The 136,777-nt window shown below is 39.2% G+C and overlaps 1 protein-coding gene across 27 annotated transcripts; it reads right to left on the reverse strand.

The window, feature by feature from the left end:
- Positions 1-14,802: 14,802 nt before the first annotated feature.
- Positions 14,803-112,595, reverse strand: EMSY (EMSY transcriptional repressor, BRCA2 interacting). Of its 27 annotated transcripts, none has more exons than XM_026518132.4 (22): positions 112,268-112,574; positions 110,419-110,527; positions 105,076-105,175; positions 103,525-103,599; positions 102,152-102,193; positions 98,510-98,685; positions 96,743-96,895; positions 93,912-94,171; positions 85,353-85,629; positions 72,827-73,081; positions 60,875-61,024; positions 57,984-58,154; positions 51,797-51,933; positions 49,203-49,376; positions 47,319-47,517; positions 41,596-41,760; positions 39,736-39,891; positions 38,656-38,697; positions 36,206-36,357; positions 33,757-34,320; positions 32,274-32,774; positions 14,803-28,251 (listed from the first exon to the last, which is right to left on the reverse strand). In XM_026518132.4, exons 2-22 carry the CDS (start codon positions 110,486-110,488, stop codon positions 28,057-28,059), a joined length of 4,014 nt encoding a protein of 1,337 aa, XP_026373917.1. In that variant the 5' UTR covers positions 110,489-110,527; positions 112,268-112,574; the 3' UTR covers positions 14,803-28,056. The 27 variants fall into 27 exon arrangements, with proteins under 27 accessions (XP_026373917.1, XP_057172577.1, XP_057172578.1 ...); XM_057316594.1 differs by having other exon boundaries at positions 36,206-36,405; XM_057316595.1 differs by having other exon boundaries at positions 36,206-36,405; positions 96,743-96,892; positions 112,268-112,378.
- Between the last annotated feature and the right edge of the window lie 24,182 nt (positions 112,596-136,777).

Here is a 136,777-nt window from a genome sequence, read left to right on the forward strand (position 1 = left end):
CACACACTCTCTCTCTCTAAAATAAATAAATGTTTATAAAAAAATACGTGGCACATCTGAGTGGTGGATACACAGCGCCTACTATGTTCTTTGCTCTACTTTTCCTGTATCGGTGTAATTATTTCCTTAGAAACAGTGTTGGTGCCTGTGACCCACAGTGTGCTGGAGTGCTGGTGGGAGCAGAAATCACTACAATCTTCTTGGAGAGTCATTTGTTTACTGAAGTAGAGTGATTTTGAGAAAATGGTCTTTTGGAAATACCAACATACTTCAATAAGGAATTGGTTGACTGTACCAGAGTCCCTATATTCTCTAAAATAGGATACTCTGTAGGTATTTTTTTTTTAATGGGGCAGTTCTATTTTTCTGACATGAAAATAATATTTGACATATTTCTTACTTGAAAAGCCAAATGGCAGACCAGTACGTGAAGAATAATTTTACCATAATGCAAACATAACGTGTACATTGTGCGTGTTGGTATCGACACTGAAAACATTTTACAAAAATATCTACCAAACTGTCAAACTCTCGCTTTCTCTGTTCCACAAATCTTAAGCTATATCATTCATACTAATACTGTGTTAAGAGAAATTTTATATAAATGAACAGTGCTAAGAATTTTTTAATGACCTTTAAAAGATACAAAAAATATAGCAAAGACATTACAGCAGAACAAGATGAGGATGGGGGAGTTTTGCTACACCAGATATTAAGACTTAGTATAAAATTCTAGCAAGGAATATTGGGAGGTGTTTGTGCAGAGACAGAAGACAGAGGGGGCAAGCAATATAGACTGATGCTGAGCTCTTGCTTATCTATATTTTAAAAACAAAACTAGCACCCTACCTCACGCCCTACACACAAATCAATCCCGGATGAATTAAAGAGGTAAGTGAAAGGAAGTATTTTAAATTTTTGGAAAAATATAGGAGCCTCTCATAACCTTTAAATAAAAGTGGTGTTTTTTTTAAAGATTTTATTTGTTTATTTGACAGAGAGAGCACAAGCAAGCAGAGTGGCAGGCAGGAGAGGGAGAGGGAGAAGCAGGCTCCCTGCTGGGCAAGGAAGACGACGGGGGGCTCAATCCCAGGACCCCGGAATCATGACCTGAGCCAAAGGCCGACACGCAACTGACTGAGCCACCCAGGCACCCCGAGATAAGTGTTTTTTTAAAGCAGACAACAAAAGCACGGAGCATAAAGAGAAAAGATGGATAACTGTGACAACATTAAAATGAAGACCCTCTGTTCATTACAAGGCATCATACAGAATATGAAAATGTGAGTTCCAAACTAGGGAACGTAGTCACAAAATACAGAACAAATTTATTATCCAGTAGGCCTATCTATTTTTCGATCTATATATACATTTATGAATTCCCAGACTCAATAAGACACACCTCATGTTCCCATCAAATGGCCACCTGCTCCCTCATGTATATGCCCGGTGATGGGGCCCTCACGCTCCAGAAGCAGACACCGCCTCTGAAGACTTGCTCTGACCGGGAGAAAGTTCTTCCCCTCATGAAGCTGAGACTCGAGCTCTGTTCTGCCCCCGTCCCAGTCCCTCTGTGTTCTGAGGACGCCAGGGGTCCAACCTCAGCTGTATGAGTTTCCCAGGGCTGCCATAACAGAGGACTACATCTGGATGGCTTAAAACAACAGAAATGTATTCTCTCGTGGTTCTGGAGGCTAGAAGCACAAAATCTGGGTGTTGGTAGTCATGTTCTCTACGATGCCTCCAGGGGAGGGTCCTTCCTTGCCTCTTCCAGCCTCTGGTGCTCCAGGCATTCCTTGGTTAATGACAACATGGCCCCAGTCTCTGCCTTTGTCCTCACACGGCTGTCTTCCCTCATCTTATAAGGGTATCAGCCATCTTGGATTACCTCCCACCCTAATGGCCTCATCTTAACTTGATTATACCAGTCAAGACCTTATTTCCCAATAAAGGTCACATCCACAGGTGTGGGATTAAGGACTTCAACATGTCTCAATATCAGCCTCCCTTCTGCCCCTTGATCGGGTCTTGGTGTCTCAGGACCTGGGGCTACCACAGCCCATGGGAAAGGGGAACTCTGCACACAAGTGAGTCCAGATCTCATTCAGTCCACCCACCAGCCTCCATGCGGGCCCTATGAGAGCCAATATGATACAAAACAGTCTCAGAGCCAAGTAACATAAAATCCAGTCCTAGGTCTGCCATACACTGGTTGTGAAACCTTGAATGGATCATGCCCATTCTGAGCCTCAGTTTCTTCATCTGTAAAATGGGAAGTGATAGTATATACTTCAAAGGCTTACTGTGGGGGTCGAAAGGAATGATGTTTGGTGGAAGTGCCTGGTATAACCAAGCACATGGTTGGCTCTCTCTAAATATTAGTGCTGACTCCCCCAGTTTCCAAGAGCGCGTCAGGGAGAGAGGAAGCCCAGCCCTGCCACCACCCTGAAGCTTGTAAGCCCCTCGAGGACAGAGTTGTGTCATAGATTTCTTAGATCCCTCATGCGTCACCAAGTCTGAGATGAGTGACCCCTGGGAAAGGACAGCCTGACACCAAGAGAAAAGCCAGTCACCACTGGGAAAGCCGTGGGAGTCTCCACGCTCATGTCATGAAGCAAAGCCTTGACCCTCAAGAAAGGAACTAAAAGGACAGATGCTGGACTTCGCAGTAGGCGGCCGGGCACGTTCTTGTTCCCTTTCCCCCTCTTTGGAGTCTGGCCCCATTGAGATTTGGGAATGTTTATTTAATTTATTTATTTATTTATTTTTGGTGGGAAAACAGAGTAGGATAAAATATTTCCTTGCGTCTGGAGAGCTATTTTAAGCCGGGCCAGCCGGGTGATGCTGCTGGTGATGGACGCTGGCTGACCCGGGCTGGCCCCAGGCTTCCGGCCTCTCTCCCTCCCAGGCCCACCAGAGCCCTGGCAGCAACGCAGCCTATGGGAGCCTAGGTTCCAACCCCGGCCTTGTGACTCATCCCAGGGTAGGCCTGGGGAAACCTTCAGTGATCCTGGACCTTGTCTCCCAAAGGGGAGACTGAGGCCTGTGCTGCCCCCTCCTGGGGATTTTGACAGGGAACCTCAGCTCATGGCTATGAGTGTGCTGTAGGGATGTGGAAGCCGGCAATGGGACTGCCACACCGCTGGTCCAGCTCAAGATCCCAGAAGTGGAAGGGACTTCATTGGGGGCTCCTCAGACCCCCGCCGGCCTCCACACATCTGGCTGTACCCCTCCTGTTCATCTCCACTCAGTGGCCACGCTGTATGTCTGGAGAGCCAACCTGATTTGGTCCCAAACTTGCCTAATCCTCTATCAGTTCCCACTGCTCCCAGACAGAAGTCCAACTCCATCTGAGGTCTGGAGGCCCCAACCGAGCCGGACGCCAGCCTCCTCCTCCTGTGCTCTGAAGCCAGGCTGGCCTCTGCGCACTCTTCAGACTGCTGACCAGTCACTCAGGAGGCTCACGTGCTTCGTCCTATTTCATCCTCACAATGACCTTCAAGGCAAATGGACCTTCCAGGGCCAAGGGGTCGGCGGAAGTGCTGTTTGTGAATGTGCCCGCCACACAATAGGACCTTAATAAATGTTGGTTTTCTTCCTTCCTTATGAACACACACCCTCTTTTCTTTACAAAACCCCCAGGGCATCCACATAAATCTCACTCCAGCGGCTGCTGCTGTCTGGCCGGTGGGTGTGGAATGGGGGCAGGAAAGGACAGCGGCAGGAGCCAGGCCTCTGGGATGGGAAGCTCCTAGGAGCCTGCTCTGCGATGCTTCCCAGCCTTCGCTGGGGAGCTGGGAAGCAGTGTAACAAGCTCCCCGCATCCTCAGTGCAGACGGGGCTCTGTCTCCTACAAAAGGCTGGAGGGGTGGTCTTCGTGAGGCAGTCCCAGCAGGAGGAAGAAGAAACTTGAGACTTCTTGAGACTGAAGGTGAAGCAGGAGCAGACGGAGGAGAGAGTTCCTGACACGGGAGGAAGTGCTCCCAAGGAGGAGTTGCGGGAACCTCGGAACAGCTCGAGGACTGGGAATGCTGGGATGAGGGAAAGGGGGGCATTTTAGAGCCCTGGCTTATAGAAGGCTAGACCTGGAAGCCCTTAGGGCTCCTCCAGACTCTTGCTCTTAAAATGTGCTTAAAGACCAGCAGCGTGAACAGATTATGGAAGCTTGTTAGAAACGCAGACTCTCAGGCCCTGCCCCAGAGCTGCTGAATCAGAATCTGACTATTGGCAAGATCCCAGTGATTCATAAGCACGTGCAAGTCTGAGAAGCACTGTTCATGGTGATGCCCTTATTTTATAATAAAGAAATAGAGGCCCCGAGAGGAGAAACCGTCCGCCCAGTTTCCCACAGCAAGTGGGGACAGTGCTAACTCCTGGTCCCATCCGGTGTCTGGGGACTAACGCCCCCTCCTCTTGGTCCCCCATGCAGGAGGCCGTCTTCTCTTCCCGGGTGCATTCAAAGGGAAAAGGACCGAAACTAGAGTAGAAGAGATCTGGTTAAGGAGGCAGGGGGCCTGGAGTCTGCTCCCAGCTCTGTCACCAATTCATGGCATGATCTGTGCTGTAGGGCCTCAGTTTCCTCTGTGGTTCTCTGAGACGGGCTGGAGTAGGCAACGCAATCAAGTAGTACATTTATTTTCTCACAGCGGCCTGGTGAGGCAGGCAGAACAAGAAATCTCATTTCTGTTCTACAGATGAGGAAACTGAGGCCTGATAGCCAGTGGCTCCCCTGAGGCTGCCAGCTCTGGCTGCCTTACACTGTTGTGCACAGCCCAGGCAACTCCGAAATGTGCCCCACGCCCAGGCCGTCCTCTGTAATGGCTCTTTCAGCTCCTGTCAGTTACCAGGGGCCCGGGCTCGGCTGACAGCCAGCGTGTCTGCTGCTGCTGCTTGGATGCCCACATTCCTGGGCTGTGACGGGGAGCACACCCAGAGCCCAGGCGAGGGGCACCCGGAGGGGTTCCACTTGGCTGCAAGCCCTGGGGCCTGGCTGTCTGGGGAGTGTCAGGAAGCAAAGAACTTTCTCTCCTCCTCACTGACAGGGCAACAGATGTCTCTAGAGGTTGATATGGCAGGAGCTGGATAGGGTGCAAGCTCAGCGCGGCCCCGAGGCAAGGCCTAGCCCTGCCAAATGCAGGGCAGCAAATGTGAGCGGGGTCAGTAGCTGATCGGGGAGAACTGTCTGAGCAGCAGGACTTTAAAACCTCCGGCTAGAAGGCCAGACGTGGCTGGATTCTTGTCCAGGCTTTGAAATCTTCTAGCGGTGCGACTGACAGCATGGCACTCATCATCTCTGACCCTCAGTTTCCTCACCTGTAAAGTCCGCAACACAGCCTGGTGCTTACACACTGAGCCTGCGGTGCGACTTATGAAGCTTATGAAGCTAGAGGCGCGCATGGCTCAGCCGCAGGGTGGCGCTGCATTTAAAAAGCGCTCCTAGGGGCGCCTGGGGGGGCTCAGGCAGTTAAGCAGCAGACTCTCGATTTCGGCTCAGGTCATGATCTCAGGGTCAAGAGATAGAGAGCCCTGCAATGGGCTCTCGGCTAGGCGTGGAGGGTGCTTAAGACTCTCTCTTTCTCTCTCCCTCTGTCTCTACTCGCCCTCTTGAGCTCGCTCTCTGTTAACAAAAACAAAAAACAAAAAACAAAACGCTCCTAAACAGATAAAGCCTTTAGAATAATCTAAATAATTACATTAAGTAATAATAAATCATCTAAAATAAGTCATTCTTTACTTGATTCGCTTAAAGAGAAAAGGAATCTAAGTACAGTCCGTGCAATGCTCTCGGAATCCACTCTTCTGTTCGTGTCTATCCTCTGCCTGGTTCAGCTCATCTCTCCAAAACGCTCTGAAAACTTCAAACCCAAATAAACTATCTAGCTCTTCCCACCTTTCCTTCTCCCTCCCCCCCAATACTTTATTATGTGGATCAACTCGGCCTCTTATCCAGCAATAGGGAAAATAAGGGGGAAAACTGCAGGGTCCCTCGCAGGGCTCCCTTTGGCAGGATGGGGATCTTGCACACGGACCTGAGCCCATCCCAATTACTATTTATTATTACTATTATTTAAAGGACAAACATGATTGACACATGGATATCAAGGGCTGCTCCTAAACCCTGCCCACTGACAAGCCTCTGCCTTTTCCCTCCAGTTCCCTCCCATCCTTGCCCTGTATAGAGGGTCTTGAAATGCCAGATAGGGTCTTTTACTCTGGGAATGGAAATGGAGCTGCAGGGCAGCCAGTGAAGAGCCAGATCAGAGGGCAGCAGGGAGGGAGAAGGACTTGGCAAAAGAAATGAAGCCTGTTTACTTTACTAAGAATACAGGGGGGAGATTTCACTACTGCCTAAGATGTAGGAAGCTAGAAAGAGTTTGGCTCCCATCCCGCACCCCCCCACACCAGATAAACTACAAATCAGAACTTTTCTTCAATGCATCAGAGATCTAAGGTCAGAGAACAACGAAGTACTCAGACTCCTCTGGAGGGAGGATGAAACCGGGGAAAGATGAAACCAGGGACTGGCTCACCTGAGACAGAGCTAGACATTATATGGTCACCATACAGGCAGATAAGCAGAAAATAGCTACAAGTTTCATAACTGCTAATGGCTGAGTGTTAGCTCCATGACAGTATCGAGCCCCAGGCTCAAGGAGCGTTAACATCTTTTGAGGCTCTTTCCCATGCACCTCTACCAGGTATTTATAAGAAATATTGGAGGAAGCCTGAGAGACTGCACAGAGCCACCTCTGGGAGTGCAGATGTGCAGAAGGAGTATAGAGGAAAGTACTGTCCCCTGCCAAGACCCTTCTCTCATATGGAAAAAAGCCCTTAAGCTACTTGGGCAGGGTCAGCGAATCTTGTTCCCACGGGTGTGGGCAATATCCCATTGCCGATGAGAGAAGGATACAGGAAAAATCCTCCACACTAATAGAATGCAGAAAACTGTCCCACATACAAAATCCTGAACTGATACCACTAGTCTATTACTGCTGGAAGTAGGCAGGAAATCCTATCCAGTGCAAGACTCACCACAGATATAAGGCAGAGGGTGGCTTTCATGGGGGAGAAGGGGCAAGAATGGGTGGCTTTCATGGGGGAGAAGGGGCAAGAATGCTCAGAAAACCCCACCTCTGAGGCCCAGGCACACAGGGCCAGCATAAGACAGAAGCAGGGGCACAACAAAAAAAACACCTCCCTGGGCCCACAACGAGCCTCTTGTAAGAGTAAGTAGCAAGCAAATCAGTCTACAATTGGGGAAGGAGAAAAGTATAGAGCGAGCCCTTCTGTGGTGAAGAAGTGCAGGGATGGCTGAAGTCTGAGGAGGGGGGTCACTGAGAAAACTCCCCCAGCACCTTAATTCTAATCCTATACATGAGGCAATTCTAGGGGAATTTGAAATCTGTGATACACTGAAGATACTACAGTTATAACAAAAACCCATCCCCAGCTCAACTCCTTAGCAGATCGACTCAATTCCACACACTAATAGTGTGACATAATAGGAGGCCATAAAGACTTTTATCTCAGTCTCTACTATTCTACAAATAATGTTTGACATTCAATAAAAAATACCAGATACATCCCAAAAGCAGGAAACAAATGACTCATTGTCCAGAGACAAAGCAATCGGTAAAACCAGACTCAGAGATGATCCAGACAGTAGAACTATCCAAGGAGAACTTTAAAATAAGTAAAAGTAACATGCTATAGAATCTAGTGGGAAAAGCAGACACTACACAAGAACAGATGGAGAAGGTTCAACAAAGAGATGGAAACTATAAGATTGAGTCTAAAGAAAATTCTAGAAATAAAAATCACAGTATTAGGGATGAAGAATTTCTTCAGTGGTTCATAATAGGCTGAAAAAAGATGAGGAATGAACCAGCGAGGACAGGCCAATAGAAATTACCCAAACTAAAAGCACAGAGGGAACAAGAAGCAACAAACAAAACCAGAGAATCTCAGAGCTGTGAGACAGGGATGCCTGGGTGGCTCAGCTGGTTAAGCATCTGCCTTTGGCTCAGGTCATGATCCTGGAGTCCTGGGATTGAGTCCCACATCAGGCTCTTTGCTCAACGGGGAGCCTGCTTTTCTCTCTGCCTGCTCTGCCTGCTGTTCCCCTGCTTGTGCTCTCTCTGACAAATAAATAAAATCTTAAAAAAAAAAAAAAGCTGTAAGATGATATCAAACAGTCTAAAGAGGAGGGTAGAGATACGAACTACCTTGGATTTTCGTAAATTCACGATGATCTTTTAACTTCTAAAGAAATCACTAGTAAGATAAAAACAGGATGTCTATCTTTCAGATAGTAGAGGGAAAAATGGAATGGCACCAAATAATCCAAATGAAGGGAAGAAAGGGGAGAAAAGGAAATAAAATGAACGGAATAAATGGAAGGCACAAATAAATGATAGATATAAATCTAACATATCAGCACTCAAATTAAATATGAATAGAGTAAATTCAATTAGTAAGCTCAATTACAGTTTTTCTGTTCATCAAGAGGCATTATAAAGAGTGAAAAGCAAGCCATAGAGTAAGGAAAACATGTGCACTATATTCCAGAAAAGAACTTATACCCAGAATATATAAAGAAATATTAAGAAAAAGATAAGAATCAAATAGAGAAGTGGGCAAAAAACTTGAATAGGCACTTCATAAAGAGAAAAATCAAATGGCCAATAAATACATGAAAATAAATTCAAGCTTAATAATCAGAAAAATAAAAATTAAAAATGTGATTACACTCAATCTCATTTGTCATTAGGGAAATAAAAAATTAAAACAATGAGATTCTACCACACACTTACTGGAATGGCTAAAATCCAAAAACCTGAAAATATCAAATGTGAAGCAACATGAACTCTCATTCATTGCTGGTGGGAATGCAAAATGGTATAGCTACTTTGGAAGACAATCTGATAGCTTCTTACAGTTAAACACAGACTTAGCACACAACCCAGCAATCACACTACTGGGTATTTACTCAGTTAAATTGAAAACTTAAGTTAATACAAAATCGTGTACATGAATGTTTATAGCAGCTTTATTCATAATTGCCCCAAAAGCAAACAACCAAGAGGTCTTTCAAAAGGTGAATGGATAAACAAAACTGCATGTAACAGTCAGGGTTCTCTAGAAAACAGAACACACACACACATGTGTGCGTGTATATATATATATATATGGTTATATAGTTTTACGACTATAACAAAAATCACAAGAGCAGTTTTCTCTTGAGAGAGGAGGAATGTGATCAAGAAAGATCACACAGACTTGTGCGGTTCCTGGTGATATTCTATTTCTTAACTTGGGGAGTGGTTACGTGAGTATTTGACTTATAGTTATTCTTTAAACTGTATGTATATGTTTTATACACTCTTCTGCATGTGTTTCTAAACTTAAAAATTACTAAAGAGTATAGAAATATCTATTCCTATAGCACTAGCCTCTCTCCAGGCACTTTAGACTGCTAACCTCTAGAAAGCAGTCAACTTGTCCCCCTCCAGCTACACCAATGCTAGAGGCAATGTAGTGTCACTTAGGCATAACCTTCACCCACTCTTGCAACTCTTCATGCCTTGCTTCCTAGTGCCACTATTTCTACCACCAGTGCAGACTTCTGGAAATTCTCTCTGGCCTGGATAGCTCTTATTCAGTCAACAAATATGTGCCAGCCATTATTCCATGAACAGTGGATACAGAAGGTAGTAAGACAAGAAATCTTTTCCTCAATGAGTTTATACTACGTTTGAGTACAGGAAACACATACATGAATAAACAAAAGGTGGTTTCAGGTACTAAGTTCAATGGAATAGGTAAAATAGGGTAATACGAAGTAGGAAGTAGGCTTTTTCCAGGATAATCTGGGAAGACCTCTCTGAGATGGTACTTGAGATGGAACATAACTGATGAAAAGGAAACAGTTTTTTTGAAGGTAGAAAAGCCTTCTAGCCTAGCCCTCTAGCCTTCTAAGAGTTGGTAGAAAAGCCAGTAAATGTAAAGGTCCTGAGACAGGAATCAGCTTGCCATGCCCAGGAGTAGACGGAAGGACACCGTGGCTGAAACATGGTGAATGAAGACAATGGAGGAAGATGAGGTTGGAGAGGTGGGCAAGGGTCAATCACACCAGGGATAAGATTGGGGTGTTATGCTAAGTGCAATGAGAAGCCAGCAGGTGTTTGTTTGATACTTAACCCAAGAGGTATTTACGAAATTTAGAACTACTTTTTAGTAGCAGCTGAATTGAAATACAATTCACAAACCACAAAATTCATCTAGGTAAAGTGTAAAATTAAATTATTTTCACAATTTAATATGTAGTCACAATTAGGTAATCACCTCCACAATTTTACATTTGCATCATACCGAGAGAAAGAGAGAGAGAGAGAGAGAGAGAGAGAAATACCCCCTACCCATGAGCAGTCACTCCTTCCCACCCCCATCCCCAAGCCCTAGGCAACCACTAATCTACTTTCTGTATGGATTTGCTTATTCTGGACATTTCATATAAATGAAATTATACATCTTTTGTGACTGGCTTCTTTCATTTAGCACAATGTTTTCTTTTTGTTTGGGGTTGGGTTTTTTGGCTTTCTTAGTGTGAAACTTTTTTCTTCATTTATGTTGTTTGTTCTATTAATAAGAAAGGAATGTTGAAGACCATGGGCATAATTGTGAATTTGTCTATTTCTCCTTGCAATTCTATTAGTTTTCTCTAATACAGTTAGAAATTCTGTTAATTAGGTGTCTATGTTTTTAGGATTATGTCCCCTTGATGAATTGACCCCTTTCTCATTAGGAACTAGTGTTCTTTATCTCTGACAATATTCTTTGCTATGAAATCTACTTTATTAATATAGTCAATCCAATTTTTTTGTTTTTTTTTCTTTCTTGGCATATATTTTTCAATCCATTTTTTAAAACCTATTTTTTACTTTTAAAGCGTGTTTCTTGGAGGCAATGTATAGTTGAGTCTTGATTTTATATTTAATCTAATGATCTATACCTTTTAATTGGGGGTAGATCATTTACACTTAATGTGATTATTTATCTGGTTAGGTTGAAATCTATCATCTCGCTATTTGATCTATCTTTTCCTTATTCCCATGTACACTCACCCAACTGCCCTTAATGGACAACATCCTACATAACCACAGTGTATTGTCAAGATCATCACCTTCATTTTTAAAAGTTATTTTCAGCGGGTACAGAATTCTAGGTTGATAGTTATTTTCAGTACATTAAAGGTGCTGTTCCATTCTCTTATTTAAATTTTTTCCAGAAAAAGAAAATGTTACTATCCTTATTTTTGTTCCTTTGTATTGTAATGTTTCTTTTCACCTCTGGTGCTTTTAAGGTTTTCTCTTTATCACTGGTTTTGAGCAACGACTGTGAGGTGTCTTGGTATACTCTGTCATGCTTCCTGTACTTGGAGCTTTTTGAGCTTCTTGCATATATGGGTTTATAGTTTCAATCAAATTTGGGAAAATGCTGGTCATTATTTTGATTTTCCCAGGATGCCAAATTATTCATGTTAGACCACTTGAAGTCGTCTCACAGTTAACTATAATGTTCTGCTCATTTTTTTTTTAAAGATTTTATCCATTTATTTGACCGAGATAGAGACAGTCAGCAAGAGAGGGAACACAAGCAAGGGGAGTGGGAGAGGAAGAAGCAGGCTCCCAGCAGAGGAGCCCGATGTGGGGCTCGATCCCACAACACCGGGATCACGCCCTGAGCCGAAGGTAGACGCCCAACCGCTGTGCCACCCAGGTGCCCCATGTTCTGCTCATTTTTAAAATGTTTCTTATTTCTCTGTTTCATTTTGGATTATTTCTATTACTGTCATTAAGTATACTTTCTTTTGAAATGCCTAATCTATTAATCCCATTCACTATGTATATGTATATATGATATGTTAGATATTGTAATTTTCATCTCTAGAAGTTTGATTTGGATTTTTTAATATCTTCTGTGTCTCCATGTAACATTTGAACACATTTATGTAGTTACAACTTTTTAAATGTTCTTGTCTAATTTTTACATCTGTGGTGGTCCTGGGTCTGTTTTGATTGCTTACTTTTTCTCATCGTATGTTGTATTTTCCTACTTCTTTGCATCTCTGATCATTTTTACTTGATGCTAGTAATAGTGAATATTACCTTGTGGAGTGCTGGATATTTTTGTATTTCTATAAATATTTCGTGAACTTCGTCCTGAGATGCAGTTATATTCATTGGAAATAGTTTGATCTTTTGAAATGTGTGGGGCAGGATTAGAGCAGCATTTAGTCCAGGGCCTGTTATTCCTCCCTACTGAGGTGAGACTTTTCTGAGTGTTCTCCCTGAAGCTTTGTGAAATACAAAGTTTTTCAGACTGGCTGGTCAATATTATTCCTGGCCCCCTGTGAGTGTCAGCTACTGTTTCCTCTAATCTGTCGAGGTGGTCCTTTCCCTACTCCTGAATTGTTTCTTCACATGCATATACTCATCAGTACTCTGGTGAATACTTGAGTCCCTCTGCAGAGCTCAGGAGTGCTCTCTCTGTGAAGCTCTCCCTTTTCCAGTACTTTGTCCTGCATATGTGATTTACCTCAGTCTCTCTGGGCTATTTGTTCAGTCTTCTCGACTCAGGGAGTCCATCAGGCTCTGCCTGGGTTCTCCTCTCTGTGCTGGGGCCTGGAAACTCTCTCTTGTGTTTGTTTCCCACCTCTCAAGAATCACTGTCCTTTGATGCTTCATGTTCAGTGTCTTGAAAACCATTGTTTTGTATATTTTGATTGTTGTTTCAGGCAGAAGAGAAAATCTAGTTTCTGCTACTCCACATTGGCCAGAAATCAGAGCGTGGCCTCAGGGGTCATATTGAGGCATGTTTGCAGGTTGGAATGATCTAGAAGAGAGAAACAGGGATGATGCTGCAGAGAAAAGGAATAATTGCAGGAGAGAAATCCTTAAGCAGGAGGGATGTAATCTAGGTCCCTGGTAGAGGGTGTGTGACCTTATTAAGGAACTGGAATACTTTCTCCATTATTACTACAGGAAAATCAGGTATGTGGGTCCTGATCTAAGAAGATCAGTAGGAAGAATGGTTGAAAGAAGTGTCTTTTTAAAAAAATATATTATTTATTTGAGAGAGAGAGAGAACAAACAGGGGGAGTGGTAGAGGGAGAGGGAGAAGCAGGCAACCCGCTGAGCAGGCAGCCTGATGAGGGGCTCAATTCCAGGACCCTGGGATCATGACCTGAGCCAAAGGCAGATGCTTAACTGACTGAGCCACCCAGGTACCCCAAAAGAAGTGTCTTAATTGGGGTTCCCCTACCAGACCCTGAGATTATGGTGTCCAGTCACTTGGAAGAGGATCCCAGGAAACACTATTATAGGAGTGGCGAAGCAAGGCAGGGAGAGGAAGGCAGCTGATAAAGGCAACATTATCAAGCAAGTTACCACTATGGGCAACTGGGGCTTAATGTGGGGAAAGTGCCTCAGAGGTATCCTGAATTAAGAGAGTTGGCTTATTTTTACATCCACTCCTACCAATCCTTGGCTGACAGAGGGACATGAATTTCCCAGCGCTTCAGTGCCTGCATGGGGCAGAGCATGCCCCGGTGGCCAGAGAAAGCCCTCAGGCAGAGGCCCATTGCTGGCAGAGGGAGTTGGCCAGTCTTTCCTGAAATAGAAAGGCTCAAAATCACTGACAGCATCTCTGCATGTGCTACAGGTCGCTGGGATTCCAGCATTTAGTCCACACAATACGAGACAAAGTCATCATGTGAAGATGGAGATTTGAGGGGAGAGGAAATGTGACTCTCGCTCTGGGTGTCCTACCTAAGACTGCTTGGGTCCCATGCGCTACAGCTGTCGATCAGTCTTTTAGCGCTGGCACATGTGTGCATGCACACGCGCCATTTTCCCCACAGCATTCCCCCAGTGCTGAGTCCACAAGGCTGGGCATGGCACACACCACAGGTGTGGTGGAGGCAGCAAGAAGTAGTGAAAATAGCACTAAACATGGAGCTATGAGCCTTGGTTCTGCCCATTACTGAGCTGTGTGATGTCAGAAATTGGTTTCCCAGTTGGTAAAACAGTGCCAACTTACCTCGCAGGACTACTGTGAAAACGTGAAGAGAAATAGGGAACTTGAGACCACTGTATAAATCTTAGAGCACTGTGCACATGGAGGAATTATTACCACCAGAGGCACCTGGTACTTGTAAGATGCCCCAAAGAGTCGCTAAAGATAAGTTTCCCAATAAAACCCACTAATTTATGTCACAAGAAAATCTCAGGAAGATCAAATAAAGACTTGATATTGAAAGTGTGGTCTGTGGTCCAGCACCACTGAAGTTGCGTGAAATCTTGTTTAAAATGCAGAATTCAGATCGCAGGCTAGAACTGAATCCAAATCTACTGAATGAGAAACTGCATTTTTAACAAGTTCCTCAGGTGGTTCAAATGCACACTAAGGCAGATTCACTGGTTATCACGGGGGTCAAGCTCTGCTTCTTCTCCTTCACGTAGCCCTCCGCTTTCTGGGGCAGCTCAGCTGCCTTCACCTTAGATTTTGGATTCTAGTCTGGGTCTGCTCCAGGGAGAGACTGAGCCCAAGTTACCCCTCTCCTTACTCCTTCAGCGAGGCTCTGTATTCTTATAGCTGAGACGGAAAATTATAACTGTGTTCATGATAATGATTCTGAAGAAATAAAGAGTGGGTAGAATCATATTCAGAAAAGTATGATAATGCATTTCTGAAGTTCACCATCTAAAATGGTTAAAATTAACAACAACAACAACAATGTCCTGTTGCTTAATTTATTTGAACTGTGGCAATCCGGAAAAGTCGTCAGTACAAAATGACTCATTCCCTGAGGGTTCTGAATAAGATTCTAACATCACCACCCATGGTTTTCCTGCACTTTGAAGTGACAGAACAAATGACAACAGAGATGGGCACTGTCTTCTGGGTCCAGGGTGGCTGATACACAAACATTTCACAACAATAACATCCTCATCCCAAAACAACCTGCAATAGGGATGTTATTTCTGGATTTGCTTGTGCATTTTAGTTAATGAACATGTGTGCACCTGTGGGCAGAGCCCCAGGGCCAGTCTGGGAGTTTTCTACACAGCCAATCAACACACTTGTCCATGCCTCCTCCACACCAAGTACTTTTTCCTACGGCCATGAAGATGAATCCAACTCTCAGAGCAAAACTTCAGTGGAACAAAAATTCGGAGCCATAAAGGAGATGTAGAACAGCCATAAAGGAGATACAGATGAGAAGGCAAAGAAGGAGAGAGTCAGGGGAAGCATCCCTGGTGACCTTGGAGATGCAGAGAGAAGGGGTCTGGTCAATAATCAGAGGTCGGTGCATTGTGTGTGAGGCAGGAACAGCCTGTGCAAGGCACAGAGCATGAAAGGATTTGTCAGGGTTCTTCTAGCAGGATAACAATCTAATGCTAAGGAAGAAAAACTCTAAATAAATAGCTCTTTAAATCACGTAACAGCCTCCAGGTGACTGCTCTGAGTTCACTGCCATCTAGTCACTAGACACCCCATCTTAGAGTGCTCTGCCTCGTTCATTTTACTCTCTTGCCCACTGAAGAAGTCCACCCTTCTTCCAGCCTCAGCTCTGGGGTTGCCTTTTTGTTGAGGCCTCCACCCCAGCCCAAAACCTGACCTGTCCTGTTCTCAGCAAGGATTGGGATGCCATGGACAGGTAGTAACACAGCAGGGAGCATGAATCAGAAGGGAGTTGATCTTCATTTGGGACAACCTGAAGCTGGAGTACTTGCAGGAAATCCAGTCAGAGATGTTTCAAGGCAGTGGGCTTTGCCCCAGGGAAGAGAAAACAGTTGTAGACAGTAACTTGGGACTCATTACAAAATTGAGGCAGATGTAGCTACCCACCTACCCACTTCTGTCCCTGTGTATCTTCTTTCTCTTCTGTTATAATAGATGAACCCAGAACCTCCACAAATCCCATCTCCTACCACTACTCAAGAGTACACCAGCAATTTGCCTCTCTTCCGCATTATAAGCATTTTCTCCTCTCCACTGGATCAATCTTAATAGGAATCCCATTTCCTTAAATTAAAAAGCAACAGACCTCTTGACCCCATCTGCCTTGCCAGCAACTGCTCTTTCCAGCAACTCATTGAATTATCGGTATTCTCAGTCTCTAATTCCCTCTTCACATCCTCCTCTAGCTTTTGTCCCTAACTTCCACCAAAATTGCTCTAATGTCACCTATGACTTCACATGGCTCACTCCATGAGTCCACATCTTGACTTAGCAGCTTTATCTGTTTCCGAGATAAACATCTATGTTTCCAAGACACTAGAATCTAAATTTTCAGCTTTACTTCCCATTCTTCTGGTCTCTCCTCCTTAGTCTCTTTTCTGGTTCTGCGTCATCTTCCTGACCCCTATGTGCTGGACTACCCAGGGATCAGCCCTTGGAGCTCTTTTCTTTTCTACCTACCTACTTGACTTCTCCACCTGATGTCTAATAGGTGTCCTGAATTTAATTTATCCCCAACTAAGCCTTTGATATTCTCCTTCAAAAGTAGATCTTCCCAGTCTTTCCTATCAGTAAATGGCTAGTCTACTCTAACAAGTTGCTCAGGACAAAACCGTAGTGTTGAGAGTAATGTCAGCAAAATGGCAGAGTAGATAGCTCCAAGCTCCTATACTACCCGCAGAAACTGAAACACAAGCAGAAACTACCAAATCAGTTTTGTCAGAACTCTGGAAAATAGTCAAAGTTTTATATAGCAACACCAAATGCTAAATCAAGAAAAAGGCAACTTTGAAAGTGTAGGGTGGTTAACAGGGGCTGGGGGAGGGGGGAAGGGGAATTATTATATAATGGCTATGGCGTTTCAGTTTGGGGTGATGAAAAAGTTCTGGAAATGAACAGTGGTGATGGTTGTACAATATGAATGTACACAATACCACTGAACTTTATACTTAAAAATGGTTAAAATGGTAAGTTTTATCTCATGTATATTTTACCACATAAAAAAAAATGAGACAGAACAAAACTATAGGAAAACTCTGTGGTATTTCTACTAGCCTTCACCTTACCCTCTCCCTGGCTCAGGAACGATCTTAAGGATGCCCATGTTGCCAGGGTGAGGCCCTGGTCCCTGCTTTTGAAAGGAACACAGCACACTTTATTTGCAAATTTTTGTGTACATTTATTCCAGCCTGTCTCAGGGCTATCTGAAGGACTGAAGCAAGGCAGTCATCTCTGTTTCACCTAACTGAGCCATGCTGGAAATGCAGAATACATTGTTTGAAAACATGGTAAGGCTGACAAACAATCTGCAGACACCAAAAGATTATGGATGAGACATGAAAGACCACCTAAGGCCTGGGAGGAAAAGACAAGGACAGTTTCTTTGAGAAATTAGGGCATTCAAAAGCACTTTATATAAAAGAGGAATTTAGAAAGCCACATACATGCTTAGAAAAGAACTGAGAAGACCTCAATCTTTCTCCTCAGGCTGGTTCCTAGGCTCAGTGGAAGTCTGGGTAAGTGTTGAAGAAAGACCACAGCACAAGGCCAACCTGTAAAGAGCAAGAAGTGTGAGTGTGTGCATGTGTGTGTATGTGTGTGTGTGTGTGTGGTTCAAGAAAATCTCTGTCAAAACACTAGTTGAACACATGCTGAGGAACAGAGACTTCAGTAACCACACATGAAAAGAATACAGTCTCTGGGGAAAAAAAAAAAAAACAAATAGTTAGAAGACGTCAGTAGACAAATGAACCACTATAGCCTTTAACAATCAAAAAAAGAAAAAAACCCCAGCAAACCCTGGGGGAAAGGGAAACTCTGATTTCTACTTACCACACCATAATGTTCAAATATTCACTTTTCAACAACAACAACAAAAAATCACAAAGTATACACATAAACAGAAAAATATGACCTATTCAAAGGAACAAAATTACTTGATCGACAGTTCTCAAGAAAACCCAGACATTGGACTTACTACACAAAGACTTTAAAATAACTGTCTTATATGTGTTCAAAAAGCCAAAGGATAACATGGACAAAGAATTAAAGGAAATATAGAAAGTGATTTGAGAACAAAATGAGAATATAAATAAAGAGAAATTATAAAAGGAACCAAATGGAAATTCTGGATACTAAATGTATGATTACTGAAATGAAAGCTCCAGAGGTTCCTCAAAAAAATTAAGAACTACCACATGATCCAAAAATACCACTTCTGGACACATTCACAGGAAATGAAATCAGTATCTCAAAGAGCTATCTGCACTCCCATGTTCATTACAGCATTATTCACAATGGCCAAGATATAGAAACAACCTAAATGTCCATCAGTGGATGAATGGATAAAGGAAACGTGGTGTGTGTGTGTGTGTGTGTGTGTGTGTATGTGTGTGATGTGTGTGTACATATGTGTGTGTGTGTGTGTATAATGGAATATTATTCAGCCCTAAAAAAGAAGAAAATCTTATCATTTGCAACAACATGGATGAACATGGAGGACATTATGTTAAGTGAAATAAGTCAGACACAGAAGACAAATACTGCATGATCTCACTTATATGTGAAATCTTGAAAAGTCAAACTCACAGAAGAGTGTACAATGGTGGCTGCCAGGGGCTGGAGAAATGGGGAGATGTTGGTAAATAAATTAAAAAAAAAAAAAAAAAAACTTTACCAGAAGGGTTCAACAGAAAATTTGAGCGTGCACAAGAAAGAATGAGTGAACTTGAAGATAGGACAACTGAAATTATCCAGTTACAGAATCATCCAGAAACAGCAAGGAAAAAAAAAAAAGGAAGAAAAATTAAAAGAACCTAGGGGACCTGTGGGACACTATCAAAGCGCTCAATATATACATTTTCCAGGAGGAAAAGAGAAAGGGGCAGAAAGAATATCTGAAGAAACAACTGAAAAGTTACCAAGTTTGATGAAAGACATGAATCTACACATTCAAGAAGTTCAATGAACTCCAAGTAGCATAAACTTACAGAGCTACACTAAGACACGTTATAGTCAAACTGTCAAAAGACAAAAAGAAAATCTGGAAAGAAACAAGAGGGCAGCAACTTCTCAGGTACAAGGTCCCCTCAATAAGGTAAACAGCTGATTTATCACCAGAAACCATGAAGCCTAGGAAGGCAGTGAGATGACATAAAGTGCCAAAAGGAAAAAAACCGTCAACCAAGAATTCAATATCCAGAAAAACTGTCATTCAAAAATGAGGGAAAAATTAAGACACTCCCACATAAACAAAAGCTCAAGGAGTTCACTACCATTAGATCTTTCCATGAAGAAATACTAAAAGGAGTCCTTCAGGGGCGCCTGGGTGGCTCAGTTAATTGAGCGTCTGTCTGACTTTTGATCTCAGCTCAGGTCTTGCTCTCAGGGTCCCGAGTTCAAGTCCCATGTTTAATAAATAAATAAAATAAAAGGAGTCCTTCAGATCGAAACAAAAGGCCACTCAACAGTAAGTTGAAGCCATATGAAGAAATAAAGACCTCCAGTAAAGGTACCTACATGGGAAAATATAAGAGCCAATATTATTGCATTTTTGTTTTGTAACTTCACTTTTTATTTCCTATATAACTGAAAAGACAAATGCATAAAAATAATTATAAATCTGTTATTGGACACATAATGTATAAAGATGTAATCTGTGATGACAACAACATAAAGGGGGGATGAAGCTATATAGGGGCAAAGTTGTGTATGCTATTGAAATTAAGTTGGTATCAATTCAAACTAGGTATAAATTTAGGATGTTAAATGTAATCCCCATTCTAACCACAAAGGAAATATCTAAATATCTAAAAAATATACACAAAGGGAATGAGAAGGAAGAACATATCAATACAAAAAATCAAACACAAAAGAAGGCTATAACGGGGGAAATGAGGAATTTTAAGATTTTTTTTTTTTTAATTTATTTGAAGAGAGAGAGACAGCCAGCGAGAGAGGGAACAGAAGCAGGGGCAGTGGGAGAGGAAGAAGGAGGCTCATAGTGGAGGAGCCTGATGTGGGGCTCGATCTCATAACGCCGGGATCACGCCCTGAGCCGAAGGCAGACGCTTAACGACTGCGCCACCCAGGCGCCCCGAAATGAGGAATTTTAAAAAGTATTAGACTTGGCAAACAAATATCAAATGGCATAAATAAATCCTTCCTTATTACTAATTACATTAAAAGTAAATGGATTAAATTCTCCAGTCAAAGGTGAGACCGGCAGGTTAGATTAAAAAATGATCAAATATGTTGCCCATAAAAGACTTGGTTTAGATGCAAAGACATATATAGGTTGTAAGTTAAAGGAGAGAAAAATATATTCCATGCAAATGATAACCAAAGGAGAGCTGAAGTGACTATACTATTATCAGATGGAATAGACTTTAAGTCTATTATGTGTTACAAGACACATAGAAGGATTATATCCTGATAAAGGCGTTGATTCATCAAGAAATAACAATTATGAACATACATATACCAAACAGAGCTCCAAAATATATAAGCCAAATATTAATAGAACTGAAGGGAGAAATAGACAGCTCACAATAATGGAGACTTCTGGGGACTTTAGTACACCACTTTCAATCATAGATAGAACATCCACAATGGAATGAAGATACAAATCAGTAACAGAAGGAAAACTGGACATTTCATCAATATGTGGAAATTAAACAACAACCTCTTAAACAACCAGTGATTGAAGAAATCATAAGAGAAACTAGAAAATACCTTGAGATCAGTGAAAAAAACAAACAACAACATACCAAAATTTATAGAATGCAACAAAAGCAGTGCTCAGAGAGAAATTTACAGCTGTAAATGCCTACATCAAAAAAGGAAAGACCTCAAATCAATAACTTTACACCTTGAGGAACCAGAAAACAGAAAGGGGAAAAAGAAACAAAAATCAAAACAAAACAAAACAAAAAACTAAGCCCAAAGCTAGCAAAAGGAAGAAAATAATAGAAGAACAGAATGGAGAGAAATGAAATAGAGAATAGAAAAATAATAGAATCAATGAAACCAAAAGCCAGTTTTTGGGAAAGATCATCAAACTGACAACACTTTAGGAACTGACAAAGAAAAAAGAAGACACAAATAACTAAAATTGGAAATGAAAATGGGGACGTTATTGCTGTCCTTGCAGAAATAAGAGGATTATAAGAATATTATGAACAACTGTACACCAACAAATAAATAAGATTACCTAAATGGAATGGACAAATTCCTAGAAACAACCAAGTTACCTAAACTGACTTAAGAAAAAATAGAAAATCTCAACAGATCTATTAACAAGAAAAGAAATTGAATCAATAATCAAAAACTTCTCAACAAAGAAAAGTCAAGGACTAGATGGCTTCACTAGTGAATTCTAACCAAACATTTAAAGAATTAAAACTAATCCTTCTCAATCTCTTCCAAAAAATAAGAGGGAACACTTCTTAACTCATTTTATGAAGCATTACCCTAATACCAAAGGCAGCTAAAGACATTACCAGAAAATTACAGACCAATATTCCTCATGAACATAGATACAAGAATCCTTAACAAAACACTAGCAAATTGAATACAACGTCACATTAAAAGGATTATATACTGTAACCAAGTGGGACTTATAAAAGGAATTTAATGTAAGAGTGGTTCAACATAAGAAAGTCAATCAATTTACATTTTATAGAACAAGGGGAAAAACCCACACAATCACTTCAATTGATGCACAAAAAGCATTTCACAAAATCCAACACTCTTTCATAATAAAAACACTCAGGAGGAATAGCTTCCAGTTCTCTCTCTGACCTTAAATGTTACCACGCCCTCCCTCCCCATTCATCTGACCCTATCTCACTATTTTTCTTTCTTTTCTTTCTTCTTTTTCCTATTCTTTGAATATGCCAGGCACAGATCTCAGGGCCTTTGTACTTGCTGTCCCCTCCACACTGAACACTCTTTCTGCAGACATCAGCCTGGCTGATTCCCTCACTACCTGCAGGTTTTTTCAAATTCAACTTCTCAGTGAGAACTTCCCTGTCTATTCCATGTAACATTTAATACCCACAGATCCTAGAATTTCATATTATCCTTCCCCACTTTTTTGTTCTAATTATCATAAGATACCATTTATTTTTAATTTATATTTATAGCCCATTTAGAATGTAAGCTACATAGCACAGGTTGTTTTATTTTTCCATTATTTTGTTCACTGCTATATCCCTAGTGGCTAGAACAGTGCCTGGGTCATAATAACTGCTCAATATTTATTCAATGATTTAATTAATTAATCCATATATGGTAGAGGTCAAAATTATAGCACAGATGATAGACCCTGGTGAACTCTACCATGCACGGAAATAGCAGTTGATCCTGTGGAGAACCAAACAGGATGCTACTGACTTGAATATGAGGGTGAATCTTAATCAAGATTATCAATGATCTCACTAAACTCTTTCTAACAAACTTAAATACCAAGCCTTGATATTCAAGGGAAGAGAAAAAAAATCCAGAAAGCTCAGCACCGCTTACTTGAGGCTGAAAGAATTTAGAATGACTCCTTAGAATACTGTATTTCGAGGACTCTCCCAGAGGCACACTGTGAGAAACTGCAAATAATTCACAGCAGATAACCCATTGTAAGTGCTAAGTAAACATGTACTTCTCCCCAAATGCTAGAGGAACCCAGCAGCAGGGTGGGATGAGTTCCCCTTGAACACATCTGGGCAGTGTTGGTGAAGGATGTGGTTTTCAAGCTAGGCTTTGAGGAATGAGTGAGTCTTTCAAATACAGAGCATGAACTGCACGTGTGATGGGGGAGACAGGCAGTAGGTTGGGGTAGTGAAATGCGTTATGAATCTAGAGATGTAGACTGAAGCTTTGGCTAAGACCCTTGAATGCCAGACTCATACTACAGTATTGGGGAACCAGTGAAGACCTTTGAGAAAAGGACATAAGGAGATGAGACTGGCATCAAAAAAAGAAAGGTCAAATATATTTTTCTGTTCTAATGAACTAATGTAACTCCAAATTATTTTGTATATGTATTAATTCATTTTGCCAGGTTCAATGGCTTAAAACTTTTCAGTGACTTCTTGTTGTTCTAAGAATAAAACCTCAAACCTTTATCATAACCTACAAGATCCACATATAGGTCTGTCTCTACTTTCTGCTCCCAGGCTTGCTGCCTTCACTCGCTCTGTTGCTGCCACACTGGTCTACTCAAATTCCCCTCTCCCAAACCCCTCCTACCATAGGGCTTTCATAGCTGCTATGGACAGCTGTCGCCCATCCTTTTCGCCTAGTTAAATCATCTTCCTTCAGATTAAGGATTCCTTTCTGAGCAAAACTCCCCAACCTCTTATACACTACCATGGCACTACTTATTTTTCCATCATAGCACTTAGCAATGAATATATTTAGTTGCGATCTTTGATTCATGTATCTCCTTCTAGGCTGAAGTTCCATGAGGGCAGGGGCTTGTTTATCCCCAACTACTGCACATAGAAAATGCCCAATACCTATCTGTTGGAAGGAAAAGAAAAAGCCAGGACATTTAAAAGTGTGAATTAGATAACATAGTAATACAAACCATTCCATCTTGCGCTATCCAAAGTCTCTAAGAGCTTGTCCAAGACTACATGGCTTGTCAGGATTCAAACCTAGCCTTTTTTTTTCTTTCTTTCTTAAGTAAATGCCATGTTTTCAGTTACAGTCTGTGTGAGCAAGGAAGAGGTAAGAAAGCAGAGCAAGACTTCTCACAAGTACAAATCTGATCCTATGGTGTTTCAATCCTTTTTTCAATATATAGGTCATCAAGCCTCACTTACTTAAAGACATAAACCTGTAAGCAGAGGCCGCAGACTGTTTTCTCACTCTCTTTTCTTGGAAAGGCCTTGCTTATATGGTGCTTTCTCACTCTACTTCCTTTTATCTGGGATTCGTGACACATAATTGAACTCAAAAAACAATCTTGTGTGTGAGCACCTCTGTGTGAAGGCACCTAAGACCAACAAAGACCATTATGTTATTGGGCAACATCAAGTTCCTCTGTCTTTCCAAAGGCCAATCCCGTGTTTGGTGGCACACACACATTCCTATATAGAAAGTAGCAACTTGGGGATCAGCATGATGCTTATGAGCATATAATCTATGCGTTTCGGTATTTCATTGGGTCTCTGAGCCCTCGTTTTCTACTTATCAAGTGGGAGTGGTATAAACACTAGACTTAAAAAATACAGCACCTAACTTTGTGCCTGACATTTTTACATGCACTATCTCATCCAGTCTTCACAATAATCCCATGGGGGTCAGAAACGCTTGGTATTACGAGAAATGGGACTTGCTCAAGTTCATATGATCCTTTAACAGAGGAGCCTGGGGCTCAAATCCAGACCACTTGGCCACTATCTCCTTTGTACTATGTCTTCTATCCTAGCAGGTCATTGAGAGAACCTCACAAAGAAATGTATTTAAAAGTGTTTTCAATTATAAAGATCTACACAGTTCTAAGAATGTTAAGCAATTTGTTACATTAGAGAGGAAGAAGTAAAACGTGATTAAGGTTTTAAGGGTGATGATTTAATTACTAGAGAACAGGTTACTTTTAAGAGTGGTATTATTGCCTGTACTTTGAAAGTTCTCAATTTAAATAATAAAACAGAAAATCATTCAATTTAAAAATGGGTAAAGGACATTTCTCCAAAGATCTATGAATGGCCAATAAGCAGATGAAAAGATTCTTATCATCAGCCATCAGGGAAATGTAAATCAGAACCACAATGAGGTACCACTTCACACACTAAGATGGATATAATTTTTAAAAATAATAAAAACAAAAAACAAATAATAACAAGCACTGGTGAAGACACAGAAAGAGTGGAACTGTCCTATACTGCTGTAAGATGTGCAGTCACTGTAGAAAAGAGTTTGGTATTTTCTCAAATCATTAAACATAACTGTAGGACCCAGCAATTACACTCCTAGATATATACCAAAGAGAACTGAAAACATATATAAAAACTGTACACAAATGTTCACAGCAGCATTATTCATAATAGCCAAATGTAGAAACAACCCCAATGTCCATCAACCAATGAATGGATAAATAAAAGGCGGTATATCCATGCAATGGAATATTACTGAACCATAAAAAGGACTGAAGGACTGAAACATGCTACAACCTTGAAAATACTATGCCAAATGAAAGAAGCCAGTCACGGAAGACCACATATTGTATGATTCCATTTATATGAAATGTCCAGAATAGGCAAATCCATAGAGACAGAAAGCAATTTAGTGGTTGCCTAGGGATGGGGTGGTGGGGTGAGTTTCAAGGGTAACAGCTAAGGGGTACAGGGTTTCTTTTTAGGGTTATGCAAATGTTCTAAAATTGGCTGTAGTGATGGCTGCCCAACTCTGTAAATATAGTGAAAACCACTGAACTGTACACTTTAAATGGGTGAATTGTACGGCATGTGAATTTCAATAAACATTTTTTAAGTTCTCTAAGTTCAGCATAAACTGCATTCTGCAATACAAAGCCTTTATCAAAGTTTACTTTAAACCAAATGGATTTTCCTTATCACTGCTTCTAACAGTTGTTAGGACTCTAATTTAAATTCTGTAATATTTGCAGCATAATCTCTGAATATCTTTCATAAGGACTGACTTAAAATTACATTTAATTTACGGACTTATACGAAATACAAATAGATCTAATGCTAAGACTTTCAGTAAAAGGATACCTGGAGATCCATATACAGCATCACCATCCATCCACTTAATCAAGAAACCTAAGAGTCACTCACTCATGTTTCCTCCTTCCTTCGGCCCTGGCATCCATTCCATCAGCAGGAAGCTCTGTTTGTAAACTCTGTAAGGGTTGGATTTTCTGTTTATTTACTGTGGAATCCCTGGTGCTTAGAACAGTACCTGACACGTAGAAGATGTTTAAATAATATTTGTTGAATAAACAAAAGAATTCATGCTCTCCTTGAAAGTAATACCTTTGAAAGAAAAGAAAAATGTTAAATCCCTCACTTGATAATTTGTTAATATATACACACTAATTTTTAAAAGTAAAGCTTGTGGAGTTTCATCTGCCATTCCAGTTGCTGAAAACATATTAAGGCTAAATTCTCAAAGGGACACAGGTATGCTATGCTGTCAGAGTATGTGGAAATAGAACATAATAACTTTATTCAAGTTTGCTCTTGTTACCTGACCCATGAATATTTAAAAGATCTTTTATTTTGTAAAAACTTACATCTGTAAGTAATGGACTGACCATAACAGAGGGCTTAACCTTGAATACATGGTTAGGCTTAGGGGCCCACAAACCCCTAAGATTGTTTGTAAAATCTAACATGTATATTGGCATGTGTGTCTTTTTGGGGAGAGTTCATAGTGTGATCAGATTTTCAAAGAAGCCTATGACTGGAGAGGTTAAAAAGTTACTTAACCAGAAACAATCACAAAGTCTTTTAAACATGAATTTGTACAATAAAATAAAATCCAACAGCCCCACCTATGGGTAAGTCGTTATCGCTCAGGAGAAATGATGGCGACTAACAGAGGTCAGTGCATCTCATAAATGCTTGTGTTTAAATCTTCAGTGTCACTCTAGTGGGAATTTATTAATTATAGTATCACAGTTTTTTTTCTAGATATAGATGCAAAAATTAGGAGACTGTTGATGAAATCTACTTACAGTACTTCAGCACCAAAACATTGGGCAGTTATGCTGATATATGTATGTACAGTTCAACATTTGTCAGTCTTAAAATGCTTATTTATAGTGAAATCTATATAAAACCGTTAAAAACTTTTCTATTTACATTTTTTTAAAAATGAAAAGAATTGCTTCCTTTGCCACAACTTGTCGAAACTGACCGTTACCCTCCCACCCTCTTACCCCTCATCTACTTGTGACAGACATGTCGTGATCACAAGCCCCAAACATATTGCTTAAACAAACTGTGTCCTAAAAAGGCAGAATGACTAAAAACATTACATTTAGAACTGTAAATGAATTTCTATACATTTCAAAGGGGGTTAAACAAAAGTATGTAAAAGTTATCTTCAAAGTCTCAGTCCAACATGAATGTGCAATTTCAATGTTAAGATAGCATTACATGAATAATTTTTCCTGAACACAGCTGAACATTTCCTTTGGGCCCGAAAATGTTTCTTTTCCTCTCCTTCACAAAGAAACATTTTTCTCTTAAGTTTTCTTAAAGGAGCAGGGAGGGGTGGGAGGTGGAAAGGGCAGGCAATCCTGGTTTACAGGAAATCTGTCAGAAAGAATATGGCCTGCTTTGAAATGTTTACATTTAAATAAATAGAAGGCAAGTGTGCTGCCTAGAGCACAAAGGAACAACAACACAATAAATTAGCATACAATTGATGAGAATGTACAAGCCACCCAAAAAGCACTTCCCACGGGTTAGGGATCTGATTTCCACCATCTAACAAGGATTCTTTAATGCCAGTATTTTTCTAGTTATTTTATAAACTATAAACTGAGCAAATGTAAAATGTTAACCAATTCAACACTTCCAGGGATTTTCAAAAACATACAAGGTTTTTTAAAAAACTGCTCCTGACACACCATTTCAAAATACAAACTATTCACATTCTCCTTTTCTGATGGTGTTTTGCTCAGTAGAAACCAGTTGAGGAACATTCACAGGAAAAGTCTTTCCACTGCATGACATACTTTTCCATCAGCCGTGGTCCAACAGAGAAAGAATATCAGGTCTTCTGTCACTGCAGATGTGCATCTTTTTCTTTTTTCTTTCTTTCTTTTTTTTTTTCTTTTTTTCCTTTTTTTTAAAAAAAAAAAAAGTACATTCCCCTGTGAGTTTTATCTTGTTTTAAAATGCTGCTCCTGCAGCAGTTCTTGTTGAAACACTGCGATTCTGGGGTCCACAGCCTAAGCATGGGCAAAGTGCTCTCTTTAGACATCAAAAATCAAGGGCTTCCCTGGACACTTGGTAACCAAGTAGGTTTTAAAGTGCACTCCTGTTTCCAAAACACTTAGGACCGTTCGGCAGAACTCTGAGAGGGGCTAGGCTCGGTTCCGTCCTCTGTGCTACTGTCTATGTCTTGCTCCATTGCTGTCTCATCATCATCCAACTGCTGGCTAGTGAAGTTGTTTAGCTCAAGAAGCCCACTGGGCTCTACGACCACGTTGGAACTGGAGTGACAAGGAATAGCGTACTGGGGAATGGCCTGGAAGAGAAGACACAGGAGAGAGGCTTTATGGTAAGAAAAAGAAACAAGAGGATTTCCCCAACACTAAGAAAAGAAACAAGGAAACTGACAGTCATTGGACAACTCCTACACGCCAGGCACTGTGCTAGGTGCTTTCACACATGATATTCTGCTAAATCCCCATAACAACAGTATGAGAAAAATGTTACTCCCATTTTACAAATGAGGAAACTAAGAGGGTAAGTGACTTAATCAAGGTCACACAGCTGGTCAAAGTTAAAGTCCGAGGATTCAAGCTCAAGTCTTCTAACAACTTAAAGTGATCTTTCCACTTCCTGATGGCACCTCTTCTAGTAAGGGAGGCTGAAGTCTGTGCCTAATTCAAGAGAGAGACTTTAAAGGACATTTTCATTTGACCATTAAACAAATTTTAAATGTGAATGTAGTCAGATTTCAATCATTATTATCTGCAAGATACATGATTAATTTGCTGACACCACAATATATTTTAAACCCGTCAGTAACCCCATGGTAGTTCAAAGGGGAAGTTATTTATTTGGGTCACATACTGATACTTTCTTAAGAGGACAAAACTGTTTTTAAAAACAATAAAAATACGGGGCGCCTGGGTGGCACAGCGATTAAGCGTCTGCCTTCGGCTCAGGGCGTGATCCTGGCGATCTGGGATCGAGCCCCACATCAGGTTCTTCTGCTATGAGCCTGCTTCTTCCTCTCCCACTCCCCCTGCTTGTGTTCCCTCTCTCGCTGGCTGTCTCTATCTCTGTCGAATAAATAAATAAAATCTTTAAAAAATAAAAAAAAAACAATAAAAATACGAGTAGACAAACACATATTATGGCCATATTGCCTTGTCAGGTTCTTCTTTCTCATCTTTATCAGACACTTCTCTAAAAGGTCTATCCATTCACATCACACCCCTGCTTAAAGTTCTACAACTGTTTCCTATAGTAATTATAAAATCAAACTTCTTATCATGGCTCCAGGCTTATGCCAAACACACTGTTACCCTGGACCTTTGCACTAGTTCTTCCCCTCTGCCTGGAATACTTTTGCTCCAAATCCCTGCACGGTTGGTTCCATCCTGTCATCTGCATCTTAGCTCAAATGCTTAGAGTAAAACGTTTCGAGAAGCCTTCCTTCTATGACCATGAAACTAGATCACTGGGTAGGTCCCACCCCTACCTCTATTACATTGTTACTTTTTCTTCACTGCATTTATCACGTTTGTGAAATTTTTTTTCTCACCCTTAGAATGTAAGCTCCATGAGAGTATCAGAGCACAGATCTTGATTATCTTTTTTCATTGCTAGATGCCCAGAGCTCTGAACAGGGCATGTCACGCATTAGATGCTCAATAAACACTTGCCAAATGGATTCACCTACCTTTAACATTGAAAGTCCTAGGGCAAAATTGAGTATTAGCAAATACACCTGACCAAAGCGGTCTTCTACTGCCAGTGGGGGGGGGGGATGGGGAGAGGGCTATAAATATGATTTTAACACTATAAAGAAAATATTGCAAGATGCCACGGCACTGAAATCTAGAGTAGTGCAGTTCTCTGTTGTTTTCCCCCACTCTGTTTCATACAGCTGATCACTGTGAAAAAGTCTCAGGAGGGGTCAGGAGACCTGGATTCTAGTTCAACTCTGGCTCAGACTTGCTGTGGACCTCCGAACAAGTCATTTCACCTCATTGAGCTTTAATCTCATGTAAAATAAGATAGAGAAGATATACTCTAAAGATCCTCGAGGTTCTAAAATTCTATGAGTTCCACATATATAGACTCCTTCAGAACAGAAGATATATTTGTTTTGTTTACACTTCTAGTCTGCACCTAGCACAGCGCCTAGAACAGAGGTTAAATAATACATGTGGTATGAATGAATGAACGAACAAATGAATGAAATAAAGATTATCTGTCTACAAGAACAATGCTTTTCATTCAAAGCATTTATTATTAAACATGTTGAAGTCTTTTAAAACATTTTTCAAGGAATCAAAGCACTTCTGCAACCTTCTTGCCTTCATCCCCATACTGTTTTACTGAATCCGTAAAATCAGTACTTCCTGTCAAAGCTAAGTGTAACTAGTAAGATCTGAAAATATGCTAACAATATATTCATGATGACTGTAACAAGAGCTATAGTTACTGAGTGTTCCTCTGTGTCAGACACTTAACTAGCTATATTCCATACAGCTTCCCATGAAATCCTCAAAACAACCCTGTGAGGCAACCATTATGGTCTCCATTTCACAGGGAATGAAATGGAGGTGCAGAGGTGAACTCTGCTGCTCCAAACCACAAGGCTGGGAAGGAGGAATACAGGTGAGACTCAAATCCAGATGTTTCTGACTCTGAAGGCTCAGTTCCTAACCACCACACTGTCCTTGCCTCTGACATGGCCATCTAGCACATAGTATACACCGGAAAGTTAGTTGTGTGTTCTGTAGAGAGCCGACTCATTAGCTACTATCCTTGATACAGGAAGTAAAGTAATTTTCAGCCCTGTTCATAAAGTGCAGAAAATAATTTTCAAAGCTATCCCAAATTATTTCCAGTTTAGTGAGTATACCAATTTAAACTCTCAGGAGCCACAGTAAATTTTAGTAAACTAGTTAACAGCTACCATTCACTGGGCAATCACCAAGAGCCAGGTACTGTGCTAGGTGCTTCATCTCAATTTTGTGTAAGCCTCCCATCAATCATGTAAAGTAGGCATTCCTTATTCCCATTTTACTGATGAGGAAACTAAAGCAGAGTGAGGTTAAACAGCCCTGCCTAAAGTCACACAGTGAGTGGCAAAGCTAGGAACCATTCCTTTTCCACCTCTTTGGGGGGTTGGCGGGGGACACCAACGAATCCCTCTGTTAAGAATTACTTAATTCGCTAATAATTATTTTTACAGAGGAACAAATCATTTAACAATTCAATGGTCAGTTCTATTTGCCTTTCAGCATTTTCCCCATACTTATTATATCATATTTGGCTGAATATTGGTCAATTTGCATTCTCTCATAGCCTGGCATCATGGAAAAGGGAAAGTTTACCGCAGAAACTTCCAAGTCACATAACAGTGAATCTATGGTAAACCCTAATTATCCACATTTCAATGAATCCAAATTCTCCATTAACTAAAATGTGCTGTTCTGATAACCTTCCAAGCCATCTATCTATCAGCATAGCCAAAAAAATGACAAGTGTCAAGAAAACAACCTGAAACACTGCAAGGAGAAAACACAACTCCTAAAGGCTAGTTTGGACTCAGTAATTCTTTGGTCTTGATCTATTATGCATGATGACAGATGAGTTTTAGAATGAAGGGAAGGTGAGGCATAGAGGATCTACTGCCAATGAATAATTCATTATGTTCACTAGCCTGTACTTACCAAGGCAGGACAGTAACCATAACAAGATTTTTCAACAATGATTGAAATAAAAAGCAAAGCTTTATGGTTAATCCCAAATTAAATATAAAATTAAATTATGTAGAAACATTTCTTACAACATGTTTCTCCAGATACTGCAGTTAATTAAGATTTAATTGTCCTGAAAACCATAAATTTAGATCAAGATAAAGAACTGTGTTTTTCTAAGGCAAGGGTCCCTGAAATTAACTTGAAGTAAAAGTGCAATCCAATTATATCCCAGGAGTTTTTGAGCAAAGACCGGGGAGTGTGACCCCATCCAGCTGCTGATTTTCTGGGTTGACTTACTGAGTTAACACTGGCAAGCATGTCCTGTATCTATAAATTGAGCTGACATATGGGCTCGGGGCTCTTGATTGCCTCTAAGGGGTGCTGTGTGTTAACATCCACCCATTTTCTAGGATTCTCTTCCAGAAAATATAAATTTGTATATTTGCAATAGGTATTAAACCAAATTTTTCAAAAGCCATCTCAAAAATAATCGCTATATCTTTTGCCATCTTGGCTTGACTCTTCCTGAGACATGCCCAATCACGCCAAACCCACAACCCCCAAGATGCCCAATACTTCTCATGTTCCTTCCAATTCTTACCTGGATGATAATTTCTGCTGGGCTCTCTTCAGCTTTCTTTTGGCCTACATTCTGAATACGCATGAACTGGCCTGTCGTAGGCACTCCTGGTGCATCGATTTTCCTTGTCGTTAAGGGAGGGCCAGCAGCAGATGGACTTGAACAGGACTCTCTACATTTCTGTTGCTGGGGAGTGGAATTCGCCAAGCCTGCCACCACCACGTGGGTGGAGGGTAATGATCCTGCTTCACCAGTGAGCATACTAGTGGCAAGAGCCTTCTTTGGGGGATCCACTACCACATGCTCTACATTTGTATCAATCTGAGCTTCCATCAAAGACATTTTCAAAATGTCTGACACTGCTGTCTTCTCAGAGGCCTGAATGGGAGATATGCTTGTAACTGGTGATGTCAGCTTAGGCACAGAACTGCCACCAGTTATCTTTGTAACTGTGGGAGGCTGGCGCCCCTCAAAAGTTATCTTTGTAACAGAGGATCCTTGGGTTATAATTGGCTGCTCCACCTGAAAACAAATTGGGGTTGTGTGTGTTATAGCTACATCTCTTTGAGAAAACCTATCCAACACCCCAGATAATATGGCAAAAGAAACATTCGTGCGGTACACTAGGAAGACATTCTGAATGAAGCTTGGTGTTTTAAAAGAGGGCTCGATGGGAAAGTATCTGGTTATTTTTAAGAAACCTAGGGAAAGAGGAGGGGTAAAAAGAACCTTCATCTAGCCAGCCAAGGTTCATAGCAGTAAAGGAAAAAAAAATCACAGCAGCCTTGTTTTCCTTTGGGATTTATATCCCCACACAGTGTACCTTCAACCCGTTCCCAAATTATTTGCATCATCTTCAGTTTTTAAAAATAAAAAGTAGGATTTTCAATTTCTTGCTTCAAAATACATCTATACAAATATATTCTCTATATATGTATTTATAATACACACATACACACATATACATCACTGCAAAGCCACTGGTTTTCCCTAATATAATTTTTCTTTCGAATATCCAGATAATTCCTCTGCAATCTAGAAGATAAATCTAGAAGGTAAATTTATTAACTAGATGATGATGATGTAAACTACAAAGGAAGATGTTCAATGAAGCTCCTTAAAAGATTGTAGTTTACTTAGCATTACTGCCATAGATATGAGAACTTACAAGCATGGGAAAAAAAATACTGCATACCTTAAAAATACAAATAATTTAGGGATCTTGCTTCTATGCACTGCTGATCAATGCTGAAGTGATTTCATTAAAAACTGCCTGGAAAATCAAGTTCTGCGTGCTATGTTTTTTTTTTTCTTCCTATATTAATGCGTGCATTTCTTCCCTAATGTCAACCTTCTGATGGGGTAAAGTAATACCAGCATAAATGAGGCTTTTGAGTTTCCTCTTGCCAGGAGAAAGCACTGCTAATCACGATAGGGTCGTGATGGTCTCATTTTTTCCGTGAACAGAGAAGTTTAACTTTGCATGCTACCAATATTCCGTTACCTGGCTTGCCGGCTGTTTCTCTGAGGCGGCTGGGAGCGGCATTTGGCTCTGGGGGGTTTGGGGTTGCACGTAGATTTTTGGTTGGTTCGGAGCCTGCTGCAGTTTAGGGAGCTGCTGCGTGGTTTTCACTGCGAGCACCTGTACTACAGTTTGCGGGGGCTGTGCCATTAAGGTAGGAAGCTGCCTGTCTTTGGCCACCATAGGATGCTGTGTGTGCTGTACATCTGGCTTGGGCTGTGCTTGTTCTTGCTGGAGAGGGGTGAGTTTCTGATGCCTGATGGAAAGCTGGGGCATCTGCGGGAGTTTGTGCTGGAGCTGGTCTGCCTGCAGGTGGATGGTCTGCTTCTGTTTAGTCTGGAAGCACTGCAGAGTTTTCACTTGCAGCTGAGTCTGCTCCAGCTGGGGCTGGCTAAGTTTCTGCTGCTTAGCTGACTGTGACTGAGTCAGGGCAGATCGGTAAAACAGACCTGTCTGAGGGTCTAAAGTGTCCATCTCTTCAACCTCGCCCTCCTCAGTTCCAAGCTCCTCGCTGTGTTTGGTAAAAGCGGTGTGACTGCTTAATGCCTAAGTAAAAAAGGCACAAAGTAAGAATGAAATAAGAAAAACACCTATATTGCTACATTTTCCTCACACTGGAAAAGACTTGGTTATGAGATTCATTCAAAAATTTTCAGAAGGAAGAGCCTAAAAGACCAAGAAACTCAAGTTTTCTAAATCTAAACGGGCCTTTAGATTGAGACTCTTGTAATTTCAACTCTTAGACATTAAGTACTGCAAAAACTGGTCCACCCACTTCTGTAAGAAAAGTCCTCGAGGGCCCAGAATGTATAGGTAGGAGGAATAAGGTTTCCCTGCAAGCACAGCTCAACACAGAAAAGGAAAAGGCTCCCTGGCTCAGGACACAGCTCTCTTGCCTGGTCATCAGAGATACTGACTCATCCAAAGAAAAGAGCGCAGCAACCCAGGAATGAGGTGACCAGAGAAAAGCCAAGGTTCAGAGAAGCCCATGTTGGCCGTGTGTATGTCCAATGCTGTCGTGAAGGGAGGAGTCACTGTCTGAGGGACATGCCCATCTGGGTCCCCACAAAGGGCCTCTCTGCTCGGAGTGGAAATGGTTCATCGGGCTTCACCAAGGCCTGTGTGAACAACGCTCTGCACTAGCCGTCCTCGCCCCTTTGGTCATATTCTGGGCCCACCGAGCAACAGTTTCCCAGAGACTCGGCTGCCAGGAGGGAAGGAGACTGGGGAGGGGACGAGAGCACTCCTGTCCGTGGAAGGGATATTGCTCTGTGTCGGTTATAACAGTGATGGGAGGAGGCATTGATCTTGAGGGACACGGCTAGGGCCAGCCTGTTTGACCTCTCTGGGGGTCCTGAGAAAGCTCAACGTCAGGACCTGCCAGCATCCAGGCTGAGATCTGATACTTAGCTAAACTTTGGGCACCTGGCTTTCCTCAGGGACACAAAATCTACCTCAACCCCATCCTTCCCACTTCCTTGTCATACTATTCCTTCATTCTAAACTTTAAAGCTTTGAGATTCAATCGAAACCCTCCCTATCTCGTAATGACCTTACACATACAGGTTTTTCATGCAACAATTTCTTTATTGCCATTCAGGTTAGTCTGCTTACAATTAGGATCAACTGCTACCACTCAAATGATGGTGATTTATGTGACAACCAATGCTAAGTCACACTTAAATCTGGCACCTCTGATATCACTTTGTATAGAGGCAGGATGCTTTGGGTTTAAATCCTGGCTCTGCCACCCAGAATAAGTTACTTCTGTAAGCATGAGTTTCCTCATTTGTAAGAGGGATAATACACCAACCTTGCAGGATCATAGTGAGAATTAAACAAATTAATGTATTTAAAGCTCAAAGCACAGTATCTGACACAAAATCAACTTATCAATGTAGTCTTCTCTTTTCCCCATTACCCCTGGTACCAGATTTTCTGTTTTGTATTAACTCATTCTCCTTCCTCACGGAGTCTCTTCCTCCTTAATTGGTCACATACAGTAAAAGAAGTCAGATATTTATACCTACTTATAAATAATGTTTCTTATGAGAATTCATTCTAAAAGTGAAACACCTACAAACAGCTAAACAAGCCAACTTTTATTTCACTTAAAAATCTCACCTCAGTGGTAAATGCTTCCATAACAATGTAGATGAAAGAGTGACCAATTCTGAAGTCATAGATTCATCTAGATAGTTCCACACTTTTTAAATGTTCCAATTTTACAGAAGATCCATAAACACTGTTTCTTAATTACTTTCCAGTGTTAAGATTCTCAATTCATTCCCTCTACTCAGTCCTCACAGATGAAAGAACTACACAAATGCTCTTCAAGTCAGTTATTTCCTCTGTTATAATCGATGAAACTAAACCTTATTTCAGGAAGGAGGCAGTTACAGAAGGTAAGAAGAGAAAGAAGAGATACAACCTGCTGCATAATGTGGGTGATTGCTCCAGGGGAAGATGCCGGGATGGACTTCACCACCACTGAAGTCTGTGTTGCGGTCTGTGACTGAGCCACATGCTGGAGCAGGGTCCGCTGGGGCTGGGAGGGCTGTTGGGGCTGGGAGCGATGGCTGACTGAAAATAGAGGAGGTGATGATATTTCTCCAGAAATCACCACAGCATCTGTAACCAGTAGTCATTTTAAACAAATGTCTGTGAGATTGCATCACAGAGAGAATGTGTGGTACTGTGAACTAGGAGGCAGAAGACCAGAGTCTGCCCATCTATGAGCTGCGTGACTCTGAGAAAGTCACTTATCTTCTCTGAGACTCTGTGTTCTCATCTGTAAAATGGGAATAACAGAGCTATTATAAGGATGAGATGAGAAATGTGGAAGCGCCGTGAAAACTATTATCACAAAGGAGGAACACACCCCTTAAAGTTATATCCTCCTGAGAGCTGTATTTAATATCTCCAACAACCTTCACCCCATTAAGGTAACAAAACAATTATAAATTTCTATAATCAAATCCCAGACTAATATCTTCAAGGATACTAAGGTAATACTTTAATTTCTTGGTCCCAGTTCCAAATGCAATACAAAACCTAAAGCATGCATTTTTTTACATGAAGTGACACTGTCTTGCAGCCTTACAGTTTCTAAAGATGTAAGAGGTCAAGATGATACTGCACAGAGAACTGGACCAAGACTCACACCTGGATTCTGTCCCACTCTGCCACCAACCAGCTATGTGAATTTGAACAGGTCATTTAAATTCTGTAAGTCTCTAAACCTTTAGAGGTTTTATTTTTGTTTGTTTGATCTTTGGTTTTTTAAAATAGGATAGTAAAAGAATTTTTCTACCTAGAAGAGGATCAAATGAAGTAAAAGACTGAAAATGGTCCTTAAATTGTTAAGTCTTATAAAGTAAACAAAAGAATAGAAAAATCACAAATTTTGCTCGTCTGACATAAATGGGTGAGAATACAGGGTAACAGGGAAACAACCCCATTTCTTTTTCTCTCACTACAAAGTAGGTCCAAAGGAATAAACTAGACATGTATATATCAGTGTAACGGATGTAAAACGATACGTCTACATTGATACGTCTCTTACCAGCCTCACCTTCAACGTTTTAAAGAGTAAAACATTCACCACTTCTTACTCTACAGAGCCTTTTAAATGCTTATGGTTACTGGGAAATGAGCTTTTTGAATCAAGAACACAGGAAAACAAATATGTAAGATTAGCAAAGGATTTTGAGAGTATCAAAATTCTCTAAATAACCCATGATTCTAATGCTCAAATATCTCCATCTGCAATTTCAAGTAGTTCCCATATTCAAGTGGTTCCATGTTTAGAAAAGTCATAGTGGAATGTCCAAGGAGAAGATGATCACTACAGAAATCAATGTCAAAGTACCACCCAGGTATTATAAGTACAGAACTAAAACTATCCAGTGAAATATAAACAAGCTTTATTTATTTTTATAACTCATTCTGTCTATGTTCACAAACACAGTTTTTCTATCGTTGCTTATACATATGCCTACATGGGATAGAACAGATTATAGGCAGCATCACTGGTATAAATGTACTGCAGTATCTTACTGAATTTCACAGTATGCTTTATATGCACATTTTAAATTATATGAGTTAATAGAATCTTCCATACGTGCTCAACCAAACTGAAAAAAAGTGTTGATATTAAAACAACTATTGAAATAATTTATAATGTGACAGAGAAAAAAACAAATCATACTAATATTGAAATTAAACAAATTAATGAAGTTTTTTACAGAAATGAATGACATTTGAAAAATAAACAAATAATTTTTCATGAAATTACCAGATTATATGGAACATTTCCACTGCCCATACTAATCTTCGTAATTATGACATTAAATTTTTTATTAAGAAAGGAAATGGATTTAATAGAAGATCAACTAAAATCATTTAAGAATAATCCTCATTCAAGATACTGTAAATCCGTTTATAGTAATTCCCCAGTGTGCAGGAAAGTCAGAGAAAACTAACACCTACTGTAGGATAATATAAGAGATCAGGGCCAGGAAGCTGGATTTGAAGTCAAAGAAAATGCTTAATGTGGCTGAGGATATGGTGGGGAGGAGATTATGGAAGGAGGTCAGAGAGTGAACATTCGGAAAACAGCTGAAGTGACCTTATCTGGGCTATATCAACAGCATAAAACAGTCACTTATTTCTTTAAGCAGCTCTTATTTTTTCCAATGTCAAACTGCTTATTTCTGAGAAAGAATCCCACTATCCTGCGAAAGGGAAGTCTCCTTTTCACTGAGCGGAGCTTACCTTTCCTCTACCAGATCAGAGTAGAGCGCATCCATTTAAGTGGTTCCCCCCAAAACAATTATCTTTTACCTTCAGTTATACTACAAATGGATGCACACCACTTACCTAGAAGGGGAAAAGCAACCTCTGTCCCCTCATCAGTGCGTTCTGAAAAGGATAAGTAAGGGAAGAAATCATAGGTCTTTTCCTCTATTTACCATTTGATAATTTAGTCTATCCCCAGAGGTTAATACTGATTTCCCCAACATACTGCCCTCTGCTTTATTTAGCTTTCTGCTAAATACCTCTAAAGAAAGAAGCTAGATGGCTTTCCATAGTCTTTAACTGGATTTTCCCTTCTGGCAATTTTAACCCATTAATCTTTAAAAGTATCTCTTAAAATGATACCAAAGAATTCCTTTTCCGCTGTGGTATTTTTTACAGCCTTTAAATGTCTGTAACTTTATGTTCTCTTTTAATCACTGCTTAAGAAAACTTAAGACAAGTGTTCTTGACATACTGCCTTATAAGTCATTTCTCCTAACCCCTAATTATTCACATTACTATCCTCTGAACTATTTCAAATCTCAAGGTAATGAAGTGTCCAAGCCTTCAGAAAGCAGTGTTTCAGGTGTGGTCTCACCAGAATATGAGAGAAAGAATCTATTATCCTTCCTGCTCCACTTTTCTATCTATGCCATTCAAAAATCTCATTAGTGTTTTACTGCCAGACCACATTTTAAACAAATACCTAATTTGCTTTCCATCAGAACTCCTAAGTATTTACATGGATTTCAAGTTTTCCACATTTTTTTTCTTTACTTTAAAAAAGTATTGGGTTTTATACCTTCTTTTTCCCTTGACCCAACTCCCCTCCCCTACAACTAAAAAACTCAGATACATCAAAATATTTATTCTTATATGAAAGGTATTTTATCCTCTCTACAACCGTCACCCTATATTCACAGACATCATTTATGGCCAACTTGCAATTGTTTATTATTTGCAGTTTGCAACAACCAATTGATTTTTTCCCCCTCGTCATTAAAGATAGGGTAAGTCCCAAGGACAATGTGAATTTGCTCTGAGAGCAAACTGGAAAAGATCTAGAAATATAAAAACTATATTCTCCCCCAAACAACCATCCCGTCAAATCCAGAAAGGTAGCTCTCCCACCTTAATACTACTTTTTAAAAGGACACCTACCAGTAGTGATGTATTCAGCAACTAGTTCTGACTCTACCACAGCAATGGATGGACTCTCAGGAGAATGTCTCTTTTCCTGGGTCATCTGAATAGGCACTGCCATCTGACTCAAGTCAATAGTGGGTTGTCTTGGTTTAGATTCCAATTTTTCCTTTACTGCATAAAAAAGTCAGGGGAAAAGTTAACTTTTATTACAGACAAGAATCAAAACCAGAGTTGTCCATGGGAATCATGAGCCAGACCTCTGGGGTGCCACACTGGCAGTGACTAAGGAGACAGTGAATTGAAAGGAAAAAAGCAGACTGCTATGTATGGTTGTAGAATGCACAACTTGTGCAACCATACCCAGCAGACTAGCAAGAAGAACTCATGTGCATTCAGACTAAAATTCCCCCCTACTATGACTAGGCCAAACAATCTGTTTCCTTTGTACACACTCCTCTTAGAACATTTCGTTTACCCTTCTTCAAGGTAGTCCCTGGTATTCTTGAGTTCACCAACCTGAAAACAAAGGGTGAATAAGCAGTATACACCATGATTTGCTCTAGGGCGTACCTACCCAGAAAAGCACAATACAATGACCGGTTTAATTTGATCTATTAAAAATTCAAGATAATCTTCAAAGAAATTTACCAAGTCTTCAACGACTCTTAAAGAATAAAAATTTTCAGTGTTAGGAAAAAACAACCTCCCTGTTCCTACAAAAATGTTTTATGGAATGGTCTGGAAACAAGAATGGGTTCCATGGATAAACTTACTTTCTATCTTACCACTTTTTCTATAAAATCTACTCATTTGGTTTCCACCATCTATAAGACATTAATGGAAATGGCTGAGTATGTCAAAGACAAGGAGCTGAGGAAGTGCCTAAGGCCAAAAATAACACCAATAGAAAGACTGACCAAAGATATTAAATGCTAGTATTCTTTGGCTAGTGTAAAGTGGATGTTACAACAAATAGTTACCAGTAATTAAGTCCACTGAATGATCATTCAGATCATTCCCACGAAGTATAATGTGACAAAATCAAGCTAATCATTTAAACAAAGAAAGCAAAACAAAATCAAAATAATACCACAGTCACCCCACAAGTAGAGAGGACACTGAATTAGGAATCAAAAGACATGGAGTTTCACTCTGCCACTAGCCAACTGGGTAACCTCTCTGGATCTCAGTTTATTTATGCATAAAATGAAAGGGTTGGATGAGGTCATTGTTAAGGTCTCTTAAGTACCCTAACAATCTTTGACTTATCATAACAGGAAAGTCAGTATAACTGACACAGGTTTTGCCTAGAGTTTACTGAAGATATTTAAGTAACCAGAAATACTGATAGGATCTTGTAAAATGAGGCTGGCTTTGCATGGAAGCTCAAGTGGTTAACTTATACAATGAAATATAAAGACAAAACAAATTAGAATGCTAGGAAGGGCCATTAATGGTGTTTTATGTCCAGAAAGCTGCCCCACCAGTATCAAGGAGGATGGCAGGGACCCTTCGATCTGCCTCCTACTATTCTTACATAGAACTAGCAGCTATACTGCATCTATCCTTGTGCTTAGAAATGACAGAAACTACTGCCTTCTCGTGACAAGAGGCTACAGGATTGCCCTTTTAAGCAGGAGACAGAAAAGAAAGAGTTCTGCCATTTTTTTCTTCCCTGACTAGTCTATCCTTCAGTACTCCTGGGCACATCTTACTGAACTGACAAGTAAACAGACTGCAGCAATGATTACAGACCAGTCCAGAGGGGGGAAATGTGCTCAAATAATAACAAGAAAATATAACAGTGGTAGTATTTTAGCACAACCCATCTCTAGAGAAAACATGCTTCATTCAATTGAGCATGTGAATTCATACCTGTTGTCTGTTGCAGTTCTAATAGAGCTTTGATTGTTGAAGTAGCTGATTGTGATTCACTGGATACATCCTGATAAATTATGGTGGGGCTAGTCTCCATTGCAATCTCATGTTCTGACCAATCCTGACGCCGGGAAGCAATTACATGAACTACAGGCTGGGAATCTGTTTTATATTAGTTAAAAAAAAAAAACCCTATAAACAAAGTTTCTCTTAAAAAAAAAGCAATTTTTTTTAATCTTTGTATTTACTGCACACTTCATGCTTTATCTCCCCAAGAAGACTGTAAGCCCCCAGAGGGCACAGTATCTTCTGTGTCTGTATTCACTTACTCATTCACTCGTATACACTGATTCAACAAACTAGGCACCTATATGCAGAGTCTATATTGGCACTGAGGATATAAAGGAGGAGCTTACGGAATAATCAGAGGACGCTCAAGAAGCACACAATCTGGTTGGGGAGACAGACATGTAAAAAGACAAATTACAATTCCATGTGATAATTGCTATAATGAATAGGTGTGCATTTGTGTAAGTAGATGCGTGTTTGTGTATAAGAACAAAATGCTGTGGGAGTCTTATTTTCCCCAATGCACCTGAAAATGTGTTCTGTATTACAACCTGAGCACCCAGCCAACACTTATTGGATGGCTGAACTACTGAAAAGAAATCCTGTCCACCAACAAGAATGGATAGATGATCTAGAAGCAGGATGATATAATAGGACACATTTAACATTTGGAGTTCAAAGTCTTAGGTTACAGCCCCAGCCGTATCAATTATTCGTAAGTTGAGTCTTTGGGTTTTAGCGCCATCATTTCTAAAGTGACAATGATAGAATTACCTCTCTGCCTCACAGGATTTCTGAGGATATGATGAAATAATATATGTAAGAGAGCTCCATAAACCATGAAGGACAGTAGAAACGTTACTGTTGTTATGTCCTCAAAGTTCTTGATTCTGAGACTCTTCATTAGTTTCAAAATGAATTACAGCCTAACTCAAGGCTTATTATAGTTATGCTATGAAGGGAGGCGTGTAAATACTAAATGTGCATCAAAACAAGCAACAAATTCTTGAGTTTTCCATCTACAGAATAAGCAGATTGGACTAGATTACTGTTAAGTTCCTAAACTCCTTTGTCAGGACGCCACACAGGACAAAAACTATGTTGGATCCCCACTCCCAAGTTTAAATTACAATGGAGGAGACATAAAATAAACATACATATAGCTTTGTATTCTTGGGTAAAATCAAACGACTAGGGGAAACAAGACAAATGCATGGAAAGAAAATGACTGCTTTGATTGGATTAGTCAGTGAAAGCATTACAGAAGAATGAGAAGAATTCATGTAGCCCCCCCCCCCCAAAAAACAAGAATTCAATATAAGTTCAACCTTCCTTGAAGCTTATATTTTTAAAAACCACAAAGTTGTCCAAAAAGGTTGGGGAGGTGAAATGACTCTTAAACAAACAAACAAACCAGCCTTCCCAAAGAAAACAAAATCGATATACAATAGATCTAGAATTCTTAATTACCATTAACAAACTGTATCCCCTGCCCCCCAAACACCAGGTAGAATATACACCACACCAGGGATGTATAATTTGCATTAAACTTCTCCCCAAATTCTAGAAGACTGTGGGACACTATCCTGCAATACCAAATGTCATGTGATGCATATTACAGTTTTTCTTTACTTGTTGTAAGTAGACAAATAGAACTTACACTTAAGAAAACTAATTTTATTAGGAAATAATTCTTCTTATAAAACCTAAGTTCTCACATTTAAGAAATTCTCATGGTGATGTAAGTACCCCTTTGGGTAGGTGAGAGGACCCATAGCAAAGAATGACTGCAACCCAATTCTGTAATATTCACTAATATCCAGAAAAAAGCAAGGATTGCATTTGCAGAGAGTTAAGGTAGAAAGAGACTAAAAAAAGAAAACAAATTTCCACACGGGAGCACCTACTAGAGACATCACCCCAAATAACATTATCCTGTAGGATAGAGATCCTTCACTCTTTCTGCCCATACTCAGAGAGCAGCCGATCACCACACAGTATCACTGCAGCCACCCCAACAGCTCTGACAAAGAATGAAACTGTGAACCCACATGTAAAAATCAATCCTTGAGTGATTTTCCCCTTTACTTTGGCTTTTATGCTTAGACTAGATAAATCTATTGCCTATTAAGTCTGATCCCGAGGTTAGAATGCAACGACTGAGACATCAGGAGCCTGATCTCACAGTACCATTTGATTATGAAGTGTATATCCCTCCAGACTTCCCTATCTCTCTTGAGGATGGTGGCCTGCTAACCCTCATGTATCTTTCCCCACACATCACTTAACAAATATTTACTGGACATCTACTACATGTTAGGTACCAGAAATACACATTGCACTGTTAAATGCAAAGGCAGATCAGGCATCCCTATGGAAGAATGTCTCCTGTGACTTTACCATAAAAGGCCGATATCGCACTTTCACAGAACAGTTAAGACCTCTCAGCTGGCAGGGATCTAAAAGTTCATTTAATGCTATCACGAATCCTATGCTAAAATCTTCACAATATCCCCACCAATCCAGGAACAACACCACCAGAGAACTCACTATTTTCTAAGATAGTTTCCTTCCATTTCTGCAGTTATGACAATCAGAAAATGTTCTTACATGGAATGGAAACAGGGCTTCCTGTGACTTCTACCCAATGGTTCTAGTTTCCATCCACGTATCCACAAGACCAACTCTATTCCCTCTTCCATGTCACAGTCCTCAAGAAAACTGACAGCTCCCAATGTCCCCAACGCAATCCTCATTTTCTCTTCTCCATAAAAAATACCCTGTTTCCACCAACCTTTTCTCACATAAAATGATTCCCAGATGCCTTACCCATCTAAACCACCCCTTTTAAACTAAACCTAAAATGTCTATGTCCCTTCTTTGATGTAACATGTACGTTCCCTCTGAAGTATTGTCATAAAGCCCAAGGCCTTCACGGTATTTAACTGCCTAGATAGCATCACTCAAAATGTCTCAGAGAACATTAGTTCCTCAACACGTTCTGCAAAAGAAGGGTCCTACGGTCAAAAAAGTTGGGGGAACATTTTACATTATATACTCTACTCTTCATCTTTCACAATATATATTAACACATAGTAGCTCTGAAAAGTTCTGCAGTACGTATGTTTTGCTTAACTTGGATTTATTCCCCACCATCACCATGATCTACCAAAATCATAAAGCTTCTGGAAGAATCATCCTAGAAACCAACTGGTGGCCTCCTTAAAGCAAGGTCTTTACAGGATGCATTTTTGTATCTGCCTCATACCTTGTTCCATCTTAAATCCCTACCATTGGTTTTCTCTCCTTGCTCTCTTCCATTTCACTTCACATAATCTTATATTCTACCTAATCTACCTTAAACCTACTGGAAATAAACAAAATATAAATAAAGAAATCTTTAATATTTCTCTTTTTAAAAAAACTTGGGGGCGCCTGGCTGGCTCAGTTGGTGGACATGTGATTCTTGATCTCAGGGTTGTGAGTTTGAGCCCCATATTGGGTGTAGAGATTACTTAAAAATAATCTTAAAAAAAAAATCACAGGAGTTCTTTTTAACTCTTCTTGCAAGTTTTTTGTAAGCTTGAAATTACATTAAATGGAAAAGTTACCAAAGGTGGGAGAGAGGCAAAAACTACAAAAGAAATATAAGGGAAAAATGAACTGCTATGTAGTGCTTACATTCCCAATAGGTATGACGCTCACATACTTTGAAAGCCAGCATGATCTAAGACTGACCAAAATCTTTATCCCTTTCCCTTTAAATCATAGCATATATATCTCCAGTCATTGTGAGAATGCACTACAGAGCTATACAAAGATATGGGGGGATGCAGATTATAAAAACTGGCTTTATAATCTAGATATATGTATTCTGAATTGTTAACCTTTTCTGTATTACAGAATATTTTTAAAATAAATAATATGTAATGATACAGGACAAATAAATAAAAACAGATGCAGCCATGTATAGTAAGAGACTGAAAAGCAGAAAAACCTTCCACTCAATCACTTCCAAAAATAGTCAAACTTTTGTCCCATTCTTAGAATGAAAACTTAAGACTGCTTAATGAAATGGCATGTTTGGGAAGTAATGATTGGCTTACAGCTCCCTTAGGAAAAGACTAGCAATTTCAAAAGATAACCCAAGATTATGAATATAAAAACATCTACTGTTCATGTCGCCCTTTTAGCACAACTCATAAGCTAAACATTTTACCTGTCCTCTACAAAAATATTTCTCAAAGGAAACAATGGCATGTATTATTCAAGGAACAAGAGACTTTTAAAAGAGGAAAATGCAGCTGATGTGCTGAAGTAAGAATGGAATCTTTTCATATCGAATCATTAAGAAATAAAGATCAAAGTGTCATATTGTTTGTTAAAATCAACATTTTTACTTATTTTTGATTGATGAGTTTTCAAAGACCAATTCAAATGTTATCTCCTTCATGAAGCTTTCTTATCCTCTCCTCACTGGAGTGTGACTTTTTCGTCTTTGGCATTTTTGTTTGTTACTAATAAACTTATTCTACTCATACTGACGTTGTACGTGTATTTTTAAATCCCCTATTCTAGCTTTTAACAAGAACTATATTTTACTCAACATTTATAGGGCCTAGCACAATACTTAATATAGAGTATAAATAAATAACTGCCAAATTCAATTAATGGACTAATCAGCAATTTGAACCATGTAAGCAATCTGAAATTCCCACTGATCTGGAAAGACCCTGCTAAACAATTAGAATAACAACAGTGCAAAAGAACCTGCATTAGAAAAGTGAAGATGCTCAAAAAGTCCTCCAGAGAAAATAATGGGGAGGTGAGGTGAGGGAATGGAGTGAGTGAGGAAGGATCAGGGAAAGATGAACAGCTCTGCTTATTAGATGCACTGGAGCATGTAAGCAAGCATAGGCACAGATACACCTACCATCTGACAATAAGGGCTGTCTAGGTAACTGATAAACACGAGTGCTAGATTTGTAGGTCTCAAAGCTTACGATCAAGAATTTATTTCAAGAGACTTCCTAGATGAACAACATAACTAAAACAGCACTGAGGATAAAGAGCTTCCCTCCTATGGAGTCTGGCTTCATAGCTCCTTCCTTATAATTAGGACAACCATACAATATCATCTAAATTGGGATACCTCTGAGAGTGAAAAGGAATGCTATTCATAATTATGCTACAACAGATATAAACCAGGACCTGTCCTCTACAAACTGCAATATATGGTCACTCTACTTACAGCCCATGTATGGCCCACCTCTGGCCACTCTAATTCTTTCTCAAGGTTCAACACTAAACATTCAAAAGATACATTCACTTTCTTGCCCACTTCTCCCACTTACCCAAAAGGAAACAAAAAGAACCACAGCACTATTCAAGTTTGGTAACACCTACCTGCCAAAATCACCATCTAAAGTTTACCAATTATTTGATGAACATATGCCATGCAGGAAAGAATGGTAAAGTCTTACCAAAAACAAAACTTCAGCTCACTGATTACATATCAAAGAAAAATAAAATCAAAAGAATCGATAAATCAAAGCATACATGTTTGTTTGAAACCTCTAGATTCAACTATTTTGGAACTAGGGCACTATGTCAGAAGTAATTACATAAATCAGAAGTAAAATGGGTCTTACCCTGGGAACTCTGGGAGGACTCTGTAGAAGAGGAACTACTATCTGTGTAACTCTGTGGGTCTTCTTTTCCCTCTTGAATAGATGAATTACCAGCTTCTGCCACCCTAGATGCTTGCTGTAATGTTTCTGTGACCAGCTGCCTTGTTTGTTCACTAACAACTGTGGCTTGAAATGTCACTGGTTTGGGTTTAATAAGAACCTAGAAGAAAATCAGAAATATACCCATTTTAAATTTTAGAGCACTATTTAAAATAGTAAACTTCCAGTCATGAATATTTTCCTGACATGGGAAGTTGCATTCTGTATATTTACTATGCTTTGGGCACAACATTGTTCATCAAAGACTAATTCTATCTAAGAACTAATTAGAGTCAAGCCACATACAACATTTTAAGTGGTACGTGCCAGAGTGCAACAGCCATAATTTTGACAAGAGGCTCTCCCCCTGTTTTTTCTTGCCTATAATGACTTCAGAAGTCATTTTACAACCTGTAGTCTATATAGTAGAACGACAGCCACACGCTACAGACTGCAGAACAGAAAGACACAAGGAGCCTGGATTCCCAATGCCACAAGAATAGTCCAGAATTTCTTCCCTCTGGACATTTATTAACATAATAAAATAATTAACATATTATTATTATTAACATAATAAAAACAAAACCCTAATTTGTGTAAGCCACTGTTCTTCAGGTTTCTTTTCATTAGCAACCAAAAGAAATTCCTAACTGAGACACCTGCACAAAGTAAACATGGTTGGGACCCAAGTCATCTTTGAAAAATACCCAGAGAAACACTGACTTAGACAACTATTATTAGAAGCAATACGAAACATGTTATAGATCAACTCCTGGCAAAGGTCAAAACCGCAGACACTTAAATAAGTGATATGGGAGAGAGATTTCAAACTGAACCATTTCACTTCAAAATTTGAACTCTAGGAGTTGACTTCACTTGGGTGCCTAGAATAAAAATATTAACTGACCACATTTAGTTTTTATTTTTCCCATATGTAAGATTCGAAACCTTTTCAGCCTCTACTAAGTCACCCATTTTCAAGAATTCAAAAATGAAAACACGGGTTATACTATGATGCAGACGATGGAGCAAATGAGAACTGTTACCAGTTGAAACTTAAAGTCAATTTGGATTTATTTCTAATCATAAAACTTATTTGTTTTGATGTGTAAACTATTTCGCTATGATTCTGAGGGAATTGACTCTCAGGGCAAATTATTAAAGGTAAATTAAAACCTTTTAAAAGAATTCTAGGAGAACATTTCTCAACCAAAGCTGACATTATTTCCTTTGACATTCTCAAAAAAGCAGTTAAAGTAGGTACTTCATAAAATAAATAGTAGGCTAGCAACATAAGATTAAATCCTGAGCCTCAATTTTATAGGCAAATTTCCAGAAAAACTCCCTTATCTTCTATTGCTTGAAAAATGAACAGATCTCTAGCTTCTCCATCACTTAAGTTTCAAGTAAAACAAATTTTATACGTATATAAAGTGCTTTCAAAGGCAATATTAGCTTATAAAAAATACTTTTTTCTGAGAGATTCCACATAACTACCATTCTCCGTCAAGCACCTACTTCTCAAATAACAATATATACCTTCAGCAAATTTTATTCCAAGGGGGTTCATTTCCTCAATCTTTGCTCATGACATGGCACAAATATTTATATTATCAAAAAAAAGAAAAAAGTATTGAAGAGAGAAACACAGGTTTTGAAAACAGATGATTATGCACATTTGGTCATAACTTTTAACAATCTGATTTTTTAAAGATTACTGATCTTCTCGTTCAAATTTCTAACATAGAATTTTAGGAATGTGAAATCTACCAGAGCCAAGAAAAACCACCATATCTTATAGCATACCTGTGTTTTCCCTTGCTGCCCATAAACAATTTTTGTCGGGATGATTTTAGCTGCTGGTTGAACTGTGGAACCTATTCCTTTTGGCTGAGTTACAATCATTTTGGTGATGGGTCTTGTAGCAGTGATAATAGCTGGCTTTGCTCCTGTTGGCACCGTCTGAATAGTCTTTTCTCCCTAAATTAAAGTCAGTGAATATATGAGACTTATATGTATTTAAATGCCAAAAACTGAAAAATCCTTTTACTGAAAAATCACAGAGAGGTTTTACCAGGATGATGGGAAAAGGACTGTAAACTAAATAGCAAAGTACAATGTTTCTAGGTGATCAAAAATCCTAGACTTAGTTGAGATAGTCCTAAAAGTCATCTGCCCAACTTTCTGCCCCAAGAAGGCATTAATTATTTCCTGACAAGTGAATTTAAAAAATTATCTCACATAAGAATATTTACTACACCATCACATTCATAGAATACATACATTAAAATAGTCTGGAATTTATAGAAGAATACATACTAAAATGTTAACAATAACTATCTCTAAGAGTTGGGATTATAGGTCTCCCCCCAGTTTCACCTTTATTTTCTAAATTACCCAAAATAGGTATTTATGTAATAAAAAATAACTGCACTACACCAATAGCTAAATGTATACATAGAAATAAATGAAGCTCCCCAAATACAAAACTATAAGGACATACAGCAACGTCTATGTGAAAATGCATGGGCAAGAGATGAAATCAGCAGATATTAATAAATGTTCTGAGGTTATATGGGAAAATACGAAGAACAAACTTAGGGCATTTCCCACATTTTACTATTAGTATGTTACTAATATCACTTTAGTCTATTAACTAGATAGCTTGGGCCCATTAACTTTTCACCATTTTTATACTTTCGTCTGCTTTATTCTTAAGTATCTTCTGTCATTCATAGAGTCAATACTTGAGCTTACTTAAATTCAGAAACAGTGATTTTACTAAAATATTAATTTTTAAAAGTTAACATCCATAAAACTGAAAAATTTTCACCTTATTAGTTTTTAACTTTTAGTCATCATCATCTAAATGTGTGGCCATCTAAACTCGGCAGCCAGTAAAAACAAAGCACCCAGGTGAGCTGGCAGAAGGTAATCACTCTGAATTTAGAGCTAAATAGGATTACAAAAATCACAAGTTTAACTATTTACTGTAAGGGAGATAGTTATCTAAGGGAGGTATGAAGTGTCTGTCATTCATGTTATTACTTATTTTAATACAAACACACCCTTCACAGCAGCAGCTTTGGAAGGAGCTCTAGTTCATTTGCCAAGAGCCACTAGTTTGCAAGTGGGCACGCCTATCTATCAAACAGCTTAATGGGCCCTGTCCGAGTATAATGGCCCATTCAAAGCCTATCAAAACCAGCTAGCAAGCTATTTTTTGAAGAAGCTCTTCTGATGTATGTGTGTAGACATGCCCAGGTAAGCAAGCTGTTGAGTACAGTTGCATATACATATGTGTAGTTTTATGCTCTGATCTGTTTGTTTTACTAGTATTTCCTGTGTCAAACCACTGCTGTTAGATATACCTAGCAGCTAGGATTCACATACAGCTCTTCGATGTATGTGACCACAGGACTTTGGGTACATGGCACCCCCTCCTACATACCAAATTCTATGAAACTGTACACCAGACTATAAAAGGGTTCTGAAAATCGGAATTCTAATCCAGGCTTTATTTTGGCTTACCATGTGAACTCAGGCTATGTTTTCCCACATGATGAAAAGATCTAATGCCAACATTATAAAGACTGCGATGCCTAGGAAGCTACTAGAGATCTACTACAACGAAGTACAGCATTTTTTTCTAGCAAAGTAGGGACATTACTAAGCCTAAATAGTTAAGTACCAAGAGTAACAACAGCAAGAGAAAAACTATTGAGGACTTCCCATGCGCCAGGCACTGTTCTAAGCACTTTCAAAATAGCTACTAGTTACAGAACAAACTCACTGGTAAAGATCATCATCCCCAACCTATAAATGAGGAAATTAAGGATGACAGAAGTTGAGTAAATTTGCCAAGGTAAAACAACTATGATATTAAGAGACAAAGCCCAGGTTTGTCTAACTCCAAACCTCTGCACAACTGCCTTCACAACTATAAATGAAGTGGTTATTTAACTTTTTTTTTTTTTTTTACTAGCTGAAAGAGGTAAAAATGAAAGTAAATCCCTGTCAATTAATTTTCTTCATCCCGAATATTTCTCTTTGCCCAGCCTATGCCAATACTAGGCTCGTGTCTACTGGCCAGAGGCAGGAATAAAATCATCCTTTAACAGAGGTCCCCCTGTAGTTAAGCCGGTGGAATCCTCCATCTGGACTAAACTAAGCGTCTAAATCATGGTCTAAGCAAGCTATCTATGAGCAACATGTTTTAGAAATTACTGTGAAAAATGGCACCAGTTGGTGGTGTTTTAACAGTTATGACATCACAGTAGTGGTAAATCAAACCATACAGGCCACTGTGGGGTTCTGAAGTCCTTAGGCCAATATTTGTATAGCTGGTCTTTAAAATCCTCAGGGCATTCGCTGAGTCTGCAGGACAAGCTCTTACTTACTCCAGCATTTAGCAATGTTGTGACAACGTTTTTGCCCGGGAGGCCTTGAATGGTCGTTCCTTTTCCTGTAGTCTTTTGCACAACAATCACATTGGGCTTGGAAGTCATTGGGATTGTAGTGATTTTGGTAGTCGTTCCTTAGAGAAGGGGGGAGAAAAGGAGGCCTGAGTTAAGGACTAGTGATATTTGGTTATTTCTGTTTATGCTGTATATAATTAATACATGTGGTTAATGTCATCCTAAGATGACATGAAGGTTGTCATAAGGATGAAAATGAAGGCTTGGAACAGTAAGTAGAAGTTGTCCTAGAATGAGAGAATATTAAGAATTGACTTTTACAGCAGTCATCTTTTTGGAATATGAAAAACTGCACACCAAAACCAGAATCTAAAAATATCACTATCAGTTTCCCCAACAATATTCCTCCCCTGACTAGTTAATTGAAACAAATAAAAATCTGCATTCCACAACAAATGTTTCCCCAAACCCAGTATTATATTTATTTGACTAGTGTGATGGGAAAACTCTTCAAAAAAGAACATTAAAAAGAAGTAAATACTTATCAAAATTCACATAACATTAGACATGAGAAAATTTATGAAAATAAGCCATTTGTTTAAAAAAAACAACTCATAAACCAAGGCACAGATTAAACACATGCTCTTGTAATCTGCAGCACTGAGGATGAAACTCTAATTTATATATTTATATAAATCAATTTCTAGTTTCAACAGTTAAGATCTACTCAGGAGATCTACATCTACTGATCCAAACATATTATCGTGCTCTCCTCCCCACATCCTTCCACAACCTGCTTCTCTTATACCTATCAAACTTGTACCCTATATTCTTCCGATTGTTGCAGTGAGAGATCCTGGTGCAAATCTTGCCTTGTGAAAGCCCCTTGAGCTCCAAACTCCATCTTTTTGCATCCCTAATTCCTGAGTGCTTAGCACATACTGTATGGCAATTACGCAGTAAACGTTGTTCGATGAATATGTGAACAAACTCAATTTGTCACCAATTATGTCTTCTTTCAAAATGTTAGCAAATGTCAACTCAACAGACAGACCCTCACCTCTTTTGGCTTCCCATATTTTCTCCTGATTTCAAGTTTCTCTATCATACAAATAGCTGTCATGCTCCCACTATATCAAACATCCTTAAAAAACTAGTTTGATCATGTCTAGAACCCAGAACGTAAAATTGGTCAAAAACCTTCCCAGGGCAACTGGTTGACTTAATCGGTAGAGCATGTGACTCTTGGGCTTGTATATTTGAGCCCTATTCTGGATGTAGAGATTACTCTAAAACAAAACAAAACAAAAAAACCCTTCCTAATCCCTATTTTATCTAGTTCTAACTTTCTGTCTTAGGTTTCACAATCCTAGATGACCTGACCCTTAATCTACCAATTTGATCTTATTTGTTCCTAATCCATAAACACTCCACAAACTCTAGTCTAATAAGTAATTTCTTCACTATGGCTTCCTATTTCCTGCCACATAGAGCCCAAATTCCTCTTAGGTTTCCAGGTTCTGCCAGACTTTAATTTTAGGAATAGCCAATACATATCTCTCCTTCAGTTTGTTGGTTTCCACACTGGTTCTTGAGCGTATGAGTCTCAATGTAACTTCTATGACTGTGATCTCCTCTTCTCATGAAAACAGAGAAGTCATACTTTTCTTCTCTAGGCTTGCATATCATTTATCAAATGACTAAGTACAGAACAGGTACTCATTTAAAAACATGATTGATTAATATGTTCCCAAGAAGAAAAATTAAACAAAATTTTCTTCTTTTCTACTACAAAACCAGCATTCCTGACTAGAGTTTTAGAAATAAAGTTCCACTAAGAATAAGAATATTCTAGTCAATTTATGGCAATCTTATTACTTATTACTTTATATATCTTTATAATATACTTGCCATCATCTAATGTCTTGTCAGTCCAAGGTAACACAGTCAGGTTACATAAAAACGCACTTTTATCCACACACCAGCTTCACAAATGTTTTTCCCTTTATCTGTAGTTTTTGAATAGTAAGCTGTTAAGAGCCACAAAGACCACACTGCCCATTATTCATATGTATCAACTTCAACTCTTACTTCAATCCCTCATACATGATTGATTATAATGACTCCTTCAACGATACAGCCTCACTAAATATTTGGTTAATAAAAGTGTTTTTTAGAAAGTAAGCATTAAAAATTATCTCAAGGAAATGTTAACTAACCTTTAACCAAAGTACAAGGACCACTTTTTTGAAACACTTGCTTAACAAGTGAATTATATTTGTATCTAAGTCATTGTCTAATCCTTTCCATTACAGGGATCTGTCAACTTATTAAACAGTTGCAGATCAAGTTCACCAGCTCAACAAATTGAAGGGTGAGAGGAAGAAGATAGAAAACAGAAGAAAAAGGTGTAACATAAGGAAAAGTACAGTGTCATATTAAAACGGAAGACTTTGACTAGAATTATCAAGTTATTAAATTCTAAAATTCCAGTGAGCATGCTTCTATCTTTCAGTTGATAACTTTGTTGTATTGATGAAACAAGTGTTACTCATTTTTTTTAAAGATCTTTCTCTAGGGGTGCTTAGGTGGTTCAGTTGTTTGAGCATCAGACTATTGGTTTTGGTTAGATCATGATCTCAGGTGGTGAGATCAAGCTTCCAGCTGAGCCCCACCTCACTGGGCTCTGCACTCTGTGGGGAGGCTGCTAGAGATTCTCTCTCCCTCCCTCTCCTTCTGCCCCTCCGCCCACTTGTGTGCACACCCATTCTCTCTCTCTCTAAAATAAATGAATCTTTTAAAAAATAAAAATAAAGGTCTTCCTCTACACTTTCACAGTAGTCAGTCTTTTTTGCTCAAAGCATGTGGGGGCAGAGGAGGTGTCAAGATACATTTAAAAGAATAGGAAAATATTATTCTATGAAAAAAGTGTAAAAGCTGATTATATTAGATCTCAATGTGATTTTAAAAATACACACATACACACATACATGCTACAACAGAATGTATAAAAGTTCATTTGTTTAGCATTCTCTAGCGCAGAGAATGCATCCACGTACATCCCTATGTATCACAGCACCCAGCCCAAGATCTGGCTCATAGGATATCAGAGAACCCACTATATATATGGTCTTCAATTATAAAGAGTTAAGACACAATGGTGTAAATTAACTGTAAGTCACGTTTGGATCACGGCCTATGATATTGGATGCATTCCAGGATTTCTATTTAAAAAAGAAGATTCCTGTAAAAATGTGAGCATTATGGTAGGATGGCTTAAAGAAACTAATTTATTGGCCCAGATTTTACTGTTCAGAGATTTTTTACATCACCCTAACAATGTGGTCTCTTGGGTAATGTTTTATGTTGCTTTGCTCAAAGAATGAGCAAATGAATGAACTAATGGATGGAAAAGATATATTAACATTATCTCCTTGTCTGAACATCATACTAAGGATCAAGAAAATCAAAATCAAGTCTTGCCACTGTCACAGGTTCTCATAATGTCCTTCGAGTGAAGATGATGAGTTCATCTCTGAAGGATCCAATCTTCTGCATAAAATAGACATGGTTCCTTAACCAACCCTCAACAAAGTTCACAAGAAAACATACGTATCTGATAGGCCTCTCTATATGTACACATATAAGTAAATATCTGATTCTAAGGAGTTAAATAACTGCAAAAATAGTCATGCCTTCCATTTAGTTGCTTATTCTAATGAAAAGAAAAACCTGACCTTTCTAGAAAGCACTCTGGAAGCATGACCTTGCTTTCTAGAGAAAAGGAAGTAAAGTCTTCACATAATAATTTATATATAATGATGTTTATCACAGGATTGTTTATAATGACAAAAAAATCGGAAGCAACCTAGAACATTCAACAATGAGAAAATGGCTAAATTATGGTGCATTACATAATGAAACATTGTGTAACCAGTAAGTGGGGGCAGGGAAGGTGTCGAGATACATTTAAAAGAATAGGAAAATATTATTCTATGAAAAAAGGGGAAAAGCTGATTGTATTAGATCTCAAGGTAATTTTTAAAATACACACACATACACACATACATTTATAACCAAAAAAATGAACAGAAAAAGGAATGAACAGAAATATATACACTTAAATTTTAACATATTTCTCTGGATGGTAAAAATTGTGTTTTTAATTTTCTTTATATCTTTCTGTATTTTCCAAATTACCCACAGTAAGGGGGAAAGTATCATTTTTATTTTTAAAGCCTTCTATTCTTACAGCTAAATGTCTGGGTATCTTTTAAGAAAAGCATTTCATTTTTGTTCGGGGGGTAGGGAGGTAGGGTAGGCACAAATTCTAGAATCCAGCATCTAATTATGGGTTATCCAAATTCATCCAACTAGGCTTACCAGTTCACTGTGAATAGACAACCAGGGACTGAAAACTGCATAAACTAACTTATAATCCCACTATCACGAAATAACAAAAACATTATAAAATAAGAGAACTGCCTTTATAAAGAGTATTGATATGTAATGTAAGGATCAGTCAGAAGAGCAGTAAAGAGCAGTCAGAAATGAAAGATTCCTTAAAATAAAAGTGTCAGTGAAGCAGAAGTACACACAAAACAAGCTCCATGCAACCAATAGCACTGTTTCAACTTTGTGCCAAGTAGATCCTCTTGTGCTAGAAAAGTTGAAGAACTCTTCTCACGTATACCCACTATACTCGAAATAGCCGCTAACCATGGTTGCTTCATACAAAGGTGAATAAAACGTATACATGCATAGGGTATATATCTCTGCTTCTAGGAAAATATGCTTGCTTACTGTACTGCTCTAACCTGGTACAAAGCTGCTAAATCATAAAGAAGGTGTGAAAACACTGGCCTTATGACATCTAGACATTCCTTCAAGCTGTAAGGTTACTATGAATTCATATGTAAGTAAAGAAAAAACATTATGGTGATAAAAAGCTACATACCAATGAAGAATGATCACTTTCTGAAAAATGTTTGAGAATGTGCTCTATACCATTAAGATACTGTTAGGTAATAAATCATAATTTGAGTGTTCACTGTGTTATTTAAAAAATCCTCTTAAAGCTGGAGTATGATGATTCCCTACTGGTTTCACCCTCCTCAGTTTGGCAAACACTGGATTTTCTCACTTACACTTAAAAATAGAGCCAGTATTAGCAGCTTTAAATATAGTGCTTTATGCCAATACCATGCCCTGCCTTGTTTTTTGGTTTTGTTTGTTTATTTGTTTGTTTTTTCACTCCCTGAGTTATCAGCAACATCATATATTGCCAGGAACTTCAATCCCTTCACTTTAAAATGTCAGAACAACTCACCTGGGGCATACAAAATATGGCTAGTCTACAAAAATGGTAGACAGTTAAAGTCCATAGGGCTTGCCTGATGAGAGATTATTTACATAATTTTAATTAAAAACTAATAATGAAAACAGATGCTATGTTAACATTCTACTTCAGAATCCACAGTCCAAATACTTCAGGAATTAATGAGCTGATAAAAACCAGGTAAAGTCCCAAAATACCAATAAATATTAGCTTTCACTATCTGAGTAACATATTTCTTAAAAGTAAATAATCAATACAATGGTGAAAAGAAAATAAAGATATTCAAATATTTTTATTTTTAATAAGCTAAAGTGACATTAGTAAATGAAATTATGAGATACGGTCCCTAAACATATTTAGACAAATAAATCCTAATTTTTTCTTCCTCTATCTAGCTTGTGTGGTCTTGGATAGGTCAATTTCATCTCTCTAAACTCAAATCTGTCTGTACCTGTCAACTGGATGATAACAACTATTCAAATTTATCAGTCCTGAAAGGACTGACACATGGGAGAATACTTAGTAAATGAAAAATCTCTATACAAATGTAAATCATAAAAGAAGGAAAAAAGAAAACAAAATGTAAATCATAGTATTTCCATTCTGATTAAAAACAACTAAATGTTCTATTTTAAAGCTATCAAAAACTTAATGTGTGAAAATTTAATACTAGAAATAAAAAAAAACTAGACTTAATCACTAAACATCAGGACTAAAAACAAAGCTCCAGATTTCTAAGCAGAAAACAGATCAAACAGAACCCTTCAACAGTGAAATGTTTTTTTCTCTTCCTAGTTACTTATAGCTTTAACATATTTCAGATATACCTACCAGAGACTATATTACTGCTAATTATCTTGCCCCCCAAGGTGGCTAACGACTTGGGTACTACTGTAATGATGCTACCACTGGTAGTTTTCACATAGGTTGCAGCTCCAGGGGTTGCAGCCATCCGACCTATGGACGGGCTCACTGTTGGCCTGGTATAGGTTGCCTGTGTGCCTATAAAAAGGGAAAAGCCAAAAGAAAAACTTGTCATTACTTACAGAAGAATGATAATTTATACAGTTTAGCTATAATTCAATGTAATCTACATTGCTTTAACTTGAAAATGGAATTTCAAGGTGTCAAGACATTAAGTAACAATTTATAGCCCGTTTTCAATACACATAGCAAGAACTATAGCCAACTCAATTTGAATTAATTTTACACATAAAATTTTGTGATGTGTTGCATCAAATTACTAACCTCAAGAAAAAGGGTAACTATGTTCCTTTCTTCCACTACCCTTCTTCTACTAGTTCTATGCCAAAAGAAACTAAAGTTTAATCATCTTTCCTGCCAGAACATTTTAGAATTTCTGTTATAGATTTTAAGGTCCCTGCATCTGTTTTATGCTGTCTCAGTGCCAAACCCAGTGTCAGCACTCAGCAAATAAGGCAGTACTGTTTGCTTAAAATTTTATAAACTTTTACTATTTTGTACTCTGCTACTCTCTAAATATATTTCCATCTTTTAAAGAATTATTCCATCATTTTACTAGAGATTGAAGTTGAAGCTGCCAAGAGTTGCCAGGAATATTTCTTTTAGCCTAAAAAGTTCACTATTTACACATTTCCTCAACTCTAACTGACCTGTTAGAAGACTTTTCTTCATATCTCTCAAAGGATTTTGCAGCACTCTTCCCCACTATTCCAAGGACTTTTTTCTTTTCCCAAACAGGAATTAAAAATTAACCATATGAGTCTGTTGTAGTTTCCTACAAATCCAGTAACTCAGAAATACTATTCTCACACTAAGAACTATTAGTCTGGGGAAGAATGAAGATGACTAAGATAAAACCTTAACAGGAAAGCATTTTTTTATGATAATTAGAATGGTCATTGTGATAACTGTTTTCAACAACCCCCTCCCTGAAAAATGCTTTTAGCAAGATATTTAAAATTATTTTTAAATACAATCACAACCGAAAAAATGGAAGAGGGGAAGAACGTTAGGTAGAACTAATTTAAATCAGTTACAAACATACATCTGAATCCCCCTCAAAAAATCTAGTGCAAAGTAAACATGCTACAGACATAATGTGAATCAGCTGAATTTTTAAAAAAATTATCCACTTAAGCTTTTGTTTTAAAAATAGAAACACCTTTTCTAACATAGATACACAGGCACAGACAGACACATTATTATTTTTTACTACTTTTCCCTAGGGTAAAGAATCATATAAATAACACTATTATCTTTGTACCAAATGGAAAAAGTTCGGGGCGGGGGGTGGGGGGTGGAGTATGATCAATTTAATGCAAGAATAACGTGTTTTTAAAGCACAGGCTTTGCAGAGACAGCAAGCAGAATGCTGGTTGGCAGAGTGGGGGGAAGGTGGTAATGGACAGTTATTGTTTAATGTGCAGAGTTTCAGTTTGGGAAGATGAAAAGGTTCTGAAGCCTGATGGTAATGATGGTTATAAAACAACATGAACGCACTGAATGTCAATGAACTATACACTTAAAATGATAAATTTCACGTTCTATTTTACCACAAATAAAAAGAAAAAAAGAGAGTCAAATAGATGGGGGTTCAAATCCCCGATCTTCCTTTTATTGGCTGCATGACTTTGAGCAAGTTGCTTAACATCAGTCTCTGTTTTGCCACTAAAAGGTAGGGGCGCTTGGGTGACTCAGATGGTTAAGGTTAAGCATCTGCCTTCCGCTCAGGTCATGATCTCGGGGTCCTGGGATCGAGTCCCACATCGGACTACCTGCTCAGTGGGGAACCTGCTTGTCCCTCTGTCTGCTGCTGTCCCTGCTTGTGTTCTCTCTGTCAGATAAATAAATAAAATCTTAAAAAAAAAAAAAAAAGCCTAAGGGAGATTAAGTATAATGTCTGTATAGACCTTTACATCCTGGCCAATAAATGAGAGCTTTATAAACTTGAGATGGGTATCATTTTATACTATTTAGATTCCATCATCTAAGTACTGGCTCTTCTCAAAAAATCTGGTAAGATTTATACAAATTTAAAATAACACTAATGGCTATTTCTTACATTAATTAATAGTAATAGCTATTGAGCATTCTGCTGGGGAATTTACATACCTGATTTCCTCTAATACTTACAATAACCTTATGGTACAGGTATTGTTAACCCACTTAAATAGACGATGGTAATCTGCTCAAGGACACAAAGGGTGGTACTATCTAAAATGTTCTACACTGTCACTTCGTTGGGCATAGCTTGGTTGCTCTCCTACCTGGGGAAATAGCATTCTGTGCCTCTCCCAGTCTGAGTAATGCTTACCACACTGCAATGTAATACAGACTTTCGACCTCCTAAGAGTGCAATCCTTCTGGGGTGGGAGAGGTGTTTTCGGTCCCTCAACAAGTCCTGACTAAACACCTACTTCCAGACCAGCTCTACATATATATGGTGAATAAAACAAAGACGGTCCCTAATCATGGAGTTTATGGTCTAATAAGGTGAACTACATTAAATCAACAAACAAGTAGAGAAGAAATTAGAAACTGTAGTATGTGCTATAAAGTAAAAGAACGGAAGACCATGACAATAATAAAAGAAAGCTATTTTTAGTTGGGGGAAAAGCCTCTTAAAGAATTGTCTCATTAATCTCTATATCCCCAGTGTCAAGCACTATGTTGAGACAAAGAAATTACTCAATGAACATATATGATGAATGAATGGACTGATGCTCAAGAAAACTTACCAGTAGGAGTGGTTACCAGTTTAGTTGTCATAATTGCACCATTACTGCTAACCACCATAATAGGGGAATTGCTACTGGTGGGCAGAGTTGCTGTCACTGGTTTAGGTAAGATTTTACTTGGTTGAACTTGTTGTGTGATGATTTTAACACCTTTGAAAGAAGAAAGAGAAATCTCAATACAGATAATTTTGAAAAACATGTTCCTTATACCAACCCAAGAGGGCAGTAGTTACACATATTTCCTAGGTCTTGCCTAAAGAGAGGCTTTTTTCAAAATAATGAAACTCTCAATTTTTATTCCTTAAATTCCTATCTTTTCTAATTTCTCTCATTCAAGAATATAATTAAAATATTACAGAAACTCTTAACAATTTCTTTAAAATTTTTTTTTCTTTTGCCTGTGATCATGTCAAATAAAAGCTTTCAAACCAAATTAGTGTAATGGTGTGGATTTTTTTTTTTTTACATTTTTCAAAATTTTTACTTAAATGTTGTAATTGTTACATTGACTTTCCAAATATAAAATATCCATTTAAAAGAAATCACTCAAAAATAAGTAAAATAAAAAAATAAAATGAACTTCTCATGCTAACTACAAATTTAAGTACTAATAATTGTTAACTGAGGAAGGAAATTTTTGGTAACACCTTCCCCCTACTAACTTCACTGAAAAAAATCCATGGGATGGAGTATATTGTTATAGACAACTAAAAATTATATTACTTTTTGGACAGTGACTTAGGTTGAGACATTAGGAAGCAAATAAATCTATTTATTTAACAACCTTAAATAAACTTAAATGTCTTGTAGGTGAACCAAGAAGTTAAAATTATGATCATCACCTAGGCATAATTGGGCAAATTATTATCTCTATAACTCAGTTTTCTCATCCATAAAATAAAGATACTATCAGTATATACATTCTTGGGTTGTTATAAAGATTAAATAAATCAAAATTGTAAAGTGCCTCATACATAGCAAGAATTCAATAAAGTATTATTACTGTAGAGATAATAGAGAAACTGATTATAAGAAATCATAACCAGTGAAGTGGAAGGGAAAACTTTTTTTCTAGCATTATCTCATTAGTGAATTACAATAAATGCTTAAGATACATAAAAAGAAGTACACCCTCCCAATAACTAGACAGAAAAAACTTAATGAAATCATAAGAGATTACTTTGTTCAGTCCTTTGTAAATAAGTTGAAAATTCAGATCAAATAGATAATTATCTAGAAAAATATTAGTTATCAAAATTGACTTCAGAAAAGACAGGTATCTAAATAGACAAATTTCCTTAAAATAAATTTTAAGGAACTCCTCCCCCTTCATCAATAAATAGCAGGCCCAGATAGTTTCACAGAGCAATTCTACAGTTCTGTAAAAAGAAGATAATTACAATGTATTTAAAACCATTCCTCTTTAAAGTTCTCATCATCAGAAAAAAAAAAAATTGTAACTGTGTGGCGATAAATGTTAACTAAACCTGTTGGGGTGATTATTTCATAATATATACATGTATCAATCAAATCATTATGTTATACACCTAAAACTAACACAATGTTATATGTCAATTATATCTCAATTAAAACCAAAAATCGTTCAGAGATCAATTTTTGACAAGAGAGCATGAGGAGCTCTGCTAATCTGGTAACCCAATGGAACTAGTAAAATGATAACCAATGAAAAGCTCTGGAAAGAGTCCCAAGGACAAATGAAGAAACATCTATTCAAGAATATGCAGCAAAATTCAGTAAGAAAGGAGAGATCTATGGTATTTAAACTAAGACCTGTCCCTCCTTACCCACTATGAGTGAGGCAGACTCCTCTCCAACTGCTGTAGTCAAGAACACAAGGTTTCCTCTTATTCCAGCTCCCTGATGCAGGGCTTTCTTCTGAGGAGCAGCAGGACTTCAGTTTACCCCATCCTGCCCCCAGGTAGGTATTGCTAAGCCCCAGGCAAGTGATATTAAGAAGTGGGCATTCCCTTCTTCTGCCAAGCCCTCAACTATGGAACAAAGGCTATACTTTGGGCGCAACGCTACTGAGAAACCAGAGTCCTGATCACCATTGCCCTGGCTAGTGAGGTGGTGGCTCTACCACTAAGAGAAGCAAGCCAAGAGGATATCAGGCTGCTGCCCACACTCCTACCCTTGCCTTCACTGAGTGCTCAGCTTCTAGAGCAGGGGTGTCATTCAGAGGAAAGCCTGTCACTGACCTTACCCCCAGAGCTCCAGAGCTGCCTGAGGGTAGAAATAGATAATAACAGATAGTTTGTAATCTCTTCCCGAAGGAACTGACTTCATTTGTAATAGAGCATGGAGAAGTTCAAGTTCTCAAGAACAGTTGAGGATGTGATGAAAGGCAACAGGAAGATTTGTTGATTTAAGAAAAAACATTCGGGGCACCTGGGAGGCTCAGTTGGTTAAGCGTCTGCCTTTGGCTCAGGTCAGATCTCAGGGTCCTGGGACTGAGCCCTGAGTCGGGCTCCCTGCTCAGAGGGGAGTCTGCTTGTCCCTCTCTCTGCCCCTCAACCCCGCTCATGCTCCCTTCTCTCTCTCGTTCTGCTCTCTCTCAAATAAATAAAATCTTAAAAAACTACCCAACATTCAAGACAATAGGCCAGATAGCTTGCAGGAGAGAACTTAGGTATAAGGAAGCTGAGAGGAACCCTCCTGTGGTCAGAATAAATACACCTCTGAAACTATTCCTTCAAAGAAGTCACAATTTAGACTAGTTTGTAAAGCAACTTAAGAGTCCAAGACACTGTTGAAAATAATAGAGCAGTAAATGTAGTTTAATGGTTGGGTGTGGTCAGATAAAGAGCGGGAGAGAGTCACACTGATTCCACTGTCATCTCAGAACAACTGTGGGCATACCCAGAGCTATAACTCCCTGAGCAACAGCATTAGAAGCTTACTTCACTAAAATAATTGATCTAGTTACTAAACAATAAATAACCAAGTAAATAACAACAACAAAAAAATCACAGATTGGGAAGGTACAAGAAGACCAGTATCCAGCTACAATATATAATGTCTAATACCTAAAATATCAAGGAGTGTCTGGCTGGCTTAGTTAGTAGAGCATGTGACTGTCAATCTCAGGGCTGTGAGTTCAAGCCCCATGTTGGGCATGGAGTCTACTTTTTAAAAAATAATCACGTAAACTAAGTAAAACATCAATATAAATATCTAAAATGTCTAGTTCCAACAAAATACAAGGAGGCATACAAAGAAACAGGAAAATATGACCCATATACTGGGGGAAAAAAGCAGGCAACAGAAATTCCCTATGAGAGCAAACACACGTCAGATTTAAGAACAGCAAAAGACCTCAAAGTAGCCTTTATAAATATGTTCACGAAGTACAGGAAAGCATGATTATAGAAGTAAGAGGGTATGACAACAAAGTTGCATCAAACAGAGAATATTAATAAAGCAATAGAAATTACAAAAAAACACCAAAGGGAAATTTGGGGGTTAAAAAGTATAATAACTGAAATAAAAAATTCACTAGAGGCGTTCAAAAGTAGATTTGAACTGGCAGGAAAAAATAAAAAAGCAAATGTGAAAATAGAGCAATTGAGATTATGCAAGCTGAAAAATGTCAGAGAAAAAAGAATGAAAAGAAATGGACAGAACCTCAGAGAAATGTAGAACAAGTGCCCAAACATACATGTAACAGAACTACCAAAAGAAAAGAACATCAAGAAAAGAGAAGAAAAAATATTTAAAGAAATTGCTGAAAATGTCCTAAATTTATTGAAAAGCAATAACTTACACATCCAGGAAGCTCTACAAACTCCAAAGAGAATAAACACAAAGAGAACCACAAACAGATACATCATACTAAAAATGCTAAAAGTCAAAAGCAACAGAAAAAACCTTGAACGTAACAAGAAAAAACCAACTTTTCACTTATAAAGGAACTGCATTAAGGTTAATAACTGACTTCTCAGCAAAACTGTGGAGTTTATCAGGCATTAAGATAACTATTCCAAGTGTTCAAAGAAAAAAAACTGCCAACCAAGAATCCAATATCCAGCAAAGCTATCATTCAGAAATGCAGGCAAAATAAGACTTTACAAGATAAACAAAAATGGAGAGAATCTGTTGCTAGTAACAATGTGTTGCCTTACAATAGACGCTAAAGGAAGTTCTATGAAGAGAAGAAACAAGGTCCACTCTTGAAAGTTATACTCAACATTTTACTAGAGACTCTAATCAGGGAAATTAGTCAAGAAAAAGAAATGCAAGGTATCCAGACTGTAACAGCAGAAATCATCTCTATTTGTAGATGACATGCTCTTTTATATACAAAATCCTGAGAAATTCACCTAAAACTATTAGAACTAAAAAATGAGTTCAGCAAAGGTACAGGATATCAAATCAACACAAAAATCAGTTGCATTTGTATAAATTAGCAGTGAACAATCCAAAAAATGAGATTAACAATTTCATTTAAGGTAGCTTCAAAAAAATACTTAAGAATAAATTTAACAAAAGAAATGTAAAATTTATACTCTAGAAATCACACAACATTGTTGAAATAGATTAAAGAAGATCTAAATAAATGGGAAAACATCTCGTGTTCATTGATCACAAAATTTAACATTATTAAGATGGTAATACTCCTAAACTGACCTATAGATTCAATGCAATCCCTGTCGGAATCTCAGTTGACTTCTTTATAGAAATTGATAAGCTGATTCCAAAATTCATATGGAATTGCAATGGACCCAAATAGTCAAAACAATCCTTAAAAATAGAACAAGATAATAGTAATTACATCCTGGTTTCAAAATGTACTACAAATCAATGGTAACGAAAACAATGTGGCACTGGCATATGGATACATATACCAAACTAATGGAATAGAATTGAGAGTACAGAAACAAACCCACATATGGTCAATTTTCAACAAGGTGCCAAGACCATTCAACAGTAAGCGTGGGTGGGGGCGGGGGGAGGAATAGTCTTTTCAGTAAATGGTACTGGAACAAATAGATAGCCATATGCAAAAGAATGAAATGGGAGGCTTACTTTCCATCATAACAAAATTAACTCAAACTCAAAATTGATCAAAGACCTAAATTTAAGAGGTAAAAGTATCAAACACTTAGAAAAAGACAGACATAAATCTTTATGATCAGGGATTTGGCAAAAGATTCTTAAATATGATACCAAAGCATAAGCAACATTGGAAAAATTAAATAAATTGGACATCACCAAAATAAAAAACTTCTGTAATAGGACATCATCAAGAATATGAAAAGACAACCAAGAGAATGGCACGAAATATTTGTAAATCATATACCTAATAAGGGTTTATTATCTAAAATATATAAACTAAAAAAAAAACTTCTTACAATTCAGTGATAAAAAGACAACCCAATTTAAAAGTGGACAAAGGATATAAATAAATATTTCTCCAAGGAGGACTGGAATAAGCACAGGAAAAGATGTTTGACATCATTAGTCATCAGAGAAATGCAAATCAAAACCACAATGAAATACCAGTTCACACAAACTAGGAAGGCTAGAATCAAAAAATTAGAGAATAACAAGTGTTGGAAAGGAGGTAGAGAAATTGGAACCCTCATACACTAATGGAGATGTAAAATCGTACAGTCATTTTGGAAAACAGTCTAGTAGTTTCTCAAACATACATAGAGTTACCATACAACTGAGCAATTCCACTCCAAGGTATATACACAAAAGAAATGAATACTCAAAAACTTACACATGAATGCTTTCCACAGAATTACTCATAACAGCCAACAGGTGGAAAAAATCCAAATGTATATCAAGGGACAAATGGATAAACAAAATGTGAAATATTATTTGGCCATAAAAAGAATTAAGTACCAATACATGTATGAACCCTGAAAACACTGTTAAGTGAAAGAAACCAGTCAAGAAAGACCATGTATTACATGAGTCCATTCATACGAAAATCTAGAGACACAAAGTAGATTAGTGGTTGCTTAGGGCTGGAGAGGCTGTCATAGGGAGTAAAGAATGATAACTAAAGGTTACAGGGTTGCTTTTCGAAGTGATGAAAATGTTCTAAAATCAACTTGTGGTGATGGTCACACATATCTGTGAATATATTAAATACTACCGAACTGTATACTTTGAGTGGTTATTTGAATGGTATATAAAATATATCTCAATAAAGCTTTTTTAAAAAATTCCAAGCATTTTTAAAAAGGAAAACATTACACAATTCTTTCTTGAAAGCACACATAACATTAAACTAAAGCCTGACAAAGACTGTACACAAAAAGAAAACTACAGAACAACTTCCCAATACTAACAATACATAATTCCTCACACTGGGATAAATTGCAAAATATTTAAATGTAAAAAATGTGAACTGTGACTAAAAATCTAGAAGCATTAAACACTACACTGATAAATTCAACTATATAAAAACAAAAAAAGATCTACGCAGCAGAAGTCCCCATAAATAAAGTCAACAACAGACAAAAAAACTGGGAGGAAAATCTCTGCAAATCATGAAACATACACAGGGCTTGCTAATTATCCTGATATAATAAAATTCCCAGAAATTGATGAGAAAAATACCACAGCAGAAGTATGGAGAATGAATACAGACTGCACACAAAAAATGAAATACAAAGGGCTCTCAAACATATAAATAGTTGTTCAAACTCACTCTCAATATAAGAAGTGAAAATAAAACAACACAGAGAATATGAAATACTTAAGTATAAATGAAATAAAACATGTACAGGATTTGTACACTGAGAACTGTGAAACACTGATGAAAGAAGTGAATGAAGACCTAAATACATGGAGCGCCACATTCTGTTCATGAACTGGATAACTCATCAAGATGTCAATTCTTCCTAAACTCATCTAGAAGTTTAATGCAATTCCTAGGAAAATCCCAATAAGGTTTTACTACACACAGATACATAAAATCTTAAATTTATATAGAAAGGCAATAAAACTAGAATAGCTAAAATAATTCCGAAATATAAAAATAAAGTGGAAGAAATCACTCTCTCTACATTAGAGCTTACTATATAGCTGTAAGTAATCAAGACAGTACGGTACTAACAGAGAGATAGACATAAACATCAATGGAACAAACGGAGTACCTAGCAATAAACCCACACAAATATACCCAACTTATTTATGACAAAGATGCCAAAGCAATTCGATGGAGTTTGATAGCCTTTTCAACAAAGGGCACAAAAGCAATTACATCCACAGGCAAAAAAATTAACCTTGACCTAAACCTCACACTTTAAATAAAAATGAACTCAAAATAGATCATGACTTAAATATTAAAAAAAAAACAACTATAAAACTTTTAGAGAAAAAAAAAGAAAAATGTTAAAATACCAAAGGCATGATCCATAAAAGAAAAACTGATAAACTAGACTGAATCAAAATCTAGTATGAGTAAACAACCCAGAACTATTATTGGGATTTTATTAATAACATATTCCTCCTATAACTATGATGGTTAGACTCTTAAAGCAGGCATGGCTTAAGACTACAACTGAGGAACTTAAGACGTATGGGGAAAATAGGGTTAGAAGACTGAGGTTTTTGAGTCAATCTAGAAAAGCTTTTATAAGCATTTTCACATGGAGTAAAAGAGAATCCAGACAACATAACAAATATATATCATACAGCTTTTATTAGCCACACTAGATTTTGTATAATTAACTATACCTTGCTCACTAGAAATTTTTTAGTATCTCCTAACCCTGCTGTTCAAAAGAGATGATTAAAAAATCAGTCTTGGAATAAGACAAACATTACTCTGATACCAAAACCAGATAAAGACACCAGGGGGGTAAAAAAAAAAGAGAACTATAGGCCAATATTTCTGATGAACATACAACGTAAAAATCCTCAACAAAATACTAGCAAACTGGATCCAACAATACATTAAAATCATAAAAAAATCATTCATCACCATCCAGTGGGATATATTCCTGGTTTGTAAGGGTGATTCAGTATTTGCAAATCAATCAACATCACATCAATAAGAGAAAGGATAAGAACCATATAATCATTTCAGTAGATGCAGAAAAAGCATTTGACAAAGAATAACATCCATTCATGGCAAAAGCCAAAAAAAGGTGTAGAGGGAACATACCTCAACATAATAAAGACCATATATGAAAACCCACAGCAAACATCATACTCAATGGGGAAAAACTGAGAGCTTTCTACTCTCACCACTTTTATTCAACATAGAACTGGAAGTCCTTGCCACAGCAGTTAGCCAACAAAAAGAAATAAAAGGCATCTAAATCAGTAAGGAAGAAGTCAAACTTTCATTATTGGCAGATGATGTAACACTCTACATAGAAAACATGAAAGACTCCAAAAAAACTACCAGAGCTAATATATGAAGTCAGTAAATTCACAGGACACAAAATCAATGTACAGGAATACGTTGCATTTCTATACACCAATAATGAAGCTGCAAAAAAGAAATTACGAATACAATCCCATTTTTAATTACACCAAAAACAATTAAGATACCTAAGGAATAAAACTAACCGAAGACGTAAAAGAGCTGTACTCTGAAAAGCGTAAAACACTGATGAAAGAAAGTGAAGATGACACAAAGAAATGGAAAGACATTCCACGTTCATGGATTGAAAGACCAAATATTGTTAAAATGTCTATCCTACCCAAAACAATCTACACATTTAATGCAATCCCTATCAAAATACCACCAGCATTTTTCACAGAGCTAGAACAATCCTAAAATTTGTATGGAACCACAAGAGACTCTGAATAGCTAAAGCAATCTTGAAAAAGAAAAGCAAAGCTGGAGTCATCACAATTCCAGATTTCAAGTTATATTACAAAGCTGTAGTTATCAAAACAGTATGGTACTGGCACAAAATCAGACACACAGATCAATGGAACAGAACAGAAAACCCAGAAATAAACCCACAAATATATGATCAATTAATCTCTAACAAAGCAGGAAAAAATATCCAATGGGAAAAAGACAGTATCTTGAACAAATGGTATTGGGAAAACTGGGCAGTAACATGCAAAAGAATGAAACTGGACCACTTTTGGGGTGCCTGGATAACTCAGTCAGTTAAGTGTCTGACTTCGGCTCAGGTCATGATCCCTGGGTCCTGGGACAGAGCCCTGCATCAAGTTCTCTGCTCAGTGGGAAGCCTGCTTCTCCCTCTGTTTCCCTGCTGGTGCACTCTCTCTCTTTCTCGATCGCTATCTCAAATAAACAAAAGAGAAAAGAAAAGAAAAGAAAAGAAAAGAAAAGAAAAGAAAAGAAAAAAGAAAAGAAAAGAAAAACAGAAACTGGACCACTTTCTTACACCGTACACAAAAATAAATTCAAATGGATTACAGACCTAAATTTGAGACCTGAAACCATAAAAATCCTAGAAGAGAACACAAGTAGTAACTTCTCTGACATTGATTGTAGCAATTTTTTTCTAGATATGTCTCCTGAGGCAAGGCAAACAGAAAGCAAAAAAAAACTTGGGAACTATGTCAAAATAATAGGCTGCTTCTGCATAGTGACAGGAAACATCAACAAAACTAAAACCTCCAGAATGGGAGAAGATACTTGCAAATGACATACCTGACAAAAGGTTAATATCCAAAATACATAAAGAACTTACAAAACTCAACACCCAAAAAACAAGTAATCCAATTAAAAAATGGACAGAAGACATGAACAGACACTTCTCCAAAAAAGACATCCAGATGGCCAACAGACACATGAAAAGATGCTCATCATCACTTATCCTCAGGGAAATGCAAATCCAAACAACAATAAGGTATCACTTCACACCTGTCAGAATGGCTAACATCAAAAACATGAGAAAGAACAGGTGTCAGCAAGGATGTAAAGAAAAAGGAACCCTCCTGCATTGTTGGTGGGAATGCAAACTGGTGCAACCACTGTGGAAGACGGTATGGAGGTTTCTCAAAAAGTTAAAAATAGAACTACCCTATGATGCAACAATTGCACTACTGGGTATTTACCCAAAGAATATAAAAACACTAATTTGAAGGGATACATGCACCTTCTATGTTTACTGCAGCATTATTTTCAATAGCTAAACTATGGAAGCAGCCAAAGTGTCCACTGATAGATGAATGGATAAGGAAGATGTGTGTGTGTGTGCGTGCACACGTGCACACGCTCGCACGCACAATGGAATATTATTCAGCCATAAAGAAGAAGAATGAAATCTGGCCATTTACAACAAGCTAGAGAATATATGCTAAACAAAGTAAGTCAGCTGGAGAAAGACAAATACTGTAAGATTTCACTGAAATGTGGAATTTAAGAAACAAGACAAATGATCAAAGGGAAAGAGAAAGAGAAACTAAGAAACAGGTCTTTAACTATAGAGAACTGATGGTTACCAGAGGGGAGGTGGGGGGGGAATGGGTTAAATAGGTGTAGGGATTAAGGAATGCACTTGTGATGAGCACCAGGTAATATATGAATTGTAGAATCACCATATTGTACATCTGAAACTAATTTAACACTATGTTAACTAACGAGTTAAAATAAAAACTAGAAAGAAAGAAATCCTGCCATTTGCAACAACGTGGATGGACCTTGAGGGCATTATGTTCAGTGAAATAAGACAGAGAAAGACACATACTGAATCATCTCACTTACATACAGAATCTTAGAAAAACAAACAAAGGACTCACAGATACAAAGAATATTGGTGGCTGCCAGAAGCAAGAGGTGGAAGGCTAGCCAAAATGGGTAAAGGTGGTCAGAAGGTATAAACTTCGTTATAAGATAAATAAATCCTGAGCATGTAACATACAGTACGGTGACTGTACTATATCTGAAAGTTGCTTAGAGAATAAATCTTAAAAGTTCTCATCACAAGAAAAAAAATGTGACTATGTGTGATAATGGATATTAACTAAACTTACTGTATCGTTTTGAAATATATACATAAATCATTATGTTGTACTCCTATAAATACAATGTTTGAGATATGTCAATCATATCTCAAAAACTAATAATAAAATGTTCATATCAAAAAAACAAAACAAAACAAAGCTGAAAATGTCAGCATCTTCCAAATGCTTTTTTTACCACCAAATACAGTCCAGATTCACTGGAGGAAGAAAAAAAGCCGTTTCCATTTCTTAAAGATATTAAGTATATTAAGAGTCTTTTTAATTTCCCTGTGTTTGAAACCCCATCCTATCTGCTCTTCTATTCAATATTTTTATGATTCAGTAACTTACACTGACTGACTCCTACTTCTTAGTTCCCACTGTGCTGGAGATGTTTTCAATAAACTCCTAAATTATTATTCCACAAACTTCTTCATTGTACGCAACGTCTTATAATCTTAGCACCTCTGCTCATACAATTTTATGCCAAATTCATAATACATCTTTTTTTTTTAAGATTTATTTATTTATTTCACAGAGATAGACAGCCAGCGAGAGAGGGAACACAAGCAGGGGGAGTGGGAGAGGAAGAAGCAGGCTCCCAGCGGAGGAGCCCGATGTGGGACTCGATCCCGGAACACCGGGATCACGCCCTGAGCCGAAGGCAGACACCTAACGACTGCGCTACCCAGGCGCCCCCATAATACAGCATTCTAACACAAAACTCTCCAGACTAATTTTTCAACTGCCTACTTTCTATATCCCCAATGCATCCAGAGTATAATTCTAAAATCTGGGGTTGCTTCCTCAGCTTCCTTATCTCCCTGGAGAGTTCATTGAAAATAACTGTTCCTGCTGAGCAAACTGCTTTTTTTCTCATTTCTATTCCCAAGCTCCAGTTCTTTCTATATAAGTATTTCCAACAGGAGGCTCTCAAAACATAGTTTGGAATTAAAACTCCGGTGCTTGAGGAAACTATGTATCTGTATGTACACGACTGGGGAAGATTTACATCTTGTAAAATTTTCCAGTTACCTGACTCCTGTTTGATTTGAATGGTAGGCTTGATCCCAGGCGGCAAAGGAGACTGCTGAGGCTGTTGCTGATGAGAGACTGGCGCCGGCTGAGCCACCTGCTGCTGGGTCTGCTGCTGCACTGGATGCAACTGCTGCTTAGGAGACTGCTGATGCTGTTTGGGAAACTGTGCAAGAATCTGAGTTGGGGCACCCACTAAACTTTTGGGGGAAGGAAGTCTGGTTGATGCCATTTTGATCGCTGATGTAGATACGCCTGTAGAAGAGTAGGGGGAAAAGAATTTATTTAATAGTAAAGCATACTTGAAGCTACATCTTGTAGCAGATGATAAAGACTAGGTAAATCAATAGGAATAATGATTAAGCACCTGTTAAATGTCATACATAATACGTGGTAGTTTACATATTTGATATACAGTACTCAAACTTTTCAAGGAAGGTATCATTGTTCTCACACTCAAAAAATATTGATTTTCCCTTGGTGAACACTTGGAGTGAAAGAGACAAAATATCAGAAAGGATACTCACATGTCTCTCAATAAATTTTCTGGTGGAATATACAGGTTCTTAATGTGAATAACACAACAACACAGCAAACTAAGTTCTGAATCTTATTTGTAATACGTTTTTAAAATATTTCTTTTCAGGTTCCAATACGTCAATTTAAACAAGGCAAGAGAAAATATTTCACACTGAACCATTCATCTTTTGACCTATTCAGCATGGCAAAGTAGTTTTTCTATACCTCATTGTTGATGATCTATAAATTAAAGTCATTTCTTGAGAACTCTAAGTGGGTCATTAAGTAATCTGTGAAAAATGACAAGTGGGCATACTCAATACATCCACAGCGAAACAATTCTGATGACATAAGGTATTAAAGACATTGCTTCTCAGTGCAATGCTAATATTAGCAGCATGCATAGGTAAGGAGTACCAGTAACTTCCACTAAAGATGTATGAGTCTGAGAGAGATTCTTCCCTCTCTATATCATCAGTAATTTTCTTTTTTTTTTTTCCATCGGTAATTTTCTTATAATTCTTCAACAACACAACAGGACTATTATCTGTAAATGATTTAATTTCCCTAAGAACCTGTAATATAACTCATCAATTTGTTCAGCACTGCTGAAATGAAATCAAACTCATAAATTAATACCCTAATTGTCAAATTCTTAGGCTATGTCACACTTTCTTCCATACCCCCCTTTATGACAATTATATTGCATTATAGAAAAAATTTTAAACAATATCACATTCCTATGTAAAATGTTTCTGGTGAGTGATAAAGATGGAAAAGAAACCTTGAGAAGTCATTCTGATTCCCGTGGCCTCAGCTCCCCCATCTCTTGAATTTCCCTTGGCCTACAAGTCTCTAAAGGTTGCTGTGTGGATCAGGTAAAAATCAGACTGAGACTACTTTGAGAGACAAGAGGTGTAATCAGAATCACCTGGAGGGCTTACCCACATTCCCTACACATTCTCCCACCTCATCCAAACCCATCCCTCCCCAAATACTAGTATTTTGGTGACATGTGTGTGTTATACTGCTTAGCTGTGCTGAACTAGATTATCTCTGGAGCCCCATCCAGCACCAACATTTTAAGACTCAATAGGTATAAAGTTTTATACAAGTTAAAGATACTATTTTTAAACTATTTAAAAGCTCTAATCTTTATATTGAATTTATAATGAACTCTTGTATTAATTGAGATAAAGTGTGCACAAGGGAAATTCCCTCTTGTTCGCCAAATAGTTTTTAAATAGTAGAAGTATGTGATGTAAAAAGCAGTCAGGATAACTTTAGAATCAGAAAACTATGTCCAAATTGCGCCTTCAACACATAAACACATTAACAGCTGTGTGATCTGACTGAAGTACTTACTCTGCGTATTTGTTCATTCAGTAAAAATTTACTGAGCACAGACTTTGTGCCAGATCCTTGGAAAACTATACTGTGTCCATGAAACAGTCCTTACCTTCAGAAAGGTTACAAGAGAAGACGATCAAATGATTATACAGATCTATTACTACAAACTGTAATGAAGGCAATTTTTAACAAGTGAAAGGTCCTCTTCCTTTTGCCCTTTGTTTCCCAAACAATTCAGCACTAAAGCTGTCAGCTGGTGCAAAGCAAGATGAACAACTACGTAGCTAAACAGAAGAGTGGCTTAGCATGAAATGTCAGAGCCCACTGCAGAAACTGGGCTAGCATGGGAATCAGAGTAAGATGAGGAGGGTGTCCATGCTGGGGAAACGCAGGGGACAGCATGCATGTAGTTAGAGCCCAAGTAAGACACAGAGGGGTTCCATGAGTGTGAGCCACCTAACACAGAGCCTCAAAGCTTGAGAAGAATGTCCACTGGAAGGGGTGGCTAAGGCAGTATCAGAATCCAAACTAAATGAAAAGGCCTTCTGGGTGGAAGGGCAGCCTGTCATAGGTGTTAGAGCTGAGAAGGGTGAGACTGGCATCCATGCAAAAGGGTGATGTGGAGAAACGGGGGGGGGGGGGGGCAGTGATGCAGGAGTCTGCAGGATATCAGAGCCTGAGAGGAGTGAGAAAGCATCTGCGTGGAGGTGGGGGCAACAGCAACAACAACAGACTGGCTGCATATGGGGGAGCTGACAAAATAAGTAAATACACGAAAGATAATGGAAGTCAGGTTTTTCACAATCAAAGAAGGGAAAGGAGAAAACTAGAGTCGTTTGACTGAAATTAGATGTATCAGTATGAACCCACAGTTTTCAATATATAGAAATAAACACAGATAAAAATATGTGTGTGTTGGGGCGCCTGGGTGGCACAGCGGTTAAGCGTCTGCCTTCGGCTCAGGGCGTGATCCCGGCGTTATGGGATCGAGCCCCACATCAGGCTCCTCCGCTGGGAGCCTGCTTCTTCCTCTCCCACTCCCCCTGCTTGTGTTCCCTCTCTCGCTGGCTGTCTCTATCTCTGTCAAATAAATAAATAACATCTTAAAAAAAAAATATGTGTGTGTATAAATGTGCACACATAACACACCAGCAGCATATCTAGCATCCAGGTTCTAGCTAATTATTACTTTCCACTAAAAGGAATCAGGGTTCCTTGGAAAAATGGCTGATTCCAGGGCTAGAGTAGGAAAAGTACAAGATGAGCTTGGTAAATATAAAAGATCTGTACTCCTTTTTTGTTATGCCTTTAACAGAAAATTGACTGTTTGAACCAAAAATAATAACAATGCAATATGGGGTTTGTAACATACAGAACTAAAATGCAGGACAACCATAGCACAGGATGAGAGAGAGAAAACAGAAGTGTACTATTCTAAGATTCTAACACAATATGGGAAGTGGTATATTACAAGACAGAATGTTATAAATTAAAAATGCATAATGTAAATTCTAGGGCTGAGTTCTCAACCAAGGGCAGCTTGCTCCCTCCTACTTCCACAGTTGGCAATCACTGGAAACATTTTTCATTGTCATGACAGGGGCTATGGCTACCAGTATCTAGTAGGCAGAGGTTAGAAATGCTATTAAGGGGGCGCCTGGGTGGCACAGCGGTTAAGCGTCTGCCTTCGGCTCAGGGCGTGATCCCGGCGTTGTGGGATCGAGCCCATCAGGCTCCTCTGCTGGGAGCCTGCTTCTTCCTCTCCCACTCCCCCTGCTTGTGTTCCCTCTCTCTCTGGCTGTCTCTGTCAAATAAATAAATAAAATCTTAAAAAAAAAAAAAAAAGAAATGCTATTAAGCATCCTATAATGTGCAGGTTAGCCCCTCACAGCAAAGAATTATCTGGCCCAAAATGTCCATATGTGGAGGCTGAGACCCAACTCTAGAAAAACTATTTAAAAAGTATTAAAAAAAAAAAAAATTACACACACACACACACACACACACACACAGCTACGAAGCCAATGGAAGAGATAAAATGATACCCTTTAAAAAAAAAAATCCAAAAGATGAGAATAGAGGGAAAAGGAAACAAAGAATAGAGAAGATGAATAAAAAACAATTATCAAGATAGCAGACTTGAACTCAATCATATTGATAATTACATTAAACGTAAGCAGACTCAGTAATTCAATTAAAAGGCAGAGACGGTCATGGATTTAAAAAAGTAAGCCTTAATTATATAATGTTCTTAAGAGATGTATTTTATTTATTTAATTTTTTAAAAGATTTTATTTTTAAGTAATCTCTACACCCAAAGTGGGGCTCAAACTTACAACTCCAAGATCAAGAATCACATGCTCTACTGACTTAGCCAGCCAGGCGCCCCAAGAGATGCATTTTAAACACAAAGGAGATATGGGTTAAAAGTAAAAGGATGAAAAAAGATATATCATGCAAACACTAATTATAAGAAAGTTGGATGGCTACATTAATATCAGAAAAGGAAGACATTAAAACAAGAAGTATTACCAGAGGAAAAAAAAGCAATGCTTTATAAAAAGGAGGTGATTTCATCAAGAAGAAACAAAAGTCAACTATACTTCACTAATAAAAATGTAAAAAATAAATAAAACAACGATCCTAAATGTGCATGCACCTAACAACAGAGATCAAAATACATGAGAAAAAAACTGACAGTGTTGAAAATTATGCACAAGGCCACAATTATAGCTGGAGATATTTCCACTCCTCTCTCAGTAACTGATATTACAACTAGACAAAAAAAAAAAAAATTAAAAAAGGTATTTGAGGGGCGCCTGGGTGGCTCAGTTGTTAAGCGTCTGCCTTCGGCTCAGGGCGTGATCCCAGCATTCTGGGATCGAGCCCCACATCGGGCTCCTCCGCTAGGAGCCTGCTTCTTCCTCTCCCACTCCCCCTGCTTGTTTCCCTCTCTCGCTGGCTGTCTCTGTCAAATAAATAAATAAAATCTTTAAAAAAAAAATAAAAAATAAAAAAATAAAAAAGGTATTTGAACAATTCTATCAACCAATTTAACCCATTGACATGTCAAGACCAAATAAAAAGTCAATTGTTCTAAAACTATTAAATAATCTAATACAGTATATACTCTTAGTTGCCTGGTTAATTTTCTTTCTCCTCTGCCTTTTGTCCTTTCTAACAAAAACCCATTTTCTCCCTTCAAAAGGATCCACCTTCTTGGGTACTGCCATTTATTTTATGGAGGGCCCCAAGCCAGCCCCAGAGGGAAATTTCTAATTGATCTAAGCCAGTTACGATGGCTCCATTCCTCTTGACAGGGACTAATTTAGGCTAGGGCGTATGACACAGTTGTGGCCAACAAGACAGAAGATCCTTCTCCTGGAAACTTCTGGGAAAGGTTTTCTCTTCCCTGAGAGAGACTCACAAAAGGGGACTGTCTCTTCTTCCTGTGCCCATTGTCATATCTGGATGAGATACATGAAATTGTTGCACTCATCCTGCGACCGTGATGTGAGCTACCTGAGAAAAAAGCTGACACACCAAGGAAAGCCAAGAAGAAACTTCTTGATGGCTCCAGTGAGCTACTATTTAACTTAATTGAAACTTCTCTGCTTCTGGACTTTTGGTTTTATGAGATAATAAATTTTCTTATTAAAAACCAATTGCTCAGTAGATTTATGTAAAGTCATTCAATCACTTATCGAATTTTGCAATTCAAGTTACGCATTAATAACCCAGGGCTCCATAACAATCAAACATATGAATGCCAAAAGAATATAGGCTACTGTGAATACCACCGAAGCAAACATAACAGGCCATAATTGGAGAAATTAAATACAGTTCAGGCTACATTAGTAACTCTGAATAAACATGAACTACTTGGAGTTTTAACATGAGCCCCAAGGAAAGAATGAAGCCCAAAACACACACAAAAAAAACAAAGTCATGTAATTGAAGGGCAAAGAAGATACATAACTGTAAGAATATTACCTGTGTTTTATCTTATACTCATAGAGATTATAGGGAAAAACCAGGTATTAAACAACTGGCTGGTTAAACAGCATGCCATTCAAAAATTTTTTTAATCCTGGAAATTATACTCCCTCCCCCCAATTTTTGTAAACAGAAGGAACAAAGACTTAATAGTGGACACATACTAGTAAAATATTCTAAGATGATATAGTTCAGGGAAATAAAATATAATATTTAGCAACCTCTACAAAAAAATTTCGTGCCTGGGTGGCTCAGTTGGTTAAGTGTCTGCCTCTGGCTCAGGTCATGATCCCAGATCTGGGATCAAGCCCCATATGGGGCTCCCTGCTCAGTGGAGAGTCTGCTTTTCCCACTCATTCTTCCTCTGTGCTCTTTCTCTGTCAAATAAATAAATAAAATCTTAAAAAAATATATTTGGGGAGTACTTATAAAAAAATTCTAACCCTCTGATTTGGTAATCCTGCTCTTGAAAGCTGGTTCTAAGAAAAGAGAGGGCTCAATTAAATTCACAAAGATGTCTGCTATAAGTAAGTCTACAATATCAAAATCTAGAAATACTCTAAATATCCAACACTGAGAGAATAATTTAATAAACTGCAATAGTAATAGAAATATTAAATAGCACTGAAAATAATTAGGGTAATTCAGAAAAATAGAAGAATGTTTTATGAAAAAAGTATGATACTAAACGGAATATGGGTTTTTTATTCCAAATAAAAAAATTTATTCACACAGGTAAAAAGGCATTAAAACATAAAATGGAAAGTGCTACTGTGATACAGTGGTAGGATTACTGATGGGCATTTGTTCTCTAAAATTATTTAATCCATTAATATTTTAAGGTTTTAAAAAAATTTAGGTGCTAAATGAGGACCACGTTTGAACTGACGGGGTTGGGGGATTTCATGAAACAAACGGAAAACAGGAACTGCATTCAGGGAGAGCCTAAAGAAAATCAATATAGTGAAGAGAACAGGAATATTTAGTGGATACAACTGAAAGCAATATGTTACTCAGGTTGAAGTGGGGTCAAGGAAGGAAAATAAAAGGTCAGTGGACAACAGACTCAGTATTGGGTAAATAATTCATGAAGTCCACAAAAGAATATGAGGAGAAGAATGACATGAAAGAAAATTTCTCTCACCAAAATATGAGAAAAGACAATGGCAACAGGATTTATCCGAGAAATAGGATGAATGAAAAGTAGAAAAGTCACAGTAATCAACCTGTGTAATGAACAATAGCCTATCATTTGGCTTACGAAGAACAAGAAGAGTGACACAGATTTAAGAGGTAACAAAAAAAGCTATGCAATCTACATGGGAAAAAAGGGGAGGAATCAAGTATGAAGCAGTCACCTAATAAACTATTTCCTTCTATGCTCATAAAGCACATTTCAACTATCACCTTCTTTTTGTATTACCAGCACCGGACTTACAACCACCAAATTAAAAATTATCTCTTCCAAACACTAAAGTGTACGGTGTGTATGGGTACGTTACCTTTAATCAAACAGAAAAAATATAATATGTACATATGTACTTACATATCTAAAAAACAGAAGGATAAATAAAAAACTAATTAAAGGCAAAAAAGGTTACCAATCAGGGAAAGACAAAAAAGGGTATAAGAATTGCAAATCAAAGATAGACTTCTCAGAACACACCTTGTTTAGTGCATTTGACTATGGAAAATGAACTTTTATGCAATTATAAATTAAGTAAAAGATGTTTAAATTGCAATCAGTAAAAACAAAACATAATGACACAAAGTGAAAGTACCCTAAGAACCAAAAGAACCATAATAAAATCTTAAATTCTGTTCAATAATCATACTGTTAGTCATCACACTGGTTTTGTTATTCTGAAACTATTATATGTTACAGGGTAAGTCAAATACATAACTTTATTAATTGTTAGAAACCAGGATTTTCAGCGTAAAGCGAACAAAGATACAATTATACAAACAGAAAAACAAAGAAGTAAAAAACCATAATTCTAAATGGGAATTGTTAATATTAGTATGAACGGATGATGTATTTCCTCCTCGAAAAAAAGGGAACTCCAGTTCTGCCCACAGAAAAGATTTAGAAACAATGACCAATCCAGTAGCAATGACCATTCCCACAGTGCCCAGACTGTGGTATCTAAACGCCATTTCTCACTAAGAGACCAGGGCTCCTTGAAAAAATGTCTAACTCCAAATCTGGGGCAGAAACCATATAAAATGAACCTAGAACATCTTGTCATATCACAAAATAAGGACTATTAAGGGCTAATGTCATTGTGTCAAAAGAATCTATGAGCCAACTTGAAGAGACTCCCCCTGGAATGTATGGGAAAATGTGAGCACCAAAAGAAGATCTGCAGTAGATTAACAGACATCAAAAATCTTAATAATATGGAGAATAAAAATTTCACTGGTCACTGAACTAACTCATTATCTAAAAACACAAAGAGAGGGAAATACTTGGGCATTTATATTGCTTTTATGAACTACACCTCAGAGTAACCAGTGGTAATAAGGGAAAGTTCTTCTTTAAGAATTCCATCTAATAAATGAAGAAAATAAGATAAAATTCATTTTGCAACTATCAATAAAATAATGACTCGTAGGCGAAGACTAGCAATAGCTATTAAAACAGTTGGTAATACTTGTACCTACTGATCAATGTTAATATCATCAGAGACAAATCAAACGCTATGTGCCTCCTAAAGAGATACAACAGCAAGTACACAATACCACTTAGAAAATGTTCAACCCCGGGGAGTCTGGGTGGCTCAGTCAGTTAAGCGTCTGACTTCGGCTCAGGTCATGATCTCAGGGTCCTGGGATCAAGCCCCACTCAGGGGGCAGTCTGTTTATCCCTCTCTCTCTGCCCCTCCCCCCACTCGTGCTCTGTCTCTCTCTCAAATAAATAAATCTTTAAAAAAATGTTCAATCGCCCACCTCCAAAAACAATCAGACTTAAATCCAATCAAGCTTCTTGATTCAACTATCAGTTTTGTGGAAATACATCAAACAGGAGAACTTGGTACACCACAACATGGGGATAAAAATCAGTAAAATCTAGACTATGGGAAACGCTCATGAAAAATGATGGATTTCTTCAACAAATTGCAAAGGAAAAAAAAAAGAAAAGGAAGAGAGACTTATTAAGTTAAAAAAGACATAACCATATCAATCAATGTGTGGACTTTGGATCCCAGTTAAAGAAAAATTTTTTATGGCATGATCGAGAAAACTTGCATAGGAACTGAATATTTTATTATATCAAGAAATTATTGTTAAAATTCTAGGTAATAGTGTCATTGTGAGTTGTAATTTTTTTTTAGGGATACATACTGAAGTATTTATAGCTGAAATTATATAGTATCTGGGATCTGCTTCCAAACATTCCAGGTCAAAAGTGTGTGGAGGGAAATAGTAGGTACAGATGAAACAAGACTCACCTTATATTGCCCATCTCTGAAGCTGGGCAATGGGCTCTTGGAGGTTCATTTTACTGGTCTCTCTACTTACATATGATTGGAATTTTCCATAATAAAAAATGTTTTAAATCATCCTGTAAACTTTTTATTTTTTTAAAGATTTTATTCATTTGAGAGAGACAGAGTGCAAGTGAGAGCACAAGCAGGGGGAGCAGCAGAGAGAGAGGGAGAAGCAGATTCCCCACTGAGCGGGAAGCCTGATATGGGGCTCGATCCAGGACGCCGAGATCACAACCTGAGCCGAAAGCAGCCATTTAACTGACTGAGCCACCCAGGCGCCCCTAAATCATCCTTTAAACTTTTAGATGACAAACTCAGAATAGCCATTCTAACTGGTAGAATTTTAATTCCCATATTCGAAATACTAAGGGATTCCTTTTCCTTCCCACAGCATGAGCCAACCATATCTACACCCCCCCGCCCGCCACCTTTAGAAACATCTCTACCCTTATAAACATGGGTTCACCTACCAGGTTACTGCCATTAAGACTCTTCCCCCTCTACTACCAGCTGCCCCTACAAGAATAACCAGAGACAGATACATCAGCTCTAAAATAGCCTGTCTCCCAGTCCCCAACAGAAGCAGACACTGAATGCCCTTGTCCCCCAGTTAGCCACAAAGCTGCTACAGAAGCCCTACAGTCAGAATGACATCTCTGGTCTGTATATTACCACTTCTACTAACATTTATCTTTTTTAGAAGGAATCGCCCTAATTTTTTTAGCACTAATAATAGCTAAATTAAATATCTCAAAGACTCAAAAGAATCATAGTTTCCCTGAGTATCTGCATTCATGAGTTTATATTTACAGCTCCCATGCTCTATTGAATTCCAGTGAATTTCCAAGAAATCTGAGATATCTTGTTCAGTTCTCCTAAAACTACCTGAAGCTCAAAAAGATACAGGATACTAAGAAGCAAAGGAGAAAAAGGGAAGTCCTAAATTCCCAAGAGTTTGAGAGGATATGGAAAAAATAGTGTGAAAAAGAGAAGAATGGAATATTCATTTTGCCTAAAGATATTTCATTAGTAGCGGGGCACATGGGTGGCTCAGTCCGTTAAGCAGCTGTCTTTGGCTCAGGTCATGATCCCAGGGTCCTGGGATGGAGCCCCGCATCAGGCTCCCTGCTCAGCGGAGAGTCTGCATCTCCCTCTGTCTCTCCCCCGCTAGTGCTCATGCTCTCTCAAATAAATAAATAAATAAAATCTTAAAAAACAACAAAAGAAAGATACTTCATTAGTAGCCAAGAGAAAGACCCTTTTTATCTCCAGTAATAACACCTTCCTTTGGAAGAACAGAAATCTTTCTAATAGTTCAATAAAACATCAACAAACTGTGTGATGAGTACTAGAAGGGAAAAATAATTATCAGTGGATGATATTTTGACACAGGGGTCACTCAGGTAAGGAGAGAAGTGGCCGTTCCTTCTCTTACTTTCAAATTTTAAGAGTGAATTTGGATTATGTTTGCAACCAACATTTTCAACAGACCTTCTGTATAAAAATTATTTCTATTTTTAATAATACTGTATTATAGTTGACTGCTGCACAAACAGAAAGGTTAGAATGTTTTTTAAAAAATTACTTAAAGAAACAAATAAAAGAAAATTTTTAACCTATTTTCCTGTCCTTGATTGAGACATTAGATAGGTATTAGAGCCAGGAAATAATGACAGATGCTTTCACATCCTAGCATTAGGGCTGTAGGGTAAAGGAATACTGACGGCATCGCATCTATGTAGCCTCTTCCTTGCCTAGAGGGTTCCACAGAACACACTAAACATTACTAAAACAAGGATGAAAAATACTTGTGTTTTCCTATTCTAGTGCTTATATTCACTACTAGTTCATAAACTAGGATATTTTCAAGTTCCACTCTATCTTTAGCTATGTATTGTTCAAGTAAAATCCAAGGGCAACTAAGCTGTGTTCTATATTGTCTCTATGCTCCCTTTGACGGACTACAACCATGGGTATGATTTCTGTACAGTACATGCTTCTCTCCCATCCTCACCTCAAGACTCACCAACAGTAAGATTTCTGACAGGGTGCTATCTGCCTTTCATAGGGAGAAACACAAGGACATGGAAGAGAGCTAAACTTATTTGGGCTAACATGGAACTGAGATTTCCACATTTCCTTTCCTCTGCTATTACTAAGCAGCAATTGTTCTTCGTTCAGCCATAGTTCTTCTTAATACCTCCCATCACCACCAATACAGAAAAACTTAGGGAGACTGAAGAAAAGGTGAATGACATGTCCTTAAAATCATCCTCTTCCTCCTGCTTCTTATCGCTGGGTAACTTACTCTGAAGAGGCTGTATACTTAATGTTTCCCCTGAAGACCCTTGAGTAAAATATGGTTGACTCAAACAACACAGGTTTGAACTGCATGGGTCCACTCATCCACAGATCTTTTTCAATAAATACAGTATGAGAAATTTATTTTCTCTTCCTTATGATTTTAATAACATTTTCCCTTCTCTAGCTTACTTCATTGTAAGAATACAGTATATGATGGATACAACATATGAAATATGATTGTTATAATCTATTGATTGTTACCAGTAAGGCTTCCCGTCAAAGAAGGCTATTAGTAGTTAAGTTCTGGGGGAGTCAAAAGTTATATGTGGATTTTCAACTGTGCCAGGGGTCAGTGCTCCTAATCCCTATGTTGCTCAAAGGTCAACTGTAATTTCAAGTTCCTCATTTAAGAATTTCGTTGGGGGGGACCTGGCTGGCTCAGTCAGTAGAGTATGTGACTCCTGACCTCAGGGCTGTAAGTTCAAGCCCCATGTTGGGTGTAGAGATTACTTAAAAATAGTAAAAATATTTTAAAATAAATAAATAAATAAATCCTTATACTCAAGATATTTGTATATCCCTTTGAAATTTGTTGTTGACAGGATTAATGTACATTTTGTAAATATTAATTGCCTAGATGATTAGGTATTATGTATTTGGAAAAACAATCTTGGAGAAAAGATGTTAATATAGGAAAACTGAGTAACCCACTATCTTGACAGTCTCAGACTGGGGTAAGGGGAGTGGTAATTTCTGATATAAAAGCAGGGATCTTCATACCCAAAGCAGAAAAATACACCCAGATGGTTTTCTTCAAAATTCCCATATATCACAGGTACAGAATTACATGGCATATCACCACTCACCTTGTGCTACTGTTGACATGACCACAGATGGTGTGGAAGATACCACAGCTGTTACTGCAACTGTATTAGGAATAGGTGATGGTGTAGAACTGCTGCTGCCACTGCTGCTACTACTGACCAGGGAGGACTGTGAAGCAGTTATAACCACTGGTGGCTTCTGGGTTGTGGAAGCAATGACTGATGTTGGTACAAGCTTAGTGACTGCTGCATAGTTATGGGATTTGGAGAGAATGTTGGGCACGAAGGTTGAACTTGGTGATGTGGTCACTATAATAACCTAAGGAAGGAAAAATAAGTTATTTTCATGAACCCACTATACTACTAATGTATCTAGACTCATAGTTATATATAATCCAAAAATAGCTTATGAAATATGAAGAAACAATTCATCAAAGAGAGATCTGCAACTAAAAATATGTGTAAGCTTTCCTTTACTAGCAATCATGAAAATATGTTTAAAAGAAACAATTTTTACCAACCAAATATTTTTAAAAACAATGTTCAATGCTGTATAAGATACAGTGAAATAAGCACTTCAATATACTGCTTAGGGAGTATAATGGACACAATCTTTCTAGAAAGTAATTTGGATAATCATTCATTTATGAATATTTGTTGAGCATCTACTATGTGCCAGGCATGGTTCTAGATGCTGGGGACAGTGGAATGAACAAAGCAGACAAAGTTCATACTTCCATGGAGCTAAATTCTAATAGGTGGGGAGGGAAACAATAAACAAATTAGAAAAGTAAATATATGTCATATGGAGATAAATGGAAGAGACAATAAAGCAGGATAGGAAATAAAGAATATTAGGAGTACCATGCTATTTTTTATACAGTATTCAATGAAAATGTCTCTGATAAGGTCACATTTGAGCAGAAACTAGAAGCGGGGCTGTGAACCATGTTGCCACCTTGAGGAACTGCATCCAACGGCACAGAAAGCGCAAATAAAAAGGACCTGCGGCAGAAGCAAGCTTGGTGTCTTCACTAAACTTCAAGGACCTAATGAATGGGATCGGATTTTAGGACACAGAGAAGTACTAGGAGACAGAATCGGGGAAGTAATGAGGGACTAGGTGATGGAAGATCACGTTGATGCTATATACCCTTGATATGATATGATGAAAATGGCACTTTATCAATGTGGTCTTCCTTCCAAAAATGGCAAATCCTAGTCTAATCATTTGAAAAACATCAGACAAACTCCAATAGTGGAGCATCTTACAAAATATTTGACCAGTGTTCTTTAAAACTGCCAAACACAAGAGAAGGCTTGAGAAACTTTCACAGCCAAGAGGAACGTAAGAAGGCATGACAAGTAACTGTAATGTGGTATCTGGGAACAGAGGAAGACAATGGGTTAAGAAATCTGAATAACCACGGACTTTAGTTAATCCTAATGCATCAATACTAGTTCATTAATTACAACAAAGTACCATAGTAATATAAAATGTTAAGAACAGTGGAAACTGAGTGTAAGACATATGAGAATTCTCTGTACTATCATCTCAATTTTTCTGTAAACTTAAAAAGTACAGTAGGGCAGAGGTAGTAGAAACAGGGAGACAAATTAGGATGCTCGTGGAATAAAGCAAGCAGAGATGATCATGACTAAAGTGTTTATAGCAGAAGGGGTGAAAAGTAAACAGATTCTGAATATACTTTAAGGTAAACCAACAGGATTTGCTCGCAGCTTGATACAGGGAATGGAAGGGAAAAAAGAAGCAGGAAAGAGACTTCAAAGTCAGCCTGTATGGCTAGAAAAGTGTAGAAGACATAGGGAGGCAAAGAATTTCAGATGAGAAAGAACAGGACGGAGCAAAGAACCTACCCCTGGAATCTTGATGTATTTTAAAACAGAAAGAAACCCGGTGTAGCAAAAAGTATATAGAGCAAGGAGGGGTTGGCAAAGTAAGGAAAGGCCAGCTCAAATTTATAAGCCAGAGTAAAGGATTTAAATTTTATACTAAGTACAATAGGAAGCCATAGAAGGATTTTAAGTGGGGAAACAACAAAATTTGATTTATATTTTAAAAGATCATTCTAGCTATGTGGTGAGTGGCAAGAATGGAAGCAGTGAGACTAGTAAAGAAACTACTGCAGTAGAGCAGGCAAGAAATGACAGCGGCTGCTTGGACTGGGGTGTTAGTAGTAGAAATAAAGAGCCATAATCACATGCAGATTCTTTGAAGAGGTAGAGTCAATAGGACTTGTTGATATAGGGAAATGGTAGGCCTAAGGAAAATAACATAATCAAGATGAACTCCTAGAGCTAATGTTCATTGGCTAAATTTAAATCTCCCCAAAATCCTATGACACAGACACTATTATTATCCCCATTTTACAGTTGAGAACACAAAAATCATTTACAAACCTATAGTATCACAGTTTTATTCTATATAATGGTGGTATGGTGATACCCAAAACAGAGCAGAATTTCTTTCTCTTCTTTCACCGAAATTACCTCTAACTATCTAGGGCAGAAAACTGTTTTGAAAAATCCAAAGAAATTAAGGGAGAAATTATCTTTCATTTTCGTATTAGTCCTAAAGAAGGCCTGATCTTACATCAGTTGGTCAAAATTTACTGAGGATGTCTGCACTCGGTGCCAACATCTCAAAAATGACTATATCATCATTATTTTGACTATATCATCATTATCATATATTTGCAGTGTCATGGAGAATTATAAGATGTAACTAGATATTCACTACTTTAAGCAGTTTGTTAATTATTTGACGATTCAAGAGAGATATCTGAGTCTTGACCAGCAAACATCTATATAGAGTTGACCAGCATACTTCTAGATAGACTCGAACAGCAAGTACCTATATAGCATTACGACAAAAACAATCATAAGCCATCATATAAACCGAGAAGTAGTAGACCAATATGGTAAAAAGACCAGATTTTAAGAGTCAAATACCCTGAGCTTAATTGTGCTTCAGCCACTGACAAATGGCAGGCCCCTGGACAAGTTAAAATCTCTGAACTCCAATTTTCATCTATAAAATAGGGATAATAATACCTACCTTTCAAATCATTACAAGGATTAAATGAGATAATGATGTGAAGCATCTAACATAGTGCTAGGCACATAGCAGGTGGTCAATATCTGGCAGTCAACAAACAGTAGTTATTATTTTACTATTACTATTCAGTAAGGGTGTTATAGGTCAATCTGGAAATATATTTTATGTATTCTTTTTTTGTTTCATTAAAAAATGCTATATATCTTTTTCCCAAACTCTGATATGCCTGAGAATCTAAAGAACTCATAGCTACTACCACAGTCAAACCAATTTTAGTGGTAATGGCAATTAGGTTTCACATTTGCCAATTCTGAACTCATAGTAGTAGCTTCCTGGAGCAGCGTTTATAAGGACTCTGCGACACAGATAAGGATTCACCAAGGTGTGGAAGAAAAGTATACCACAATCAATTAACAATGTCTGTCATGGGCAAGGGAAGGGGAAGCATTCACACTTGCGTCAACTATTTCCGATGTTAAAACTAGAGTATCCATGTAGGCTTCTAACATTAAGACAAAATTTCAGCAAAATAAATCTAGAGGTCTTTAAGAGCATGTTTTAGGCTACAGATACAAATGATAAAATATATTTTAAGATTTCAGTCTGCATGTTGATTTCTGATCTGAAAAGGAGTTATCTAAAATTAGAGATCCACCCTAAAGAAAATTTACTTGTACTTTAAAGTTACGAATTACAACAGGGGAAATACAGGGATTTTGAAACCAAGTGAACCAAACAGTGTTTATTCAGGCCATAATTCAAATTACTGACCTTCTAGCACTCACAAAAACTCCTTAAGAGTGCTGGGACTTGCACCCTAAGGATAAAATGAAAAATATCAATCAAGCACGTGAAAGCATAAAGCTATATTTTGTTGCTTTGTTCATATAAGTGCTGTACCAATGTTAAACTTAAAATGAAGGCACCACATTAACATAGGTGGAAATTTGTCTACCCTGAAAATATATGACCTACTTGAATTTGAATCAAGTCCACAAATTCATAAAGAATTATACTTAATGTAAAAGTCATTTTACCTAAAATAATTCCTAAGTTGACTTACACAGGATTTGTGAGAAATCCAAGGTGAATGCAATAATGAAAACAGCCTTACAGAAATTTCAAAGAAGTCCAATTACCCAGCAGAAGGAAAACAAAAAACAAACAAAAATCCCAAAGAATATCTATTAGTGCTACCATACTCGGCTTGTCCAAGAAGTAACAAAACCAATGGCACTGGGTACACATGAAATAAAAAAGTATAATTTTGCCTACGGAACATAGTAGATACTCAGTAAATATTTGTGGAATGAATGAGTCTTATTTTTAATTTAATTTGTTTTACATGTTTATTTTTTAGGTACAGTAGGACAAATCTAAGGTTCTGAGCTTGGACTCTCCTGGTATGGTTCATATGACCTTGGAGATAAATATGCCCTCTTATAAGCATCAATATGTATGACAACCTCGACTATCCATTCTCAATTGGCAATTCCGAAGAGAAAACAAAAATAAAAATAAGATAAAGTCATTGAATCAAAACAAAACAAAAAATGTTAACTTCACTTACAGGTGAACCTTCCCTCTTTTACAACTATTTTTATATATGTCTACCAAAGAAGATTCAAAAGTTAATAATGTTAGGTGACATTTACTTAGCATGCATCATATGCACTATGTTAAGTACTCTCCATGAATCATCTCATGTAGTTACCCTGATAACTCTAGGAAGTAAATACTGTGATCTTTGTTTTATGAGGAAACTGAGGCTCATGAGAGGTGGCAGAGTCAGATCTATTTATTCATTTTTTCATTCATTCATTCATTCAACAAACATTAATTAACACCGTCTATGTGTCATGAACTATTCTAAATACTAGGGAATACAGTGATGAATAAGATAAAGTATCCACCCTCAGCAACATACACCCTATGGGAGAAATGGGAAATGAATAAATATATAATATGATGTCAACCGGTTATAGGTATAATAAATAAAAATAAAACAAGTAAGGGAACATAAAGACATGGATGGGAGATGGGTGCTCTTTTAGCTCTAACTTCATGACACTATTTCTCAAATACCAAATTAAAAGAGTAGATGAGAAGGAGGAAGATAGAAGAATTACAGATACATAAGTCCCAGCAAAAAAAGGCAAGTAAAAAATTACAGTAAGTAGACTTATAAACTCATAAGAGTATAGCAGGCTGATAATCCTTAATATAGGGCTAGTCCAGAAAGCAATATCTATATTATATTATTATATAAAAAGTGATATTCAGAAGGATTACCTTGGAGTCATCAAATACAAATGCAAAAATCATGTTCAGTGTAACATTTAAAAAGTCATCAAAAATAGTCAATTTCTACATATAAAAGTGTAAGCTCCAGTTAATTGATGAATTCATTTTGGAAGAGCTCATTCTCAACAGTGCAAATAAATAAAACACTGCCTTACATAAAATACCAGCAAGGAAAGTGAGCCAGTATTTTTTTTTGAGTACATACCTACTGCTGTACTTTAAAATACCCAGTCTCATTTAATCCTCACAATAACTTTTTAAGATTGGCATTTTTCTCATCTCACAGAAAACAGATTTAGAAAGACTAATTTATCTCAGGTCATACTAGAAGAGCAGGGGTTCCAACCCAACCCAGGCCTCCCTGACTACAAAAATTCTTGCTTGATTTTAACACTATACTATAATGCCTCATCCTAAAACTGAGAATAGAATTATATTCCACAGATCAGCTCATTATTGCTTATGGTTTACTAAGAAAATAATTTCTCGTGTATTATATAATGACATCTTCCAGAAAACTCAGAAGGTTCTTTAAATGAAAGTTATTGTGTATCTGAGGGTTCAAAGGTGGGAAAGATCACCTGCTGAAGATAAGAAGTACCTCCATTCCTTCCCCCAAATCCCTCTAAAATGGTATGAAGGGATTTTTTTTAAAGGGGAAGAGGCATGTAAACCCTAAAGTCAAAATGAAAAGAAGGTACCAAGCTGTGAAGTTCTGTAAACTAGAAAACAGATAAGTAGTAATCAATCAAGCATAACCTCGAAAGTGGAAACCAGAGAACCCCAGAAAGACTCGAGCATGAGATATGTCTTACGTGGGAGCAAAAGTGGCACTAGAGAAAGGAAAATTAGTTGAAAATCGATGTAAAGCAGCATTTAGATCTACAGCTATCCTCTCCCATCCTAAAGGAAGACTAGGAATTTATTCTCTTGAGGGAGAGGTTGAATCCAAGAGAATTTGCTAACACTGGGCCAAGGGGGCTGAGTACTGCGCTACAGACGGGTTAAGTGAAGTTTATATACTGAACGGTGAGACTATCTAGCCTGTTCCCTTCATTTACTCCCCAAATACAGGCAGACTGGCTAACTATTCTAGGGAGGAGACTGAAAAATTCTTCTCTGAGGAAATCTGACCAGTCCATGATAAAGCCCTAATGACAATGATAACTGACAGAGGTAAAGGGGTAGTGGGTTTTTCTCCACAAAACAGCCCAGCTAGGTCAACCTACAATGAAAGTCACCAGCCAACATGCCCCACGCTATACATACAGCTTTCTGTCAGCTTTTACTGCCCATATTTATATATAAGCACACAGATAGCTGGCATTTAAGAAAACTCTAAAATGAAACAGATCAAAACAAATAGATAAAAGGAACTTACAGGTAAGAGAGAAAACATGAAAGAATAAAATATCAAAAAAAAGTCATGAGTATCTATCACAATACAGTGATTTTATGAAAGAACAAGATGCTGTTTTTTAAAAAAAGGAATTTTCAGACATCAAGAAAGAGTTATCAGAAATTTAAAGTATGGGGGCGCCTGGGTGGCACAGCGGTTAAGCGTCTGCCTTCGGCTCAGGGCGTGATCCCGGCGTTCTGGGATCGAGCCCCACATCAGGCTCCTCCACTAGGAGCCTGCTTCTTCCTCTCCCACTCCCCCTGCTTGTGTTCCCTCTCTCGCTGGCTGTCTCTATCTCTGTCGAATATATAAATAAAATCTTTAAAAAAAAAAAAAAAAAGGAAATTTAAAGTATGATAGCAAAAATGACAAATACAGAAAAGTAGTGAAGGATAACATTAAAGGATAAAGAAAATAATACAGAGCATTTACTATATGCTAGGCTCTATTCTAACAGTTTTATATTCATTATCTCATTTATTTATACCCCAAAACCTTATAGATTGTTTTCCCTGTTTTTCAAATAAGAAAATTTAATTCCAGAATTTAGTTTCCCAATAGTAACAAAACTAGTAAGTGGCAAAAACTGAGATTCAAATTCAGAAGTCTAGTTCCAAAAATCCAGGTTTTCAACCACTATGTTATAGCAGAAAGAAAAAGCAAACAAATGGAAAATGGGAGAAAAGAAAAGAAAGCAAGGATAAATCCAGGCAGTTCGACATCCTAAATAGTTGATCCAAAAAGAGAGAACACAGAAAAATCTAGGAAATAATTCAAGTAATTCACCAGAACTGAAGGACATGAGTGTCTAGAGTGAAAGGGACCACTGAGTGTGCACCAATGGATAAAATAAAGACCCACACCAAGAAAAATTACCTTGAAATTTCAGAACTCTGAAAGTTATCAAGAGTTTTCAAAGAGAAAAAGCTGAAATTAAAATGGCATTGGGCTTCTCAAAAGCAATACTGAAGGCAACAGCCAATGGAGCAATATCTTCAAAATTACAGGGAAAAGAACCTCCAACCTGAAAAATACTTTACCTAAACCATCAAGAAAGTGGGAGAGTAAAATAAAGACATTTTCAGTCCACCATACAAGGTCTCAAAAAATTTACCTTCCATCCACCCATACACCAAGAAGCTACCAGAGGGTGTTCCAGCAAATGAGTAATAAACAAAGAAGGACTATCAGAATGATGGTGAAGGGAGACCCCAGAAATACAGGTGTGCAAAAAGCCTAGGATGCCATCAGCATCCAGATTAGTATGGAAAGTTAGAGGGTTCTAATAACGTACAACTGACAGAATACTGATGATCTGAATATACTGAGAAGAGTTTAGGAAAGAACTAAAGATAGCATACAAAGAATAAAAAAAGAAGGCAACAATAATTATTCACTTAATCGTATCTTTCCTTTCTTCTATAAAACACCCACTTCTGACAGCTCTGTTACTCTGGCAAAGTAAAAACTGAATTCCTAAAGGTAAAGTTATCCATATACAGGTAAAAAAAATCTTATATTTTTTTCCCAAATATCATTATAATAATAAAATAGAACAAAAGTCTTAGAAGTATGAGATCTGCTGGCTGTGTGACATTAGGCAAGTCATTTGGCATCTCTGAGCCTCATCTATAAAAAGTGAATTAGTAATACCTATCCTAAAGCTTTCTGTGCAGAAATAAAGTAAGAGACCTGATCATTCCCAGCATAATGCCAAGCACATAGTAAGCACTCAGTGCATGTTCGTTAAATCTGAATCATACTGACTGAAAGAGATGGAAACAGCAATTGGCATACAGAGACTCCCTCCCGCACATACCTTCTGTGTTGTTGTGTTTGTCGTCTGTGTTGATGGTTTGGTGAAGGTTATTTTCACAGGAGACATGTGGGGCGGTAAGGAGTTGGCAATGCTCTGCATGATGTTGCTCATCTTGGGACTGCCACTCACAGGCACAGTGATCGTCTTTGAGACTGGAACAACAGCCTTTGGAACTTCCTTTAGGACAACGGGGGAGGAGCTAGAAGAATTTGTTCGCCTTCGTTTTCTAGGTTTTTCATCTTCATCTGAACAGCTAACACCTAAAAGGCAATGACAATTTGGTTGTATTTATCACTATCTAACCCTGTATTTTATACTTCATTTTAAAGCTTTGTGTCATCAGTCATCCTTGACCTCTCCCTTTGCCTCATGCCCAAACAAACACTAAGGCCTATCAATCCTCCCTCAGAAGTTTTCTCTGAATGCCTTTCCTCCTTTCTTTAACCCTGGGGCTATGTCAGGCCTTCTTATCTCCTGACTGTATTTTAGCAACCTCCTAAAAGGTGTCCACGCTTCCAATCACTCCATTTCTACCCTCCATCCTACTGCCAGTTATAGAATCTCACATCTACCTGTGTCAATGCCTTGCCTTAAATCCTTAAGTAGTTTTTATCTCCCTACAAGACGAGGCACTTAAATCATTACTACATCATTCAAGGTTCTACAGCCTTCCAAGAACGCAATACAGCTGACCGTCAAACACAGGTTCCAACAGCGCAGGTCCACCAATATGTGCATTTTGTTCGATAAATACAGTACATTACTGTAAATGTTTTTCTTTCCTCTCCTTTACGATTTTCTTAGTAACGCTTTCTCTAGCTTACTTTATGGTAAGAATACAGTATATAATACATATACGAAATATGTGTTATTGAACTGTTTATGCTATCAGTAAGACTTCTGGTCCCTATAGACTATTAGTAGTTAAGTTTTTGGGGAGTCAAGTTATATGCAGACTTTTGACTGCACAGGAAGTCAGCACCCTTAAGTCCCACATTGCTCAAGGGTCAACTATACCCTATTCCACCCAACCCTGTGCACCCCTATAATCCTGGTACACTGAACTGCTCACCATTCCCCAAAGCCACTTTATCACATTCTATCCAACCAGAGTCTCTATACACTACTGTTCTTTGGGGAATACTACCTACCAACAGTGAACTCGTCATCATCCTGCAAACCGTCTCCTCAGTGATGCTCTTCCTTACTCCTCTAAGCAAAACTAAGCCACATCTCCTCTGAGCTTAAACACTTTGTATATTCTCTTCTGTATCACTTACCCCATGGCAATGTGGCTGTCGGTCTGCACATCTCCCATTATTAAGGGGCTCCCCGAGGGCCATGACTAAGACTTATTGGTTTGTTTCCCTGGCACAGTGCCTTGCACATATGAAGCTAGATTAATGAATGATTATATCTCAAACTAATGTTGCAATAATAAAGCAATAAACTTCCTATTATTTCAAGCTACATTTTATGTGAAAAGGTTTCCTCGGGTTTGGGATTCACTTTCAATGTTTTAAAAAATGTTTAAAAAAAAGGGGCGCCTGGGTGGCACAGAGGTTAAGCGTCTGCCTTCGGCTCAGGGCGTGATCCCGGCATTATGGGATCAAGCCCCACATCAGGCTCCTCCGCTAGGAGCCTGCTTCTTCCTCTCCCACTCCCCCTGCTTGTGTTCCCTCTCTCGCTGGCTGTCTCTATCTCTGTCGAATATATAAATAAAATCTTTAAAAAAAAAAAATGTTTTAAAAAAAAAAAAGAAGATTGCGGGATGCCTGACTGGTTCGGAATAGCATATGACTCTCGATCTCAGGTACGTGAGTTCAAGCCCCATATTGGGTGCAGAGATTAACAAAAATAAACTTTAAAAAAAGAATTAAAAAAAATAGATCTCTTACAATCACCCTCCGCTAAATCTACAGAAATCAGATATAAACTTAATAGTTATAGATTCTTAGTTTTTTCTTTATGAACTAAAGCCTCAACTGTTTTTGTAGACTTTTTTTTTTAAAAATCAAGTGAACAAAACATAAAACTTTGCAACATACAAAAAAAAAAAGTATACAGCATGACTCATGGAATTGTTAATAAAATATAACTCCTTATACCTTCAATTTTTAGACTTTAATTTAAATAAGGCTGACAATGACCTAAAATCATTCCTAAAACAGCAAACTCTACCTCTAAAACTTACAAAGAAATCAAGTTTATAACTATATTGAGAAAAATGAAAATCAAATATTAATAATCTCCAGCTGATAACAAAAGCAAAATAGTATTGACACATAGACACTAAAACCAAAAAATGACCTGGATATTAAACTGTTCCACAGGATAGAATCAAGGGGTTAAAAACTGCAAATAAATTTCAAAAGCTTACAGTCAACTAGAAATATAAAAGATGGACTCTCTAGAATGTATCGCTGAATGTAACAGTTGGATGATATGCTAAATAAATATTTTTTAAAAAATTACAAAGATTACAATTATAGGAGTAAACACTGAATAAATCACATAAGCACATTTCTTCAGTTTCCATTCACATTTCTATTCCATGACAATCAAAACAAGTGAATACTTGGAAGACAGCACTGTTCAAGGCAGATTTCCCACAGAAAACAAAAAAGAAGTAAATTTTTCAACCCCCGGAACTGATTAAAAAGCAATATATACCCAGTCACGTGTAAAGAAAGGAATTTACAACCTTCAAAAACTAACCACTGCTAATAGCCAGTGGACCGATGATTTAATCCAGGAAGGAAGATCTAATCAGAGCCTATGTTGCAGCATTTAGCCAAGATGGCCCTGATAACACTGAGAATATCACTTACTTTTGACATAAACAGTACTTCCACTTGGCAAGACAACTACATTGGAGGCAGGACTGGCAGGTCTTGGAGACTTAACCGTTGCTATGCTGCCACTTGGAACAGGGGTAGAGGTTGGGGTTGACGTGGTACTTGTGTAGGAATAGCAAACCACTACTGAAGGAACGATAAAAAAGTTTGCTGTTAACTTTCACCAAAACTGTCCACGCATATACAGAAAAATAATTTTTTTACTGCAGGCCAATTTTAACATTTTCACGTGATCAGAAGTTAGAGGCCATTACTAAGTATTAGGTCCATTAGGTTAAAAGGTATTAATAACCCTTCCTGAAAATCATCACTTCACTGGGTTTTCCTCAAGTATTTAATAGCTGGTCTGCAGGTGACACTGCCAATGGAGAAGAGCAAAGTTACAAAGAAATCAAGTTTAAAACTATACTGAGAAAAATAAAAATAATTTTTCATTCATGGCAGGAGTTAGACAAAAGGCACGTACTTGTATTCCCTTTTAATACTGATAGTAGCACCAATGATGGAGTGATGCATAATTTTTCCCTAACCATGGCAATTTCCAACATAGCAAGGTTACTTTATTATAAAACAACTTACTAGTCACTTGCCATCCAAGCAGTGCAACAATAACTCAACTAAAGTAATGACATCATATGTCAATTTCTTGAATAACAACAAGAAGCAAGAATAGTTCATAAGGTACCATTTACTGAGTACCATGCACTATGCTAAATCCTTTCCATATATTACCACTAATTCGTACAACACCACATCCTCATTTTAAAGATGAGGAACCTAAGGTTCACAGACGCTAAGGGTTGCTGGAGGTCACATAGCTAGGAAATCGCTAACTAGGACTCAAACACAAGATTTGACTATTGGAAATCCTGTATTCTTTTCACTCTTCCAGACAGTTGGTGGATAGAAAACGTAAAAGTGGGAAGAGAAGAAAGATACCTCTCCTACAACAAAGAAAACAGGAACTCAGTGGAGGCCAAATTTGTACATTGGTACCTGGCTCTTACAATACAAATATAACTTCCTTCAGCCTAAAACAGAGTCTGGCATGCGTGAAGAGTGTCTCGCTCTGCTCCACAACCCACTGCTAAGCAAGAAACAACAGTTCCCCAAAGTAATTTGACAACTGCATTATTTTCAGGGTTATTTTCAAGCAACACCAAACTCGGCTACTAGAATCAATCCAAAAATGCGCTCTCAAATTTAATTTTACTCTTGGTGACCTCAAAAGAATTCAAGAATTTGTAAAGCACATGTCAATTACTAGATTAATAACAATAAGAAAGCCTTCTCCTCTGCCAGGTAATCAGTCCCTAATGGATTCAGAACACTGACTAGAACAGAGAAGCACCATATACCATTGATTCCAGAAGATAAAAACAGAGTTTTATTGTCGAAGTAATCAGTTAGGCATCTTTCTCCAGCATTCCACCATTTATTTTCCATGTCACCCATTAAGGCCTTTTATCCACTTCTAACAAGATACACTGATACCAAAAAATCACTTCAAGAAGGCTTTTTGCAATTTTGTGATTAACAGAATTCACACTTTTAACAAAAGGGAGATTTAGTTTTGAATGAGACTAAAAACTTAACAGTTTCTACTTTCAGAATAAGAGTTGCTCACTGTGTTTTGCAACCTTCAGACACTGGGATTAAAAACAGATGAAAAACAGGACACCTTTTCTTGAAGAATTTGAGAAAAGTCATCTTCACACACAGAAACAGTTTTCTACTCACCTTCCTTGCTTCCTGTTTCTGCAGGCACTGGAAGAGACGCATTGTGCTGGACAGCTGCATTGGCAACAGCGTTAGCTGTTACAGTGAAGGCGGTTTGGGGAACCAACCGGGGCATCAGTGGAACCAAGCGACGACCCTCAATGGACCATTCTGAAGAGCTATTAGGTCCAGACATACTAAACAAAAAAGAAAACGCTGCTACAAGGGTTCTCAATCACTAAAAATGAATCAACTATTTTCTCAAGCAAATGTAACTTTTTGAAGTATAAAAAGTATCCTGAGTGAATAGGAGAGGCTTTATTTTAAGCAAGCAAAAATCAAAATTATGAGTAATTATCAGAATTCAAGGGATTTCACACACACTTAAGTTCTTACACATTTTATTCTATAATCCGAATCTTATAATTAACACAATTGAAACTATGAAAAATTTTCCTATGCCTTCTAAATATTGACATTATTTTCATTAGTTTAATCTGGCATTGCTAATGAAAACTAGTACACCTACTAACTTTTAGAACTTAATTTTGTAATTCAACTAAAAAGGTAAAAAGTACTTGTAATTTTTAAAATTAGATTTTCTTTAATAATTGAGGACAGAATTCACTGAACCTTTGCAAAAATAATCTAACTGCCTGCATGGCCAGAGGTTCTAAGGCTTTCAAACAAGGGAAACTGAGGCAGTAAACGAGGGAGACTAAGTATGGAGGGAGAGAAGAGGGCTGCTGCATGTGTCACTGATGATGTGTTATATCAGTATCCTTCCTGTTAAAAAACAGACCAGACCTGAGGTCACTGGAAGACACCTGCCCCTACGTTAATTTTACATACACCACTCTTCACTCTAAGAAGTATTTGAAGCCACTGACCCACCCTCCTAAGCAGACACTATTCTGTTTCTCTACTCTAAACCTGAGTAAATTTTATCCCAGGAATCCAACTGAAATATGGTTGAAATATGAAAAGACAATTGTGTCACTTCTCTTGATCTGGCTCCACAAAAGGCAGCTTCATCACTTCTAATGATTAGTGTCAAGGTTTAAAATTTACCCAGAATCAATTAATCAATCTCTTTACTAAATCAGAAATATTTCTGCATCTTTTCCAAACCAAAGATTCTACAACCCAAACTAGGGCTTAAGACTCAAAATGTCCACTGATTCTTCATACTTAGATAGCGTACACAAAAGCCCTTGTTAGTGGATAATGGAATAATGATAATGATGATGATGATGATGGTAGTTAACAGCAACTAAGCAATTTTTCTATGTCAGGCACTGTTCTAAACATTTTCTATGTATTAAGTCAGAATTTCCTCAATAATCCTATGAAATTGGTAATATTATCATCTCTATTTTGTGGATGGAGAAACTGAGTCACTGAGAGGTTAAATAACTTCCCTAAGGTCACACAGCCGCTGAATGTTTCCTTCAACAAGCATACATCATACTACTGACATTTGTTCCACACCACAAGTAGAAAGCATAAAATTTTTCAAAAGGATTTTATGTCTAACGTTTGCCTTTGATTTATACTAATTGGGCACTGTTGTCTAATTACTACCAAATTTCCCTGAATGGAACAAATAAATTCTTTACAACTTGAAAAGGATTTACATTCATTTCAGAAAGGAATTTCTGGGAGTTGATGAATCTAGCTGGGTTACTAGGAGAAACAGGCTGTTTAACCAGTCCTACCTAAAACAAGGGAAAAAAGAGCTCCTAAAACCCCAATTAATTCCATAAATTTATCATATAATCTCAAATTGACACTAGTTCCGAAACATAGAATGGTATAAACAAGAAAAGAGAAACAGAAATGTGCTATGGCTCATTGTCAAAGGAAAAAATTCTAAAAGCTATTTAGAATTTTCTTGGCTTACTCTTATTTTGCTATCATTTTATTAGAACATCACCAGTAAATTTGCTAGGTGATCGTTTACACACAAATAAAGTGCTGTCTACACTTACCTGGTGCATTGTTTAAATGGTGGCAGAAATTATGGAAGATTAATAATTTGAAACACATGAATATTCGCTATTGAAAAGAGAGAATTTGCAGTGCAAAAGACACAACTGCAACTTTTAAAAAAAGATCTGTAAATCTTCCAAATTTCTACTCATGCAAACATGCTCAAACTTTTTTTAAGTAAGTGAAAAATTATGTTAGAATTAGATCAAAAATTCCTATTTGCTTAGTAATGAGGGTGTAAATATGCATTAGTTGCACAAATCATCTAAACTGAATTTTACAGATTTTTGTAAACATCTTACTCCAGGGCTTCCCTGGAGTACCTAAATTTCAATGTAAGGATCACTTCTCTACTGAAATTAAGGATGGCAAGGGAGGTTGAAACCTTGCTCCAGCCCCTTTCCTGAGAAATCTAACAGGATACTAATGAAACTACCTGGGTCCCCACATCCTTTGGTATGCAAGGCACTGGCAAAAAAAACCCTCTACCCTCGTATAGAAACTCACACAGTATCCTATGAATGTTTAGCTTATGGGGAAGGAGTTCAAGAGAACAATAATTGCAGATAGCCACTTTCTTTGAACGATAGAGAAAATGCTGGTAAGAGTGGCACAATTAAAAACTCCGAAGCCCCTTGACATTCCAGGCTTTAATATTATAATATTCTGACATGTTTCAAAAAAACTGAATTCCAGTATCAAACTTAATAAATGGTCTGGTGCCAAATAATAAACACGTGTTATGCTTCAGGCCATAAGCAAGGCTTTTCTTTGATCCCAGACACCCTGCTCCTTTTGTCTCCACCTCCTTTGTGCTCAATCTTCTCGGCTTTCTCTTCACCTTTCAACCACATTCCTTCTGGCCTAAGCTGCGATTTTGAGTGGGGGAGGGAAGGGAGAGGAGAAAGGGAATGTAGTCAGTTCAGATGCATTCCTCCTTGGCTCCAGTTGCTTTTTTCGGGCTCAGAGTATGAAGCCATCCTACAGATAATCTTTGGACTTAGGTTCTGTTGCTACTTCTGAGGAAAAGAGGGCAGAGGAGATGTAGAGAATAAGGGATCTACGCCTTCCTCACCATTCCACACTCACCAACCCCTGGGCTCAACAAGTAAAATATGACACCTACTCAAACTAAAACCACAGCATAAAATATTAAAAACAGGAGTACAGAGAGACCTAAGAAGCTTTTAAAATTATATGCTGAAGTAAACTTCTCAGAAAATTAAATTCATGTATTAAAGAAATCAGAAAGGAGAGAAAAAAGGAAACACAGGCAGATAAAAGCCAACTCTCAATTATCCATGCTAATAGAGAGAGGAGGGAAAGGGAGAGGTCAAACAGATTAAAGAAATCCACATAATATCCAAAAATACTTTGGCAAATACTTGTAAATTCATCCACCAAACCATTTCCAGGACAACTAACAAGGAGTTAAATGACTAATTAAAATTTTCACCTCCTCTCCCTTCCCACCCTCTGACTAGAGGTACTCCCAAGCAGCAAAATGGCTAAAGGGTGGGCAGTATTAGGAGGGGGAGGAGGGGAAGAGAAGGAAAAGCAGAGGGCACTGTTAATTCGTAAATGGGAACACGTGCCCCTGAATAATTGAGAGCTTCAATTTTGAAATAATAACAAGAAAAAGCCTGAAATAATAATAACCTATTTGCATACCTGTAACTTGGTCTTTCACCCAAATATAAGGATAAATTCATTCTTTAAAGGGGAAAAAAGGAAAAGGAGACTAAATAAATGTTATCCTTTAAGTATGAAACTGATGCATCAACTTACAACTAATTGCCCCACAATATTTTTCCAATGCTTTTAAAGGCACTAACTTTGTCTCTAAGTGCCTCTGAATGTAAGCTATTGTTTACTACTTTATTACCTAGCACACAAGTTTCCTATTACCTTCTCAAATTAGAATCTAGATTCAGTTATTATTTTTAGAGCATCCCAATTCAAAAGTTTAAAACAAATTGAAGGAACACATTAATATTTGAATGTTTCAACCATGTTGGCCTGACAACTATATACTTAACATCTCTAGTGGAAAAATTCCAAACTTCTGCAGTGCATACACACCCACCACTGAAAAAATCTCAAAATCCAGATACCTCAACTTTCAAACTATGCAATGAAAAAGGTAGCACCCCATTTTATAAGTTAAGTAAAATGAGGAACAGCGAAGCACAACATGAAGCTATGGATCTACAGGGTCAATTCAAATACTGCCAATTGGTTTAAACACACTATCACATTATGGAAATGCACTGAATTTTTTCCTTTAGTTTTATTTCACGTTAAAACATAAAAATAAAAAATGAGTTATACTGTAGTATATCTTATTTTTAATGAAATGTGCCTGTCATCTTGCATTAACATTTAAGGATAATTTCTGTTCCTTTCTATTCTTTAGGAGGCACTATCTCCATAAGTACTCTACTAATGTTTGATCCCTGCCCTTAGTCCTCCACCACCCTCCACCCCATCTGTCAAATAGTTACAACGATCTGGAAACAATTTGATAAGAATCCTTTATAATTTTATTTTGTTGGCTTTTTTAAAGTAAATTAAGATACGTTATATTCATATTTCTTAAAACCAGAACATATATTCTTACTATCTTTTTTCTGAATCTCAAAATACATGAAATATTAGTCAGTTAAAAAATTTATAATGCCTATTTATAAAGTAATATATATACCAAATACCATTACAAAGAACCTCTAAGGGGCTGTCAGATACTACTTCATTACTGAACTTTGCTTTAAGTAAGTGAATCATCTGCTAAACTGTGGTGGCCTTTTATGCAGAGATCACATGGTAACGGGATTTGACCTGAGTACTTAAAGCTTGCCTAACCAAATGCAAAAACATAACCAACTGAATAAACAGTTAACACCTCTATGGTCAGGATCCCTGAGTATAGAAATATTACTATTAAGATAAAAGACTCAGGAACCTGCTATACAATAGGAAGACTGTTTCAAAACTACGTTATACTACGTCATAAAAAATCAGGGGTTGTATGACTAATGGCTTACTTATGTGCAATTGTTGTTAACCGTTCATCGTTTACTGCTCTCCGAACTTCAGCACGGTGGCGCTCTGTTGAGATGCTATGAAAAAAAATAGCCATTATAGAACTCTGCCAAGCAGGCAGCTCTTTTCTATACTTTTATTAATGTTTAAGTCAACATTTTGCTTGGGGAAGTGGGAGGACAAGATTGATTTGTGAAAAGATATAGACGGGGCCTAAAATATATCTTCAGATGCTTTAATTAAAATCACAGAAAAGGGTTCATAGTGATTCTATAACTGCAGAAAGAATTAGTTGCAAATTAGAAATCACAGGATGACAAATCAGCTTCATATCAAGTCATTACTTCCAAAACTCAGAAATGTCAGACCATGTTCAAGATTAGCAGAGGTTCCTGTTATCTAAATATGCAAGGAGCCACTGTATGACCCCTAATCGTGGTTACTAAGAGGATTTTGGCACTTAGAAGAAAGTCTTCCAAAGTCCTTTCTAAAGCTTAAGAGTCTATAATTTTATGTTCAGTGAATATAATAAAGAAACAAAAGTGGCAAGATAATCTGTTTCCTGTGGCTATATGCTGTGAAATTTGACACCAGGACATTACTCCCTTATTACTCAACACTTCAGCTGTATGTCTTCTACCTTACACTATGTTACCTTTACAGTAAAAATGTGCTTATGTTGATCCTGATTAAGTATACGTAAAGTTAATACTAAACAAGTGGAAAAAGGCTACACCCATTCCATTCGTAAATATTCAATAAAATGAATAACCACTCTTCAAATTGTAATCTTTACTGCTTAAGCTAAATCTATATCACAGACTAAAATAGTTAAGGGGCTGGAAAGCAGATTTACGAGGAAATAGAAACAGCAAACAAAAAAAATATATAAGTCGTTACATATGAGGACAATAAGATTAAGGATTTGACTTAATATTAATGTCAACCAAATACAGGAAAAGACTCTTCCCTATTTTCATTTTAAAAAAAGGATACGACAAAATGGTTTTAAATGTTGAAAGGAAACCTCCGTTAAAACAACATTTTCTGAGAAAGCTCAAGATGTCAGAATGGATCAAGACAAGGTATCAAAGAATTCCATTCATTAGAATTTTTTAACAGATTCAAGTGCCACTCTAGCAGGAAACTGAGGGGATAAACTGTCTACAGGGCTATGACTATATAAAATCCACCCATTTCTATAAATTAAGACAACAACTTCCTAGTATCTCCTTCTTTCCTCCCAACAAATGCAACTGGGCCACTCCAAGTCTTCAGATCTTGTTGCTACCAGCTCCTTTCCTTCATCCATGTCAAAAATACCTCCCCTTCCCAGTTGACCCTAATCTAAAATAACCTGCCTTATACCCTTTCTGATTACAGAATAAATGATAAATTACATAACTTACTGTAACAAAGCACACAACTGGGATGAGACATCTAAGTACCGACAACTTGAACACCTCTGTCTTCAACTTGAGAATGAAAAGTATTAAAACCCCTCAAAATGAAATTTCTAGAGTCATATCTCACAAACTTTTATGATAATTTACCTAAGAACTTTTGAGAGTTCTCCAAGAAGATCTTTCTTTTCCTTGGTGAGATCCCCCTGTGCCCGAAGTGCACTGATAACTCCAGCATATGCCTCCAATTCTAGAAGAAGAAAATTATTTTATCAAGATAGGCCTTCAATATTTTAATACTGTGGCTACATATAGTGAAACTTAGGGCAAAAAACCTAGAAATCAATAAAAAAAATCAATACACAAAATTTTAAAAGTTCCTCTCAAAAATTTTATCGAAGAGCATTGATTAAAATGTGGCTTAAATAATTGTATATCTTTTTTTTTTTTTTTATTGCTTCACCGAAGTCACGTGTACAAAATGTTTAGGGAGAAAAATCTAATGGTAAATATTTTATCTCACACATTATCACTGAAGAACATTTAACTCAGATGCCACCAACAATTGGGAAAAGGCTCCAAATGATACAAGGCTGATAAAAGAAATTTTTAGCTCTACTGACAGGTACCTACAATGACCAATCCTTGAAATACAATTCCTTAGCCCTGCCTAGAATTCAAACTACATTCTACCTCCCTCCGGGGTTTGATAATACCATGAGTACTGCAAAATAGAAAAACTCCTAGAACAAGAGTCAAATGACCAGATTCTGGCTCCAGCACTCCCACTACTAGTTGTGTGACGCTGGGCAAGTTCTTTCTCACCCTTGAACCTCAATTTCTTTATCTAGAAGAGACATCAAAGGTATCTTCCAGATCTAAGATCCTCTGCATCTACCATCGAAATGACTAAGACCGGTTGGGAAGCATGAGTTGCTCTTATAGCAACTAGGATACAATATATTGAACCCTAACACCAGACAGTTTCATTTCACTATCATCCCACAGCAATAACCATTATGAAATGAAACTGTCAGTCTCCAATACTGTTTAAGATATAAAAGCAAAATGTCCTCACTGGCTCCCCATGAACCATGCCTGCCTCCCAGCGCACTCCTTGGGAATTGTACTACTTCATATAGTCCCTCCCCACACTGACTTTGGGCTTAGCATGTGACTTGCCTTGGCCAGTGGAACATCAGCATACATGATGCAAACAGAACCTTACTACCATTTGCCCGCAGGGCCTTGCTCTCTTGAAACCTTGAGATAACCAAGCTGTGAAGAAGCCCCAGATCAAAGGCCACAGGGAGAGAGACCCAGCCATCTGAGCTGAGCCCAGAAAAGCAGCTAAGCCACCAGGGGAATACAGCCACATGACAGAGCTCAGGCAAAACCAGCAACCACAGAATCAAAAGAAATAATAAAATAGCTGTCTTAAGCCATTAACACTATGAGACAGGTATATCTGAGCAAAAATGGGAAATAAGTATCCAAGATACAGTTATCTTCTTAGTCAATTCAGGTTGCTACTAGAATTTGGTATTTCCCAAGGCCTGACACACAAATAATGAAGGTATACATATCTGCATCCTAGGTAGTACACCAATACTGAACTTAGTAGCCTCATTCAGTTCATGTTATTCACAGTTCTGAGAGTCAAAAAAGAGTGAGCTGACTAATATATTAAACAGAAATGTCTGATCCAAGGGGCGCTCGGGTGGCTCAGTCAGTTGGGCATCTGCCTTTGGTTCGGGTGGTGATCCCAGGGTGCTGGGATCGAGGCCCCACATCGCATCCCTGCATCCCATTAGGCTCCCTGCTCAGAAGGAACTCTTGCTTCCCCCTCTCCCTCTGTCCCTCCACCCAGCTCCAAAGAAAGGTCTGATCCAACTGAATTATCCCATGTGTAAACATCTTGCATATTCAATCTATGTTGAATACTATGTAGATGTTCCATGGGTCTCTCTGGAAGGACAAAGCCTTCCTGCTCTGAATAGTAAAGGAAATACTTAGTACCAAGAAACATATATTTCAGCTTTTATCAGGACCCAAAGTAGAGTTCAGAAAGGCCTTGAGGATAACCAACTAAGAAATCACTATACTAAAGGTTTGTGCCTCATTTATGGAATATTTTATTCAATAAATCAGTACTGAGTCCTATTATACATACCAGATAGTATGCTAAATCCTGCCTGCAAGTAGTTAACTCTAGAATAAAGCTACAGTGAAACAAGTCATCAGACAATGATGATACAGTTTATAATACAGTGGTAAAAGCATACAGAAGAAACACATCATCCAGCCTAGAAGCGTAAGTTTTAATCAGAAAGAGAAGTGTGCTCTAAGCAAGCAGGAGGGAAAAAAGTGCAAATATGCAAAAGGAATACAGTAAAAGAGCAAATAATATCTCATATAGATATTGAACTTCCAGTAACAGTCAGTGACTATTTTCAGAGTTTTACTTTAGGGAAAGTAAAAATGTCTGTACTCGGATAGTCACTAATTCAAACCAAACTTAATTGCAATTGCACATTACTACTACAAGGTACCATGAAGAATATTTATATGAACAAAACAAAGTCCCTATTCTCAAGGTAATTAAAATCCAAGAAGAGACGCATATACAAAGAACAGAAAAGGATAAAAATGGAAAAGTAGTTTGGGGCCAGACTAAGCCTCTAATCCAGGCTAAAAAGTTCTTATTTGCTAGGACTCAGTAGTTGATTGAATGTGGAAGGAACAGCAGAAGGAAAGGAACCAGATTTTGTAGTTTGCAAGATATTTAGGAGAAGGGCAATACCATAAAAAGAAATGGAGAGGTCAGAGAGAGAAAATGGCATGAGGAAAAAGAAAAAGAAGTACACTTTTGGCTATGCAATTTATAGTGATCAAGAAACTACTTCAAAAAGAGTGAAATTAACCAAAGAAATGGGGCAATGGTTTTTGACATTTCAAGTCTCATTCCAAGTCTAACTAAAAAGTCATGGACAAATGTACGAGGTGGTAACCTCACACAAAACTGGAACTCAGACCACAGTTAAGGGTCACACAATCTGAGGCACTTCGTCCATTCTCCAGAAATTCACTCAGTGTAAAGAACCTCTCTTTACTAGCTTCCCAACCTCCTTGACATTTGATTTCCATTTTGATGGGTATCCTCAGATCCTGACAAATATCAAACTTAGTTGAATTTCTGGTATTTTTGGTGCCGTTCTACTGTAGTGCTAACTCTAATGACACATAAATATAGTAAGAGATATGTGCAAACACCACGGAAAACAAAAAGATTTGCCAAACCACTTGATAAAGTCCTCAACATTCCATTTAAACAAATCACCCATTCGATTATACTATAGTCCGTGAAGCCCCATGTTGGAGTTGTAACTCAGGAATGGTTTTTTAAAAATAAGGCCAGGGAAAGGCAGGATAAGAGGAGGGAAGCATTTATCTATCACTGGTATGTTCAGTATATTATTAAAAAAATTCTCGATCCCAGAGTTTTTATATTTAAGTAAAATTTAAATGTTTAGCATTTTATGTTATTTATAACTATTTTTAAAAGAACAAACTTAATTCTTAAAATATTTTAAGTTAATTCTTAAATACAGTACTTTCTCTAAACTTTGGACCTAGAGCTAGTGTTTGAAGGCAATTCAAAAGTTTCATTGTTATGATAATGAGCCAACGGGTGGGGAGGAAGTCTTTCTGCAAATCACTATCGAGGCTCACCTCCCAAAGTGAAGGGTCATTGAAGATGACATTACCCTGCAGGAAGGCTGTTTTCTTTTGTATAGAAACAGCTCTCCAGCAACATTACCCACACAGCTCTGGCTAAAGTTAAGGATAAATTTAGACTTAAAGGTTACCATTTTTATATTTAAACATAATCTCTTGACTCAAGGCCCCAAAAGCCCAGAAACTCTAATCCAATCTACTGTAGTTGGGATCTGTTCATCTGCAATTATTTTAGCTATGAAATAAACACCAGTCCAATTTTATAAATGGTAGCTAAGAAGCTATGGCAATTGCATGCAAGTGTGTAGAAAATCAACCTTGAATTAGTACTAAAAGTTTGGATATAAGGTTGAAGGAAAAAAATGATAATGGGATGACTGCCCAAAAAAGCTCTCTAAACATGCTAAAATACAATGCTAAGAAATAGTTTATAAAACAAGAGAAATCCTCCCAGTAGCCTGACCTGAAGGGAAATAGAAAGGGTAAATATTACTAGCAGACAGGACCAGGGCAGCTATGATTCAGATTTACACAAAAGAATTCCCAACAAAGATTTCCTTTGAAGATTCACCTGCAAATAAATAAATTAATGTCTGAAAGCAACTGCTCTAAAACGCTATACCCTCAGATGTCAGCACTGTGTAGGCCCCTTTTATATACAATTAATCCACATAACTTACGAGGCAGATATTATTATGCTTCTTTTACAAAAGTGTCAACAGATTTAAAGAGATTATATAAACTGTCCTTATCTTGTGGGTCATTAGTGACAAGACCAAGACCCCAGGTCCCTCTGAATTCAAGGCCCACACTTACCCCCTCAAACTCATAGATTAAACAATTAATTCATATCCACTTACAAAACATTTAATGTTTTTTTCATTTACTGAGCACCCACTATGAGCTAGTCTGGGACTGCAGTGGTAAAGAAAACAACAAGGTCGTTCTTGGACCTTAGAGTCTAAAGTATTAGTTCTCAACCAAGGATCCTCATTTGAATCACAGAATATAAAAAATGACTTGAGTAAGTCTCTTATTTTTCCAAGAATAGTACAAAACTATTACCATTCCAAATGCATAAAAAGAAGTTAGTTCATTACACACAATGGATTAGGCTTATTAGCATTAGTGCTTAATTCTCTCCCTAAAATGCTAGTTGAGAAAGGCTGCTCTAAAGGAAAAGAAGCTCAAAATAATTAATTATAAACATAAAGCGTGTTTTATTACTGATAGTAAACATAACTTAGGAAAGTCAGCATAGCTAACATTTACTTAGAATTCAGAAACAGTTTATAATTCACACATACATTCATGACTGGAATCATATTCCCTGGGTTACAATCCTGACTCCATGACTTAACTATCAGCACCGCCTTGGGTTCTAAGCTTCAGTTTTGTCATCTGTAATATGGAAACACACACACACACACACACACACACACACACACACACACACAAATACCCACCTTTCCCAATGAGTGAGGATTAAATAAGATATTGAACGTAAAGAACTCAGAATAGCCCAGTACCCCTCAAGAACTCTTAGCTACTATTTTTATTATTATGGTCCATGCACCTACTAGGTACAAAGCACTATGCTAGGCACTGGGGAAATAACAATGAGTAAGATGAAAAGTATACCTCCAAAGAATTTCTAATGCAGCATGAGATATGACATCCAGGCAAACAGCCATGACAAAAACAGAAAGGGAAAAGTATCATAGAAGGCATAAACATCAAAAATGAAAATCGTACCCAATTTTCTAAGAATCCTTTTGCATTCATCCCTGCTGAGATCCAAAAGGGTTGGCCACACAACAGGCATTGCTGCTTCTTTTTGGTAGCCCCAAAGAGCTTGTCTTCCCTACCAAAACAAAATGAAACAAAAATCAAGTCACCAAAGTGAAGTCAAAAGGCCACTTACCTGGAGATCTACACACTAAGAAGTAAAACCAGTAAGAACATCTCACAATCCTATTTCACCACCACACTTTTCAACTTCTGATAAATGAAGAACGAAACAACCATTCTGCAGCTTATTATTCCCGCAGAGGACAGTGGGAAGAGCACAGGCTTTAGAGTCAGACACCTCCAGTTTCTAGTTCCAGCTTTCAACTCACTGACTGGGTGATCCTGGGTAAAGCGGACTATCTGAGCAAAAGTTTTCCACATCTGTAAAACAGAGGTACTATCATCCAATTTGTCATAAGGATTAAAGAACAGTATGTGAAGTTATGATAGTGGCTGGCGTGTTGTTCAATCAATAGGGGCTACTACCTGTGTAACCCTGCGCAGGCTACCTGATTTGCATCGGCTTTCTCACTTCTGAGTTATAAAAGATAAAATATATAAACCTCCTAGCAAGTTACATGGGCTAATGGAACTTAACAAAAAACTTTCCTCTCAAGTCTTAACAATGAAGGATGAATTTACACCCTGTAGTCATTAAACAATCATTTACCAAAAGTTTAGATGTCAGGAACTTACTTCATACTGGGAATTGCCTGGTCTAGAGGATAAAAAGACAACAGCGCTGGGCGCTTGCACAATACCTGCTTAGCACACGGTAGATCCACTGTAAATATTTGTTAAGTAGATGAATGAAGATAGAGAAGAGTGGGTAAAATGAATGAATGAATGAGTGAGTGAGTGAGTGAGTGAGTGAGTGAGTGAATGAGCGAGCTCAAGGTCTAGCCGAGGAGTCAGGCACCGAACTGTAATAACTGCTATATCCCGTTCCAGGCACTGGGGCTGCTAACTCCAACTCTGCGCCCGGAGTTGATCCCCCCCTTCCTCCGACTTCCCATAGTCCTCTCAGCTACGAACCAACCCAGAGCAAGGAGAACTGGACTGCGCGCCCCAGCCGGCAGGATGACATAAAGAAAAGGGGTGGGGAGGAGGAAGAAGGGGCAGAGCCAAAGGAATCCGCTCCCTCCACAAGCCAGTCCCCGCCCCCCGACAGGATCTTGGAGGCGGCCGGCGACCGCCCGAATCAAGCACCACGTCACGGCATCCCGACGCGTCCCCGCCAGCGCACCCCACCGCGGGGCCGCAGCGCACTGGAAATCTGGGCAGCAGTAGCGGGAGCCCGCTCCGGAGCCGGGATCTCCTGTAATCCTTCCCCCACTCAAGTGTCAAGGAGGCAAGCCCGCCCCGCCCCCTCCCCAAACACGCACTCTCTCGCAGCACCACAACAAGAGCAGCCCGCCCACCCTCCTCACCCGTGCCGCTCAGCGCCAACCCCAATGTCAAGCCCACTAGCCAAGCCCTTCAGGACCAGTAGCGGGTGTCAGGGGCCCCGGCTGGCATCAGCGCCTCGCTCCCTCCTCAGCGGAGAGGACAACGGAGAGAGAGTAGGCGCGCGGACAGCCAGGCAGACGACCGAGACTCACCAGGAGGCTCCCAGAGCTGGACCCCCAGGATCCCAGCACCAGGCCTGCCAAAGTCCCCCTCAGTCCACCTCGGGGAGCCCCACGATCCCGTTAGGAGACAACGGAGGATGGGGCTGGGCGCCCCAAGCCGGGGACCAAATTCTTGGCCCGGCGCTCCTCCAGCCTGGCTAACCTGCCAGCTCTTCCCATCACCCTGTCTGAGAGTCACCCACCTGCCCGGCCTTTCGGGGCTCATCTAAAAGGCTCCTCCGCCAAGACTAGGGAACACCAGGAATTGGGTTTGTTTGCGGTGCCTCAGAAGGGGCAAGATGGCGACAGGCATCAGGGCGCAGGCGCAGCCGCGCGCTGCCAGTCGGGAGGTGTAGTTCGCCTTTCCCGCCTTTCGGAGAACAGACTCCAGAAGGCCTCCATTCTCCCAGTCCCTCTTTTTCTCCGCGTTTTGAAAGGAAAGAGGAGACATCGCGGGAGGTGCCGGGAGTTGTGGTCCGAACCCAAGCTCCCTTCTCTTTCGCTCTCGGTATGCTGTCGCAGGCGCAAGGAAGGCCGGGATTGTAGTTTCCTTGGCTTCTCCTTCATACCCTCCTATCCGGCTTCGCGCGCCTCTCCTCTGGCTGCCGTCTCCCAACCAATGGGCTGCGCTCTCTGCTACGTGTGGCGTCACACGTAGGGGCCAAAATGGCGTCGGTAGCTGGAGCTGAGGCTTTGCCGCGACCTTTACTCTAGGCGAGGTTAGAGACGGTAGGAAAGCAGCTTTGTCCCTGAAGCGCCGTTGAGCATTGGGATCGGATTCCTCAGAGTCATGGGAGCAATTATCAGCGGCCTCCAGCCCCCACCAGACGCAATTCAAGGAGAGAGAATCAGCGCTACAAGAAACTACATAACGGACGTCGCAATTGCTCGAACCCAATCTGGGGGTTGCGGAGTTGCCAGTGGAGAAGGGGGACCCGAACGTTCTCCACTTCGGGGTCCTCCACGTGTGAAGTGGGAATGATAGTGGTATCTCGTGCTTTAGCTGTCAAAGGGAAGAAGGAGAAGGTATTTATTAGAGGCCTTACGATGTGGTAGGTTCACCCTTCAGCCTTTGTTCTTATTTAATCACAGAACAATTGTGTGAAGAAGGTATTGTTGCCCCTATTTTACATAGGAGAAAAGGGGTCCAGTGTGTAGTTACTCGCGGCCATGAAATTGAAGCCAGTGCTTGGTATTGTGGAAGATTGAATCCAAGTTTTGTGATTGTCCTTCCTCTTAAATTGTGTACTTTTGGAAACATAGGATCTGGTAAAAATGCCCAATCAAAGGGGGTTCTTAATATATTTTCTGACATTAACAAAGTGTTCATGTAAAATGGGGTTAATCCTACCCAATGGGGATGTTGTGATAGACAACGTAGAAAAAGTTATTTGTAAGTTGTGGATCACTGTGCAAACGTGTGAGACTGGTCATATTCTTGAATGGAGCTATAGATTAAAAAGAGAAAATAAACAGCATTTAAGTTTCTTACTACTATTTACCCATTAGCTAAAAATACTCTCTGAGGGCCCAGAAAATTGTTACTGTTGAAACCCAAGTCTGCTGCTCCAGAAAGTCATGAAGTGGGACAGATAATACCCAGGCCCCTCTCTCCCTCCTTGATCTTACAGTGCATTCTCTTCCATCTATTTCCCACCTGTTTTCAGGTCAATTACTTAACTTTTGGAAAGATGGTAAAAGAAACCTTAATAGATTTTGTAGTTTAACTCTATTCTTTGAGCCGCACGGCATCTCAGTGAGGTAGGTGTAATTTAGATCTTCCCCCCACCCCCACAAACAGTATGAATGAGGAAAACACAGAAATTGAAGAACTCACCCAATTTCACAAAGCTAGGAATTGAAGGGAGCTGGACTTTATAACCCCAGGTCTTCTGACTTCCAAGTGTCTTCCTCTACAACAAATGTCAAGGTGACAGTAATGGAGTAGAAATGGAAAGACAAGCTGCTTATAAAACTGACTCTGACCATAATAAGTAGCATGTAAGTCAAGAATTGTAGCTTACTCTTGTGCTTACCTGGTGCCAAGTGTTATTAGCATCTCACATATAATTTATTTAGTCCTTAAAATTTTATGAGGTAGAAACTATTATGTCTAATTACAAATGAGAAAACCTAGGCACAGGAAGGAGGTTAAATAGCTTGCCTAGAGTCATGCATTATAAGTAAATGGTAAAGCCAAGACTTAAACCTAAGCAGCTTGACTCCAGTGTCCTCAAGACCAGTGGTTCTCAAACTTTCATGTTCAGTAGGAACCACCTGAGGATCTTGTTAAAAATGCAAATTTTGATCGAGTTATGTCTGGGTAGGGGCTAAGATTCTATATTTCTTTTTTTTTTTTTTTAAAGATTTTATTTATTTATACGACAGAGATAGAGACAGCCAGCGAGAGAGGGAACACAAGCAGGGGGAGTGGGAGAGGAAGAAGCAGGCTCATAGCAGAGGAGCCTGATGTGGGGCTCGATCCCAGAACGCCGGGATCACGCCCTGAGCTGAAGGCAGACGCTTAACCGCTGTGCCACCCAGGCGCCCCAAGATTCTATATTTCTAACAAGCTCTCAATCTACCACATATCCTCCCTTTTCCTCCTAACTATATATATTTGTATTTTGTGGCTAGAGTCTGCCTTCCCCATTCTGCCTCTGATTGCTCCATGTTCCTAAATATTCCTAATATTAAATTCTTTTCCTTAAGGGTCAAAGTCAAACTTTACCCTCAAGAAACTTATCCTGCCCTTGACTTTGCCTCTAGGATAAGACCGGCATTCCTTCCTCTGTTTCTACACATCTTATTACAGGATTCAGAACATTTAAGTTATGGTCGTTTGTTCAAAAAATCTTCCTGACTAGAGAATGAGCTCTTCAAGGGAAGGTCTTTGCACTCCAGTGTCTGGCACATAAAAATAATAGCTAATGTTTATCTAGGGTTTTCTCTGTTCCAGATGCTGCTTTATACATTAACCTGTTTAATCTCTACAATAGCCTTTTGAGATACAGTATTCCCATTTTATGGATGAAGAAACGGAGGCACAGAGAGAATAAGTAGTTTACCTAAGGTGACAAGCTAGTACAAGTAGCAGAGCCATGATTTCAAGTTAAGGCACTTTAGGTCTAGGAAGTATATGATGAATGAGAGCCGTCCTCCACTTTCAAAAAAGAAAAGTCAAGACTTATTGTCCTACTAGACACGAGTATAACTACCTCTAGTCTGGGAAAATGTATTGGAGTACAATATTTGTCTCAAACTTTATTTCTCTATTGACCAACCAGGTTAAGCAGCTTTCTTGAAATAGACTTCAAGAGGCTTACCATCCACTATTCTAATTTTGTAGTGCTATATTGGAGAAGGTATTCACAATTATCATGAAAATATCTGTTGTGTTCCCTATATTATATAGGTAGGCAAGTCGCAATGGATAAGACTATTCATTTTCAAAAATGAAAAGACAGGTCCAAAGACATCAGTTGAGTTAACCAGCGTCATACAGGAACTTCATGGCAGGACTGGGACCGGAAACCAGCCCTTTTGACTTACAGGCGGCTTGTCTTTCCACTGTACCACACTGCCCTTAGATTCTTACCTTTGGAAAGCTTTATTACCACAATGGTATAGCCAACGTGTATACTAAAAATGAGAATAGCAAAACCAAAAAAATAAATTATATTTAAAAATAAATTAGTAATAAATTATATTAGTGGAATATAAAATACAGATCAAGATAAGTAGATTTGAGGCACAAAAAAGGAAAAGTAAAGGGGGGGAACAGCAGTTACATACCTAGGTTTCATGGAAGATCAAATGCTTTGAACAATCTAAAACAGCTTCAGAAACGAGGTGAAAGACCTGGACCCTGCCCTGTCAACTGCCTTAACTCCTCTCCCTTACTGCCCACTAAATTCTGTAGTCTCTACTTCGTAAATAGCTGGCCCCATTGTTTCAGTGGGCTGATGATGAGGCCTCATCACCTGTGTGGATTGGACCTTTTTTCCCAACCGTCTTCCTGCAAAAGAACCTCTCTACACTCCTTGCCTAGTACATCTACCATACTGCCACTGCTGTCAGGGTGGGCTTTCTAAAATTCAAAGTTCACCATGTCAGTCACCTGTATAAAACTTTCCAGTGGTTTCCAGTTGCCAACAGAATAAAGTTCCAGCTTTTTTACAGGCAAACCCATGTCAATGCAAAGAAATTTCCTTGCATATCTAACATTTTCCTAGAACACTGCCATCACTTCTTTATCTTGCCTAAAATCTGATATTGTCCTAAAGTTAAGTGCTTCTCTTAAAGCCCTTTCAAATGGAGTTCTTCTGTCCCCATCTTTAGTATCTTGAACCAGGAGTAAAAGCTGGCATTCTCCTCACCTTGTAACTACAACTTCCAGACCAGCTACCCCTGCATTGAGGCGTTTACTATCAAGGTATGCAAACTCCCATTCCATCTTCATTCCATCTCTCTAGGGATGATGGGATCTTAGAAACTTTTTAACAGCTTGCTATCATTAGTTTATGTTGCCCCATTGTCCCCTCTGCCCTTGTCCTCACCAGAAAGATTTAAAAAAAAAAAACAACAACAACAAAAAAACAAGCTTCCCCAGCACTGCCCTTAAACCACCCATTTCTTTGATCATATCCTGTACTTTGTTCTCCAGAACTATTCCACTTCTGAAATCAGTAACCAAGGGATTCCACCTTCTAAACAAGACCTTCTTTTATTCCAGATTTTTTTACTCTTTACCCTCACCAAATCTGTTCTTCAGCTTCAGTGAAATCTGTAGTTTATAGTCTACCCGTTCCAAGTTTGTTCCCTTCCTCCAGCTTTACTTTCTTCCCTTTCTAAGCTGGGCCCTGTGATCATTTACTTCAAACTCCGTCTCATTGGCACTTTCAAGTTCATTCAGCCGTTTCTGTCCTTCCACATAAACCCTAAAACAGCCCTCAACCTTGGATCAGTTCCTCGCCTACATCCCTTCCCATGTTGCTGTAGCTATTAGCTAACTATCGGTGCATAATAAATTATCCCAAACCTTGACTTAAAACAATAATAAGGGGCTTTTTTTGGTTTTTCCGTTTCATTTCGTACAGGTTTCGCAGTTTCTATGGGAATTAAATTAGCTGAGTGATTCTGGCTTGGGATCTCTGTCTGAAGACTGACGGGGGCCAAAGGGTCGGCTTCCCAGGTAGTTCCTTCCCGTGGTTGGCACTTGAGCAAGGGAAGAGGTCTGTTTCTCGCTCTGTGGACCTCCCTGTAAGGCTGCTTGAGCATCCTCACAACATGGTGGCTGGCTCCCCCTAGAGCGAGTGAGGGGTTAGAGCAGCATGGAAGCGACCCCATTGCAATGTGCCCGCCCATTTGTGTGTGGACAAAATCAGGTGGTAGGCATTTGTACGAAGCAGCAAATCTAGAACAACTTGATGGAAGTAAGGTGAAAAAATATTCAGTAGCATTTCTTGAAGTCCAATTATAAAAAGAGCACCGCGTGTGCGTTACTTCATTTACACCTCACAACATTCCCGTGGCATAGTAATCATTGTCCATTTCATAGCTGAGGAAACCAGGACCTAGAGAGAAGAGTAATTTGTGATCGTCAGATATCACCAGAAGACTCTTCGCAAGAACACGGATATTATAGAATTCTGGTTATCTGTGGTTGCGTAGCAAATCAGTGCTATAGCACTTAAACAATTTAGTTCACTCACATCTTCTTTTTGGTAGGGCTTAGTGGAGGCAGTTCATCGCTCCTCCTCTGGTGTCCACTGCGGCAGCTTGGCACCAAGGATCTAGAATCATCCGAGGTCTCATTCATTCATATGATCAGCAACTGATGTTGCCTGGAATCTTTGTTGGGATTATCAGCAGACACATCCATACGTAACAACTCCATGTGGCCTAGGCTTCCTTGCAACATGTGGCCAAATTCCAAGGGGAAGTGTCTGGAGAGAAAGAGACAAAACTATGGAAGTTTTTATGACCAAACTATGGAAGTCATGTCATTATTTGTGCCATACTCTTGATTAGAACAGTCAAGCCCACCCAGGTTCAACGGGAAGGGAAATAGATTCCATTTGCTAATGGAAGAGTGGTAGAATTCTGAAAGAATACCTGGAACCAGAAATACTGCTGTGGCCATTTTTGAAAAACATCATCTGCCATAATCTCCCCTCTGTTCGCAACATATCCTCATATGCAAAACATACTCATTCCTCCCCCCACCCCCGCATCCTCAGCCACCCAGTCTCTTCCCCCTGTGACAGCAGGATTGAGCTGTTAAGAGGCTAAGAGGTTGCAGTCACACTGTGAGATTCCATTTATATAAAGTTCAAAAGCAGCAAAAATAATTTTTGTGAAAGAAGCCTGAATAGTAAATAACTTTAGAGGAGTAACTACATGGATGGAGCACAGAGGAACCACGGAACTGTGAATGTTCTAGATCTTGATCTGGGTAGGGGTTATATGAATAGATCTGCCTAGGTAAAAGCTTATCAAGCTGTACATGTGAGATTATATCCTTTATGTAGTTTTACTTAAAAGTAAAATCACATCTGTCAAAACCTATAGAATGTACACCAGCAGGAGTGGACACTTAGGTGACCTATGGACTTCAGGTGGTAATGACACCTCAGTGTAGGGTCATCAGTTGTAACAAATGTACTACTCTGCCATGGGGTGTCGAGAGGGAGATTGTATGTCGGGGGGGCAGGTGGAGGGGCTGGGTAGGACTGGAGGTACGTGGGACCTTTTTACACAGTTTCACTGTGAACCTGAAAGTGCTCTAAAAAGCAAAGCTTATTACTTAAAAAAGATAAGTAAAAAGGATTTCTTTTTTTAAAACAACTCTATTCATACCAGTTAGGAGTGTATCTGTGTGTCAGTGAAGGAATGAATGTGTGGAGGAAATGGTTTAAGGAACAGTGAAACTTTTTGGTTCACTTCACTGCAAAGTAAGTCCTAGAATAGTTCTGGCTACAGGCATTACTGAATCTAGAGGATTCCCATCCCTCAGCTCTGTCTTCTCCTGTGTTGGCTTCATTCGCAGGCTCCATGTGTTGACTCCCAGCAGTTGCAGGCTTCTACCATCCTCCCTGCTGATAGCCTCAGCAGAAAAGCACATGCCATCTCTTCCAACAGTCTTATTTAAAGTCTTGCTGTGTTGTTGCTGGCTCCATCTGGGTCACATGCCTATCCCTAAACTGTGGCCAGGGGAATGTAATACCCTGATTTGTCAGGCCTTATCCACATGTTACTCTTTGGAAAGGAGGGGGCTGAGTGGCAAAGTCAGTTATTCCAAAGCATGTGGTAGTAGGGTGGGGGTGGGCTTGGCTTCCCTTAGGAAAAATAGGGTACTACACAGCAAAATCACAGATGCTTATTAAAATAAGGCAGGGTACTGTGCGAGTCATGAAAATGTTCATATCCTTTCATAGAGGATTCCCATTTGTGGGAATAATCCAAAATATGTATTATTATTATTATCCAAAATAATCCATAAAGTTATATTTATAGAGATTTTAATTTCAATGCTATCAAAAAATTGACAACATAATTATCTTGCAATAGAAGAGTATTTGCATGTCCTACCTATTTACTCAGTATGTAGTCATTTAAAATGAAAATTACAAATAGTTAACATCAAGGAATATGCTTACGATATGTGAAAAAGCATGTACGTACATATATATATATGCATATATAAGAGGACACATATACATATGAGAAGAATGGAGGAACACATACCAAAACAGTCACTTATTAGAGTGGTAGCACCATGGATGATTCTTTCCTTTCTTTTGCAAGGTTCTTCACAGGTGTGATCGTTATGATTTATGTCATTGTTATGATGTATTAATGCATTTTGTAAAACTCCTTAGCATCTTAATAAGACTACTCCATTCCCCTCAGTACTATGGAGTAGAACCAAAATAAAGGAACTACTACATCAGTTTACTGGTGATTCTGGTTAAGGTCATAGAACTTTGGAGTTAGCAGAAACCTCAGAGGTATTCGGTTTAATGCCCCATTTTACAGAAGAGACCCAGAGGGAAGAAGTAACTTACACAAAGTCACACAGGAACCACGGGCAGGTCTCCTGATTTTTCAGGCTAACATTTCCTACACTGACTGAACCAATCAATTTAGATTTGGATTTTCGTGAGATTGTCTGCTTTCCTGAAAACAAATCCTCAAGTTCAAGTTGCTATCCAGCCGTTCATTACTAATTCAAATTAAAGGAGCTATTATCACTTTCGTTGGGAAAGTGATGTTTTTAAAAGGATATTAAAAACGAATATGGCCCTTTAGGTGCTTGCCTAGAACATCCTCGCACATCTCTTTTTGTAAGCAACTCAGTCAAGAAATGCTGAGGAAACCCAGATCTGACTAAACTAAATGGGCCAATGCACGGTCTACTTTTGAGTATCAACCTCCTCATTCATTCGGTGAATGAGTGTTAGGCCCCATGCCAGCCCTTGGAGATATGAAGATGAATAAGTTACCACCGTTATTCTGGAGCTCACGGTTGAGTGGGGAGGTTAGACACATGCAGATGGCTCTATGTACCATAGAAGAACGTGATAACACAGAATGTTCATAAAGATGTTTCAGAAGTGCTGTAGGATCGGGGAGAAAAAGATTTTCATCACAGAAAGCTTCATAGCAGAGGTAGCATTTGGGTTGGGCCTCTTGAGTGAACAGGATTTTACCAGGCAGAGAAGTGGGGGAGGGGGTTATCAAAGGTATCACAGCAGAAGAATAAGAAGCAAAGGTTGGAAGTATGGAGGGACACATAGAATGGCAACGTCAAGGAGTGAAATGAAGGATGTTGGACTCTTAGTCGTCCTCAACTGGGAGTACTTGTTGGACTAACTTAGGGAGCTCTATCAAATTTCAGAAGATTGTAATGTACACCTTTGGCTAAAAACCTTAGATGGCTACTGAGATCTTGTGAATACCCTCAAGGTTTCTTGGGTCTGTGATTACCACGGTAATGAGAGAGCACCAGACTGAGTAACACAAGTTATTGCCATTTAATCCACATTGGAAGCCAAGTGGTAAATACACTGTCTGTGCTCTGGATGGTGATTTGACACTGATTAATGACTTGATCATCAGAAAACCAAAGGGAATTGCAAATGAAAATAGAAATAAAGACATAATCTCACACATTGAGTTTTCCTTAGTACATATTTTGGAAAAAAAAAATATTTTTCAGGTTCACCCAAATGCTAAAACGCCTCAGGTGAGGAGCTGATGATAATCAGTAATTATCCAAGGTGAGATCCAAGATATTTCATAAAGATGGAAATAATAACCCTGTCGGAAATGGAAATCAGCTATCACGGGGGAGGGAGCAATAAATCCAAACATAATATCCCACTTGTCTTCACCTCAGAGAGTTTCCAGCTGTTTATGACGTTTTGCTGTGATTTGCCAGAGATGAAATGCATTTTTTTAAACTAGGCTCCAGCCGGCTGAGCGAAAGGCTTGGGAACCATATTCTCTTTCAAGAAGTGTTGAGCACTTGCAAAGTCTGCAGAGAAATGGTACAGGGTGTCCGCTTCCTTGTCAGCTCCAGTGAAGATCTTTTCCCTGCAACCCTAGGATTGATCATTATTTTCTAAGTGTGCTCGTGGAAGACCAGATCAGGTCTCTCTTGGATTGAAAGGGCACTTGCTAAGATGCTGTGAGCTCTAAACTTATCACGTCAAGGCCAGCAGGTCAAATCCACGCCCTGCTGAAGGCAGAGGAAATAAGGAATGCATACCTTTGGAGAGCCTGGGGAATCTATTTGTTGAGAAATGATTGTGGGAAGGAAATGGTCCAAATAACGCTTGTATGAGTATGTGCTCACGCACACACACACACACCCACACCCACCCACACACACACACACACACACCCTAAGCTGAAGCGTACAAGGCAGTCTAATGGTGACAGCAATTAATCTCACCAGACTGATTAGAGACTTTAAGAACAGAGGTTGAGTTCTGAATGCCCAGCACTGTTGAGTAAATTACCGAATGACATGTGGAACCCGAGAAGACAGTGATATGGGCATGTGGCAGTGTCTCCCCACAGTCACTCCAGACTGCCTGAGCTTCTTGAGACAAACCCTGGGGCTGTTCTCCTCCCATTCTTCATCTGGAATCCTTTGATGCCATCCCTTCTTGCACCCTCTGGCCTTTTGAAGTGTATTAAAATCTTCATTCTTTATAGTCCATCTCAAATGTCTTTTGAAAATAATTCTCCATGCACGGATGGGAGCAGGGCGTGTTCTTGGAAGTCAAACAGATATGGGTTTGAATCCCAATTCTACCTCTTTCAAGTTCTTGAGCAAATTACCTCCGTTCTTTGTGCCTCAGTTTCCTCCAGATGGGTTTTGGGAAAGGTTAATGTGATAACACAAGTACAGTCTTAGCTCAGCAAGAAGCACAGGGTAGATAATCAGTGACTGTTTGCCCTCTCCCCTTGCTCACCTTCTTCTGTGAAACCCAGGTCTGTGCTTAAAATATGTTGCCTCCTGGGGCACCTAGGTGGCTCAGTTGGTTGGGCAGCCAACTCTTGGTTTTAGCTCAGGTCATGATCTCAGCGTCACGGGATCCAGCCCCACATCGAGAGCGCTTTGCGTGGAGTCAGCTTATCCTTCTCCCTGCCCCTCTGCCCCTCTCCACACTCTCTCTCGCCCTCTCTATCTCTCTCTAAAATAAATAAAATTTTTTAAAAAGGTTGCCTCGCTCTCCCTATACATTCTTTAACACTTTTCTCCCTTCCCATTGCCAATGATATCGTCAGATATGATTGCTGCCTCCTCTGTTCCAGAGTGCTTTGCTTATGCCTCTTTTCTAGCACTTATTATAGGCTGGCTGAGCTATAACTCATCGTGTTTCCCTCCCACTTTGGCTGAAAACACCTCAAGAGCAGTATCTCCAACAACCGGTGTAGGGACTGGTTTAGGACAGACATTCCATAAATGGTTGATTAATTGGAACAGCATTTAACCCAGCTTTCCAGGAGGCAAAGTGAGCATGTAACATGTCTTCTCCCAACAAGTGCTGAATGGTGTAAGTAGCAAGGAGGAAATTCCCCTGCAATTAAGTGGTTCAAAGTTGATTGCTGTCTGTCCTCCACTTCCAGATGTCTTTGTTTCTCCCACTTCCAACTCAGCCAAGCCAGAAGAGCATTCCCATAAGGGTAACCCAATATATCTTTTGGGGCTGATTTGATTAGAGTGTGAAATACTTTCTTTGGAGAAAATACACAAGAGTGAGGTTTTTCTCTGTTTTTGCAAGGGACAGAAGGTGAGGGAGAGAGAGGGAAATTGAAGCCAGAGGAAAATCTATTGTACCCCAGGAGATGAAGAACACATGTAGCCAGCACAACAGATATTGTCCTGGGTCAGAATTTCAGAGCCTGAGCCATAAATGACTCCATGCCCCCGCATTGATCTTGAGAAAAGAATTAAAAGAAGAAAAAACAAAACAAAACAAAAACAAAAGAAAAATCTCTTCCCCAGAAACTATTCCGTGCAATGATATTTGTACCAATGAAGAACCAGAAGCAACCTAAAAATTCAATTCAACAAATATTTACTGAACTATGAAGTACAGGGGCACTGGAGTTATGGAGATACTGGTGAAGCTGGACTTCTAAACTTAGGCTGTTCTTCTCTCGGCTCAATTATTTTCATCTTTGGGGAAAGCACAGTATTTCAGTCGGCATTCAGCTAAGGAAGGAGAATCACTATGAGTTGTGGGATAAGGGATTTATTACAGAAATTAGAACTTTTTTTTCTAAGATTTTATTTATTTACTTGACAGAGAGAGAGACAGCCAGTGAGAGAGGGAACACAAGCAGGGGGAGTGGGAGAGGAAGAAGCAGGCTCATAGTGGAGCAGGGAGCCTGACGCAGGGCTTGATCCCAGGACTCTGGGACCACGCCCTGAGCCAGAGACAGACGCTTAAAGACTGAGCCACCCAGGTGCCCCCAGAAATTAGAACTTAATCAATTGTGGGAGGAGGGGCTGGGGCAGTGCAGCTCTGAAAGGGGGCTGATCAGGGGAGTCACCAACCAGTCAGTTCCAGAAGTCAAGCACATCCAGCTGACAGGGGGCTGTGAAAGCTGATAGAGAAATCTACAGGAGAAGCCTGTGGGTCCACAGCCAGGGGTCTGGTGGTGGGCTTGGAGCTTCTATTGACCAGCAGAGTCGGCAGTTAGGAAGAGCAGGGTGTGAAGTGGAGGAGAGTGAAGACAAGCTGGAACCTTCTGGGACCTCCACATCTGTCCATGACTTCAGTGATCAATGGCTGCTGATTCACTTCTGCTTCCCAAATCTCAAACAACTACCTTTTTTTTTTAAAGACATTTATTTATTTATTTATTTGAGAGAGAGAGAGAGAGCATGAGCAGTGGAGAGAGGGAGAGGGAGAAGCCGACTCCTCACCCAGCAGGGAGCCAGACACGGGGCTCGATCCCAGGACCCTGAGATCATGATCTGAGCTGCAAGCAGCCACTTAACCAACTGAGCCACCCACCTACCCCTCAAACAACTATCTTTTTAAACCAACTTTAACGTAGAGTCACGCAGTTTGCCGCTTAACCAAGCCGGCACACCTAAATTTCCCCCACCACCATAAAGTCATTTCTGTCTTTTCCCAATTTCTTCAATGAAAAAGAGTGGGCTTTTAAGTCTGACAGGCCTGGGTTCTAATCCTGGGTCTTCCACCCCTCCACTCCCAGCTGTATGACCTCAGGTAAATGACCATTTCCGGACCTTAATGGATCAGGGATCCTTCCTCTGCGCTACTGTAGTCCCCTGTGCTTCTCTCGATTGTAGCATTTACTTCGTTTTCTTGTCATTATCTATTTATGTGTCCATTTCGTGCGCCAGACCACAAGCTTGAGCGCAGGGATCATATCTGATTCTGCTCTGTAGTTACGGTGCCTAACAGTGCCCGACACAGAATAAAATGCTCAGTAAATGCTGGCTGACGGTGAATCCTTGGAATGGAGAAGAGAAACCCACCAGACTATCGAGCTAACAACAGTGGAGCCCAATACTAAGACTTTAAGGCGGTGAGACCCACCTCTGTCCCTATCACATTCGGTACCCTCTGTAAAAACAGGCTCCGGACACCCTTACCTCATCCACAGCTTCTATCTTGAACCATTCCACTTCCTGACCTGTTTCAATCATCCTGATTCCTGGCTCTTGGGCTTGTCTTCCGTTTATCACCTGCCATCACCTCTCGGACCCATTACTTTAAATGCTCAAGTCCCTGGCTCTCTATCTTGTTTGAACTTTTCTTTTCCCCTTTGAGTAAGCTATTTTCCCTTTCTTGGCGTATTTCCCACCATCCTACCCAAGGTTCTCAGGTCAGAGACCATGAAAGTCCCTGCCCTCGGGGAGTTCTCGGGCTGGTGAAAAACAGACAAGGAAACCAGCAGTTCCAGGACAATGTGGTAAGAGGTCTGTTGAGGTATGTTCAGGGTACGGTGGGAGCATAGAAAGAATAAAGAGCACCTAATCTTACAAGGAGAAGGAAGTGTACATTGATCTGAGCCCTTGAGAAATTGCTTAAGAGATTCCCAGGCAGAGAAAAGGAGGACATGTGTTGTAGGAGCCCAGAAATGCAGAGTGTGCAGACGGGAAAGACAGGGTCTGGGAGGCTGCAGGTGCATTGCTGTGGTGGGAAGAGCATGCAAGCACAGTTGGGAAGTGGAGGAAAATGAGCCAACATTGTAAAATTGGTAGATTTCACATGAGATTCTGGATCTCCAGTTTCTGTTTTAAAAGCAGAAGATCTGGCCATACTGGGCTCTCACTCTCATGTGAGCTGAGAGTTGTGCATCCTTGTTAGATGCCATAGGCACTTTTGTTTTTTGCTGTTGCTGTTTTTTTTAAAGAGTGGATCTTTTAGGGGCACCTGGTTGGCTCAGTTGGTGCAGTGTGGGACTTTTGATCTTGGGGTTGTAGGTTCGAGCCTCACGTTCGGTGTACAGATTGCTTAAAAAAATAAAATCTTCAAGAAAACACGAATGGATCTTTTATTTTTATTTATTTAGTTTTTAAGTAAGCTCTAGGCCCAACGTGGGGCTTGAACTCACAACCCTGAGATCAAGAGTCGCATGCGCTACCAACTGAGCCAGCCAGGGGCCCCACTGTATCTCCTTTGTAACTCTCTTGTCTCCACCACACTATTTTGTCATGATACTTGCACTCTTGTTTTTCTTTAAGGAGAGAAATATTTCTTAATACCTGGGTCTCTGTGAAAAGTGGGGAAGTGGAGGGGCGCCTGGGTGGCTCAGTCGTTAGGCATCTGCCTTCGGCTCACGGCGTGATCCCGGAGTTCTGGGATCGAGCCCTGCATCAGGCTTCCTGCTCCACTGGGAGCCTGCTTCTTTCTCTCCCACTCCCCCTGCTTGTGTTCCCTCTCTCGCTGGCTGTCTCTCTCTCTGTCAAATAAATAAATAAAATCTTAAAAAAAAAAAAAAAAGATAAGTAGGGAAGTGGAGTTTAGACCCAAGAGCTAGGCATTCCAAAAGTTGGGATTTAGCATGTTTCTTGTGGAAGTGCAGAAACAAATGTGTCCGCTGGAGGACTGCAACTTTCACTTAAACTCCGTCCCCTTCACTCATTTATGTTACCTGCCAGGTTTGTTACATAGAGTGATGACTTCATGGGGCCACTTTACTTTTCATAAAACCTTGCAATGTTCACAGACCATCAAGAAAGAATGTGCCAAGAACTTAATCTTAAAGAAGGTGTAGGAGACACGTACATGTCCGTCTAGAGCTTGTCAAAGAGACGCCAGTGCTGACTCTCAGAGCCTCAAATAGGTGATGAATCAAATAGAAAGTAATTGAGGCGGCTCAGAAAACGGCTTGCCGATGGCCCAAAAGCAGCTAATGGCAGGAGTTCTCCGCAGCCAGTGACAACATGGAGGAAGTGTAGTGCAACCCTCACTTCCAGAGCCAGAGCCAGAAGACCAAGGTGCTCCCAATAATCATGCAGAACCGGCCCAGCTTCTTAGTAAGAGGGTGACGTTAGAACCCCCCTTGGTCCTCAAATCCCATGTAGCCGCACTGCATTCCCGTGCAGCGAAGGCTTCCAGCCTTCCGAGAGCCTGGAACTCCTGCTCTGAGCTCTGAGCTCCTTGCAGCTGGCTGAGTGAGGAGAGACTGCCTTGGGCTCCTTTGGGGCCTCTTGTTTTCAGTGCTGATTCTCCGCAGCGCAGTGCTGGCAGTCTTACCTCCTCTCCCCGTGTAACTGATCCCAGTCCTCCGGCGCTGTCAGCGCCTCTGCTGCGTGCACCAGGACATGCGCGAGTCTCGAGCCAGCCAGGAACCCACAGAGTGAGGTGTGAGTGTGCTCACGAGCCATTGAAGCCTTTCTGCGGGATGCCAGACATTCGGGCTCTGCTCGTCAGCGAGCGGTGCCTTCGTGAGGTGGTCAGGGAGAAGGGACCCCCAAAGTCTTAAAATTGAACTCCCCCTCCCCGTCTTTTCCCACATCAGTTCTGCTTGTACCTGCTGAATTAATGCACATTAAAGCACGATGCTAAATGTGTTATACTTCTGCTGAAAAGCTTTCATTGGCGCCTCATTTTCTACCAAATTCAAACCAAGTCACCTGCCCTGGCATTTTGGGCCTTTCCCAGGAAGACCCCAAAGGCTTTTCTAGGCCCGTCTCCCCTTATAAACACCAAATACTCCAGCCAGAATGATACTCTCCTAGGCTGACTTTCCTTGTGATCAAAAGATGACTGCCGCAGTTCCAGCCATCACATCCAGACACTGCAATATGCAACAGAAGAGGGTCATCTCTTTCTTTTGTGTTTGGGTTTTTGTTTTTTTTTTTAAGTAGGCTCCACGCCCAGTGCGGAGCCCAATGCAGAGCTTGAACTCGCAACCCTGAGACTGAGACCTGAGCTGAGATCCAGAGTTGGTCATTTAACTGACTGGGCCACCCAGGCATCTTTTGTGTTTTATTAAGAGTGAGAAAGGGGGCGCCTGGGTGGTGCAGTCGTTAAGCGTCTGCCTTCGGCTCAGGGCGTGATCCCGGCGTTATGGGATCGAGCCTCACATCGGACTCCTCCGCTGGGAGCCTGCTTCTTCCTCTCCCACTCCCCCTGCTTGTGTTCCCTCTCTCACTGGCTGTCTCTATCTCTGTCAAATAAATTAATAAAATCTTAAAAAAAAAAAAAAGAGTGAGAAAGCATTTCCCTGTCTCTCCCCTCCAAGTCTTTACATATGTTACTTCCTCACTGATGGCCCTCCCATACCTTTGGCTGGAGCTGGGTCTCAAGTGATTTAATCCTATCACAGACGAAAGGGAATAGATCACAAGGATTGGCTTGGGAAGTCATATTGGAGATAGAATCCCTTTTCCTGAGGGATGGATATCTGAACAAAATTAGGATTCTGTGAGCAGAAAGATGGGATGGTTGTTGGGTGGGTAACCAATAGAGTGTGCTGCAACTTGGAATCTGGCAGATGATAAATGTTAAATATGCATTAGTTATTGTTATTAACTGACTAGCTGTGTGAACTTACTCACGTCACCTATCTCCTAGAGCCCCAATGTCCTCATCTGTAAAATGGGAATAGGATTATCTAATTTGTTGGATGCTTATACAATTAAATGAGATGATATATGTAAAGTCTTAGGTGCTTAGCAAATAATGACTATTTATTATAATTGTATATAATTATTGCCAGAGTACTGGGCAGTAGGCTGAGGTCTCCAACAAAGACCAGGGGTTCCTAGGGTTAACCTCAGCCTGGAAAGGTCAAAAGCATGAGTACTAGGAGCAGTTCATACTTAATGTTCTGTGGTTGCCAGACCCTAATCTGTCAGGAATGGTTGCCCCCCGCCCCCCCCCCCCCCCCCAGTTCCTTGGTTTCAGGAGATCCTGAAAGACGGATTCCTGCTAAAGGTCCCACTCTCCTGGTGCTCTTGCCCCTAGAGGGCAGTAGACACAATCCTGCCTCCCCTACAGCAGGGATTGGATGGCCTAAGACCAACAACTCATTCAAAAGTAGATGTCACTTCTTGGCCTTTGAGTCCTCCACTTCGGATGGGAGATTGATGGGCAAGAACCCCCTATACTCTCCTTCGCATCTCCTCGCACCAAGGACTATAGCTTTCTCAGATCCACGTTCCCACCCCAGCTCTACCATTTACTAGCCGTGTGACCTCAGGCGAAGCTCTTTCTCTCTCTGTGAATATCATTTTCCTCACCTGTAAAATAGGGATGATAATACCCTATCTATTTCATAGAGTTGGGGTAAGGATTACCAAAGGTTTACACTTTTACAAATTAAGTTTTCCAAGTAGAGGTCGAACTTAGCCTTATCCGAATTTTTACACATGATGGTACTGAGGTTCAGAGAAAAAGAACCTGGTCCAATTTACACAGTAAGTTAGTGACGGAGCAGGGATTTGAACCCATGTATCTCTGGCTCCGAAGCCCCATGCTCTTCCACTGGCCCGTCTTTCTCTCTTAATCTATTCATGTAATCCCCTCTCTGAAGTCAGAGGCCCTTACTGATCACACCGCCACATCCCTCCCCACAGTGGTGTCTCCAGCCTCTGAGCCCCTAGGGCACTGGCTCGAACCTCCCATTGGTTCACACTTAGGAGTATACCCAGCTAGCCAGGCCGTAAGCCTGAGCTCACCCTTGACTCTGCCCTCTCCCTCATTCCTCATATCTAAGAGGTTAATAAAGTTTGTCAATTCAACCTTTCCAATAACCCTGAAATTGCTGCATATTCTGCTCTTCCTGCTATCACCACCCTGATTTAGACCCTCAGCGTCTCTTGGAGTAATGCAGCAGCCTCCTGACTAGTCTCTGTGTCCCAAAGTCACCCTCCAGAATGCCATTTCTGATAGAGAAAGCTGACCGTGTCACTCATGCACTTAAACCTCTTTCAGAACAGGTGGCCCTCGCTCCTATGCAGCCTCATCTTTCATCACTTTCCCTTAAAATTCTGTTCACGGGTCACTTGGAATGATCTGCTGTTCCTGAAAAGACCACACTGTCTGTCCTCCCCAAGCCTTTGCTCTTGCTACTTCCTCTGCCAGGATCAATGCCGGCCCCACTTCCATGCTTGCCTGGAAACCCCTCCTCATCCTTTAGGATGGGGTTCAGGAAAACATCTCCGTTTTCTCCACCTCCTACCCACAGCTCAAATGATCTTGAAGCATTTGGTACTTATTTCTTCCATTGCATTTCTATAATGGCTGGTTTGTAACTGTGTTTTACTTTATCTTTGCCACTAGATTATAAGACCATGAGTGGAGGGTTGGGTCCCCCAATTTATTCATCAGTCTACCTTCAGGTGAGTAGAGTGTTACAGTGTTACCACTACACTGAAGTCTTATCAATGAAGGGGAGTTCTGCAATTTCCAATGAAGTTGCCATTGATGTTGTGTGGGGCCCCAGTGGCACCACAGAATCATTCACCCTCCCCCCCTCTGCACCCCCAGAATCCCAATCACAACAAAATAGCATGATGACTTACTTTCTTGGGAGACTGCCAGCAAGTGGAGCATTTCAATAAACAAACAATAAAAGTAGGGGACAAATGGGAGAGGGAAATGTGGGCTCCCAAGAGGAAGATTGGAGTTGGACTTGGCAAGAGGCTACGAATGCTCCCAAAGCTGACAGATTTATGACTGGGAATTTTGCGTTTCCATATGGACCTTCCCTGCATTTAGTATGCTAACAGGCAGGGCTGGACATAGAGTTAAAGTGAGTTGGAGGATGTAAGAGCCCTAGATTCATTTGACTTGGAAAGAGCTTTGAATTTTTATGTTCCGTCTTCAAACATAGGGGTGCTGAATGGGCTTAGTGGCGTATAGATGCCTTTATGCAGAAGTGTGCTCCCTGCTCTCCCTCTCTTTCTCTCTCACCACACATATGCACTCACACACACACTCATACACATACTTCTGTATGTAAGGATTTTTCTAAAAAACTTGATCATACTTCCATGCTTCCCCAAGAAATTAGATAGAAAGAAAAAAAACCCCATAAACTTCTTTTCTATTTCTCTAGATCTCAAGGATTTAGGTATTCAGATTCTATTTGTCTGCATCAAACCGAATGTCTCCATTCTAAGTCCCAGGGTTCCATTCCTCCCCATTCATGCCTTAACGTTCATCTAAGAAACTTGGGAACTTGTGAATTCTAACATTATAACTCTATAGCCACAGTATCAAAGCTTGGGTGTGATTTTCAATTATATTCGTCCTGAAGCTATAATACATAAATTATCTTAGAGCCATAGTAGAAGCTCTTAGGTTCTCAGAATGTGCATAGAACTGAGAGTTTAGAATTCTGAGCTTGTAATTTTCTTCCAGTAAGCCCTCCAGTGTAGTCAGAAGCAGCCAACCCATCTCAAAATCCTTGTAGTCACAATTCCTACCGTAACAGTCCATTTCAGCAGCAACTTGATCTACCAGAGACTTGCTTTTCCATAGCATATCATCCCAGGAATTCACAGGTATAGTTTCTAAGTAACTCTTTTGCCACTGCATGCCATCGATTACTAATTATTGGAGAAGGCAGTCCACCAGGGATCCCAAGTGTCCCCGTACATCCTTGTTGAGTGTGCCAAACTGGAAGACCTAACCATGCTCTGTTCCTGAGTCATTTCTATAACTAGTTTCAAAGGCAGTTAAGGCAATTAGGTCAAGGTGATCATAACATGGCTACTGTACAACCCTTCCCTCCCCAGGGGAAGGAGACTGGCTTGTTGGTTGCCTGTTATAAAAGGTTCTGAGCCCTTGGCCCAGGGTTTCTCAACTGCATTGTATGAGTGGCTGCCATCTGGGCCCACTGCATTGCCCATGGGACTTGGGGGCAAGGAGACCAGCCGTACCATGCTGTTGCCCCTGCTGTTGGCAGTGCTGTGAAATAGACTGTCTTTCTCCAATCTGCTGAATCTCGTTTTCTTACCTTCAGCACCTACAGAGTGTGGCAAGCCAACCTAGAGTCCTGTTACTCCTTGCCATCTTCCATGAGGTGGGGGCTTTTCCCTGAGACAACAACCTGTTTTCTTTTTCCTTTCTTTTTTTTCTTTTTAAGATTTTATTTATTTACTTGATAGACAGAGAGAGAGAGCACAAGTAGGCAGAGCAGCAGGCAGAGGGAGAGGGAGAAGCAGACTCCCCGCTGAGCAGAGAGCCCGATACAGGGCTTGATCTCAGGACCCCGGGATCCTGACCTAAGCTGAAGACAGATGCTTAACCAACTGAGCCACCCAGGTGCCCCAGTATCCTGTTTTCTACTGGCAATGAGGTCATTGCTGAATTCACGTCCAGTCAGGTCATATAACAATCTCAGGGTTCTCTCTTTGAGGGTCAGTTTCCCACAACCACTTTCCATATCAACTACTATATCACCAGTGTCCCATGAGATGAAAAACAAGTCGTTCTAGATCTGTGCTGTCCAGTATGGTAGCCATTAACCATACTTGGCTTTTTACATCAAATTATGAAAATTAAATGTAATTAAAAAGTCAGTTCCTGGTTAGTAGATACTGTATTGGCCAGCATATTAGGACATTTCTGTCATCACAGAACATTCTATAGGACAGTACTACTCTAGATTATTTGAAGCAGAAAGGGATTTAAAGCAGGCAATTGTTTACAGAAATGTTAGGCGCATGGAGGAGTCCAAGGAAGGCAGGGCTCAGAGGAGTTAGAAGAGAGAAAAGGAGATTACAAAGGTGCTGCTGCCACCCTAGGTAAAGGCTGGCCCACAGGAGGTCCTGATCTATTAGGGGTACTGCTGCTGAGAAGGAACCCAAGAGCCTGTACTTGGTGCTGCTGCTCCTGGAGACACCATAAAAAAGCGGGACAAAACAATGGCTTCTTCCTTCCACACACCCTTCAGTCTCCTGCCAACACCTTCCATCTGGCAAGAGAGTCTAAAAAAAATGTAATTTGCAAGTGTCCATACGTCTTATAATACTACAGAGAGCAAAGAGGGTGGGAATGTATCTTTAGACAGACAAATAACTGCATAGAAGGGATTTTTATCAATAATGATATTATTAAGGGTGGCAGGGCTCCCGCCCTATAGCTCACATCCATTCTCTTTTCTCTAGCAACTTCCCCCTGCCCTGTATGTCCCAGCCATATGGAACTAATTTCAAATATGTTCCAAAACCTTATGCTCTTGCTCCTCCTCCAATCTTGCAGATAGTGTTCCCTCTGCCTAGAACACGCCTTTCCTTACTCTTTGCATAGGTGGCTATTTTCATCCTTCAAATATCAGGTCAGTTGTTACTTCCTCAGAGAGACTTTCCATGACCCTGCCAATCTGCCTAAAATAGCCTAATCTTCCTGACATTCCTGATGCCACAGTCATTCCCCATCAAGCCACCTTGTTTATTTTATAGTTCTTGTTTCCATTGAAAATTATCTGTGTTTGTTATCTGTCTTGTCTCACTAGAATGTAAGCTCAATGAAGGCAGGGGCCTTGTCTGTGTCGTTCGGTGCTGTGTTCTCAGCATTTAGAACACGTCCCGGTTATGTAAGAGAAATTCAGTAAATGTATGCTGTCTGAACGAATAGTTTCCATCCATTTTCAGGTTTAGCTGGGTGAGGTTTATCTGGTATGTGTTCCCATAGAACCCACTCTTCTCCCATTCTGACACTTAAAAAAACAAGTATAATTACTTATATCTTATCCCTTGCTAGACTATAAACTCAGTGAAAGTAGGGACCATGTCTGTCTTGTTCCCAGTTGAATCCCCAGCACTTAGCACAGTGCCTGGGATAGAGCTGGAAGCAAGAAATTACTTGACGGATTTGGTCATTGTATTATTCTGTCAAAGAGTTTGGGAGATGGTTTAGTAATAAGTATATTGAAACTAAGCAAAAGAAAACAACAAGGCAATTATTAACTCTAGGAAAAACTAAAGTGTTAACAAAAGTGGAAATATAATCACAAAGCCCTACGTGGCTTGGCTGTGAATAATATTTACATAGTCATAATCAGGACCAACAGGGCATATTAGTGATTTTAGACTTTATGAGTTGTTGACATTTTTCTATACTGGTTAGTAAATAATAACTATCCCAAGTTCCCAGAGTACCCCACTGCTATAGTTCCAATTGCCCTAGCTCCCTGTCTTAGAATTCCCTGAACCTTCCTAGAATCCAGCAACTAAAGAGACAATACCTAACATAGCCAGGGGCTCTAGAAACCTGCTGGAAAGGCCAGCATCTCTATGGCTCAGTCAGTGTTTGTGCCAATACGTAGCCTCCAGTCCCTTCTGGGTACTCCCTTTGTTTCCCCAGAAGGTTTACCTCAGCCCTGCTTGCTTGGGCCCAGGGAGCCAGCCCTACATGGGAACCATCCAGAGACACCAGGCTGCCAGCCAATGGCTGGCCTGCCCACCTCCCACACATCAGCCCCTGTCCCTGAGTGTTCTGCCTTCCCTCAACAGGCTCTGACCTTTCTAGGAGAGGCGACAGTCCTGGAGGGAATGTGGGCATCTCAGAGGGCAAATATTTTTAATGATACTTCTCATCAGGGATGCCTTGGTGGCTCAGTCGGTTGACCGTCTGCCTTCAGCTCGGGTCATGATCTCAGGGTCCTGGGATCGAGTCCCGCATAGGGCTCCTTGCTCAGCAGGGAGCCTGTTTCTCCCTCTGCCTGCCACTCCCCCTGCTGTGCTCCCTCTCTCAAATAAATGAAATTTAAAAATGATACTTCCGGTTATAATATGTAAGTATTATATGATGATTTAACTAAAATTCATGATACAATTATATCAGAAGATGGGGCAGGGAAACGGCGTTAGAGAAATCTTCCATTGCTCAAAGTTGGTAGGTAAAGTCTGAACTTAAAAATCACAAAGCAGAGCTATATGGTGAGAAGGCATGTTAAGGGAAGGATATTCTCAGGCAAGGATGGCGGTGGACAATAGGAAATACAAAGGCACAAAAGCATGGGAGAATAATTTGGGGAGGGTGAGTCATCCCTTGTGGCTGCAGTATGGGTGGCATGTTGGGGGAGAAAATAGTGGGAAATAAAGCAGGACCAACAGTTTGTGAAGAGCCCAAGAGCCTATAGTGTAGTCCAACTGGTCCTCTCCCTTGAGCTGGTGACAGAGTAAAAGGCACAAAGCTTCTGAACATTAATTTGGAAATATATATATCAGAAGCCATTAAAATGATTCTAATCTCTGACCTAGCGATCTTGATTCCTGGAGATTGTTCCTAAGAGATTACTTTTTAAAGGATCAAGGATAAAGGATGAAATGAGCAATATTCATTAAGATATTTATTGCATCATTATTGGAAATAGTGAAAAATTGGAAAACAATCAATGTTTCCCTCAAAGGAGAATACTTAAGTAAAAGATGGTACATTCACCCGATGAATAAGAAATAGGCAGACTTGGTGTGTCGGGATTTAGATGGGCCAGCCCAGGAGGGCTGCTGGGCCCAGGGGAGGGGAGAAGGTCCAAAATGGACCATTTTGCATCACTCCTAAAAGAAGGAGCTGGCTTCTTCTGGACAAAGGAGGGAAGGAGAGCAACTTAGTGTGTGACTCATGCCAAGGGGCTTCAGGTCTTTGCCATCATGTTCTAGATGGTGTCATTGCTACATCCCAGAGCTGGGAAGGGTGGCTATGACCAGTGCTCCCCAGCCCCAGCCTCTTTGCCTCTGGTGGTTGCGGTTCCCTGTTCCTTTGCGGTGGGCTCTCCTGGCTGGGGGTTAGGTCCCACCTTGCTGGAGGAAGGGCTAGCATGAGATTCTCCCTGACTGAGGGACGGAGGCCACGGTGACCCCAGCCAGCAAAAAGAGCAATGAGGCAGCAACATCCATGACTGGGTCAGAGCTGGGACCTAGTGATTTTTCCTTGGTTCCTGCTCACACCCCATCCCTCACTTGATCTCACTGTGACCTCTAGACCACCATTCCTCTGACAATTTCATGCATTTGCCTGTGCCGTTCTTTTGGTCTGGAGTGCCCTTTCTTATGCTTCCTGACCGAGCTAAACCCTGCCTGTCCTTTCATACCACTTCCTTGATAAAACTTTCCCCAATTTCCTTTTGGGTAATGAATCGTTCCCCCCTCTGGCTCCCACAGCGCTTGATTTGTATCTTTCCTATGGCAATTGTGTTTTTCTGTAGCGTGTTATAATTAGTCATGTCCATGTCTGTCTCCCACTACCTGGTGAGCCTCTCAAGGTGGCCAAGGAACTTGTCTTATCCAACTCTGACTCCTCACACAGTGTGGCCGACCGCTGGCATATGGCGGGGGTTCAGTCGATGGGTGGAGTGATGTTAAATTACAATGGCTGAGTTCTTCTACTTTCTATGTCATGGACTATCTGGGAAAGCTGTTGAGATGGTAGACAGATGACCAATTGGTTTGACATCCCTTTCTTCCCCGTGCATTTTGAAAGGGGCGGGAAGAGGAAGAGAGTTAAAGCTATCTGTGGATCCATATTCCAGAGGTTTCAGCCAAGGATCCTGAGCGGGGGGTAATAATATATATAATAGCTACCATGTGCAGAGACTCTTACTTATTTATACTTTCACACCCATTAACTCTGCTGGGTCTCACCAGGACTCTAGGAAGTAGGCTGGGTGGTAGCACGTGGCTTGTCCCAATGTTACAGTCGAGAAAACCAAGGCTCGGAAGTGATTTGCTCAAGATTCCATCAACTCAAAGT

This window comes from Ursus arctos, unplaced genomic scaffold (assembly GCF_023065955.2).
Source record: "Ursus arctos isolate Adak ecotype North America unplaced genomic scaffold, UrsArc2.0 scaffold_22, whole genome shotgun sequence".
Lineage (NCBI taxonomy): Eukaryota > Metazoa > Chordata > Mammalia > Carnivora > Ursidae > Ursus > Ursus arctos.

Excerpts from the sequence above, each read along its gene's own strand:
- EMSY (XM_057316594.1), bottom strand. The coding sequence starts at position 110,488 with ATGCCTGTTGTGTGGCCAACCCTTTTGGATCTCAGCAGGGATGAATGC. Across the intron at positions 85,630-93,911 it reads CAAACACAACAACACAGAAG|GTTATTATAGTGACCACATC; the intron begins GTATGTGCGGGA and ends TTCCTTCCTTAG. Across the intron at positions 61,025-72,826 it reads TCAAATCAAACAGGAGTCAG|GTGTTAAAATCATCACACAA; the intron begins GTAACTGGAAAA and ends CTTCTTTCAAAG.